Source organism: Equus caballus, chromosome 31 (genome assembly GCF_041296265.1).
Source record: "Equus caballus isolate H_3958 breed thoroughbred chromosome 31, TB-T2T, whole genome shotgun sequence".
Taxonomy (NCBI): Eukaryota; Metazoa; Chordata; class Mammalia; order Perissodactyla; family Equidae; genus Equus; species Equus caballus.
Window position 1 is genome coordinate 11,275,798 of NC_091714.1, and position 144,179 is coordinate 11,419,976.

Sequence of the window (144,179 nt, forward strand, 5' to 3'; positions counted from 1 at the left end):
CCCAGCACGTATAGAGGTATGACCATTCACTACTCATTACTCTTGTTGCACGCTGCTCTTTCTTAGAGGTAGTGAAGAGGTTTTCTGAGTGCCTCATTTAACATTAGCCTTGAGTAACTGCAATGGTAATAGAGGCTCCATTGTCTGATGCTAGAGAATTTCATTGGGCTTACACCCCTTTCCAAATTGGGAAGGTGCTACAATATCCCCCTCTGAGTCCCGCTGGGGAGAAGAGGCACTCTTCACATGCCTTCTGGATTCTCTGAGGTGTCTGGCTTCGTGCCCAAAACACCCTCAGAGGACTGTTCATTTTCTGTCATAATTGTGAGCCTTCCTGATTATGTAGCAACGGAAACAAAGATTTCCTATGCCCTGAAAATCAGATTTTTGATGGCCACATGCTCTCCCCACTCTCTGGTCTAAGCAGGGAAGCATGCAGATCATTAGAACAACCCAGACGCACAACTCTCTCTCTCTCTCATATGAGAGACCACTGTGTTTTTAAGACTCTGAGAGGATGAGAAACTGGTTTTCTACTAAAAGAAATTAGCGGTCATTATCCTTATAGTCATCTCTCCAAAACTCATTGACATGAGTGACCCTCTATCTGTGACCCTGAGGGTCATTGGAACCTTCCTGTGTTCGTAACCCCCCGGAGGACTCTCTTGGCTGTCATAGTAGAGACCTGTCCTACTGGCCGTGTGGCTGCAGACTCTACTAGGACTTAATATTTGGCATTTCTTCCAAGGATGAAAAGGAGATTATCAATAATATTTGAGTTTTCTTATGTAATTGACTTTGCCATCTCTTATTCATGTGTAAGTAAGTATCTTTACATGGGTGGAGTAAAAGCATATCCACTGGTAGAAAGACAATGTGCAAGCAGCAGCTGATCCCCGGGCGTTAATGCTGCTCCCATTTAATAGATGGGGAAAATAAGCCTGTATGGTAAGATGATAATAGTCCCTATTGTACCCTGTGTATTTACCAGGTGCCAGGCACAGGGCCAAGGACTTTACACATTAACTCGTTTTCTCCACCAACCTATGGAGTGGGGATATTAACACCTACATTTTGCAGGGGAAGAAAATGAAAACCTGAAGAGGTTAGTAACTCTGCCAAGATCACAAAACAAGTAAGTGGCTGTGTCAGTCAGCACAAGTTAAATTACACTTTGTAACAAACAGCCCCCACATCCTAGTGGTTGCAAGAGCAAAGGTTTATTCCTCACTCTGGCTGCATGTCGATGCAGGCGGACTGGAGGCTCTGTTTCTCCTTAATCTGGGATCTGGGCAGATGGAGTGGCTGCTACCTGGGACCTGCTGGTCATCGTGGCTGATGGAAAAAGAGAACATGGCAAAGTGCTCACTGGTGACACTTGTTCCTTCTGTTCCTTTTGTGGGTCAGAGCCTGTCCCCAGCCACCCCTAACTTCAGATGGGCAAGAAAGAACAATTTGACCATCTGAGAGGGAGAGGAGGAATACCTGCAGGCAGCTCTACTGACGACCACAGTGGCAGAGAGAGGATTTGCTAAGAAAGCGATTTTCTAAGGCCTGTGCTCTCTCCTCTCATGAATGCTGCCGTGTGCTGAGCACTTCCTGAGGGCAGGTGCCATGCTAAGCATTTTACAGATATTTGCAGTCCTCACAACAACCCTGTCAGGTAGATACTATTATCATCTTCATTTCACAGATGAAGTTATTGAGCCCAGAAAGGTCTGGAAGTAACTTGAGCCAGATGGCACAAGGCATAAAAAAATGGTACCTTGTGCAGCCCTCAAGCCAGCCTGACTCTGGGGACTATCTTCTTTCCACTTGCCATGAGGATTACCAATGCCACAGACGTCACTTCAGTTTCATAAGAAAAGAACCACAGACATTTTTTAAAAAAGGATTAAAACTTTATTTAATTGTGTGTTTATTTTCTAATTAAAAAGGTAATAAGTGCACATTATTAAAACTCAGACAATACTTACAGGTTTGAAGGAGAAAGTAAAAAATGAGGAATAACCAAAACATTTAGATATGTCCTTCCAGACATACTGACCTGTAACTTGCTTCTTCACATAATGATATATTGTGAACATCTTTCCAATACATATATTTCATTTTTAATGGCTGCATAATATTCTAACGACTGTGCCACAGTTGAGTTGGAATGTTGTGATACATTGATGAACATTTATCTTGTTTTCAAGTTTTCTCTGTTCCCTTGGTTTGAATTCCATTTCTTTCTTGATAGTGATGGCTAATAGCTTTTCCTATTTTTCTTAACCAATTCATGTCTTCACCAATGAGAAACATTGTAACGGTCGAAGATCTTTACTCAAAATATTCCTTCCACTGTTACCTCTTTTCTCTCCCTCCTCCATAGAGACACCCCCCCCCCCCGTCCCCCCCACCAAATGCTATTAAAACGTTTTCATTCCCAGAGTCTCAAGCCAGGGGTTTTCCTTGACATTTCTGTTTGGTTTCAGATAATTCTTCTGAAATTTCCCTATAAACTGCTTTCCTTATTTTTCTTCTTTTGCCTTTTGTTTTCTTTCTCTTTTTTTGTATATCCGTACTCCATATTGTATTTTATATTCGCATGTCTGTATTCTAGAACTATTAAATAAAATGTTTTGTGCTTTTTCTGGCTGTTACCTCTACGGCAAGGCATTCATCCCATTCTGGCTGCAGCCTCCTAGCTTCCTCTCTCTGTCCCCAAGTAGCCCCTGCTCAGCCGCACGGCAGTCCCAGCCACTGCACTCTCCCCACTCTGCCCGCGTTGTTCTCTCAGCCCGGAATGGCCTTCGCTGTCAGCTATGGTTGGTCTTCAGAGTCCAGCTCAAAAGCCTGCTCTTTCAGGAAGCCTTCTCGGACCCCATTCTTAGCCAAAATCAATTGTTCTTTCCTCTGTGCTTTGCAGCCCTCCACCTTCAGTGTGCACTCATTAAGGAAAACACTTATTCAGTGCCTACGGTGTGCTCTGACGAGCTGGGCAGATACAAGGAACACGCCTTGGTATCCACTCTCTGGGAATCTTCAGCCCCTCGGGAGATAGGCAAACACATCATTTCAACCCAGTATGGTAAAAGCTGAAGTGGAGGTAAGGGCGGGGCGCCACGGGAATAACGTGGAGCTGTGCCTTGGGGACGCAGCGCTCCCAACTGCTCTCATCTGCCTCCTGGAAGGGGAGAAATGTTCCTACGGTAGTGCCAACTAACCAAATTACAAGCGAGAAATGTGAGTATATGTTCTTCCAGTCCTGGTTGACTTTTCTTTGATGCATATTTTCCTTTAGTAAAGTTAAGTAAGGGATCCAGTTTTTAAATTCGCCTTTGGATCCCGGCCGCATCCGCCGTGGAACTCCGTCGATGCCGTGCATCCTCACCTGAGTGAACAAATGTCTCAGGTGTGCTCGAGCGAGGGACCAGTGAGTGGACACCAGGCACAGGTCCAACCCCATTATCCACATTTCCCGGAATCAGTCTACTTTTCACATCTTTCTTTCTCCCCTGAAATGGATGCACATTCCCCTCCAGATTTAGAATAGAAGTAATGACTCTTTCACGAAAGCCTGGAAAATATGACTTTTCCAGAAATGGTTTGGGTCGGTTAAAGATCCTCAGGCTCCTGGCACCTGGAGGACGGGCTGGGCCCTAGTCGCACGCATCTCTTCCGAGGCCCGATCGGGAATTCGCCCGGGCTGTCCCCCTCGGCCCGCAGGCCGGGTGCGGGGTCCCGGCGCAGGCCCTCCCCGCGCGGCGCGCGCCCCGGGGCCTCTCCAGTTCTTCGCGGGCGCCCCCGTCCGCGCGTTGCTCCAGCCCGGGTTTTGCGGCCCGCCCGGCGCCGCGCTCGCCGAGCAGGGAGCTGGCGCCGCCGAGGCCGCGGCTGCCGGGGTGTGGGGGCCGCGCTGCGCACGCGCGCACGCGCGCTCGCGGGGGTGGAGGGGTCCCCGCGCGCCCGGAACCCTCGCGCGGCCGCCCAGCCGGGAGCCGCCCGGACCCCGGACCCCGGACCCCGCGCGCCCCGCTCATCCTTCCCCCGCCCGTGTGCGCTGCCCGCGGCCCGGGAGGAACATTCCCGGCCTCCCCGCCCGCCCGGCCTGCGCCTGCTCCCGCTCCTCCCCCGCCGCGTGTTTTCCGCCCCAGTAACGATCGTGCCCCACAAATAAGCCTCGGATGCCCTTTGCCGAGCGCGCGGGAGGGCAGCAAGCGGGCCATTTTCAGGGCGCGTCTCCGGAGCCGCAAAAAGTCTTGTTTTCGCCCCAAAGTGGACGGTGTAGGAGCGGGGGCGGGCCGGGGGCCGCTTCCAACTGCTCCACACGCTCGAATAGTTGTCAGTAAAATCAAACTGACGTCAGCCCCGGGGAAAAAGATAGGTCTCTTTTGTTCTCCCGTTCTCCCCCCGGCTCCCCGGCGATCAAAGGCAAAAAACATTTTTTGGAGGTGGGGGGAAAGACAAAAAGGAAAAAAAAAAAAATGGCCATGCCAAGAGAGAGCTTCCATTAGAGCTCCTGCCCGGGCGCTGGAATGTTTAATGAATGCATCGAGCCTTTTGATCACCCTCGCTCGGCTGGGTTCAGCAGTGCCGGAAGGTTAGTTGCATATCCTGTGGCTGATCTGAAATTCGATCAGCAGAGGGGGCCAAGAAAAGAAAAGCATTTTAATGGGAATCAATAGAGGATCCTAGGTCCTGGAAGGAAATACGTGTTGATTAAAAATGCCACAAGATTAAAAAATGTTCACGACTAGTTTAAAAAAAAAAAAAAACAACCAGGAGAAAAAGGAGAGAGAGGGAGAGAAGGCGAGGGGGAGGAGGGGAAAAAACCCTTAGCAATCTATTTTCTGTGTGTGTTGCTGCCAGAGAGGCAGTCAGCAGACCAACAGTTTGTGTAATGCTTCAAGCTACAGCGGGCAAATTTAAAGCTGTATGCTCAGAACAACATAATAAATACTTACTGAAAATGCATTTCTGTTTCTAAGCGGGGTTCACTCATGCATAATACAAAACACCTAGGGCTGCAGAAGCGAGACACAGGGGGACAAATAAGGTGCACCGTGACTCAAGTTCTTAAAACTAAACTCTCGGGCTTTTAACAGTTGAGTTAAGAACGTAGACTTGCTTTTTTTTTTTAAATAAAAAATGAAACTAATAGCTTTGAAAGACACCGCAGACTTAAATGGTCTGAAAGTTTTAAAGAGTTGTTGTATGTATATATCTGAAATCTGGTATCTTTGAGTGTGAAGAGGAGGGTTGGGGCTGGGAAGGGAGTTAGTGGTAAATAGCATATTGATTGGATTAGAGTGGAAAATTATTGCCCTGTAGGTAGAGAAAGTGATCAACAACGTGATAAAAACGGGTGAGGGTTATATGGCTGTTTACCTACTACAGTGGGAAAGGCAAAAGGGTCTTTTAAACCCGCTTTAACACAAAAACACATGTGTACACCCTGTCTGCATGGCCTCTTGGAGAGGAATTAATAGCATTTCAATGTTTACACATTTAACAAACAAAGTTCCTTCATTATGATGAGGGAATTCAGATACCATTGGTGATGGAACCTTCCTTTCAAGAGTCCTTTATTTATTTATTGCTGAGGAAGATTAGCTCTGAGCTAACATCTGTGCCAGTTTTCCTCTATTTTATATGTAGATCGCTGCCACAGCATGGCTGATGAGTGGTGTAGGTCCATGCCTGGGATCCCAGGGTGCCAAACTTAACCGCTGTGCCACAGGGCTGGCTCTCAACAGTGTTTTAGAGGCTCTCAATGGGCTCCTGCATTCTAGGATTCACCCATTACCCCTATTTTCCTTATTCTCAAGTTTTCTTTTAATCTCTCTGAAGACCATGAAAAGGAGCAAAGAGGTATTTCAGGGCAGTTTCCCTTGGATCTTCCCAATATTTGATTTCAGTAGTTTGGATAGAGCGGGATCCTTCAAAATTGAGATTTCCTTGTTCAGCAACAACTCCTCTTACCGCGATATTTTCTGGCTCTACCAGATTATAAAATCCTTGGAGGAAGGGGATTTATCTCTTTTCTCATTCGTGTTCTGACAGTGCTCCTGAAAACGAAACCTTGCACCTCAGGAGTAGTAGAGGGTGCTCTGATTAATACAGTAGTAGTAAATCACACATTGATCACACTCTGAAATCCATTCAGAGAGGAAAATCTTTGCTGGGTAACTTCAGACAAGTGACCTAGCACCTCTGAGCTTCAGCTTCCTCATCTGTAAGAGGAGGGATGCTTATACCTACCCAGCATGGCTTTTGTGAGTGGAATAATGTATGTGAAGCACACTGTGACATGTCTGGAGAGAGAGAGAGAAATTTGTTCCTTCTCCAAAGGTGCCCCTACCTGGGGGCCATGCCTCCGTTATTCATACTCTTGTGTAGTCCCTGCCTGGAATCTGGGCTGCAGCTGAAGTGATCCTTTGTGACTTTCAAGGCTAGATCATAAGAATCTTGCTGCTTCTTGTCAACCTACAAAAACAGAAACCAGTTTAAGAGGCAAAGCATTTATCTGGGGTGAAAGAATTGCAATTTGGGAAGCACAGATTCAGGTAGAAACCCAAATAGTGTCCCAATTACAGAAAAGGGGCTCTGGGTTTTTATGGTTAAATGGGGGGGAAGATGAGGTAAGTTGTATGAAAGAAGGGTTCATTGGTGCTAGAAGAGGTAAGGCTAGGTTTGCACTTCATACATAGATTGGCTTGAGATTCAGTCATCAGGCCAAAGGCTAGACGTGTCCTTCATTGATTGGCTAGCGATTCCATCATCAGCAAAGTCCAGTTTCATCAGTCCTTACAAACAGGATATTCTTGTCCTTACTGACATCTTGGAATGTTGGTGGTTTTGTCCAGTTGAGAAGATAAAGAAAATAAGAGTGCAAGGCAATTCCTCTGAAATGGTTGCTCCAGCTCTATTTTAATATGGCTCCACTCATGTCATCTTTCACATTCTATACCTGGGTCTCTTGGAATGTTCCCTCTGAGACACTCCCTCTCAGGACCCAGCTGCATTCTTCCAGAAGCATGTGTAGGCCAGGATACCTGTAGCATGCAGCCTGATAGCATACAGTTGCTCCCTGCAATGAGCTCCCAGTCAGCAGGTAACATCAACTGGTAGCTAAGTGAATGAGCCAACTTGAATGTCCAGTTCTGTTGAACCTTCTGAACTTCAGCCCCAGCTGCTATCTGTAATTGTATGAAAGACCCCAAGCAAGAAGCGCCCAGCTGAGCTCAGTCAACCCACAGAACCATGCGAGATAATAAATAATAAATATATAAAATGAGCAAATGCTAGCTTTTATCACTATCTTAATTTCATAGTAGATACTAAACCTGTTTGTTGAATAAACATAAGTGAAATAAGCTAGCTGCTTGCCAACCTCTTTCTTACCCCTTTCCTCCTGCCCCTGGGTTATTCTTCAGCCCACAATCTTGCCTTAGTCCTTATTCCTGATGGCTATCAAGCTGAGTGTTGGCAACACAAAGACACAGAATTTTGTAAGCCCTTTGCTCCAGGGGCTCAGAGTCCAACTGGGAAGAGAAGACGCTTTTTCCAAGAAGGAGAAGCCATTTATGCACTGCTAGGTCCTGGCATAGCAATGAGTGTTGAACCATCTGTTGTTAAATGAAAATATTGTTTATTTTCTATAACATGTGCTTAGGAGGGGGAAAAGCTATCTGGGGTTTGAGCTGGCCTTTGTTCATAGGGATTTTTTTTCTTCAGCTTCATTCTGGTGTAGTTGTACCTTTCGTGGGATTTTCAAAATGTCAGTGTGCAGGAGCACAAACTTCTGCCAGTTTAGGAGCCCCCAAAATGAGCAGATCTACTGTCTTATTTTATTTGTTTTAGGATGTATAATACTGAGTGATCACTTGGGAATATACATCCTCGCTTGTGTAGCACAGTCAGTGCCCCTTGGCCATGGGTGGAGAGTAAACCGTTTTTTTGGGGAAAGAATAGAGTTTGGGCACGGCCCCGTTTCTCTGAAACCTCCTGCATCTACTGGGCGCTTCATTTCCCAAGGCTACAGCGATCCCCAGAGGCTTCTCTCCCATCAAGAGTTATTCTACCCAGAAAGGGTATGAGAGAAGGGGAGGCGTGGGCAGGAAATCCATTGAGGCTCACCAATATGTAAAGTACAACTTAATTTTTGTGTTTTCTCTTGCATTTACTATAAAATGTTTAAAAAGATTTAACCTCCCCCCCCAAAGCTTTTTCAATCTGATTGATAGATGTGTGTATCCATATACATAATGAGCCTGGTAAAAAAACATTTTTAGGAGCAAAGGGGTCAGCTACGACTCTTCACAGCTCTTCATACATCCTTCAAAAGTTGTATTCAGAATGCGATAGTTACAACAACCTGCTGGAACGGAAGTTGCTTTCTGCAATGCACCGGTTGGGGAGTGTAATGTGTTCTCATAAGATTCTGGCCAAATTTACATCCCACCCCTTGCTGCTATCTCTGGCTTGGTTGGCATCATCTCCACGGTGGCTTATCATGCTGCCTTCCCGTCAGATGGTCAGGTCTCGAGATCAGCATCTCTGGGGTTGAGCCTGGCTCTTGAAATGCAGCCCATTTCATAAGCTTGAAAAGGGTGTACCCTTCATTTAATTCTTCATTCATTCATTCATTTATTCAACAACATCTATTATCTGTATACTCTGGGTCAAACACTGTATTAGGGCCTGGGGATACAGGGATGAACAAGACACAATCGTAGCCTTCCAACAGCTTCCAGGCTTGTTGGAAAGACCCGCAGTAATCAGATAAACACTGATGGAGAAACTGGAGTGATTTTGAAAACACAAGGACAGCAACAGGGATTAGACAAGGGGAAAGCCTCAGAGAGTCTGACCTAGAAAAATGGCTGGGAATCAGCCAGGTGAAGGCAGGGGCATGGGAAAATGTATTTAGAAGGAAGATTGGAATTGCAATTATTTGAGATGTTGTGTGGAGGTTACTAATTCTGCCCTGGGATCTGTAAAGGCACCTAGACATGGGGATGCTTAAGCTAGTCCTGACATTTAAAAGGCAAATTTTAAACAGTGGCTAATGTAAGACATCATCACTCAGTCACCTTTTAAGCTATGAGCTGCTTTTTTAGACTCAATGTGCCCACTTTCACTTATGTCTCTCAGCAGTGACTTCTCTTGAGTTTCATCTGAATTAACGATAGTGGCTGCCATTTTCGAGAAGTGATTATTTTCTTCTACTTTTATGATTGTTGTACCTTAATGTCCTTGTTGATGTCGATTATGTTCTGTAACATTAGTGGCTTTCTTTTGTACCTACGAATTTTCCGAAGTGTTTGTACTTATTTTGTAGTTACATTATTTTAATTTCATTTTACTTTTTTTTATTTTGGGACAATATATATATAACATAAAGTTTGCCATTTTAACCATTTTTAGTGTACAGTTCTGTGGCATTAAGTACATTCACATTGTTGTGCAACCGTCACCACCATCTGTCTCCGATAACTCCCCATTCTCTCCTTCTTCTGTCCCCTGGCAAGTCCCATTCTACTTGGTCTCTATGAATTTGACGACTCGAGGTACCTCATATAATCATTTTACACTTTGAGCTTTTTGGCAGAATCGCTGTCAGACTTGAAATGGTGCTAGAGAAAGATTTTACAAGATGAATTACTGAAATTTTTAATATGTTTAAGTGTTCTGCACACAGATTTTTAATTTTCCATGAATGTGTAATTTATTCCGAAGCTGGCTGTATCAGTGTGTCTCAAGTCATCATCCATGGGGTCAAAACTTTTAGCCTGATAAAGACTATTGAACAATTAGGATTGCGTAATAGTACTATAAATTAAGTCATGAGATTCTATCTCATCTAATTTGATTGGATTTTCCTTCTATATGTAAAATGAAGTGTCCTCCAGCTAAAATAATCATATTCAGTATTCCTTAGCACAACTTGGTTATCAGCTCCCTTAATGTATGAAAGAAGATGATTAATATTATGATGTATTTTTATAACCACTCATTTTACACATTTCTGAAGATAGTAAAAATAACATTTTATCTCACCCACAAATATGTGAGAAATAAGACTTTATACCCTAATGTATAAAAATTTCTTAATTTAAATAGTAAAAGTGACTCTGAGAAATAAAGATAGGAGACTGTAGCTTACGGTGTCCCAAACCTTTGTAAAAACTATATCACACAGTAAGATTACAGACATACACTTAGATTATAAACAATTTTATTGCCAAGTTATCCATGTGAAAATTTAATTAATAAAAATTATCCATTGCAATAAAAATAATCTCCATAATGGCAAAATTTAGGCTTTTACAGCTTTCTGCTTTCAGTATGATGTCATCTTTGCCAGAATGATTTGAAAAAGGTTTTCGCTGTTAGAACTAATTTCTTTATAGAAATTCCAGTTCTTCGGTTGCAGTTAAGACAGAGGAACCTCATTAATTCTCACTTTGCTAATCCATAAACCCTATAATTTCCACAAAAATTCCTTAGCAATATCGTTTTACTTCACAGGAAACATTTTATTGCCAGGAGCTCTAGGCAAATCTCAAATCACGAAGAATTCATTACTTTTGCCAAATATACTGCAGGCCATTCACAAGCTGACTATCATAAAGTATTATGACTCAACTACAGTTATCTAAATAAACTAGTAAAGCAAATATCTTGATTGCAAAGTCTGATGTAAAAAAATGCACATGCACATGATGTGCGTATATGCATGTATTTCCATACATAAAAATATGTATTATGTGGTAGATTGTTATAATAATAGCCCCTAATAAATTACACTTTGCCGTATTCATGTCCCTTTGCAGCTCCTTCTATCAAGATGGGGAGTACGTTTTTCCACCTTTGACTATGGGCTGGCCTTGTGACTTGATTTGACCAATAGAATATGGCGGAAGTGACGTTGGGTGTCTTCTGAGGCTAGGCTTCTAGAAGCTTTGGAGCCTCTCCTTTTGCTGTTTCATAACCCCAAGACTACCATGGTGTGAATAAGCTCAGGATAGAAGACCTTCTGGAGAGAAAGGCCCAGGTGAGTCCACCCAACCTGCCAGCTGATTGCAGCCCAGGAAAGGCCAGCAGCAGAGCTCTGCAGCCAATCCACAGAGTCATGAGAAATAATAAGAGGCAGCTGTTTGAAACCACTAGGTTTTGGAGTGTTTTGTTGTGCAGTCATCAAGAACTGGTGAAGAAACTGGTATCTGGCAGTGGGCACAATTGTAGCAGAACTCTGAAGCATGTGGCACTGGCTTTGGGACTGGGTGGCAGGTGGAGGCTGAAAGGGTAGCAAGGAGTTTGTCAGCAGAATTGCAAGAACAATGAGAAAATTGCTACTGGAGCTGGAAACGAGAGACCCATGTTGTGTATATGGGGAAACTGATGCCACAGTAACTTGGAAGATAGAAAATGTGCCTAATGAACTTGTAGACTTGGCCACGGCAAAATTTTGAAAGTGTGAATTGATTTTTTTTTTTAACCTAGGAAGAGAGAAATGAACCAAAGAATGAAATGTTTAGTTTATAATTAGAACTTGCAGGGAATATAAAACAGCCAGGACTTTTTTTTTGGTTAGAAAATGAAACTATTTCACATTTCTCGTGTTTCCAGTCAGCAAAAGATTCTCAAAATGAGAAATGGCCTGAAGGTAAACATTGAATCAAATGTGTGGTCATAAGATCTTTGTTAAGACTTCAGAAAAATTTAAGGATGTACCTAACTAACTTTCTCAGCCAGACAAAATAGTTTCTAAGAATCCTAAGGGCATTATCCCATAGCCACTTGAACACGTGTAAAGCAGAGAGAGGCATGTCTTAAAGGAATTATGGATGTGCCTTTTGCGCCTGGGGAGAGACACTATAAAATTCATAGGAAACCCACAAAGTTTTTTGAGAGTATTGTATTTACAAGAGCACTGTCAGCTTGGACTGAAATGGGGGAGAGAGAGTTCAGAATGAAAAAGAGGCTTCTGAGCTCCCAACTTTCTATGGGCAGAAAGAAGGTGGAAGAAAGCTTCTTAGCTGCAAACATGGACCATTTCTTATGATAAAGGAAAGGTGTCTCAGAAGATAAAGCCATGAGACTTGGGGCAGAGCCAAGAGCTGGGGAGAACAATAATTGAGGGAACCTCTCTTAGGGAGCACCACTGGTCCCCCATAAAGGAATACTCCTTGTTCCTGGAAGAGGAGACCTAAAACACGTGCCCAGCTGGATTTCGGAACTGTTATGGACCACAGACGGTTCTGTGCCTCTGTGAGATGCCTACCACAGCATGGCTTGACAAGCAGTGCGTAGGTCCACGCCCAGGATCTGAACTAGCGAACCCTGGACCGCCAAAGTGGAAAGGTGAGAACTTAACTACTGTGCCACTGGGCTGGCCCCTGTCTCCCTTTTCTTTAAATGGGAGTGTCTATTGCAGTGATTTTGTTCCTCTCTTTCCATTGTAGATGAGGTATGTGGGCAGATAATGGTCTTTTTAGTTCCCACATCTCTGCATGAAGAGGAGCCACAGCAAAGAGCTGCATGTAGGTAGCATCCTGCATTTGGATTTGAACCACATGAGATCATGGGCTCTGAGCCTGACGCTGGGATTGGGTGAGACTTTGGGGATTTTGCATGGGAAGCAGACATGAGTCACTGGGACCCAAGGGGAGACTGTGGTACAATAATATGCACGTTGATGGTTCTCATGCATTTTTTGTGACGTGAGTTTTCTGTTCCTCCCCTCAAGAGGTTATTTCCTCACTCCGTGAACGTGGGCTGGCCTTATAACTTGCTCTGACCAATGGAATATAGCAGAAGTGACATGGTACAACTTCTGAGGCTAGGCTTAAGAGGCTTGGGACCCTCTGCTTTTGTTGTCTTGGACATCTGAGCTCATCTTCCTGTGGAAAAGCCCAGCATAAATGACCATGAGAGAATGAGAGAGGCTCAGCTATCTGAGCACAGACCCCAGCTGGTCCACCAATTAATATGGTTGTGTGAGTCGGCCCAAGTGAGAGCAGCAGAAGTCCTGCCTGGCCAACCCACAGAATCATGAGAAATAATAAATTGTTGTTTTGAGCCACTAGGTTTTAGGGTGGTTGGTTGGACAACGTTAGATAACTGATAAGTTAGCATTTGGTACTGATTGGTGTGACTAAAGGATTTCTTTAATGATTTTGCCTGCTTGTAGTAGTACAGCTCCTCACCGAGTGGCTTGGGTGGCAGTGTGATTCCCTTGGCTGTCGAAAGTTGTTAAAACTGGGAAACTTTAAGAAGAAAGGGCGAAAGGAACTTGGAGTGCTCCAGGCCCAGTTCAGTGGCTTGGGAGCGGCATTGCCACACTAAGCAAAGGTTTTACACTTAAATTTACCTGAAATAAAATTCTAGCTCCAGCATTTCTTAAGTTTTTTAAAAAAATTAATGAACTTTATTTTTAAGAACAGTTTTGGGTTCACAGCAAAACTGAGCGAAAAGTACACAGATTTCCCATATACTCCCTGGACCCTCACATGCACACGCACATGCACACGTCCCTCCCCCACTGCCCACACCTCGCGTCACAGTGGTACATTTGTTACAATTGATGAAGCTACATTTATACACCATTATCACCCAAAGTCCATAGTTTATATTGGAGTTCACTCTTGGTGTTGTACATTCTATGGGTTTTGAAAAATGTACAATGATGTTTCCACCAGTATAGTATCGTACAGAGTAGTTTCACTGCCCTAAAAATCCTCTGTGCTCTCCCTGTTCGGACTCCCCTCCTCCTTACCTCTCCTCTGGCAACCACTCATCTTTTTACTCTCTCCACAGTTTAGCTGTTACCAGAATGTCATATGGTTGGAATCAGACAGTAGGTAGGCTTTTCAGATTGGCTTCTTTCACTTAGTAAGATGAATTTCTTTTCTTGGCTCCTTTCTTTTTAGCGCTGGATAATATTGCATTGTCTGGATGTACCGCAGTTTATTTATCCCATTCAACTACTGAAAGACATGTTGGTTGCTTTCAAGTTTTGGCAATGATGAATAAAGCTGCCATAAACATCCACATGCAGGTTTTTATGAGGACATTTGTTACTTCATTTGGGTAAATAGCAGGCAACATATTTGCTAGAGGGTATGGTAAGAGTATGTTTAGTTTTGTTAGAAACTGCCCAACTGTCTTCCAAAGTGGCCATACTATTTTGCATTCACACCAGCATGAGCTCCACATTCTTGCCAGCATTTGGTGCTGTCAGTCTCTTGGATTTTGGCCATTCTAATAGGTGTGTAGTGCTACCTCATTGTTGTTTTAATGTGCCTTTCCCTGATGACATATGAGATGGAGCTCTTTTCATATACTTACTTGGCATCCTGTATATCTTCTTTGGTGAGGTGTCTGCTCAGGTCTTCTGCTCATTATTTAATTGGGTTGTTCATTTTCATATTGTTGAGTTTTAAGAGTTCTTTGTATATTATGGATCAGCCTTTTATCAGATGTGTCTTTTGCAAATGTGGCTTGTCTTTTCATTCTCCTGGCATTGTCTTTTATAGAACAGAAGTTTTTGATTTAATGAAGTCCAGCTTATCTATCATTTCTTTCATGGATCCTGTCTTTGGTGTTGTATCTAAAAAGTCATTGCCATACCCAAAGTCATCTAAGTCTTCTCCTATATTATCTTCTAATAGTTTTATAGTCTTGCATTTTACATTTAGGCCTATGATCCATTTCAAGTTAACTTTTGTGAAAGGTGTAAAGTCTGTGTCTAGATTCTTTTATTTTTTTTTTGCACGTTGATGTCCAGTTGTTCCAGCATCATTTGTTAAAGAGACTGTCTTTGCTCCATTGTATTGCCTTTGCTCCTTTGTCAAAGATCAGTTGACTATATTTATGTGGGTTCATTTCCGGACTCTGTATTCTGTTCCATCAATCTATTTGTCTCCTTTCACTGGTATCACACTGTCTTGATTACTGTCACTTTATAGTAAGTCTTGACGTCAGCTAGTGTCAGTCCTCCAACTTTTTTCTTCTTTTTCAATATTGTGTTGGCTATTTTGGGTCTTTTGCCTCTCCATATAAATTTTAGAATCAGATTGTCAATATCTACAAATTAAATTGCTGGGATTTTGATTGAGATTGCACTAAATCTATGGATCAATTTGGAAAGAACTGACGTCTTGACAATATTGAATCTTCCTATCCATAAACATGGAATATCTCTCCATTTATTTATTCTTTGATTTCATTCATCAGAGTTTTTGTAGTTTTCCTCATATACATCTCATACATATTTTGTGTGATTTATGCCTAAGTATTTCATTTTTTTGGTTGCTAATGTACATAGTATTGTGTTTTTAATTTTAAATTTCACTTGTTCGTTGTTGGTATATGGGAAAGTGATTGGCTTTTGTATATTTACCTTATATTCTGCAACCTTGCTATAATCACTTACTGGTTCCAGGAGTTTTTTGTTGATTCTTTAGGATTTTCTATATAGATGATCATGTCCTCTGTGAGCAAAGATAGTTTTATTTCTTCCTTCCCAATATGTATACCTTTTACTTCCTTTTCTTGTCTTACTGCCTTAAGTAGGACTTCCAGAGTGATGTTGAAAAGCAATGATGAGAGGGGACATCCTTATCTTGTCTTTATCTTTGTGAGAAAGCTTTCAGTTTTTCACCATTAAGTATGATGTTAGCTGAATGTTTTTTGTAAATATTCTCTATCAAGTTAAGGAAGTTCCCCTCTATTCCTAGCTTACTGAGAGTTTTTTTAACGAATGGGTGTTAGATTTTGTCAAATGATTTTTTTGCATCTATTAATATGATCCTGTGACTTTTCTTTTTTAGCTAGTTGATGTGATGAATTACATTGATTGATTTTTCAAATGTTGAACTGGTCTTACATACTTGGGATAAATCCCACTTGGTTGTGGTGTAGGATTCTTGATATACATTCTTGGATTTGATTTGTGAATACTTTGTTGAAAAGTTTTACATCTATGTTCCTGAGAGATATTGGTCTGTAGTTTTCTTTTCTTGTAATGTCTTTGCTTTTGGTATTAGAGTGATGCTGGACTCATAGAATAAGTAGGAAGTATTACTTCTGCTTCTATCTTTTGGAAGAGATTGTAGAGAATTGGTATAATTTCTTCCTTCAATGTTTGGTGGCATTCACTGGTGAACCCTTTTGCCCTGGTGCTTTCCATTTTGGAAGGTTAATTATGGATTCAATTTCTCTAGTAGAGATAGTCCTCTTCAGATTGTCTATTTTTTCTTGTGTGAGTTTTGGCAGATTGTGTCTTTCAAGGAATTGCTCATTTCATCTAGGTTATCAAATTTGTGGGCATAGAGTGTTCATACTATTTCTCTATCATCATTTTAATGTTCATGGAATCTGTAGTGATGTCCCCTCTTTTATTTCTGCTTTAGTAATTTGTGTCTTCTCTTGTTTTCTTCCTTTAGTTAGCTTGGTTAGAGGCTTATCACTTTTATTGATCTTTTCAAAGAACCGCTGTTTTTGCTTGTTGATTTTTTCTATTGATTCCCTGTTTTCAATTTCATCATTGATCTCTGCTCTAATTCTTATTATTTCTTTTCTTCTGCTTACTTTGGATTTAATTTGCTCCTCTTTTTCTAGTTTCCTTAGGTGGAAGCTTCGATGTTTGATTTTAGATCTTTGTTCTTTCCTAATATATCATTCAGTGCTATAAATTTCCCTCTAAGTACTGCCTTCTCTGCATCGCATAAATTTTGATAAGTAGCATTTCCATTTTTGCTTAGGTCAAAATATTTTAAAATTTCTCTTGATGTTTCTTTTTTGACCCATGTGTTATTTAGAAGTGTTTTGTCTAATTCCATGTATTTTGGGATTTTCTATCCATCTTTCTTGTATTGACTTCCAGTTTAATTGCATGAGATCTGAGAGCATACACTGTATGATTTTTATTCTTTTAAATTTGTTAGAGTGTGTTCATGGCCCAGTATGTGGTCTATCTCAGTGAATGTTCTGTGTGAGCTTGGGAAGAATGTGCAAACTGCTGTTGTTTGATAAAGTCGCCTATAGTTGTCAATTATATCCAGTTGATTGAAGGTGTTGTGGCGATCAATTATGTCCTTACTGATTTTTCTGCTGGCTAAATTTATATATCTCTGATAAGGAGGTGCTAATGTCAACAACTGTAACAGTGGATTAATCTATTTTTCCTCACAGTTCTTTCAGTTTTTGCCCCATGTATTTTGATGCTTTGTTGTTAGATACATACACATTAAGGATTTTTATGTCTTGCTGGAGAATTGACCCCTTTATCATTAAGTAATGCCCTTCTTTATTCCTGATAACTTTCCTTGCTCTGAAGTCTGCTCTGTCTAAAATTAATATAGACACTTCTGCTTTCTTTTGATTAGTGTTGGCCTGGTATATCTTCCTCCATCTGTTTACTTTTGAACTGTCTGTGTCTTTATATTTAAAGTGTTTTTTTTGTAGATAATATATAGTTATCTTGGGTTTTGATCCATTCTGACAACCTCTGTCTTTTTTTTTTTTTTGGTGAGGAAGATTGGCCCTGAGCTAACATCTGTTGCCAATCTTCCTCTTTTTGCTTGAGGAAGATTGTTGCTGAGCTAACATCTATGCCAATATTCCTCTTTGCATGTGGGATGTCACCACAGCCTGGCTTGGTGAGCAGTGTGTAGGTCTGTGCCTGGGATCTGAACTCATGAACCATGGGCCACTGAAGCAGAGCATGTGATCTTAACCACTATGCCACCAGCCCTGCCCACAATCTCTGTCTTTTAATTGGTATGTAGACCATTGACATTTGAAGTGGTTATTGATATAGTTGGATTAATTTTACTTAATTTTACTTAATTACTTTAATTTTACTTTGTTACTGTTTTCTATTTGTTGCCCTTGCTCTTTGTTTCTATTTTTGATTTTCACATGTTTTATATCTTGTGTGGTTTTAATTTAGTATTTTTTATGATTCCAGTTTCTCTTCTTTCTAAGTATAGCAATTATACTTCTTATTTAAACTTTTTTTAGTGGTTTCCCTAGAGTTTGCTATATACATTTACTATTAGTCCAAGTCCACTTTCAAATAACACTATACCACTTCATGGGTAGTGCAAGTACTTTATAGTAACAAAATATTCCTAATTCCTCCCTCTCATCTCTCGTATCATTGCTGTCATTCATTTCACTTATTCATAAGCATACATAATCTAGTACATTGTTGCCATTATTTTGAACAAACTGTTATGTGTCAGATCAATTAAAAATTAGAAAAATAAAAGTTTCTGTTTTACCTTCACTCATTCATTCTCCACTGCTCTTCCTTTTTTAATATAGAGTCGAGTTTCTCTCCTATATCATTTTCCTTCTCTTTGAAGAACTACTTTTTTTTTTTGAGGAAGATTAGCCCTGAGCTAACATCTGTTGCCAATTCTCCTCTTTTTGCTGAGGAAGACTGGCCCTGAGCTAACATTCATACCCACCTTCCTCCAGTTTATATGTGGGATGCCTACCACAGCATGGCTTGCCAAGCAGTGCCATGTCTGCACCCAGGATTCAAACCAGCAAACCCCAGGCTGCCAAAGCAGAATGTGTGCACTTAACTGCTGCGCCACAGGGCGAGCCCCTGAAGAACTACTTTTAACATTTCTTGCAAGGCAGGTCTACTGGCAACAAATTTCTTCAGTTTTGTTTGTCTAAGAAAGTCTTTATTTCTTCTTCATTTCTGATGGATAATTTCACAGAGTATAGAATTCTAGATTGGTAGGATTTTTTTTCTTAACATTTTAAATATTTCACTCCACTTCCTTTCTGGCTTTCATGGTTTCTGAGGAGAGGTTGGATGTAATTCTTACCTTTGCTCCTCTGTAGGTATGATTTTTACTTCCTTCAATTTCATTCAAGGTTTTTCTTTATCTTTGATTTTATGAACTTTGAATATGATATGCCTAGTGGTGAGATTTTCTTTTTTGGCATTTATCTTGCTTGGTGTCAGTGTTTTTGAGATTCCTGGATCTGTGGTTCGGCATCTAACATTGATTTGGGGAAACTTTTAGTCATTGTTACTTCAAATATTGCTTCTGTTTCTCTCTTTCTTCTCCTTTTTTCTTTTTTTTGAGGAAGGTTAGCCCTGAGCTAACATCTGTGCCCATCTTCCTCTACTTTATGTGTGGGACGCCTACCACAGCAGGGCTTGACAAGCGGTGCCATGTCTGCACCTGGGATCTGAACCGGCGAACCCGGGGCTGCTGAAGCAGAACGTGAACACTTAACTGCTGCACCACCGGACTGGCCCCTTTCTTCTCCTTTTGATATTCCCATTATGCACATCTTATACCTTCTGTAGTTGTCTCATAGTTTTTGGATATTCTATTCTGTTTTTATTCAGTCTTTTGTCTGTTTACTTTTAAGTTTCTATTGTCACATCCTCAAGCTCAGACATTCTTTCCTCAGCCATGTGTGGTCTATTAATGAGCCCATGAAAGGCGTTCTTCAGCTTCGTTACAGTGTTTTTGATCTCTAGCATTTCTTTCTGATTCTTTCTTAGAATTTCCATTTCTCTGCTTACATTATCCATCTGTTCTTCCATGTTGTCTGCATTTTCCATTAAATCCCTTAGCATATTAATCATAGTTTAAAAAGTCTGCTGGTCTGATAATTCCAACATTCCTGTGATATCTGACTTGGATTCTGATGCTCGTTCAATCTCTTCCAACTGTGTTTTTTGCCCTTTAGTATGCCTTGTAATTTTTTCTTTAGAGCTGGACATGATACATAGGGTACAAGGAATGCAGTGAATAGGAACTTAGGAATGTGGTCATAAGATGTAGGGGGAGGGGCAGTTCTGTAGGTCTCATTGTTTTTGGTGAGCCTGAGCCCCTGGACTGTGAACTTCAAGAGTGAGTCTCAGTTTTCTCCCTCCTTAAGTGGGACAGGGCGTCTAGAGAGGGCTGGATTGGGTATTTCCCTTCTCCCACTTGGAGGGCTTGAGTGAGGTAGAGTTGGTATTTCCCTTCCCCCGGGTTGGTTAGGCTCTGGTGAAATAGTTTTTCCTGAGGGCTAGACTTGTTAAGAAGAACAGAATGCTCTGGCATGTTTCAAAATGGTTTCTTTCCCCCTCTTCCTGATGGAAGCACAAGGGGATTTTTCTCTGATACTATGAAGACCTGGTTGACAAAACTCACAGAAGTGTGGGTTTCCTCTTATGACTAGGTCTCCTTGGAGTTTTCGACTTTGGAACTCGTCCACGTTGAGCCTCCAGCCATTTGTCAGTTACAGTCCTGGGGTTCCCACCTTGGCTCTGGTTTCTGTGGCTTTTTCTGCTCATGGTGTCTCCTGTGGTACATTGTGATTCTCTGTATTTGCTTGTGTGTCTCCAACTTTGGGGGCAGTGGTTTGCCATGTGACCTCGCTTCTTTGATGGATCTAAGCAAAATTGTTGATTTTTCAGTTTGTTCAGTTTTTGATTGTTAGGACAGAGTGGGGACATTAAGCTCCTTGTAAACCAGACTGGAGACCGGAAGTCTTCCTTATGAGCTTTTTGATCCTTGACAACTAAGTGTTCTGGACCTCAGGGTCCTCATCTCTGAATGAAGATTATAATCCTTATGTGGCACAATTGTGAGAATTAAGTCAGATCGTGTATGTAAATCTGTTATAGGTGCTTGAGAAATGGCAGCTGTGGTCAGGGACTCTCTTCTCTGAAGCTCAGCTCTTCATTTGGGCAGAGCTGTGGGACTGGATGCTTGGCCCATGCTGTCTACTCAAGGCCATTTTATCATCATCCTTATGTTCCACTGGTTCCTGGATTATTCGGGGGGAAAAGGGTATGTTCCTCCTACAGTAAGAGTGGCATCCTGAAGCATCAACTTCTGTTAAAACACAGCCATGAGCTGATCCCCCCACTGTGGGCAGGAAGCACACAAGGAGCTCTCTCCTTGGACCACAGGCTTCAGGTTAGCCATGAATCTAAGCAGCAGAGCAACAAACAGTGACAAGGCAGCAGCAAACCATGGAACAACTTATGAAGCATGGAAAAGACTCTTCGGTTTCCCATTGGTATTTAAGCCACATTCTAAGTCTCAGAGAACAATCACTGTCAGGCGCATTATCTTTGAATACAAAGGACAACAAAGTGTAACACAGTCTGCCATTGAGTCCAACATTCTTGTTGGTAATGTTTTCAATTTTTTATTTTTCTCACTACTTGACAATATCATGATTTCTTCCTCCAGGGGATGAAACTCCAGTCCTCTGCCTATTTCTATGCTTAGCTATTATTTGAGGTTCTATTATAAGCCTCTGGCAGACTGCAGACACATAAACCTTTTCTCTTTTAAGCCTATACACATGATACCCGGTTTCCATTCATCTTTCTTCCGCTTTGCTCACGGATGATGCTGAAGACAGACCCTAAGATCTCACTAATCTTGAGAATTAGGTTGAGGATTCTGAGCTCGTGATTGTTGAATCAAGTCATGCAGACTTGGCGAACTGTCCCTGCCAAGTGCCCCTATTATCTGAATTAAAAATATGATGCCCGTTTCCAAGCTGGGCGCTCATTCCAAAAACTGCTATGTTTTCTGGCATCATTTAACTCTTAGGTCATCATAGCTTAAAATACAGCACTGCCTTCTCCTGTTAACACCTAATAATAAGACCCTGTGTCACTTTGGAAAAGCCCTGTCAATATTATGGTACTTTTTATTTGGAAAATGAAAAAACCAAATCTGACTATTTCCTCCTAAACAAGCTAGGGAGCAAGTAAGCAAGCAGACTTAGCGTTTATATTAATATGCCATGATTTTTAAGTTGAAGCGTCTTTCAAGATAAAAACGCATTTAAAAAATTACTGTTTTGCATTTAGCCAAGGTTTATTGTTTCTTTTGCAACTTTAATGACGCTCAAGGAGAGATTTTGTGCTTATCAGAGGGACCATGGGTTACCAAAGGTTGAAAAGACTGTGGTAGATTTCAGTTTTATTATAAAGTCACTGCTCATTGGAAGCAATAATTCTGTCTGTGTTTCCTTTGAAAGAGAAGCCAAGGTACAGGCAGGCTCATCACAGAAAAACAGCACATTGAGAAACTCGGCTCTATAAATTGATTTGGCCAAATTTCTGGATTTGAAGGGAATTGGAAGAAGCTCTGGCGCTGTGGCGAGCACAGAGGAATCAGGCGTGTGGATGTTGGGACGTCTTGTGCTGGCCTTGTGTCCGCCGTGTCGCTGTGGATCGGCATTTTTTTAAGCAGTCATCGATCGGGTGAGGGGTGACCCTGGCTGGTGCTGCAGCCCGTGGTGCTCCTAAGTGACAGTGACCACTCATTCAGCCACAGTGTGACCTTTGGGGGGAATGCCTGCCACTCGCCCACTTGGGAGAATCCCAGACTTTCAGGCCACATGCTCCCCGCCTATGAAATGAGGGATTTGGGTGAGATGATCTGTAGGGTCTCCTTCTATTCTGAAATGCTACGAGTCCTTGAAATTAAGCCCATTCCATCTAAAAGTGGAACCCCAAACCTTGAGGGTGTGTGCATGAGAAGAATGGATTATATTACAGATAGTAAGATAAGATGCTCCTTTTAGCCTTATTTCTGCCTTTTTTTCCTCCATCTTGAAGAGTTTTTTTACTCAGCGTCCTGCTTGCTCTGTGCTGAGTAGATTCAGAAGATTTGATGGAGGAAATGACTAACACATGAAATAATATCAATATGAGGCCATGTGTAATTCCATGTGGAACAGAGCTGTGGGGCAGCGTTGAAAGGAAGAGGTGACCTTGTTCACGTTTTTGTGCAAATTTCATCACATCAACGAGGCCTGGCCTGACCTCCTTTTTACTGTTTCACCTTAACCCCTGCACCTTGAGTCATCTCCCTTGCTCTTGTCTCCTTTCTTTTTTGTCTGCTTCTGTTTACATATGTATCCTCAGGGCCTAGCACAGTGCCTCCGCAAATTAGTAGGCACTTAATAGGTATTTGTTGAATGACTGAATGAGAGAGACCAGGAAGAGAGCACTAAGGAGAGGTGGGACTAAGGTGGCCTTGTTTTTTTTTTCTAACATCTGTTGACAATCTTCTTCTTTTTTTTTCTTCTTCTCCTGAAAGCCCCCAGTACATAGTTGTATATTCTAGTTGAGTGCCTCTGCTTGTGCTATGTGGGACGCCACCTCAGCATGGCCTGATGAGCGGTGCCATGTCCGTGCCCAGGATCCGAACCAGCGAAACCCTGGGCCGCCGAAGCGGAGCGCGCAAACTCAACCACTCGGCCACGGGGCTGGCTCCTAAGGTGGCCTTTGCAGTGAGGGCTTGAGGTGGCCTGTAAAAGGCAGGGCTGCCTTAACGATAGGTTGATGACTATCTCTTCTGGGCATTGCTTGGTGAGATGGGTCCAGGAAGAATCCTAGAGACATCCCATCCTGCCTTCCCCATGGACCCATTAGTCCTCTGAGGAGGCCATTCTGATTGTACCTGAACTTTTTATTTTGGACATAAGACATCACTGGCTTGTGGCTTCCCTTCACTCCAGAGCAGGCCATTGTTCAAGATGCTTCTCAACGCCCAGTCACTCAAACAGCAGCTGTTCATGGTGCATCGTGGGGGCCTTGCAGAGGAAAATGAGGTTGGTGCTAAAGTGATTTGAGGGATCGTCCAATCTGGCACTTGCTCCCCAACATTGATTGTGTGTTAGGAACCCCTGGAGAGCTGTTAAAGAATATAGGGCTGTGGCCTCTGCCCCTCCCCCCAGATTCTAACTTAATTGGTCTGGGAAGGAGGGTCCCAAGCCCCAGAGTTGGTTTACAAGCTCCCCAGATGATTCTAATATGCAGCCAGGGTTCGGGCCACCAACTCATCTACTTCCCTACTTTTGTTCATAAGGGAACCCAGGCCCAGAGAACTCCAGTGACTGGTCTGAAAGGGACAGGCTGTTATTCCCTTCAGAGACACAGCTGAGGAGCTGCAAGGCTTCTTTGGGTTGGCAATCTTCAGTTGGCCTGATTCTGTGGAGAATGAAGTCAATCGAGGCTAGATAATTAAGTCATAGATTCAGATCAAATATTAGAGAAGTGGAAGGGACCTACTGGCTGATGGGAAGCCTGGTGATGAAGCTACAGAGGTGTGTACCAGAGGGACCCATGTGTCATGGAGACCACAGACACCTAACAAGGAGCCTTCCGAGGAGCCGTGAATAAAGGGGTTGAAGATGGTTGATGCTGCAGGGTCACGAAAGGGAATTGTCCTGACTTTGTTGTTTTGTGGAAAGCCTTAATTGCAGAGCCTCGTCTTGACATGCTCTGCTCTGGCGTCCCAGGAGTGCCAGGCTGGGCTTCCCTGGGAAGCCTTCATGAGAGGCCTTTCTGAGTTTGGTCTGACAGTAGTGCTGTACCACTGCGTTAGAGAAATCAAGGCTTCCCTTTTCTGTTGGGTGTTTGCAATCATGCTGGGGAAGAGGAAGGGACAATACACCTTTGCGATCAATCTGCTGTTCTCAGACAGACACATCATGGAAGAACACGCTGTCACTGCCACCTAGGACAACTGAAGCTCCAACAGAGCCCTCTTATCCGGTTAGTGATGGTTAAAAAATACTGACTCCAAGCGACAAACAAAACGAAAGGATAAAGGCTCTGGAGAACCCAGGAGGTGGGGGAGGCCCCCTCTCAGTGTTCTTTTCTTCTAGAGCTAATGAGACACCAAGGGGTGGCTCTGCCTTGAAGCCAGGCAGACGTGGGGCTGAGCATCTTTGTTCCTGCTTCTATCATTCTCTGCTTTTGTGGCTCCCAGGTCCCTTGGCTGTTCTGTGGGAAGGGACTGTGGTGGTCCCTATTGAAGGCAGCTGCCCTAAAAGAGAACTGTGGTCAGTGGTTAGCCCCATCAATATTCCAGACCACCTGGAGGATACTGGGCAGTGGACAAGATTTACAAGAGGTTGCTTCTTGGGGAGGGAGATTCATTCAAGAGACATTTATCAAATTCTTATTTTAACCTCTGCTAAGCTTGGGGAGAGGGCGGTGGTGGTTTTAGATATACTCAGAAAGAAAAAATTCAAAAACAATGAGCTGGACAGGAGAGCATAAATGCATCTCTCTCTCCCTTTCTGCTTGTGGTTATAATTATTGGGGAAAGGAAGCCCTGTCTAAGAATTTGATCTGGCTCAAAGAACAGGTGAACTACAATTTCATAGTTGTGTATTCTTTGTGAAGTTGAGAGGGAAGATTAGGGAAAGGTGTTTGCTGTTTCTAGAGGGCTGTTCTAGGATACAGCACCCCTGTTTTTATAGAGCTTGTAGCTCACTGGTGGAGATGCACATGCACAGTACGCGAACAACAAACTACAGACACACACACACACACTTAAAGTACTGATCATTTCAAGGGAGAAAAATGAAGTAGGGTAAAGGTTGGAGGATATTTTAGGTAAGGTGGCTAGAGGAGACTCTCTGAGGATGTGATATTTGAGAGAGTGAAGGAAGTGAGGGGTTTGGCCATGTGGAGTCTGGGCAGAGGCAACAGGAATTACGAAGGCCCTGAGGGATGAATGACTAGCACCTAGCTCGGTAAATACCATGAGTGAGGTAAACAGTGCAATGGTCAGGCGGTCACCTTGGCCAGGAGACCAAGGAGGAGTCCGTGGAGGTGGTGGCATGTAGACTAGCCTTGTAGGATTCACAGGATTTCCACAGGCTAGATTCTAAGCAACCCAAGGGAAGAATAGGGCCTGATATGTGCAGGGCCTTACACGAGAGAGATGTTCAAGAGTATTTATGGGATAACTGAACAGGTGGAGACGAGGAAGGCATGGCAGCCAGAGGGAATGTTGTGAATAAAGACGTAGAAATGGGAATGTGTGGGTCATATTCAGGGAATGGTAGAGTTTGGTTGGAATGCTGGTTGTGAAAAAGGCCTGATAATGTCACACCATGAAAAATGGTAGTTGAGGGCCTGTTAAAAGCAAATGCACTAAATTCTGAAGCTTGGACTTTATTTTGTAGGCAAGTAGGAATCATGGAGGGTTTTTGAATAGTGGACGTGCACACGCCCCAACACAGCATGCATTAAGAAGAGCGGGCTGGATGATTGGGAGAGAGAATGGAAGTGGAAAGCTGTTATATTTCCTCCAGTGACAACACGGATTTGAGCTTGCATTGTGTTTCTGGTACTACAAAGGTGAAACTGCACAAATCAAATTGCTAGGATTTTGTGAGTGATTAGATGTGGGAAGGGAAGAGAGAGGTGGAGTCAAGGATACTCGATGTCTCAAGTCTGATTGATGGGAAGATTGTGGTATTATTGATAGGGAAATAGAAGGAGAAATGATATTGGTTTAGTCAGTTTGGGTTGCTATAAAAAGATACCACAAATTGGTTGGCTTATAAACAACAGAAATTTATTTCTCACATTTCTGGAGGCTGGAAGTCCAAGATCAAGATGCCAGCATGGTCAGGATGTGGTGATAACCCTCTGCTAGGTTGCAGACTACCAGCTTCTCATTGTATCCTCACATGGTGGAAAGAGGGCAGGAACAAGAGCAGGGAGATCTTTGGGGCCCTTTTTATTTATTTATTAATTATTTTTTTTGGTGAGGAAGATGGGCCCTGAGCTAACATCTATTGCCAGTCCTCCTCTTTTTGCTTGAGGAAGATTGTCACTGAGCTAACATCTGTGCCAATCTTCCTCTGTTTTGTGTGTGGGATGTCACCCCAACATGGCTTGAGGAGTGGTGTGTAGGTCTGCACCCGGGATCCGAACCTGTGAACCCCAGGCCGCCAAAGTGGAGCACGTGAACTTAATCACTAGGCCACTGGGCCAGCCCCTTTAGGGTCCTTTGTATACGGGCACTAATCCCAATCATGAAGGCTCCACCCTCGTGACCTAATTACCTGCCAAGGCCCCGCCTCCTAATACCATCACATTAGGGGTTAGGGCTTCAACATATGAATTTTAGGGAGACAATGGTCAGTCCACAGCAGATAGGAATGATTTTGAGGTGGCAATAGTACATCCAGATCTTTGATGTTTAGCTAATTGCTAGGCAGGGAGGATGCCCAGAGAAAAAATTGGGACTGCAAAGGGAAGTTTGGAGTCTCTACATGGAGGAAATATGGGTATTTGGAGCTGATGAAGTAAGCGTTTTAGGAACTGAGAAGAGAAAAGAGACCAGGATAGAAATGTAGGGATGCTCACAGTTAGGGATTAGAAAGAAGGAGAACCTGGGAGAGAGTCAGAGTTGCAGCAGAAAGAGCAGAAGTGTCCACTGCCAGCGATGCCAAGGATTTGGAGTTTCAAAGGGGAGGTGGTCCATGGTGTCAGGTGCTGTAGCCTACAGTCATGCATTTTGGCAATTAGGAGTTGCAGCAGACTTTCGGGAGATGTATCAGTGGATTATTAGCTGTGTAGCTGGGACCTTACTCAAGGGGAACCAGCCTACCCTCATTCAAGGGGCTCTGGGTTGTTGAGCTAGTTCAAATCTAGGAAATGGTTGAGGGGCCGCAACTCTCATTGTCATGATTCAAGTCAGACTTCTCACCATCAGATCTGGTAGGTTGTATGTCTATTTCAGTTCTACAGGTACCAAGGTCAACTAGTCAAGGCCAAATATTTGATGGTTCAAACCATTCTGATTACTGCTTTGGCTCTCCTGCCCAATATGGTAACCTGGCCTCTGCGTTTAGGCCCCCACCACTCCAGGACCCTTATCCCCAGTGAATTCAGTAGTTTGATGGCAGCAGTTCCCGTCGTCATTCCTGGCTTGCAGAGAAGAGCCATGACAGAGCTCTTCAAGGAGGCCAGGCCTTTCCTAATTAGATCATTTCTCACAGCCTTGCTGAAAGGAGAGCTCAAACCCTCCTGGTAGCCACAGTTGGAGAGGGGTAGACCAAGTCTTATAGAATGAGTCCACTCCACAGCCTTGAACCTTCATAGCCTCTGGATATCTTTTAAAGTTTACTAAGGAAGTTCTGGCACTTCAGCTTCATTCCATATAGGCCACTTTTGTTTCTACATTTCAGGAAACGAATGACACAAACCGTCAGAGCTACTCCCAGGTGCTCAAGTTAGCACAGTGAATCCAGAATCTCTGCTTAGGGCACCCTATCAACGAATTTGATCTGATCCAGTAATGTCCTTCCATCCTGATCCAATACCTGTAGGATTCCTTCTTCAATGCTTTCCCCAGGATACTGTTAATAAAAGTTCACAAACTCTGTCAGTTCTTTTGGTGTATAAGGCACCTTTTCACGGGTCACACTTTGTCCGTTAGCTCCTGAGGCCTGTCAGGACTTGAGTCTGCTCCTAGGTCTAGAAGCAGTGAGAGGTGTATGGGTAGGTCCTGGGAGAGTCAGCAATTCACGATGGCCTCAGTGGAGACTATGTAGCTCCTCAGGCACAGAAAGAGCCCAGAAAGAGAAAACTCAGACAAGAAGGATGGGCTGCTTCCGCTGACAAATAAGGTTTGGCAGAAACTATCTCAAGTTTTCAGGACCCTAATCAATGCCCTCATCTTCTTTTCTTTTCTTTTTTATGTTACTTTTCCTTATTTATTTTCTCCTTCTAAAGACACTACAAGTACACTACCATTGTGTGTTTCTATGTGTGTGTCGGCAGGAAAGTGAGGGGTGAGATTCATGATGTAAAAAAAGGTTCCTCCAATTCAAAAAGTTTGAGAATCATAGTTCGAAGAGGGACTCATTTGATGGAGCAGTTTTTTGATTTTGTTTTAAAAAATTTTTTGTTTTGGTAAAATACACGTAACAATTTTAGTATAATTAAACGTAAGAGATTTTATGATTTTAACATAAGATCCTGTGAGGTTGTGAATTCGATTTGCTTTGTGATTCAGCACTCCTTAAGACTGGGCTTGGGTTTTGTTTGTTTGTTGTTGTTTTCAAAAATCTTGGCTAGAGGAGACCAGAGCTCCTTTATGGCAGTCCTGGAAGTTTTGTGGTCCTTTCCCCAGACTTCAAACAGGGAATTAGAGGCCCCGGATTTATCATTTTCTTTTGCTAAGTTCTCTAGTACTCTTAAAAGCAACCAACTCCATTGTACTCTCTATTGGCACCAAAATCTATTATGGGAGCAATTACTTGATCATGCAAAGCCTTGTCTTCAAGACACTTGATAACAGGTGTTACAGGTGAATATTTTGTGAATATTTTGCCATTGCATGCTACAGGCTACCAGTGTCCCCTTTGCCACTGGTGACAAAGCCATTGATGCCTTTAGGTCTAATCAGATCAGAGAACCAGTTCTACATAAACCAGTTCCAAGTCAAAGAGCCCATCTTTAAGGTTCTATGCCCCTGGAACCACTTCCAGTATCGTTATCTACACCAAATAGGGTTCGATCAGAGAAGCAGAAGCGCTGTGAGTGGCACGCATATGGGATTTCTTACAGTGGTTGGACTGTATGGAGACGTCTATGGAAGCCCGTTGCCTCTGTGTCTGGTGGGGGCCAGAAGTTGGGAAGAAAAACTGTATGCGAGCAGGAGGAATCAAGGACAAACTGGACCCTACATCTATCTCTCACCACCTCCAACTTTGTTGACACAGGTGACCTGCAGAAGCTGTGATCTCTTGCCATGGAGCTGCACATGCGGTTGGTACAGGACTCAGAGAAGCTAAAGGAGAAGATCCTGCAGGAGGAGGAGCTGTGGGCCCAACTGTACCCCATGTCAACACACTGAGCCAGCAGGTCCTGAGCCCTCCACCAAACTCCATCAGAGAGTAAGCCTACTGCTTCATGCCCACTCTACAAATCTCATGCAGATTTCTCTGAGTGGCCGGCCCTCTCCTGGAACCACACAGGTTAGGAAACTCTGGGACTTGTAGCTCAATGTGGCGATGTTGTCACATTACAAAATACCCACAGGAGAGAAGTTTATTAGGGTGGGAACTTTGCAATATGCTTAAGAGTGAGTGGGAGGTGAGGAATTAGACAGTGACTGTAGTCCTTGTGTTCACAGTGTGCAGACACAGAAGGGAGAGCTGGAGTGGGTGTTTCCCAAATTTGCCCAGTCACACAGATTCCTGTGCCTTGTCTCAGACCTGCTGGGTGAATACCTAGGGGAAAGTGCCTGGGAAGCTATATAATTAACAAGGGCCAGGTGACTTTTATGGCTGAGCAAATTTCGTAAACCTTGTTACAAAGAGGAGCATGGGTGAAAGGAAGGTTGTAAATTTTTCATCCACTAATTTATTGTATTTAGTAAGGTGAGAAGGTAGCACGGGTTTGTGAGCAGAATGGAAGAGGGTGAAAGCAGGACAGATGAAGGTGCAAGAGGGAAAAATTGTCGAATCCAGGTATTTGAGGAGGTAGGAGAGTTTAGCTTTGAAAAAGAGGAAAAACATCTCTTTTGATAAAGTGGAAGGAAAAACCAAAAGGAGGGAGATGTGTTGAACTGTTGAGGTGAAGAGGGAAGGAGTGACGGAGGTCCATGTGGGAGGGTGGTGGACCGGATTCAGACCAGAGGGATGAGACTGGAGTCACCGAGCGACTGACAAAGATGGAAGAGTGGGACTGAGTTTGCCTTCATGGACCCAGCCTGGGTCAGTTCTCACTGTCTGCAGTGGGCTCCAATTGGTTCACAAGTCTATGGACTATCCTGGATGTTGGGTCTTAGTACAATTTTAGGAGACATTTCCTAGCCTTAGCACATATTTTATTTTTCTAATAGAGATTTCACTAACTTCTCACACAAGTCTAATTTCTTTTCATATTCCACACCTTTTGGCATGTGCTAAACAAGAAAGAATAGACAATTGAGGACATCCTCACTCTACCATCTTGGTAGGGCTGGTGGAGTTCAACCAAGCTGGATTTTAGTATTTGGGTTTAGAAGGCTATTAAGCTTCTCTGGCTGTTTCTAGAGGCATGGCATTTAGTGGCCAGTGAGCATGGTAGTTAGGGATGTGGACCCTGGGGTCCGATCAGCTGGGTGCAAATCCCAGCTCTGATATTGCTGGCTGGGTTACCTCGGGTAAGCTTTCACTCCAAGCCTCTGTTTCCTCATCTGTAAGTGGGGTGGAATAGCACTTAAGCCAGAGGGGCGCTCCGAGAAGGGAAGGAGGCGTAAACTCATAGCACAGTGCCTGGCATGCAGCAGGTGTGCAACGATTATTAGCCATTGCTGCCAGATTATTTGATGGATGGTCAAGGGAAATTTGTGAAACAGCTGAGTCTGGATCTGGTTTTAAAACACATCCATTTGGGGTCTAGTAAGGAAGTTTCCTGGTAGATCTGGAATCTTGTAGTTTCCCTTCCAATACCCAGAATTCTCCTTGGGCAGGACTGTCTTTAATCATATAGGTGCTCCCTCTCCTGCTGTCTGGTTTTGCCTCGGTATATGTTCTATTGTTTCCCATCACACAGGGCAGAACTTGGAGCCAGTTAGCATAAGCATCTCCTGCCACCGGAAGCACGACCTAGGAGAGCGCCTCTCTTCCCTCGGCCCCTGTGAGCCAGGCCCTGCCTCCTCGCACAGCTCCCTCTCCCACTCCTGCCTGTTCAGGTCTGTTCCATGTTTAGAGTTTTCAAAAAATGGATCTGGGAGAACAGGCAAACGCAAGTGACCTTGGTTGGGCGTCCTGCGTCTGGAGTATACAGCGCCCTCTAGAGGACGAAGGCTGCGGCGGCCTCCCAGTTAACTGTTCATTCCTATGGCGCTTATCAACGTGTCATCATTCTCTGTGATGGGAAACAAAAGGGGGACCTGGCCAGATGGGTAGAAAGAAGATGAGGGGATAATTTATCTTAGCCTCCTTGTCTCCCAAAGCCAAGACTCTGTTCCTGGGCTCCTAGAAGGGAGAGGGGTTAGCGTGACAATTCCTGGCAGCTCATGTATATGGAACCGCATGGATATTCACACCACAACTCACCTGTGTGATGGAGATAACGGAATTTTATTAGTTTGGAATTAATTTGGAATTAATGATTTGTCTTCGTGATGAGTCTTCTTTTTCCTTTTTTTTCTGGGGGACAGGGAGGCTGTGAGGAATATGTTATGCATTGTAAGGCTGTCTACCCTCTGCTGAATTGAAGAAGAAAAACTTAGAAACCCAGCCTTGTATGAGTTCCCTTCTCCCAGAGGCCAGGGACATCCACATCTGTAGTGCTTTTGATTAGATCTGCTTTTTGCCCATGGCGGTTATCCATAAAAACACTCTTTTCCTATATATATCATTCGAGCCTCAATACATGGTACAGTTGCTTCTTTCTTTCCTTTTTTTTCAACAAAGCCAAACAGGGTGGTGTTTTTCCTTAGCAAAATCCCCCTCCTTTTTGGCTCTATGCCTGGCTCTTCCCAAGGTGCTTGGAAAGAAAGGAAAAAACTCAGAATCATTTCCTTTTGTTCTTGACTGATTCATGGGTGGAGGGAGAAAGGAGTGGGTTTCAGCTTGAAACATAGAATGATGTTCAAACAGTTTTAAAAAATGGCCTTCATTAATCCTCATTGTGTGGCACTCCCCCTTGAATTGCAGGCTTTTTGAGTTTTTTCCTTTTTCTTGTTTATCCATCTTTGAATGCCCAGCATCTAGCACAGTTCCTGGCACATAGTGGGTGTCTGGTGAGTGTAGAATGTTGAGATGCTAGGTCCCATTGTAGGCCATAGGGGCAATCCCTTGTAAGCTAAGTACTTATTAATATATACATAGATGAAACACAACATTTGTGACTACACTTCTCTACCACAAAAGCTTTGTTCGTGGTGTGCTGTGGCGTAAATCAGTCTTAACTTTGCACAACCCTAAACAAGAGTTATGTAGGAGCAGGAAAATCAAACCTGTGCTTTCTTAATTATAGCATTGGTTGGAAAGCAATTATTGACCTGTAACATCTCGTTATTTGTCTTTCTGTCTATCCATATATCCATGTGTCTGATGAAGTCAAGAGGTCAGATAAGAACAGAGGCAGAAATATGGTCTTTCTAATGTAACTGATAAGAATCTGAACTGGCGTGAATCTCTGTGACTGGGGTCCATTCCCAGCAGCAGATAGAACCAAACCCCCAGCCCCAGGAGGAAGACCCTTCAGCAAGATGGCTTTGCTAATATCATTATGTGCAAAAAGGGATACGCTTTTACAAGTGTATTTTACGAAGCTGAAAATAAAAGGCAAAAAAAAAAAAAAAAAAAGGCTGGGAAAAACGAGTACTGTCTTACACGTTTCTTAAAAGGAAAATTCATTCTGTTCTCCCTACCAGTGCGGACTTGCTGCCTTAGAGGAAAAGCCCGTTAAAAGAACGTATTTGTGTGTGGAACAAGGTCATGCACTTATTGGCTTTCTGCTGCACGGCATCAATATCCCAGACAAGGAGAATCCGTTTGCTTTCACCATAGCCTTGTACCGCGCACAAGGGCTGCAGCAAAATATATATTCTCCAATGCTGCCAGCACCAAAGCACAGAGGAACCCAGAGGCAGGGACTTCAAAATGAGGGGAGAATAGCTGAGTGTTTGTTGTAAGAAATAAATATGTTACCTGGAAACATCATTACACTCTGAGTAGTCTGGTGTGTTGGTGTGGAGGGATGGGGAGGGGTTGTGATGCCCAAGTCTCTCCGAAGCTATTTCATAGACAGATGACTTCCCAAATATTTCTCTAATTCTCCCTTGTCTTCTGCACCACTCTCCCCAACCGCTGTAGCCTGACTAATATTATTAATCGCCTTCATGCTGCTCTTACGACTCCTCTTACTAATACGGTAACACTTCATTTATCCAGCATCATCAGGGATGGGCTGTTCCACATAACTACATTTTCCAGCTGACTAAACTCCGCTTCTCTGAGCACCCAAATTTAGTCTGTTTTCATCAGTTTGAATAGCAGTCTTTCTAAAATGTTTTCATCACCTGTTTTCTCGAATAGCTTCCATGAACATGATCTAAGCTTGTCCTAGTGATTTGGGGGCATTTTTATGTATACTGGTTACACTGTGCTATAAAATAGGGCTCCCTCTGAGGCCACCATGCTCCCTAGGACTACTTGGCTATGCTGGATGCCTCTGGACTGCTGCTCATTCTGAATTAGTGCAATTACTTTACTTTTCTCGACATAGCTTCCTTATCTGCAAAAGAGAGATAACTGTGTCTACCTTGTTGGGCTGATGTGAGAATTAAGTGAAATAATGTATGTGGATCTTAGCGCGGTGCGTGGCACATGGAATGTGTTCAAGAAATGTTAGCCATTCTTACTTTAAGTGAGGAATTACTGTAGTCATAGCCGCCAGCACAATACTGCAATGAAGATGAAATTGGCACGGGTGCATTGAAGACTTTGAAGACTTTTAGAAATACTCACTCCGACACAGTTTAATGAAGTTTACTCATTTCCTGGTAGTGCCATCCTGGCTGATCAGGGTAAGGTATAAATCCATGGAAGCATGGGAGTAAGACAGCCTCTTTTCCCTCCAGAACCTTGCCTCAAACCCTTGTCCGTTGTCTTTTGTCACTTCAAGCTGATGCTCCTCAGGAAATCCTCCTTCCTTTATTTGACCCGACTTGCATTTGACCCAATCTGCATTAGCGTCCCCTCAGTCCCATGCACTCAGTTTGTTCTGTGGCCATTCCATTTGTAAATAGGTTGCTTTGTCAGGTGTTCTTGGAGGCGAACGTGGGCTCAGATCTATAGGCTTAATCGAGTCAAGGCATCTAAAAGCCCATCCAGCATCTTTCTGGACATACTGGTCTGGGATGCATATGATGGGAAAGAAGAGGACAGTTCTGCAAATTACCTATATGGGAGGGAAAGGCAGAGTCTAACACACACAAGGGGCTCCACGGCAGTGGAAGTCGAGTGGGCGCCATGGCTCCATGGAACCAGCCATCTCCATCAACGTTTGGAGACTATCCTCGGAACGAGGTGGTTGGTGGCACGGAGGGTGAGTTGGTGGACAGGGCCTTGGCGGGGCTGCACCTCCACTGAGTAGGTACCATGGTAGGCTGTTCTTGGGTACCACCCATCTCTGCGCTCCTGGAGGAGATCATCTTGGGTGTTTCTCAGCCCTGCACTCATCTGCCATGTGCCTCCTTGGCCCTCGTAGAGCTGCATCCTTTCACTTAAGGCCACTCCTAGCTCCTGAGCCATTTCTCCGAACTGACTATTTAGCCTGACGCACAATTGGTGGTTAAAACGGACTCTATCCAGAAGTGAAGCTCAGTTTCTTAACTTCCAACTAGAAGCTGCATTTAGTCATCCCTGGAGCCTCTTTACATTCCATTGGCTCTGCCAACAGCCGGGAGCAGAGGTCTGGCGTTGTTTCCAGCATGCCCCCCTGGGCTCCTCCCACTAACTGCCCTTTCTGTGCTGAGAGATGTCCTTGTTCTGCAGAGCAGAGGTGATGGCACACAGCAGCCCAGTGCATGAGTTCTCCCGCAGGATTCCTCTTCACGTCTCTCAGGGAGGCGGCCTTCCTGGGGTCATATCACTCCCGCTCTGCAATAGGAAAATAACCGCAAGAATAACAATTTTAACTAACAATAAGAAAAGGGCTTTCTTTCACATGCTATTTTACATAATAAATGTGTTTCTGAAAAGTATATAATTGCAATGGTGTAAATAAAATCGTGTTTAAAGGGAGCTAGGCCAGTTGTTCAGATGGCTGCCTACCTGGAAGTCTTGATGCTCTTCCAAAAAAAAAACTCGCGATAGGGAGACATATCCTGCAATAGCATGTGAGCCAGGGACAACTTTCCCAGCAGGAGGTATGACTATGCCGCATAAGTACAATATAAAATCATAAGCATAAAATCCTCGAAAAAGATCAGGCTGTCAAATGTGACACGATTGGTTCTTTCTGAGTATTTTCTTTAATAATTTTTAGTACGTAGTTATTTGCTTTGTCGTCAACTCTCCCTCAAGAGCAGGTTATTGGTACAAGCACCCGACATCTAAGAGAAATATCTGAGAGACAGAATTAAAATGGTTAAAATTATATTGACCTGTCTAAGTGTTTTTCTATGCATTGGGAATTCTGCCATTAATTTTTTGTTTTTTCAGTTTTAGTGGCCAAACAGTTTTGTTCAATTTATGGGCAGTGCTGTGTGGCACGTTGTTTTGGAAATTTCTCACTGCCGAGAATCTTTTTGTAGACTGAAAATTAATTTTGTAATGCAAATCATAACCTCTGGTTTTTTCAGTTTTGTAAGTTTGAACATGTGTTTGTGTGTGTGTGTGTGTGTGTGTGTGTGTATGCTTCTCCCTTAATTCATAACATTGGAGAGATAGTTACTTATAAAGTAACCCCCAACCTCTGGGTATAGTTCAATTTATTAGTTACACGGTAGAATACCAGTTGAAGAGACATCATATAATGCAGTACAGTGTGTGTCCCAAAAAGCTACTAACTACCCAGATTAGCAACTTCTGGGGTGTTTTATGAAAAAAGCAGATTCTTAGAGCATACCTCAGGACTGCTGAGTCAGAATGTTTGGGGTAGGGCCAGAATCTGCATTTTAAGCAACATTTCATGGAATTCGTACACGTATCGGCCTTGGAGAACTACTGGGATGGCGTCTGAGAGGGCAGCCTCTGAGGTCAAACTCCGCCTCTGCCACTGATTTGGCCTGTGGCCGGTTACTCAAGCCTTGGTTTCCACTCTGTAAAATCAAGAATGTAGGCATATCTACCTCCCAGGATTGCTGTGGGGATGAACTGACATCACGTATGAAAATCACGTACGCAGAGTGTTTGGCTCAAAACAAGGGCTTAATAAATGGTAGATGTTACTTATGGCCTAGACTATCATTCTTAATGATTTGACTAAGACATCTTTCACTTACGCAAACATTTTGGGGCTCACATGTAACTTGCACTACTTAGCGCACCATGTACACTATAAATATGTATACTGTTAGCTGCGTATATAGTGGTCCAGGCTACGGTAAGACGGACCTTCGAGGAACAATTCAATTGGGATGTTCTGCATTGGTCCATAGTGGCTGAGTAGGTACAAATGGGTTCATGAGAATAGGGTTCTTTTTTAAAAATTATTTTATTGAGGTGATATTCGCTTACAACATTGTGTAAATTTCAGCTGTACATTATTGTATGTCAGTTTCTGTATAGTCTGCATCGTGTTCACCACCAACAGTCTAGTTTTTATCTGTCACTGTACACATGTGCCCCTTTACCTGTTTTGCCCTCCCCCACCCCCTTCCCCTCTAGTAACCACCAATCTGTTCACCTTATCTTTGTGTTTGTTTGTTTGTTTATCTTCCACATATGAGTGAAATCATGCAGTATTTGTCTTTTTCTGTCTGACTTATTTCGCTCAACATAATACCCTCAGGGTTCTTCTATGTTGTTGCAAATGGCATAATTTTTTTTTTAATGGCTGAGTAGTATTCCGTTGTGTGTATGTGTATATATATATATACACCACATCTTCTTTATCCATTCATCCATTGATGGGCATTTGGGTTGCTTCTGCATCTTGGTTATTGTGAATAATTCTGTGATGAACATAGGGGTGCATATATCTTTTTGAGTTCTTGCTTCACATTCTTTGGATAAATACCCAGAAGTGGAATAGCTGGATCAAATGGCATTACTCTTTTAAATTTTTTGAGAAATCCCCATATTGTTTTCCATAGTGGCCGCACCAGTTTACATTCCCAGCAGCAATGTATGAGGGTCCCTTTTTCTCCACATCCTTTCCAACACTTATTATTTCTTGTCTTGTTAATTATAGCCAGAAAATATGGTTCTTGGTGTGTCTCTGATGACCAGATCTAGATGTTGGGTTGAGCCCCCACAGTGGGGGGCCCTACTTGGCAAAGGATTGCAGTGGGCTTGTTCTTGTGGTGTTTGGTTCTGTAAACAGAAAGTGTCAATGATAGGTAGCCTCAAAGGGAGAGGAGAGTGAAATATTGTGAGTAAGTAGCTGGCAGGTAAGGGTGGTAGATGTTGATAATGTCCCTCCCTCCCTCTCCGCCCTTTCTTCTTACCAAATCTCTACATCCCCTCTCTCTAATAAAAATAAGACACAATTTTTACAGAAAGGGATAAACTCTTCCCCCTTTAAAATATTCCTGAGGTGCTTTTCTTAGATATTCATTGCTTTAATCTTTACATGGATCATGTATTCCCTGGCATTTTTAAAAGGGAAATTTGCCCTTGATTCTAAATATTCCGTTCATGTTCAAGAACGGGCTAAACATTTGCCACAGTTACCACCTCTTCTTGCTTGATGTGATTTTTACATTGACTTCCCCTCAAAACCACGTCATTTTCTGCCACTTCTCGTAAGGCAGTCAAGCTGGTAATTATATTTTGATACTATTTACCAACCACCAGATAGATGCCCTGACAAATGATTACCGAAAATAGAAACCAAGAATAGGAAGTCACTGTCTTTCACTCTCAGGCTCTTTAGACCAGTGGCCTCCAAACGTTTTTTTGATTCTGTGCCTCTATTAGAAAGAATGTGTGAGCACACGATGTTCACATATGTGATATTCAGACATATGTACACACACACTTATACATAATTATCTTGTGCATGTCGTGAAACAAACACAAAAATGCAAACTAAAGGGAGGAGAAATATGAAATAAACAACATTTTAAGCATAAATTTATTTTATCTTATTTTAATGGTTGTGATGGTTAATTTTATGTGTGAACTTGACAAAAACATGGAGTGCCCAGTTATCTTGTTAAACGTTATTTTAGGTGTGTCTGTTTCTGGATGAGATTAACATTCGAAGTGGGTGGGGGAAAAGAGAGACGTTGGTAAAAGGGCACAAACTTTCAGTTATAAGATGAACAAGGTCTGAGAATATAATTTATAACATGGTGACTACCGTTGATAATGTTGTACTGTGTAATTGAAACTTGCTGAGAGTAGAATTTAAATGTTTTCACCAAAAAAAGGAGAAAGAAAGGTAAATATGTGAGATGATGTGTGTGTTAATGAACTCGGTGGAGAGGATCCATTTCCTTTCACATTATATATTGTATAATCCTTTCACAATAATCAAATCATGTTGTACACTTTAAATATCTTACAATTTTATTTGTCAATTCTGGTTCAAAGCTGAAAAAACAAAAACCAGAAACATTTGAATTGGTAGACTGAGTAAAGGGAATTGCCCTCCCCAGTGTGGGTGGGCCTCATCAAAATAGTCGGCAGCCTGACTAGAACCAAAGGTGGAATAAGGGAGAGTTTGCTGTCCCTGCCTGACCAATTGGGCTGTGACGTTGGTCTTCTCCTGCCCTCAGACTGGAATTTATCCATTGACTCTTCAAGCTCTCAGGCCTTTAGACTTGAACTGGTGCTTAGATCACTGGCTTTCCTGGGTCTCCCGCTTGTAGATGGCAGATCTGGGAACTTCACAGCCCCCATAATCACGTGAGCAAATTCCTTAATGCTTCTGTTTCTCTGGAGAACCCAAACTGATAGAATGGTATAAGTCGTTTTTGCTGTCATTAAAATATCTCAAAACACAAAAAAATCGTTGGTGTAAAGTTCATTGGCCTTTGAGGAGTCTCTTTTGCACCTGGACCTGATATAAACGAGGAGATTGCAGATTTTGAGCTGAGGATGTGATAAGATGAGGCTTTGGGGGCACTTGAGAGGGAGCAAGTAGCGTATTTTGCAGGTAGGAGGGATGTAAATCACTAGGGGTCAGAGGGTGGACTATGGTAGCCAGCCTCCATGGTGGCACCCAGTGACCCTGGCCTCCTGGTATTCAAACTTGTTCAGTCCCCTCCCACAGTACATCAGCGTTGGTTTATGTGACCAACAGAGTATGATGGAGGTGATGGTGTGTGACTTTTGAGGCTAGGCCATAAAGGATTCTGCCACTTTTGCTTTGCTCTCTAGGATCACTCACTCTGGGGGCAGCCAAGTGCCATGTTGGGAGGAAACTCAAACAGCCTAATAGAGAGGTCCACATGGTGAGGAAATGAGCCCTCTTTCCAAGAGCCAGCACGAACTTGCCAGCCAAGTGTGAGCCATCCAGGAAGCAGCTCCTCCAGCCCTGGCCAAACCTTCAGATGACTGTAGCCCCAGCAACATCTTGACTACAACCTCGTGTGACACCCTAAGCCAGAGTCACCGAGATAAACTGACCAATAGAAACTGTGTGAATTGATGAATGTTTGTCATTGTTCTACATTCCCAAGTTTTGGAGTGATTTGTTACACAGCAATAGGTAACTAATACAGATTTGAATGTTTTTGTGGATTGTTCTTCAGATATGATTAACTTTTCATTGTTTTTGTCTTATATGTGACTAACAAATGTTCATACTAGGAGTTGGAGGATTGTTGGTTCTGCCATTTTGGTGTTATTCATTTGTGCTTGTGTTATGGGAATGGTCTTCAATCCAAGGTTTCTTTGTAGGAATCGTTTAAGCCACTTGCCCCTATTGTGAATGTTGCATAGAAACTGTAATGTCCCACAATACTGCTGTCAACACTGCTGTGTTTTGGGACCCTCATTCTTTCCTCACAGTTCCTTCCATACCGTATGTGGCCTCTTATGCTGTGACGTAGGATAAAATGAGGGCACCAATGTCAACTTGTATATTAAATATTAATAGATTCATTTCTTTCTGGCTTTTTTTTGGTGATAAAAAATGTAAACAAAAGTCCTGGTACTTTTTTCCATGCTGCAAGGCTCATCTTGGATTCAATCCACTTTGGAGACCCTTGTTTTATAATGGAGATTGGCAAAGTACTGCCTGTTTTTTATAAATGCAGTGTTATTAGAACACGGCCACACTCATTTGTTCACATATTATCTTTGGCCGCTTTTGTGCTACAATGGCAGTGTTGAGCAGTTGCAACAGAGACGGTATGAATTTCAAAGCTTGAACTATTTACTATCTGGCCCCTTACAGAAAAAGGTTGCCACCTCTGCTTTAGAAAATGGATAGAGCTTGAGGGGTCCCAGGTGTCTAGGATACAGGATGCTCTCAATTCATTTACTCACTCAGACAGGGGCAACATGAAGGATGAAAGTCACCCGTGGACTTCTGAGAGAATATATTTCTGTGTCTGCCCCTGGCAGTGTAATTCTGGCTGAGGCTCAGGGCCTGGCTTTGATTCACCCAAACAGACTGTATCCTAGAACTCAGTTACAACTTGATCTTTAAGGGAACAACAGCGGTCTGGCAATGCAAGTAACTGGGTGTATCTGAGCCGTGGCATCTTATCTGCTGTGTTTGATTGGAAGCATTTAGCCTTTCTTTCTACCCATATGTATCTCAAATGATAATCCAAAGGCTTCTGCTCCTTTCTTGTCTTAGTGCCTTAGTCCTTGATTCTTCTAGTCCTTAGATCTCTCTTCTCCCAGGTCTTGGCTTGGTTGGCGCCTTCTGATCCAAGCTCAGCTTAAAAGCCACCTCTTTAGAGAGGCCTTTTCTGAACACCCAATCGAAGGTGGCCCTACTGACATCCCCCATTACTCTGTTATTGTTCTGAGCTAATTTTTTCATTATACTTATCAAACATCTGAAGTGATATTTATGCTTATTTATTGTCTTCTAGACAACAAACTGTGAGAATGCAAGAACCGGAAGAGAAAGGACCTTGTCTGTCTTATTTCTTAATTTTGTCTCCAGGGTTTAGAACAGTGCCTGACCCAAAGTTTGACTATTTGAGAATGGACAGGAGAGATGCTCGATATTGTTTTGTTTCTGGCTATAGAATGAGTGTTGCCTCATGGCTCATAGATCACGCAGTTGGCTGGTTAAAGGTTCAGGTCCTGATAAAACATGTTGCTCTGGATTCAGTAGCAGTGTCCATTAGAGCAGAGTTTAATCCATCCAATGATTTTTTAGAAAATCATACTGGCAGTGTGTTTGTTTATTTCTAGAATTCCTATTCCGTTTTTGTTGTATTGCTGCCTCTTCCTTTCCCCTCCCCCAACCTCCTTACTTTTCTCTTCCTTCGTTATGGTTTATAGACAATCTTTTATATCGTTGGTAGGAATATTTGCTTTGCATTCTCTCAGATTATTCTATTGTCTATGTCTCTTGGAGAACAATTTTTTCCACTTGCTGCCTCTGCTCGCTATTCCATGGTGACACGTTTCCCTGTGTTTGTCACCTTTGAGTGTGAGCTCATCTTCGACAGGGATTGTTCTCTGGGGTGACACAGGGTCCTGATCGTGCTCTCATCCATAGTCGTGTTTTCCACTGCGCTGCTGGGGCCTAAAGGGTTTCAGTGGTTCTGTACCAGTTTTTTTTTTTTTCCAATTTTTAATTGTGGTAAGATACACATAACATAAATTTTACCAATCTAACCATTTTTAAGTGTACAGCTCAGTAGTGTTGAGTATATTCATACTGTTGTCCTGCCAATCTCTGGGACTTTTTCATCTTGCAAAACTGAAACTCTATGCCTGTTAAACAGTGTCTCCCCTTTCCCCTCCCCCAGCCCCTGGCAACCACCATTCTGCTTTCTGTTTCTGTGGGCGTCACTACTCTAGATAGCTCATATAAGTGGAATCATGCAGTATTTGTCTTTTCGTGATTGGCTTATTTCACTTAGCATAACGTCCTCCAGGTTCACCCCTATTGTAACATGTGTCAGAGTTTCCTTCCTTCTTCAGGCTGAATAACATTCCTTGTGTGAATATATACCACATTTTGTTTATCCCTTCACCCATTGATGGACATTTGGGTTGCTTCCGCGTTTTGGCTATTTTCAATAATGCTGCCATGAACCTGCGTGCACAAATACCTCTTTGAGACCCTCTTGTCAATGCTTTAGGGTAAATACCAAGCAATGGAATTGCTGTACCAGTGTTTGTGTTAATATCTTGGTTGGGATTCTCTCACCACGAAGATAGTGCAGATTTGTACAGAAGGCACCCTGGTTCCAACTTCCTCTGGGTAACTTTTTCTACTGATTGCTCTAAGTTGATGGCAATCTTCCTTGGTGAATCCCTAAACCAATGCACTGACTTTCTAAACTCAGTGTCACAGTCCAGGGGAAGCTTCACGGCTCCCAGTTTTATACAGGAGCTTAGTTTCGGCTCCTATCTTGCGCAGGTCTAAGGTTTTGTCTCCCGTCCCTGTGCAGGCATAAAAACTCAAGTCCCCAGCCTAGTGGCTGTATCTGTTTACAATACCCCTGTCATCTCTTTGACGTCACTCACACTCACTCCTTTTTCTTTGAGTTGTTCTTCACTTCTGACATCTGGGGATTTCCTTTCCTTGCTTTTGCATTTGGCTATGCAATAAAAAAATAGTTTATCTGGCATTTCCATGTGTTTGGAGTGTGCGTGTGTGTGTCCTTTCAGGTTTGCTTGGCCTGTGTTGCCAATAGATACTTATTCATTCAATATTTTTTGAGCATTTATGGCTTGCACAATGATAAGCCTAAAATGATTAAATAGTAAATCTTCTGAACTCCTGCACCTAGGGAAGACATTTAATCATAATACACAAAATGGCAAGATATAGATGTTGCTGTCCATTCAGGACAGTGGAATCCATTTTTAGGTTGGACCCCAAATGGAAAGGTTCTCTTCCTGCCAAACCTGCAGAATCAGCTCCTCCTCAGGCTGCACTGTTGTGGAAAAGCCAGGGGCAGAGCCCAGAGATGGTGGACCAGAAGTCTGAGCACTGAGGGCCCAGAACAGGCCTGGAGGACCACAAACTGGATGGAAGGGAAGCCGTCCTGTATCAATAAGTAGTAACAGGCAGGCATTTTGATGATATGTATTGAGGGATAGCCCAGGCTGTGCAGAGCTGGCATTGTTAGTCAGTATTTAAATATACCTCTAGCCAGCACATCTGCAAAGACCAAGAATGTTCTGTAAATAGGAATAAGGACAATGAGACAAGGAAGAGCCTATCCCTGAACAACTCGACATGGGAAAGGAACTAGAGGATTAGCAGGATTTGGAAAATGCAAGGAAAAGGGAAATGTGGACCAGGCCAGGAGAGACCTTCTTATTATTGTCATTGTTATTGTTATTATTAACATTACCTATATTGGTTAAAGGTTTTCAACAATCCCTTATTGAGGAGTGATCAGAAGTTTATATGGAGCACCATTAGAAGTGTTTCTAGTTTGCTGTATATAATGTCACCTAAATTAACTGAAGAGTCAAATATACATGATACTCATTTTTTATTTTCACTTTATTCATCCACAATTTATGTTTTTGTGCAGTTTATAAAGTTCTCAATTAAAGAGCACTTTTAGGTACTGTGGTAGGTAGGTATGTAAACTAAGAGAGTCTTCCCCAACTTAGTAGGCTAAGTTCTTATTTTATTTAATTAGTTAATTTTTTTTGAGGAAGATTAGCCCTGAGCTAACACCCACTACCAATCCTCCTCTTTTTGTTTTTTTTTAGGAAGATTAGTCCTGAGCTAACATCTGCTGCCAATCCTCCTCTTTTTGCTGAGGAAGACTGGCCCTGAGCTAACATCTGTGCCCAGCTTCCTCCACTTTATATGTGGGACACCTACCACAGCATAGCCTGCCAAGCGGTGCCACGTCCGCACCCGGGATCTGAACTGGTGGACCCTGGGCCACCAAAGCAGGACGTGCGCACTTAACTGCTGCACCATTGGGCAGTCCCCCCAATCCTCCTCTTTTTCTGAGGAAGATTGGCCCTGAGTTAACATCTGTACCCATCTTCCTCTACTTTATATGTGGGACTGCTGCCAAAGCATGGCTTGATGAGCCGTGCATAGGTCCGTACCCAGAATCTGAACCAGTGAACACCAGGCCGCTGAAGCAGAATATACAAACTTAACCTGTGGAACTGGGCTGGCCCCAGTAGGCTAAGTTCTGATGCTCAGAGTGCACAAAACCTGGAAAGAAAGGATTCCATAGACCATTGTTCAACAAGCGTGCTTCTGTCTAATTACTAATAATTAGTATATATAATAATAATTCACCCAGCAACCCAGTGAGTTGGTATCATCATTATCCCATTTTTCTCAGATAAAGAAACTGAAGCTTAGAGAGATTAAGAGATTTACCTAAGATCATACCAGTAAATGGAGGAGAGGAATTGGTCACAGAAGAATAAGTAGGATTTTTTTTCTAAGAGCTTTTATCATGAATGAGTATGGATTTTTTTCAAATGCTTTTTCTGAATTCATTGATAAGATTATGGGACTTTTCTTCTTTCATTTGTTAATATGGTGGATTATATTGATTGATTTTTTGAACATTGAACCAGTCTTGCATTCCTAAGATAAACCCCACTTAGTTGTGGTATATAGTATTTTTTATATGTTGTTGAATTTTGTTAAGGATTTTTGCATCTATATTCATGAAGGATGTTAATCTATGTTTTTTTTTTTTTAATATTGTCTTTTTCTCTTTTTGGTTTTAGGGTAATAATAGTTTCATAAAATAAATTGGGAAGTGTTCTCTTCAATTTTCTGGAAGAGATTATGTAAAATTGGTGTTAATTCTTATTTAAATGCTTCGTACAATTCTCCAGTGAAACCATCTGGGCCTAGAGATTTCTTTTTGGGGAATTAAAAAATTATGAATAGTTTATAGGGCTATGCAAATTATCACCTAATGTTGGGTGAGTTGTGGTAGTTTGTATTTTTTGAGGAAGTGGTCCATTTGCTCTAAGCTGTTAAATTTCTTTATTCCTTTGTTATCTTTATTGAGGCTGTCTGTTTTCCATTTGTTTCAAGCATGATTTTACTTGCTTGTTGAAGCACTTTTATTGTGACTGCTTTAAAATCGTTGTCAGATCATTCTAACGTCTCCGTCATCTTGGTGTTGGCATTTATTGATTGTCTGTTTTCATCCAGTTCGAGATCATCCTGGCTTTTGGGGTGATGAGTTACTTTCAGTTGAAACTGGACATTTTCATATGATGCTGTGGGACTCTGGATCTTTTGTAAACCTTCTGTTTTTGCTGGCTTTCTTTGCCACTGCTGTGGCAGGGAAAGGGGGGCCGTTGACTCAATGCTGCTGAGTGGGGTGGGAGTTTTAGCTCCCTACATTGTCTCCACTGACACAACAGGATGGGAGAAGGGGTGGGGGCGTCGATTGTCACCTGGGAGGGATGAATGTCTTGACTCCTTATTTGGTCTTCTGTGATACTACCTGTTGGGAGGGTTGGGGTTCCTTGTTACAGCTTCACAAGGGTGGTCGTCTAGGCTCCTACTTCACCTTTGCCGCTGTGGGTGGGGCCAGTTTTTTCTGTGGGGTTTGGCTGGAGTAGAGCACTTATGGTCCAAGTGTTTTCTGTCTTGCTCAGCTGCCCGTTTCCTGGTCTGTTGGTTAGAGAGTCTAGGTTTTTGTTAGGACTTTTTTTGTCTGTACCCTATGGGTATTTCAGGGTTGCCAACTTCTCCACTTCCAAATCTGGGATATATGAGACCAAAGGAAAGCCCAGGGAACTCACCCCTGTGTGGATCAAGTCTCAAGGTCCCTAGCTGGCCTGCCTCCTTCTCTCCACTTCTCAGAGTCTTCTAATGTTTGACTCATATATAAATGTAAGTGTACATAAATATATATGTACACACATACACTGTTGTCCAGGGTGTTTAGTTTCAATTAGTGGGAGGAACAGGAAAGCTACTTCTACTCCATCTTCCAGGTGGGTGATTTTTTTTGCTGAGGAAGATTGGCCCTGAGCTAACATCCATTGCCAAACTTCCCTCTTTTGCTTGAGGAAGATTGTCACTGAGCTAACATCTGTGCCAATCTTCCTCTAATTTGTATGTGGCATGCCACGACAGCATGGCTTGATAAGCCGTGTGTAGGTCCATGCCTAGAATCCCAACCCGTGAACCCTGGGGCCGTCAAAGCAGAGCATCTGAACTTAACCACTACGCCACCGGGCTGGCCCCTGGATGATTTTTTTTTTAAGATTAAACTTGTGTTATTTGCCTCTGATTATTAAAATACTATACATTTATTAAAATTCTGATAATATAGAAAAGCTGAAATTGAAAGCAATAATTGGGCTGAGTAAGATTGCAAATTGTGGCGAAAGAAGAGAACATGGTTCAGGCAAGGATACAGGATTTGCAGAGCTTCTTTTCATTTCACTACAACTTTAGACACTTTCTGTCGATGTTTTTCCCTGTAACTAAATTTTTCAATTTTCAAAAGAAAGATGAATACAGATGGACTTTGCTTTAAGAAAACCCGAGCCCGGCAGAATTGGATTTACAAAGTGGATCTATCAGGAGGTGACTGAGTTTTACTCTGAACTGCACAAAACTTCTCAGGAATTCATGTGTTGTATAAAGTCAACTTGAAATATTTTCACTTGATAACGACTTGGAGATTCTTGGGATAAATATAATTCACACCAATAAGGACAGTAAACCCTTGTTTAGAAAGTGCTCTGCTGTTGTAGATTATGTTACATTGGATTGTTGATCCAATCATTTCCCAGATACACCCTGGATATACAACTTGAATAAAACAGCCTATGAAGCAAATATTATTCGTGCATTCTGACACCAGTGTCATAGTAGGGTTCTCCTGAATTATTAGTAAAAAACATTTTCGATGAGATTGCTAGCCCTGGATGCAAGCTATAGTGAGACACTGATGTTTTTCACATTTGCATCATCACGCTGAGGGTTACTGTAATGGCATTCTCACGTCACACAACATTGGGGCCAAAATGAGTTTTTCCTAAAAGAGGCCTTCTTCACGAGGTAGCCCCAGCCGTTTCACACTGTTTCTTTCAAGCCTCTGTTTCAGCAGACATTTGCCTCTCTTGTTTTATCTGCCTGCAAGAAATAACTACAACCCACATTGTGAATTACAATTTTAACTATATTGGAAAGTGGGTATTTAAAAACCAGAATATATGTTTTGGATAGGCAAGCTTAAAATGGGGAAGAGCAGACAGCCCAGTCATCAAAGGATAAAAATCTATACTAATCTTAAAAGCAAAACACGGCACAGAATTTCTTGTCTATTTTTCTACAAAAGAAGGCCATTGTACTTCCATTCCTGGCCATGTCAGCGGTGATGGGCGCCCCCCCAACCCTTCTTTTTTCCGAGCATTGATTGTTGACTTCCCCTGACACCCCATCACAACCCATTAGTACTGAAAACCGACAGGCCCAGCAACAACAGCAAAAAGGCAAGTTTGAAAGAAAATATCGAAAGCACGGGCAGAGCTCGGCTGTTAGGATCCACACCAGCCCCAGATGCAACAACTCCTTCTCCTCGCCCCCACGGCACCTCTGTGAAGGGCAGCCAAATCAGCAGATTTTCTTTAATCCAGACTCCAAGGTCTGGAGGAAATGACGAGGAGTATCGCTGTATTTTTCCTTTCATTTTCAAAGGAATTTGGGTTGAGGAATATGAAAACAGAGTTGGCTAAAGTGCTTTTGCTGATAACGCTAATATCCGTTAGGTCTCTTTTCAGACCCAAGTGTTTCGGATGTTAGTGGCTCCGCAGTCCTGGGCTCCTGAAGGCCACACTCGAAACCCTGGCAGCTTCTTAAGTGAGGAGTCTTTTTCTTCTGTTTTTTATTTGGCAGCGTTATCTGGTGTCTGTGTCCCCAGAGTCACAGTAATGGCATTAGCAAGCATTGACTGTGGTTGTACAGTTGATTGCCCAGGGGAGAAAAGTGACAACTCTAGATTTCCAATAGACCTTGTATTTGCAGAGAGAGAAGTTCAGGTGAGGGCAGCCAACTTGTCAAAATCTTAAGAGCCAGCACACAAGTTGAATCTAACTTTAGATGAAAGCCTGGATGCAAGTTTTGTATAGAGAGATGGGGGACCCGAACAAACAGTGGTCCTCACCCATCTAAGTAAAAAACCTAGCTGCAAATGGTCATTGAATCAAGAGTGGGTAAGAACAAAGAGCCAAACCAGAAAGCAGCATGGAGCTGGAGTTGGTGTATCGTTACCCTCCGTGGAGGGCGGAGAGGAGGCAGGGATCAAGGTGGGCTAACAGCAATTATGATCCAGCTCAGGAACCGGCGCTGGAAACACGGGATTTAGCACCATTCTTGCCAGGTGTAGACAGCTTTAGGAAGGAAAACAAGAACAGGTCCCTCCAGTGAGTTTTATGGCCGCCTCCACCATCAAGCCTGGGTGTGCTTGTGGGGTGCTCATTCTCCTCTTCACCTCGCATCATGTTTTGTGACCTACCTTGCTGCTGATGTGTTTCTTGCTAGTCTGGACCCCTAGGAGAGGTCTGGGAAGTCTGGCGTGTCGGCCACCTCTGAAGTCCTATGGCTCAGACAGACCTACTCTCCCGCCGCCCTGACAGCTAGTGGCCTAGGACGACTCCCAGGTTTCCCCCAAGGCCTCCAGACTCTCTCCCTCTGGAAAGACGCCTGCCCTGGCAGAGGAAGGGCCCTTGGGAAATCCCAGTGCCTCTAGGCTTTGGGGCCTCCTGTTCTCAGCTCCTCCCAACCTTGCTTCATCCGACAGGCTGGATACTGGGCCCCGTCAGAGGGTGCTCTTTAGTGAGGCCGTGCAACCTGTAGATGTCAGGCCTGACTTGGCCACAGAGCTGCTGCCTGGGGCCTGTTCTAGCATCCAGCCCGCTAAACCTGGGAGTTGCAGCTTCAGCTTTGCATTCAGCTCTGAATCAGTCCTTTTCATCTGCTGAGGGGACCTGGCCTTGCGTTGTCCTTGGTCGTCAAATTACGGCCTCATGCCTGGTCACAGAGACCCAATCGGTGCCTCAGGGCCGAGGTTCCTGTCTTGACTGCAGCGTCTGCGGACTCAGCCTCCTCTGCCTGGTTCTGGGCCAGCTCCCTCCCTGCCATCTCCTTCCTGGACACCTGTGGGCGTGCTGGAGCTCCCTGCTTCACCTGTTCTCCTCTGACTAAGGTCAACCTTTGCGTTTGGTCTGGGTTTGGATCCTTGGCTGAAGGCATGTAGGCATCTTTGAGTAAAGACAGCTTTAGAAGAAGTATGTTAAGAAATGGGCCCAATGGTGTGAATGTTTATGCATTTTGATGTGTGCAAAAGCAGAGAGGAGCAGATTAGAAGAGGAAAGAAGGGGATTAAAAATTATTTCAAATAATAAACCAACAGAACCTGGTACAGCATTTTCCCTAACTCCGAGTTAATAAAAAAAACCTTCACCTGATCCTGGCAAATCTTTGTTTAGCAGACTTGGGTGGGGCTTTCCACAGCAAGGTTTCTCTGCTTACCTGGGGACATGTCATAGACTTCTAAAACCATTAGAGTTGGAAGTGCTTTAATTTTGAGAGTTCCTCTAGGCACTTATTAAGTAGACTCATGGGTAGTACTCGTAAACCTACTAAACAAAATTTGAGAGAAACACAGTGTCTTGAAATTTGGAAATGCTGCAGAGATTGACTGGCACCATCAGCTAGAAATGCATCACCTGAGAAGCCAGGGCCAGCATTACATACAGAGACAATGATGCTTAATTATTTGTAATAAACTAGGACCAAATCAAGAAGTCTAACAGCCCCAGCCTGAGCACTGGGCACATTATTATTTCCTGTCTCTACCCAGCAACCTACCTCAAACTGGATAAGTCACCATAAAAGACACCTCTTAGCAAAGTGACCCTGGTTCGGCAGCGCTTTGCTGCAGGCTGCGTTTGGCTTCCCAGCTGGAGCTGGGTCCTCTTTACCCTGTGAGGTCACTGTCCCCTGCACGGTGCCAGGTGATTTTTCATTATGCGGTAAAACACTTCCCAGCAGGCTGTTTTCATTACAGTGATGGGAGAGTCTCTTGATTTGTTTTTATCATGTCATGGCCCACAAACCTTGAAAGGACCCAACTGCCGCCCACGTCACTCTAAAGCTCTTTTGTGAACGTGAGCCTTCGCCCCGCCTCACCACTGCCCTCCTGGGGCCCAGGACCCCCCTCATCTGCTCCACACCATTCCCGCCATGATTCCCCACCAGTCTCACTGTCTATCATTCGTTGCCGTTGCAATAATAATGAGAGCTACAACTATTGAGTGCCTACCATATGCCGGGCTATTAAATCCTGGAAATAAAACCGTGAGGTGGTTACTGCAGAAAGTTCTAGTACTGTGTGCAAGGACATGCCCAGTGCGCGGTGGAGCCAGGATTTGAGTCCAGGGGTCTCCCAACCCATAACACGTAACCATCTCCCTCTACTGCCTTTCCACACATAAGAAAACATACTGTCTTTCTTGGTCCTTTTCTCAGGAGAGTGCGCCATCTCCACGACACGGCTCAAACTCTACCTATAATCGGACTCATTTGCCCCTTATCCTCCCTGAATACTTAGCATTTCAGTTTCTGTGAACAGAATTTAATGCCTATTGCTTTATCGTTGGGAGTATGAAGTGATGACTGTTTCCAATCAACCACATAGCATTCATCTTTAAAAGCTCGTTATGTGATACGTCATAGGTTTGGTTTGTGGTTTATAAGCCAAATCGTGGCTGGTAAAATTTTCAAATGGGCATATCCATTGCAAGATTTAATGGATTTCAAAACAAGTTTGCACATGACCAGAGATCATGGAAATATATAATTATATTGAAGTTTACAGATCAAAAATCATCTACACTTGTGGTTAATTGTATATATGAGTTATTTGTATATAAATATACACTTATATAATAAGTACATCTATATCTATACAGATATCTCCATATATACATAATTTGGCCATTTGTTTTTTATGTGCATGACTTCTCTCCACTCCTACACCCTTGACTGAATTACCTCAAGCCTGAGCCCTATTATCGTTTGGACCTGAAGCACAATGAAGATGACATTTCAACCTGCAAAAGAGAGATCTCCAGTGTATAACAGATATCAACATGGACTCTTCTGAAGCTGGTTTATACACTTACTGAGCATAATTAGCTATTTTGATTTGATTTGCGAAATAACTGTTTTCGCAAAGTTGTAAGTAAATACAATCTTATTTAAAATGCACTGGAAGGAAAGACAAATGGCTAATTAACATATGAAAAATGTTCAAACTTACGAGTATCAAAGAAATGTAAATTAAAAGAACTCTGAGACTTTTTTATCTATCCAATTGGCAAGTGTAAATAGTATTACACTCAGAGTTTGAGAGGATGAACATTTGTTGGGAGAGATCTTTGGCAATATGTATATATGTTTAAAAAATGTTCATATCTTTGTCTCAGTAATCCTGTTTCTAGGACTTTATCCTAAGGAAATATTGAAATATTTATGATGCAACATCATGTGTAGTAGCTACAAATTAAAAACAACAAAATGTCCATAATGGAGGAGTAGGGGAATTATGATAGCTCTCTATAATATGCATGATATATAGACATACATAATGGAATATTACTTATATATTTTATATGTTTAATAAACATTATATATTTTATAAACATTATATATATAAAGACGTGCGAAAATGCTCATATAATATATTAAATGAAAAAAATGCAAGTTATAACCCTGTGTGTTACGTTAGTCCCACAATCTTAGAAAAAAGACTAGAAAGAAATGTATCAAAACATTAACAGTTGTGGTGGGTTAATGTTGATTTTTGTTTTTATAGTTTTTTGCGTTTCCATGTTTTTACAAGAGAAAGCCTATTTGTCAGAATCCCAAATACAACAGTACAACAATTAAAAAGTGCGTCTGGATGGACTTCAAGCAAGATGTCAAAGTGAGTAGATTTGGAAACTTCTCTTCTGTTCCACACATACAGGAATTAGGAACGACTTATAAACAAAAGTTAGAACTGCAGCGCTGTGCTAAAGGAAGGGAGCAAACCTCCCAGGACCAGTGGGGAGCAGAGTCCCAAAGCTGTGAGCTTGGCTGAGTCTGCAGGCCTGTGGGAGGTGGGGCTGAAGGAACCGAATTTGGGATGAAGGATTTCAAAGTGGGAGAGGATCAGGGGTGGGGGAGTGGAGAGTCTTGCTTAAGGCTCCTGTCACGAAGCCAGTGCTGAGCATGTGCTTCCGTGGCTGCGACTGGAAGCTGAGAAAATTCCCAGCAACTCATCTGGAGTTTCAGGAGGTGACAAGCTGCTCACCTGTGGCAAGTGGTGGAAGCAAGGCACCTGCGTGGCTGGGGGGTGGACCGAGTTCTGTCCTGGCTTGGGGTGGGGAACAACAAAGACTCAGCAGAGTGAGGCCGTACTTCTGAGCTGCAGATCCCCTAGGAGCTGGGCTGAGGCATCGCACCACCATGGGGAGGGGAAATCCTCCTCTGCTGGTTTGGAATGACGTTAGCAGCAGGTTATTGTGCCCTAAACCATAGAGACAGTTGCTATTTTTCTTAATAGTAAGAATTGGAGGCAGGCACTCTCAGGATGGTCTGGCAGCTCAACAATGCCATCAAGGATCCAACCTCTCTCTTTCTCCTTTCTGCTGAGCTTGTTGTTTGTTGCCTTATGGTTGTAAGATGGCTGCTGCTGCTCCAGATATCACAATTCCTGTCTTCTCAGAAGCTCCAAAGCAGAATCTCCAGTATATCTTGTTAGGCAGAACTGGATCACATGGCCTTCCTTGGCTCCAGGGGAGGCTAGGAGATTGAATGTCTGGCAAAGGGAAACAAATAGTCACAACTGACATAGACCAGTCAGATCTGTTGGCTGGACACACTGCTACTCAAGATAAAACTGAGTTTTATTAGCAAAGAGGTGGGGAGGGAATGGCTGTTAGGAAGACAACTCTTATGCAGTATGAATTCTCAAACAAAATCAGAAGAACACATACCTGGGAAGCCATAAATAATAGAGGAATCTGAAGATTACTTTAAAATAAATACATTTATAGTCTTGAATAAAATAAAACAACTACAAAACATGAATTAAGTAGGCAATTATGTCAAAAATAGATGGATGAAATAAAAATGAGTCAGAAATCTTGGAAATGAAAAATACAGTCCTTGAAATAAAAAAAGCAACCCCTGTAAGGGAAATATTGAACTGGATAGAGTTGAGGAAAGTGAGATGGAAGTCAGAACTTTGCAAGTTACCTGGAACACAACATTGAGAGATAAAGGAAAGTGAAATAGGCAAGGAATTGAAGATGCACATGGAGGGTAAGTTGGGAAATTATAAGTTGTCTAAATAGATATTCTTAAAAGACTATAGCCTTTATAGCAAGAATGGAGAGAAAAATATTTGAAAAGATAGTGACTAAGACTTTTCTAGAATTAAAGGTAGACATGAATCCTGGGATGAAAAGGGCATCTTAATTGTTAAGGAGAGAAAAATCTCACACCTAGATACATCTTCGTGAAACTACAAAGTGGTAAGAATAAAGAAATAAATGAAAAGGTATCAGAGAGAAACACAGATTACTTACAAAGGAACAGCAGTCAATCAGACTAATAGCAGATTTTTCATCAGCAACATGAGATACTAGATGATGGAATAATATCTTAAAAGTGCTGAGGGAAAATAACTGCCAGGCTAGATTTCTACACCTGGCTAAAATCATCTTTTTGGAATTGGTGTAAAATACATACAAACAAAAACAAAAATAAACAAAACAAAATAGAAAAGCTAAAACTATAAAACTAGAAGAAAATATAGGATAACATCTTTTTGACCTTAGGAAAGACAAAAATTTCTCAGATAGGATACAAATAAGCATGAACATAAAAGAAAAAGATTGATAAATTGAACTTCATCAAAATTAAAAACTTTTGCTCTCCAAAAGAAACCATTAAGAAAAAGAAAAGCTAGAGAATGGAAGAAAATCTTTGCTACACATGTATCTGACAAAGGGTTTGTATCCAGAATATATAAAGAGCTCTTACAATTCAATAATAAAAAGACAAGCAACCTAATACAAAATAGAAAAAATATTTGAGCAAGCACTTTTCAAAGGAATATAAATGAATGACCAATAAACACATGAAAAGATGCTTATTATGATCAGTCACCAGGGAAATGCAAAAACAAAAAACAAACAAACTAACCACGAGAAGACACTATTTAGTCACAAAAGAGCTAGAATTAGAAAAACTGACAATACCAAGTGTTGGCCAGGACGTAGAGCAAGTAGAACTCTCACAAACTGCTGTTGAGAATATAAAATGGTACAACCACTTTGGAATCTGTTTGGCAATTTCTTAACAAATTTAAACATATACCTACCATATGATACAGGCATTCCACTCTTAGGTATTTACCCAAAAGAAGTGAAAACACAAGTCCATATTAACGTTTATACAAAAATGTTCATAGCTGCTTTAATCACAATAGCCCAAACCTAGAAATAACCCAAAATGTTCATCAACTGGTAAATAGATAGACAATATGTGGTATATCCAATCTGTGGATTATCCACTCAGCAGTAGGAAGGAACAAACCGCTGAAGCATACAGTAACATGGATACATCTTTACATCAAGCTGGATGAAAGAAGTCAGATACAAAGGAGTATGTACTGTATTTTTCCATTTATATAAACTGTAAAATAATCTATAGTGCTAACGAAGCATATCTGTGGTTGCCTGGGGCTCGGGCAGAGGGAGGCATGGACTGGAGAGGGCCATAGTCTTTTGAGGATGATGAAAATGTCTGTATCTTGATTATAGTGGAGGTGTTGTGAGTATTTACATGTAATGAAACTCATCTAAATGGATGAAGTTTATTGTATGCAAATTTTTCCTAAATAAATGTGCTAAGGAAAAAAAATGATGCTTTTAGACATACAAAGATAAAAAGAATTTAAATTTGAAGCCTTGATAAAAGAACTTGTAAAATAATTTCGATGAAAGAGAACAAATGAACCCAAAAAGGAAGACTATATTGTAAGGAATTTAGTGCTTCAATGAAAAAAAAAATACTTTGAGGATTTCACAGTCCTGGGTGAATCTCTGTGTACCACGATCAACTAGTAAAATTCAATTGTTCTAACTTAAAACATTTTTTATTATAACAAGTTCAAATGCACAAAAATAGAATTATTGGTATAAAGAACTCCCATATATCTAGAAAAATCCATTCGTTGATACATTGAGCTTGCCAAATTAGGAAATATCTGTATTTGTTAATCATTACATTCTTTGATTTAAAAAGGTTATTTCCTCTATGTTCCCTCAAAATGATTCAGCTAAAAAGTCATTTTGCATATTTACAATATTTAAGGAATATGAAAGATAATTAAAAGATCAAGAATGCACAATGATATTAGGTTCAAGACCTCAGCTCATATTACAAATATCTTGTAATCGCAGAAGACTTCCCTATTGCGTGCACCTTTCAAATAAAGGTTTCTTGGACACTGATTTTATTTTTCAAATATATATTTCACAACTTAAACTCTTATGTCAATTAACTCAAAGTCTGTGTTTATGGAGCAACTACCATTTGCAAGACATTGAACTCAATAGACTTGGCAATAAAACATTTGAATAAGGCTCAGTCTTAACCTTAGAGGAGCTTATATTTCTGCAAGAACTCTGCTCCATTAGTCGATTTCCTGCCATATTGCTGGAGAAATGGGATGAAGATTGTTCCTCCTCTTTTATTCAAAGTTAAGCAGAGATGGTGACGTCTCTGCATTGGCTTTCACCTAAGACTCACACATGCTGGCTTGGACTACTCCGTTTTTCTCAGGCTGGACTCCTAAACCCCATTTCCTAAAACATTTTTTTGTTTTAAGGGAGTCAGAGGAGGGTAAACAGTATTCTATCATTCTTGGCACACACGCTGTCTCATTCCTGAAAATTTATGAGTAAATGCACAATACCTCGTGGGTGAGCAATTGTTGTCCTTATAGCAATTTGTGGTGAAATAATGTCATAAATCACGAGGGACTGGCCAGTGCGCCAAATAAAATATCCGTGACTTCAAACTACAAATGTGTCATGTGTTAAGATGTGTCTTGTTGATTTCAATCACAGAATGTTAGAACTGTAAGGAAACCAGGAGGAAAAAAAGTTTTATCACCTCCAGTCTGCCATATTCACTATAAATTGGTAATAAACACACCTAAGTCACTTCATTACAATGTGATAGATTGTAACAGCAACTCTGAAGGTCCATTATATAAATCATCTAAATAGAGACTCAGACAATTTGAAAAATTCCCATTAATTACCAGAAATTCAGTAACAACAACACCAATGAAGTTCGGTTTACCCTACACTTGTGAATATAGACACTTTCAAATGCAGATTATGACCTGATGGAGCACAGCAGCTCATTAGTCATGTCAAATCTTTTTATTTTTTAGTTTTGATGGGATGAGAATTGCTGAACTAATAGATTGTAATTGATCTCTTACAGTGAAGACGCTCCAGTGTCTTTAGCTCAATATACAGCCTGAGATTGTTTATGGTCTGTCCATATTTTCAGAAACGCCCAGAATTTATCACATAATGAATGAACACTTTTGGAGTACTGAGCTCTGTAAGGGGGGGTGCAAAAGGTAAAATATTTAGTCCCTTGCCTGGAAGGTTAGGAGGGATCCCCCCCCCCTCCTTTTTTTTTTTTTTTTTTCCGGTTTATGGAATATCTTAAAACAGAAACCAGGAATGACACATAGTACAGTCCTAATACTGATAAGGGATTTACAAGTAAGCGACCCTTTTCTAGTGCGGCCAGTTTGTTTTCTGCTTTTAAGAATCAGTGTCCCTACCATCTTCTGTGCCAAGGATGCTGAGCTGTTATGTTTTGTTTTGAGAATGCGAGACTGATGACTTCCGTTTCAGCTCTCCACCTCCTCCCAGCTCTGGTTTATTGTCTTCAGTTTCTGAAAAGGATGCCTCTCTTCTCCACTAGAATCTGAGTACCTTGAGGGCAAGGATCATATATTAGTCACAGGTATCCATGCGTGGCGCTTGATTCAGCAGTCTGCGCAAGGTGGCACTGAATTCACAGCCATTAAACACACACACACACACATGTTCATGCACACGCACATATGATGAGGACAGGCAGGATACTGAAATCTGGAATTTGAGCAAGTTGAATAGGATCTGGGGATCCTTGCCTTGCTCCTGAGTGGAGCAGCCTAGGGCACTGGCACATGCCCAGGTACTTAGGCTGAAGTCTTTCTTCTCCATCACCTCCAAGACACCTGTCTAGCTATGTCTCCAACTACTCTCCTCCCTCCACTTGAGCCATTCTGGACTGATTAGGGCCCCCAGAATTGCTTCTGTTTCAGCCCACGATGCCTCTATTCATATTCCTGCCCAATCTATGCCAGTTGAAATTCTACCCATCATGCAGGAACCATTTTAGATGTCACTCAAAATGTTTATCGAGATGACTCATCTCCCCGCCATTTGTGATCTCTCCTTCTGTGAACGCTTATGAACTGTGAGGTGCCTCATGGCATGTATCATTCATTTGTCCATTCATGCATTCGGCAGAGAGGTATCTGGTGGCTGCCTACACTGTACCAGGCACTCACTAGGCACTGGAACAGAACGTGGGATCCCACGGTCCCTCCTCCTCTCCATCACTCTTGTCATCGTTCTGGTGAGTCCAACAAGATTCGGTACACGGCTTGCTCAGTTCCTTGATCCTCTCACCTCCCAGGTCTGAACTTTCATAAAATAATAATAATAAAAATAATAATCCTTGGTGTGGTCTGTTTATAGCCAGTGTGCTGGTTGTTTGGTTGATTCTTTCAATATAGAAATTCATGTCCTTCAACTTAGGGACATTCTTGAATGATTCCATTGGAAATCCACCCTCTCTGCACGCCATTTTTCCCCTTATCTTTTTTTCTGGAATTCCTTTGTTTGGATATTGAGCTGTACTGATTCTCATTTTTCTTGCTTGTTTTCTATCTCTTTGTTCTTCTGCTCTATTTTCTTGGTGATTTCTTTGATTTTATCTGTCAGTCTTCTATGGAGTGTTTTTGTTTCCGTCATGATTTTATTTATCTATTTGTATCATGGTAAAATACACATAACAAAATTTACCATTTCAACCATTTTTAAGTGTACAACTCAGTGGCATTAAGTACACTTACAATGTTGTACAACCATTACCACTGTTTATTTCCAGAAGTTTTTTGTCATCCCAGACAGACACTCTGTACCCGTTAAACCATAACTCCTCATTTTGTCCTCCCCACAGCCCACTGTAAGCACAGTTCTACTTTCTGTCTCTATGAATTTGCCTATTCTGGCACCTCATATAAGTGGAATCAGACAGTATTTGTCCTTTGTTGCCTGGCTTATTTCACTTAGCATAATGTTTTCAAGGTTCATCCATTTAGCATCATGTATCCTAATTTCATTTTTTATGATTGAATAATATTCCATGTATGTATATACCACTTTTATGTATTCATCTGTTGACAAACATTGGTTTTTTCCACCTGTTGGCTATGGTAAATAATGCTGCCTTGAACGTGGTGTACAATTTTCTATTTGAGTCCCTGCTTTCAGTTCTTTTGAGTATGTACCTAGGAGTGGAATTGCTGAATCATATGGTAATTCTATGTTTATTTGAGGAAGCATCAAACCATTTTCCACAATGGCTGAATGAGTTTACATTCCCACTAGCAATGCGCAAGGTTTTTAATTTCTCCACATCTTCACCAATATTTGTTATTTTCCATTTAAAAAAAAATAATAGCCATCCTAAGGGTATGAAGTGGTATCTCACTGTGGGTTTGATTTGCATTTCCCTAATGACTAATGATGTTCAGCACCTTATCATGTGCTTCTTGGCCATTTGTATATCTTCTTTGGAGAAATGTCTATTAAATCCTTTGCCTATTTTTGAATTGGTTGTTTTGTAGCTGTTGAGTTTTAGGAATTCTTTCTGTATTCTGGATATTAGCCCCTTATTAGATATAAGATTTACAAATATTTTCTCCTATTCTGTATGTTGCTTTTTTCTCTTTTAATAGTATTCTTTCATGGGCAAAAGTTTTTAATTTTGATGAAGTCCAATTTTTCTATTTTTTCTTTTGTTGCCTATGTTTTTGGTGTTATATCCAAGAAATCACTGCCAAATCCAACACCATGGAGATTTTCCCCGTGGTTTCTTCTAAGAGTTTTACAGTTTTTATAAAGCTCTTGACTTTAGGTCTTTGATCTGTTTTTGGATAAATCTTATGTATGATTTTAGGCAAGGGTCAAACTTGATTCTTTTTCATGTGAATAACCAGTTTTCCCAGCACTATTTGCTGAAAAAACTGTCCTTTCCCCATTGAATGATCTTGGCACCCTTGTAAAAATCAATTGACTACGTATGTGAGGATTTATTTCTTGGCTCTCTCCTCTCTTGCATTGGTCTATGTGTTTATCCTGCTGCCAGTACCACACTGTTTAAATTACTGTAAATTTGCAGTAAGTTTTGAAATCAGGAAGTGTGAATCTCCAACTTCTTTCTTGTTTTTCAAGATTGTTTTGGCTTTTCTGGGTCCCTGGAGATTCCATATGAATTTCAGGATAGGTGTTTCTATTTCTAAAAAAAAAAGAAAACAAACTGTTGGGGTTTTGATACAGATTGCAGTGAATCTATACATCATTTTGGGTGGATGTATATCTTAGCATCTGTACGTCTTAACAATCTTAAGTCTTCCAATCCATGAACATGGGATGTCTTTCCATTTACTTATGTCTTTTTAAATTTCTTTCATTAGTGTTTTATAGATTTCAGTGTACAAATCTTTTGTCTCCAAAGAATTCTATGATAAATAAAATAAAATTCCTAAGTATCTTATTCCTTTTGAAGCTATTTGCTGTAATGACTTTAATTTCTAATTTTTTTTTTTGTCTGAATGTCCTTTCCTTCCTTTAAAAACATAAATAGAAACCTATTATTATGCTTTGGATGCCATATCTTTTCTTATTTCTCTGTTGTATGGATGATGATTATATTTTCAAAAGTGTCTTCTCCCTGCCTTTTGTTTGTTTGTTGCCTTCAAGCTGCTGCCTCCTGTTTATTTTGGGCTCCATTTCCTGTGGTAGAGATTTTCCTTGGCTGTCTTGTTGTCCTGGCTTGTCTGATCATGATTAAAAGCGAGGACTACAAAGCTGCCTGGGTGGGGCTTGCCAATTTGGAGCTTCACGGTAGGATGACCTCGGTGGGCTGTTTGTTAGGAAACTGGAATCAGAGTCTTCATCTTTTCTCTTGGCCTGATCAGACTCCTCAGAGAGAAAGCTGCTAGTCTCTTGCCTGGAGAATAGAGGTCTGGCTTTGGATTTCTGGGAGCTGAGCGAGGAAGAGTTTTGGTGCTCCCGGCTTGCAATGTTGAGTTTGTGCGCGTGCACTTAATCCCTGTGGTTTGAAACAGTGCCCGTGTCCTCAACCGTGCTGCTGGAACTCCATCCCAGACTCTGTTTTCTCCTCTCCAGAGAATGAGCATCTGCTCTGCTACCAGAAGGGGTGAAGGGCTGCTCCTCATCTGTGTATTCTGGGGGAGGGGATCCAGGGCTCTAACTGCTTCTCAAACAGCTCTCAGCCGGTCTGGTGGATTTCAGTTGCTTCTCCTTCCCTCTCCAGTTCTAGAACTTGCCGGTGTTGCCAAATTCTGAGCCTTCTAAGGTGTCTGCAGTATAAATTTCACTGATTCTCAGCTTTCCCCACTTTTAGTTTAGGGTTTGGCTGGCTTTTCCAGGTCTGCTAGGGCAGTTCTCTTTCATAGTTCTGCTTTCCAGCCGTTTTCCCTCCCTGGGGGTTTGTCTTAAAAAAAAAAAAAAAAAAAAGGGCACACAAGCAAACAACCTCTTGGCCTTCAGGCTTTGGGATTTTGCCAGATGGCAAACTAACATGGGCTGCTGGCTCCTTTCACCAGAGTCAATTCTGGAGAAACTATAGGAGAATGTGGAGTCTGGGAACGGAACAACAACAATGACAAAAGCTGGAGAATAAAAGTAAAACCCAAAAAAGATAAAACCTTGAGGGAGACTATCAGTGTGAGTGTGTCGTAGGCTGGGCTGGGGTGTGGCTGGGGACATCAGGGAGAGGATAGGGTCAAGTGTGACTTTAGGACACACGTGACTGGGACAATCATTGTCAGTCCCTTAACTGAAAACCAGTCCAGACAGTAGGTGCAGGTGTTAGAAGGACAGGAGGATTTGATGGACACCTATCTGGAGTGACCTCAGGCATGCACTTTGGGCTACTTGCTTCTCTAAACCCTCAGGACTGGTGGATTACACCCATGCAGATGCCTTTCAACCTTGACTGCCCTTTGGAACCACCAAGGAGCTTTACAAACCCCTCTGTCAGACACCACCCTTGATCCATGGACCAATCACAATCTCTAGGTGTGTGACCGAGGCTTTAGGATTTTTAACAGCTCCCCAGGTGATTCCATCGTGTGGCTGGGTGGGAGACATAGACCCAGGGAAGACATATTCTTCCAGCCTGCTTCTCCCTGATGTTTGCAAGTGACGTCTTAAGCTGAAGACTTGCCCAGGCAGTGGCAGAAAACAGGTGATGCAAGTGATTCTTTGGTGCCTGGGGGTCTCTTCTGGACAATGACCACTTCCACTCAGACTGACCTGCTTTTGGCCGCTACCACTCCCTGGCCTGCCTTCCCCCATAAATCACCCCACGGAGTAGCTGATGTTTCCAGGAAACATGGACCTACAAGTCAAGATGACTAGGCACCTGAGGACTAGAACACCTCAAGAAAACTGGGCTACATACAATCATCTGACGTAGAATTATTAGAACACAGGGACCAAAAGTTTAAAATAGGCGTGATATTTACAGTTTACTTAACGCAACAAGGGAAGATCATTTTACTGTCAACCTTTCTGTGACTTTTTGTTTTAAGCATGTCAATGTAGGCAATAGATAGTTGGAACTTAGATTTTTTTTTTTGAGGAAGATTAGCCCTGAGCTAACATCCGTGCCCATCTTCCTCTACTTTATATGTGGGAGGCCTGCCACAGCATGGCTTGATAAGCAGTGTGTAGGTCTGCACCCAGGATCTGAACCAGCGAACCCTGGGCCACCGAGGTATAGCGTGTGAACTTAACCACTATGCCACCAGGCCGGCCCCTAGACCTTAGATTTTTAAATCAGCAACACCATCTTCTTTAGTCAGTAATTTAACTCATTTAGATTTAATGTAATTATGATTATAATAAGGTTTATTTCTGCTAGATTATACTTTCCGTATGTTTTCTCATATTTTTCTCTTCCTGTTTTCCGTTGGATGGACTGAAGTTTCCTCTGCACTGTAAGGATTTTGCATTCTATTTTGGTTCTTCTGGTGTTTTCTTTAAGATATATTCCTGTCTATTTATCCCTATGGGTTTCTTAAGCCAATCAACTTCTATATTCTTATTTTAAAAGACTGCTCATGAAAATATTAGCTGGGATTTTCATTTTTTGTTGTGGATATACTTTCTTTTTTCTTTTATTTAGCCACAGCCATTATTTAATTAAAAATATTTAAGACAACAATAAACTTTGATTATCCTTTCTCTCCATACTTTTTCAGACTCTCTTGGTCTTATTTTTTTTCATATTTAAGTTCTTTGTCCAAAAGTGTTTTCAATATGGATCTTTTTGTGGCAAATCTTTGAGGCGGTGTATTTCTGAGAATACTTTTATTATAACTTTACAATTGAGTGACAATCCAGATAAATATAACATAGTAGACTCAAAATTCTTTTCTTTCAATACTTTAAAAGTGTTACTCCATTGTCTTCTTGAATTCAATGTTGTTGTTAAGTCTGATGTTCTGATTCTGGTTCCTTTGTATGTAATCTTCTCTGAATGTTATACCCTCAGATAATAAAATTGAATTGATTGAAGTAATTAGTTTATCTTCTGTCCTGGTATTTACCTTTTCAGTATTATTCTCCTCCTTGGAGTGAGACATACTCCTTAAGATTGATCCCTTTGTGCTTTCTTTCTGTTATCATAGGGAACAGCTCTGAGTAAAAGCTCTGGCAGATCTGTTTACATACCAATCTCTAAAAGATGCATAAAACTCAGTAAATTTAGGCAATAAATAAACCCTAAACTGAAACCATAGACTCTAATGACAGAACCTCAATTGCAGGCTGGAGAAGTCTTTAGATGATTATTTAGACAAGGGTCTTTCTGCTGCCTTCTCTGACCCCACACTGTAGTAGCCCAACTTATACAGAGCTTATTCCGTGCCAGGACTATTGTATGTATTTTATCTACATCATTCTTTTAAGCCTCACAACCTTGTTTAGATATTACCCCCTTTTTATAGATGGGAAAACCAAAGGCCAGAGTGTTTAAGTCCTTTGTCCAAAGTGACACACCTAGTAAGTAGCAAAGCTAGGATTTGTACCCAGTCTGGCTCTAAGGTCTGTGCTCCCAACCACTGCACCCCATTGATTCTCTCCTCCTGTGGACAAGGAAGGCACCGATGTTAGACCCACAAAGGATAACAAAAGTCTAGATTCACTGAAAACATGCTGAGTTCCAGGCAGGGTGCTAAGTCCATTACATCCATTTTTCACTTTTTCAGTATTTTAAACTTCTCACTTTGAAAAATTTGAGACATATAAAAAAGTTGCTATAATGGTGCAAAGAATTTTTCTATGCTCTTCACAACACAGAATCACCAAATGCTAGCATTTGACCACACTTCTCTTTCTCTTTCTCTGTATACACACACGTGTATTTTTTTCTAAAACTCTTGATAATCAGTTGCAGATATGATATCCCTTTTAACTCTAAATAATGCAGTGTGGATTTCCTAAAACAAGATCATTCTCTTCCACGACTAGCACAGTATCCCAAATCAGAAAGTTAACATTGATAGAATAATGCTATCTACACTACAGATCTCACTCAGGGTTTTCAATTGGCCAAGTAATGTCTTATTTTTGGTCTGGGATTCAATCCAAGATTGCACATTGCATGTAATTGTCATGTCTCTTTAGTTTTCTTTAAGCTGCAACACTTCCTCATTGTTTCTTTTCGTTCACGACTGTATTAGTTTGCCATTGCTGCTGTAACAGTTTACCATAAAATTAGTGGCTTTAGCAACACGAATGTATTATCTCACATTTGTGTGGGTCAGAAGTCTGACATGGTCTCGCTGGGCTAACATCATGTCAGCAGGGCTTCGTTCGTTTTTGGAGGCTGTACAGGATAATCTCTTTTCTTGCCTTTTCCAGCTTCGAGATGCCACCTGCATTCCTTGACATGTGGTCCCTTCCTCCATCTTTAAAGGCAGCAATGGCCAGTTGGGTTGAGCACCTCTCAAATGGTCACATCTTTGTGATGCTTCTTTCATTGTCACGTTTCTGATCACAACTGGGAAAGGCAGGTCTCTGCTTCAAGGTCTCATGTGGTTAGATTGGGCCCACCCAGATAACCCAGGATAATCTCCATATCTAGAAAAACCCTTTTTCCATGCAACGTAACCTATTTACATGTTCCAGGTATTTGCGAAGAGGTCATTAGTCTGCCTATTTCTATAACTTTGGTATTTTTGGAGAATACAAGCAAGTTATTTTGTAGTCCGTCTCTTGATTAGAGTCTGGTGTTTCCACATGATTAGACTCAGGTTATGCAATTTTGGAAGGGCGATTGTGCTGTTGTGTTCCTCTCAATCTTATTTATCAGGAGGTATGTGTTGTAGATCTGTCTCACTACCGGTGATGCTATAGCCTTTGGTCCCTTGACAAGGATGGCGTCTGCCTGTTTCTTCTCCGTAAAGCTACTATTCTTCATTTTGTATTTAATAAGTATCTCCCTGGTAGATTCTTTGAGACTATGCAAATATCCTGTTTCTTATCATACTTTTAGCCACTAATTTTAGCATCTGTTTGGTGACTCTTTGCTTGAAACAATGATTACTGTGGTGGTTGCCGAATGGTTACATTTTCTCATTTAATCTTTACAACCACAAGATGGGCAATGTTATCATCCTTGTATAATGGATGGGAAAACAAGCTTACATAAATTAAATAGCTTTCCCAAGATCCCACAGATAATAAGTGTAAAACGTATGGTGCGGCCACAATACGGAAGAGCCTCGGCGCTCTTTTACTGACCCTCCTGGGTAGAAAGGTGATTGACAAGACACGCTAGCTGTTCTTAGAACAAGAAAAATGGGAAAGGTCAATGGACTTCATTTGATGTAATGCTGCGTAAAGTTTGATCCATTTACTTTGGGGGAAGAAAACCCTCACAACGGTAAGTTCTAGGACTAGAGCAGTAGAAACAAAGTCATAGTCAAAACTGCTGACTCTGAGGAGGGTTTCTCTCATGGAAAAGCAAGTGGCACTTCAGCCAAGCCCCTGCTTGGGGATCGTCACCTCCCTGACCTCATGGTCCCCAGGCAGGGCTGGATTATAGAGGAACCGTGTTAGAAAGTGGCTCTTCTACTGTGTTTGGTAATGAACCCTCTCTGGAAGGGGACCAACACGGGCTGGTGTTAGACAGGGTTTCCCACTCTAGCGGGCTGCTGACCCCAAACCCCGGTGAATTTATCTTAGGCCTCTGGCTCTCTTTCCCCACTGAGCTCCCTTAACTCTCAGCCAAGCAAAGAGACCTGACAGGCAACAAAGCCACTCAGAGGGGTTTTCATGACCAATAACCCAAGGCCCAAGCGAGCCTTGTTCTGGCTAATGCTGTACAGAGACACCTCCAAGATAGGCTCACTTATCAGCAGAGAAGGCACACGATGAACTGAGACTGCCATTGCTGGGGTCCCCGCAGGACTGGCGCCGATTGCCCTCTAGCCCCTTTGAAGAAAAAGAAATTTATTTTTTCTGCTTTCTCCTGGTTCCGTTCTCCTGACTCTGACCTTGATCAGAAACTCATCACATAAACAGGGATAATTAGAAACAGGGGATTCTGGGATTGCGCCTGGGGAGTTCCAACCGTTGGCCTGTGGCTTTTCTGTTTCTCACAAGGGACTGGGAATTAGGAGTTTAGGATTCTCTCACCACTAATTCTGTGCAGTGGGTTAAGTCCTCTTACTGAGCTTGACCGTTCCCACCAGGGAATAGTATTTTATTTCCTTGTAGAAATGTAGCAGCGCATTAGGACTAATATGTTGGTGATGTCCTCGGAGCACCCCAGAGCAAGGGGCTACTGTGTCAACCCAGCAGCAGACATCTGCAGCATCTGTCTGCAGAACAGATGGCGACAGTGGAACAACGTAACCTCATGCTGAAGACGCCAGCTCCAGTTTTGATGATGTGTGTTGGTAAGTCCTGGGTCTCCGTCCCAGTGGAAGAGAAAACTGCCTGGCTGGTACCTGAACTTGATTAAGAGAAACACAGCAAAACACACAGGTGCTTGATTCCACCTCGCAAAGGTGCTAGTTGCTTTTCTACAAGACATTTCCTAAGATGAAGTGGATAGTCCCACAGGTAACAGGAAACCTAAAGCGAAGGCGTAGAGCATCGTGTAAGCACGGGCTGGGTGTCATTTCCAGAGGACATTCAAGAATAGTTTGTGTGGAGCGCCTTGGACTCCAATGTATTCAAAGTTCTTCAGAAAGATCACTCTTTCAATTTTCCAGAGAAGCAGATGGCACAGCTCGTCTTGATAACATACTCCATTTCATTGTGAGTTCTTTACAGGCAGAGCTCCGTGTCTTGGTATCTCTCAGGGCCGGATTCAGTTCCCATCACAGGGTATAAGTGTTTAAGGAACACGTTGAATAAATATCAAAGAGATCACAGTTCCTCTACTAGGGAAGTGCTTGTTTATCAACCTCGATGTCTCCTCTTGCAAATTGCATCCTTATTTTCTTCTGGGAAACTGAGCATTGGATTCACTGTTACTCAAGGTATAAGGTAGTTCTATTATGGCTTCTCTGCTCTAAGTGGCCACATCCCATTAGAATCCACCACTTCTTCTGGCACTGGAGGATTGGGCAGGGGAGTAGGCTCCTGGCTCCGCGCTGTCTGCAGACTTAGGTCTTGTATGGCTTGGCTCTTTCCTGTAATTAGAAATTATGGAAATGAGAGAGACTGCTGCCAGTGTGCAGGCCACGTAGACTTAGTGTCTGGAGTGGCTGTCTTGGGGCCCTGGCAGGCTGGTGGGCGCATGTAGGAAGCTGGTCTGCAGAGAGAGGAGAATGGAGCAGGCACGCAGACCATTAGTGGATGAAAGCCATGTGGCCTCTGAGAGGTGGAGAGAGTGGCCTGGTTCCCAAGGACACCATGAATCCAACTGTACATGGTCTCTTGGCTTCTGAGAGACGGGTCTGTATCCTTACTTTAAATTCTTCTCCCTTTTACTCGGGCTTACTTCAGTGAAAATCACTCTTGAGAAAACCCTTACCATATCCGATTGTCTCTAAGTGTAATTAAACACTCATCTTAGCCCCTTTAATAAAAACACCTGTATGAGCTCACGGCCACAGGTTTGAATTTGAGTAGTCACTTTCTAAAACTCTCAAGTATCCTTTGTTCCTTTACTGTAGCGTCTCCAGAATTCTCATTCCTTGTCTCTAATTGGATATCCTGGGTAGAACATGATGCTTCTAATAAAAGTCTGGCCCATGCTGTTTAGAGTAAGATTACCTGAAAAATCCCAAAGCACTTATGTCTTCATTACATTACTGTGTAAGTCAGCCCTGGCTGCTGTAACAAATACCATAGACTGGGTCCCTAAACAAGATTTAATTCTCACAGTTGTGGGGGCTGGCTGTCCAAGATCAAGGTGCCAGCAGGTTCAGTGTCTGGTGAGAACTCTTTTCCTGGTTTGCAAATGGCTGCCTTCTTGCTGTGTCCACACACGGCCGGGAAAGAGAAGGAGAGAAAGAAGAGGTCTCTTCCTCTTCTTATAGGGACGCTAATCCCATCATAGGCACTACCCTCATGACCTCATCTAGACCGATTTACCTCCCAAAGACCTCATATCCTCGTACCATCACAGTGGGGGCTAGGGTTTCAACATCTGAATTTTGGGGGGTTGCAAACATGGAGTCTGTAATAAATGCCCATTACCATGATTTAAAAAAAATGTTTATTTATGTATTTGAAAATAATGTATATTCCTAATTTGAGGATTCAGAAATATATATATATATGTATTTTTTTTCTTGGTAATTGTGTTGTTCTCTATCCTTCTTCTTATCTTTCTATAAAGATCTTCTCTATCCTTTCTATTTTTTATTCTGCTCATTCTCCCAAACATTCAGAGACATGCTAGAATCTCCCACGATGTTTGTGAATTAGTCTGTTTCTCATTATAATTCTAATAATTCTATGTAGTTTGAAGCTGTGTTATTAAATCAATATAGTTTAAAATTATATCTCCTGGTAAACTTTTCCTTTATTACTGTAGAGTTACCATCTTTTCCTCTGCTAATGCATTTTGACTTAAAGTTTGTTTTGTCTCATTTTATATAGCTATATCAGCTTTCATTTGGTTTGTGTTTTTCTGGTATATCTTTTCTCTAATATTTCTAACCTATCAATAATACTATATTTTAAGTATATCTCCTATAAAAACGTATAGCCAGATTTTGATTTTTAAAAAAGTGATCTGAGAAATCTTTCTTTTATTTGGTAGATAGACATCCATGATGATGACAGATTTTCTTTTACGTTTTACTTACTCTGTCTTTTCTTTGCTTTAACTTTCCTATCTTCCCCTTTATTTGTTAATTTAATTTCCTTTATTTTCTTCCTCCTTAAATGTCATTTATTTGGAAGTTATGCATCCTATTCCTATGCTTTTACTGATTACTCTAAAACTGTAATATGATACTTCATATTCATGTTGAGTTAAGCATATATTTCCACACTTCCTGACAAATAACTTAATACCTGACTAATACCTTAGACTGTTAAACTTTCACTACCCCTCTCATCTTTCATATTTATGTCCAATGTTTTAATTTTACCTTATTTCAGTCTTATATATCATTATCATTGCTTCATACTAGTCAAAGCTTCTTTATAAATACCCACATGCTAATTTTTTTGCTCAATTTTCTTGTATCTCAAGCTTTTTTTCTAAGTTCACTTTTTTTCCTTACCGAAGTAATACTTTAATTGTATTTTTTTCAAGTGAAGTTTTGCTAGTAAAGCCTGTCTCTCTTAGTTTGTCTGAAAGTGTCTTTATCATTCCTCCTTCTTCAGTTTTGGTTTGGCTGGCTTTAGAATCCTAAGATGACTTTTTTTGTCTTAGCACTTTGAAAAATTTTTCCATTATTTTCTGGGTTCTGTGATTGTAGTTGAGAAGTCTGTTGTCAACTTAATTGCTGTTCCTTTGTGGGCAAACTGTGTTTTCTTCATGCTTCATGTAAGTTTTTCTTTGTCTTTAGTATTTTTCAGTCTTTCTCTACAATTTTTTAAATGTGGGTTTACTGTTATTTATTGTGTTTGATATTTGAAGTTCTTCTTGAATTATAGAATTCCTGTCTTTCTTCAATTCTGAAACCATTGCCTCTTCACCTTTGTGTTATCTCTCTCTGAACCTTGTTTTAGAAGTTTTTATTTTCTCACTTTGTCCTCTGTTTCTCAAATTAAAGTATTTCCTATTTCTTTATCTCTCTGGATTCATTCTTGGTAGTTTTCACAGAAATATCTTCTAATTCATCAATTCTCTTCTTCAGCCATGTCTAATTTTCTATCTCATCTATCCATTGAGTTTTAAATCAAAATGACTATATTTTTCATTTCTAAAAGCTCTATTTGGATGGTTCTTCAAAATGTCTGTTACTTTTTATAGTTTCGTGTTCTTATGTCTTTGTTTTCCTCTTTTATGAGTAATGATTTTAAATATACTCATTCATAGAATCTCTAATTGTTCTATCATCTAAAGTTATTGGGGGTTAATTATGCTGTTTTCTGTGCTTGTTGACCTCTTCCCCTCATGGTGGATTATTTCCTCACGTGTCTTTAAACTCTAGGTTATGCATGTTTCACTGGGGTTATCTTTGTGAGTTTCTCTGCGGCCTGAGTTTGGGATGCACCTCTTCTGAGTAGTTTTGAGTTTGCTTCTGCCAGACCTTCAGGATATTAGCATTTTGGAAACATTTTTATCTTGCTTGGCATGAAGTTTTCTGGACCACATGAGGTTGTAAATTTAAATCAAAAGCTGGAGCCAGAGCAGGTCCATTCTTGCAAATTCTCAGGATAGTCTTTTTCCAGCCAAAGCTCAGGTCAATAATTAAAAGCTTTCTTGGTGTTTCTCTTGGTGTTTCTCTGGGCCAGGATCTTTTCCCCCTAATTCATCCTTTTATTGAGAATGTAGTCATTTGAAAGTGTTGGAATCATTCAGGGATCTCAGTTCTAACTCCCAGGCTTGTTGGGGCCAAGGTCTCCTTGTCTATGCCTGTGAAACATTACAACTTAAGATTCTTTGTTTGGTTGGAGCAACTCCTGCTCCAACATAGATGACCTTAACTTTCTGGTTTCTAATTCTCAGTTCATTTTTAACCCTTGGGGACTTCTTTTACTTTATTATAAGTTCAGCTGTGCATTTTACAAGATATTTGCTATACTTTATCTGCATTTGAAAGCATTTTTTAGCAGGAGGGTTTTTAGGTTGTTTATTCCATCTTATAGCTAGAAATAGAATTCTCACTGTTGTTTCTTACATGCCAGCATTGAATCCCTGTCTTATAAAATGTCATTTAGGCTAGAGAGAAATACTTTGGTAAGTGCATGCAAAATCATATTATTGTCAGTCAACTTTGTACAATTACTGTATTATGGGAAGTGAAACCCCCCAAATTAGTTATTTATGTTTGATCTTAGAATGTGGTTTGGTACTATTATCATTGCATATGACTGGAGTAATAATATGGAGATGTCATGATAAAATAGTGATTTTAGTAAAACGTACTCAAGACATATAGCCAGTATACAACTTGAAACATGCATATGTAACATATATACAAATATATTTAAAAGTTGTCAGTTATTTTGAGGTATCATATAACTTTCCTGTGGTGTTTGCCAAAGCGTGTTCCTTAATATGCTGGTTCCTAAAAATATTTTACCAAAAAGTTTCCATTGGCAAATAAATTTGGAAAATCCTTCTTATACCTCTTTTTGGTGAGTTTAAGCATTCCAGCATACAAAACTCACTGAGAAATCTTGAGGTAAAGGAATCAATCTGAAAAATTTTTTTAACCCAGCATATTCCAAATCTACTTGATCAAAAAATATTCTTTATTATTTTAAGTAACACTTTTTTAGTATTCTATTCTATAAAATACAACTTGGAAAATGCTGTTTTATCGGGCATATGCTTTTGTCAAGATAATCTTTAAATGTTACTTAGTTTCCAAAACAAGAACTATTTCATATACTCTTATACTAAAAGCATCTTATTTATTTAAAATAAAATTAAATTGATATATAAAATTAAATAGCAAAATCCTCCAAAAAGAAAATGCAATCATTTTGTTTTCTATAAAAGCACTTAAGTTTATTAGACAAATGATTTTTTAAGTAAGGTAAATATCTAAATGCTAATATATTGGTAAGAAACAACATTCCAAGTATGAATTCCATTTTTTAAAAATTAAAAATGGTATTTAAAGTTTAATAGAATCATGTTCAGAACATTATTTTTTTAAATTACTTTATTGAGGTCATATTGGCTTATAACATTGTGTAAATTTCAGGAGCACGTTATTATATGTCAGTTTCTGTATAGACTGCATCATGTTCACCATCAATTGTCTAGTTTTCATCGTGTTTGGAACATTTTTATACTGAATATTATATTACTCAGTGTAATGGGGAGATTAGCATAAAGTGGGTTTGTCTCATATTTCCAATAATAAAATCTGAACCAAGGGAGTTTGTAATGCCAAGGATCTCATTATTATTCTCTTTGATTTTTTTAGATAGCCTCATGGCCTGAGTTCTCAGGACACTCTGATAGAGAAGACCCAGAGTGTTTAAGTTCTTTCTATGTATCTATCAATCTAAATCTAATCTAATCTATTATCTATCAATTATCACATGATAGAACGTTAAACAGCATTCTTCCTCTCTCTGAGTTTCAGTTGAAGCTCCAAAGGCTGAGAACAAACATTAGCTGCTATGAGCAACCACGTTCTAGAGCCAGGTGCTAGATGGCCTAGGTAGGACTTGCAAAGGCAAGTGTGAAGACACAGGTTCTGGCAGCATTGGCCCATTGCCCACGTGCTTCAAGCTTCATGAGAGGAGTGGAAATTCATTGGGAGGTGTCTTGTTCAGGGTTCATTCAGAGAGGCAGAAGCTTGATGTACAGTAGGGGTGGACTACAGGGCTTGATGTATGCAGCAGTGGGAGCTGGTAGACAGCCTCTGCTTTCTCTTGCTCCATACCTGCAGCTGGGCCTGAAGTTGCCGAAGATCAGCTGGACCGGCAACGAGAAGAGTGTGGATGTGCACAAGAACCATGAGAACATGAGACCGTGAGGTTGAACTGGGACCCCCGAGGACAACTGAAACCTGTGAAGGCAGATTGGAACTTGCCCGACTCACCAGCTGCAACTCAGTGCTGTGGGTGGCCTGCAGGAAAAGTTGGCACCCTCTGCATGGAGTGGCAAGCCCACTGGGCCCAGGATTTGGAGAAGCCCATGGGGATGTCATGGGAACTGGAGGAGCTGCGTGTGTGGGTGTTGCCCCATGGCAACGAGGGCGACAGCAGATCAGCAAGCGATGCATGCAAGCAGCCAGGGTGCCTTCAGGACATAGAAACAAAGGCTGCTGCTTCACTTCCACCTTCTATATCTTGTGCAAATTGTGACTTGTGGTCAACCCTAGCCCAGAACCATACAGGGAAGAGAATTCTGGAAAGCATAGCTCAAAGTCGCCAGAGCCCAAAGGCTGATAGTGAAGAATTCTTTGGAGAGAATATCAGTGTATTGTGTCCTCTCTCATCCCCAACCTGCCATGAGGGTACCTCCCCACACCTCGAGCTCTGTTGGGGGGTGCTTCAGGAGAATCACTTGGAGGACTTGACATGTGTCCTCTAGAGTTTGGGGACATAGGAACAGAAGGTGTACCAAGAGAAGACTGAGGTGTGAGATGTGGCTGCCCCTGCCTGAGGCATGTCACCAACACAGGGCTGCTGGGAATACCCTACATGGCCTGGTTTGTCGGGGTCAGGATAGGAGGGTTCCCTGAGGGCCAGACATGGACCCTGCAGAAGAGAGCTGGCACAGAGTTGACATTCAACAAACATTTGATGAACGAGTGAAAATATTTCATTTAAGATCTATGTAAAACATGATTTAATCAGTTATTTCCCAATATCAAATTTTCCCTTTTTCCTGAAAAGCAGACTCCTAATTTTACTTGTGGTAGCAGTGTTCTCAGTAAAAAGGCCAGATTGTTTGGTTTCGCTTGAGGTAAGATATGATCACGTGGCCAAGTTTTGACCAAAAAACAAGAATATATATGAAACATATATAAAGTTGTAAGGAACTTCCAGGAAAGCTACTTAAGGAGAGATGACTCAGCTGGGAGAGGTCCCTTCTAGCATTTCTGTGTGGAAATGATGGCTGGAGGTCCAACAGCCATTTTGCACCATGAGATGACATTGAGGATGAAAGCTACAAATTAGAGTGGAAAAGCAGAAAGACAGTATTCACCGGTTCTTCTGTAGCACTGCGTTAAGCAATATGAACAGTATCATCCCAGACCTTTGTGTTCACAATGCTGAACCCAATACAGTATTCTGGGAGTGGAACAACTGTGGTGTGGGGATCCTGGTATTGAAGGGAGTGTTGGATTCTTTGTGAAGACAAGTATTTTTGTTAAATTGAAACATAATTGACATATAACCCTGAGTAAGTTTAAGGTGTACAATATGTTGATTTTGTTACATTTATACATTGCAATATGATTACCACTGCAGCGTTTGCTAACACCTCTATCAAGTCACAAAATTATCATTTCTTTTTTGTGGTGGGAACAATTAAAACCTAGACTCTTAGCAACTCTGAGGTTTTAATGCAGTGTTGTTGACTCTACAGGACAAGTATTTTTTGAGGGGAGGGATACAAATAAAAAGCCATGTCAATGGGCCTTAGTTAAGTGAAGAATGAGGTAAAAGACTAAGGAAATAAGTAATGGATTAGATGCTCTGTCTGCTTCTCCAGAAAGTTAAAAAGAATAACTGTAAGAAAGACCCTGGAAAATATACGCTATAAACTGCCACATGTAGGCTAGGCCCTGGTCCATCGCTTCTCCCAGGCCATTAATGATGTGTGTGGAAAGGACACCGTGTTCTTAGTTCCATTTCAGTCAGAACATGTAGTGAGTACCAAGAGATGATATCACCAATTGTGCTTACATTCACAAAAATATAACTGGACTCAACCTTTTTTTTTTTTTTTAAATGATAGTCCATCTGACTCAGTCTTTAAAGGGCAGAAGTTCAAGTTGAAGCTTTTCTCTTTGTGTCTTTATGTCCGTGCCTCTCCGTATATCGTTCTCTGTATCTATGTGTCTTTTGTCTCAGTTGTTTTGGTGCATCTCTGTGAGTGTGAGTGTGTGTGACAGAGAGGGAGAGAGAGACATACACACAGAGAGAGATAGGGAGAAAGAGAGAGACAGAGACAGAGAGACAGAGAGACAGAGACAGACAGAGACAGAGAGAGAGGAGACTCTGTGTCCGTCCGTTGATTTTCCACTCCCTCTTGTCTCCCCCTCTCTCTTTCTGGCTCTTCGTTTCCTTCTTGCTGTTTCTTCTGCTTGCCTTGATCTCCACATCTGCCCCATGAAAGAACTGAGCTCTGTTGTGTTGTCTTCAATGACATCCATCACTCCTTTTCCTGATTCTGGGCCAGTAACCCCGGGTAGAGAAAATGTTCCTCACTTGGTAGTCTAGCCCTATGGAGAAGGGACATTGTCAAGAGGGAAACAACAGTTTGTCCACACTTGCCCTGATGAGAAGAACTTTTGTAGTGTGCTGGCACCCAATCCTACAGGCTTATCTGGTTGATGCTGTTACTAAAATCTACTGTGACTACTGCTATGAAAATCTCATCTTCATTGGAAAATGGCTCGAATGGAGCTTCTCATCGGTGTTCTTAAAAGTGTTAGGTGTGGTTGCTGCTTGTCAATTTTCGGTGAGATATTAGTTATCAAGATCTGTCATAACCCTGCCCCCAAATTCTTCTCTTCTTCCGTGAGTTCTGTGAGATTTGAGGAAATGTGGTAAGCATATGTGTAAGTCTCAGGGCCCAGCTGCACCCTCAGCCAAATATTTCCGCAGGTTCCACATCTTTACAGAGCTGAGCACCTCCAGGACAGGAGAGATGGAAGCAGGGAGAGGTGCGTATAATTCCGGAGCCGAGAGGTGGCCGGGCTCGGCTGTAATAAAGCTGTCTGTTAGGAAGTTATCTTTCATATACAATTGCTTCCCCTAAGCTCTTAAGCACATTAACTGCACCTGTAATTATACACATCTTGGAAAATGCATAAAAGCTGCCTTCTTTGCCAGACTAAATAAAACTACAGCCTCCTTCATATCCTCTATTGCCTACTCTACCTTAACACTAGGGGGAAAAAAAGGGAAAAAGGAATGAAAGAAAAGGGAAGAGGTAATTGCCCATTAGAGAGTTGCTCATAAGTGAACTCTGTCTCCCGTTTACAGCATTAATTTTGCTCCGCGTGAACCGCACTTGACACTGCGCGGAGGGTTGGAGAGTTCTCGATGCTTTTGCTGGCCTGTGCAGCTATTTGCTGCCAATTTGCATTTCAGACAGGATGTACGGTGAAACAGCAATAACAACAACAAAATTCGCTTTGACTCTTAAGAATAGCTTTGCATCACAGTGAAGAATCACGTATGAGTTTTACTGGCAGTCTATCCTTTCTTTCCTGCTGACCTGGTTTCTTGCATTTGACTATTTTGCACCATTTGGTACTAAGGAGGCTAAAACCCCTGCTAGGATCTTCCTTTATGCCATACTGATCTCCTCTTCCTCCCCTGGCAACTCTCTCTTAGGTATTTTTGGGGGCTAGAGGGAAAAAATATTCCCTGCTTCTGGACTCCTCAGGCAAAATCCCTTCCAGCTGGGGTGTGTCCACCCACAACACGACATAGCCATGGATGCAAATCTCACCCACTAGCCCGACACTCTTCTCACATCAGGAGAAAGCAGATAATGGGGAATGGCTTATCATTACCTACTTTCAAAACCTACTTTCATATAAACTATTCCTTGTACAGTGTCAGTAGAATTAATTGGCTGGTAATCCACAGGGGACATGCAGATCGCCTACAGTTTATTTTATGAGTCCTCCAGGATCAATTTCATGTTTGAATGACTATTCCTATCATATATTTACATACACAGTTGTCCTTTGTGTTCAGAGATGACTTCGTTGCGTTTTTACTCCCCAGGCATATTCTTTCCAGAAAAGAAAGGCGAAAGTGTTACCTGAGTCCTTTAGGAAACTAGCAAATATTTATCCAGCACCTAATCTGCAAAAACATGGAGATGAGCTGTGGAAGGAATCCAGAGGACACCAAAAGGTGAAGTGTCTGCCCTCAAGAATCTTATAATCTCCCTGGAGGAAGAAACACACACACAAATGAAACAGACTTGGAGCCATTGCAGACAACAGAATAATAAGTGCAGAATAAGGATGCTGATGTTGAAATAGAATCCTGCCGGGCTGCCGAACAGGGGTGATAACGGGAAAGGACCGTCTCTGGAAGGGCCAGGTCTTATATTGACCTATCACAGGGACAAACTATTATTTTCAGATAATTGGTAGCCCTTGTACCTCTCTTACCTTCGTAAAGTCTTGTTCTCGTAACACCCCACTTCTGGACCTCTCTTCAGCTGATCTGAGAATTGGGTGGAGGGAGCACTCCAGGGCACCGAGGGCATCAATCGTATGAAGAGTGTGAATTTCATACTGTAATAAGACTATGAAATTAATAATCTCTGAAGAGTGGAAAAACCAAGAAGGCCAGAGGAGGCAGGCATGAAGGGAGAGGAGGGGGAGGCTGGCGGCCAGTGCGGGCTGGGGGGCCAGGAGAGAGATGCGAGATTGGTGGGAGCTGCTGTGCAGTGTGAAGACTTCTGGAGAAGAAACAAGGAAACGATATCGAGGGGATGTTTTGCTCCTTAGATGTGCTGTGAGGGCTCCCTTTGGAGACTGTCTTAGAGTCATGAGTAAAAGTGTGGCTTTGCAGGGATTTTCGGAGTCTGGTTTATGTTTCTTTGTGGTGCATGTGGCAGAGCGCCAGCTTAGGCCTGGAGAGAAGGGAGGCTGCTCCGGTGGCCCAGCTCCTTGAAGGAGAAGCAGTTTTATTTGTATTTGAGCAGAGAAAAAAGGGCGTAAACTAAACCCCTTAAACTTTCGATGACATGACAGATTTCCTGATGTGTGGCTCTCCTGTTGTTTGGCTATTGTGTTTGTTGTTAGGGACATGAACAGGCTTGTAGGCTCGTCCTTCACTCATTCATTCATTCATTCATCATATATTTATTGAGGGCCTTTAGGTGACAGGTCCTGTCCTAGCGCAGAGTGAGTTAAAAGAGATGAAACCCCTGTCTTGTGGCTTTTGTATTCTAGGAGAGAATGTTGTCACTGTTGGGGTTGGAGGCAGGTGTTTTCCTGCTTTGGCAGATCTTGAGATCACTCAAATATGACTCAAACCTCATGCCTATAGTTGACAAAGTTTAATTAGTCGGTGTTGGAACAAACCAAATCTTGAGCAGCAGTTCTGAAACGCAGGTCTGCAAATGGGTGTTGGTCACTCCTCATCAAAGCCACCTAAGATGCCTATTAAAAATGCAGGATCCTGGGGCCGGCCAGGTGACATAGTGGTTAGGTTCATGCACTCCACTTCAGTGGCCTGGGGATCGCAGGTTTGGATCCTGGGTGCAGACCTAGCACTGTCACGGCACATTGTGGTGGCATCCCACATAAAATAAAGGATGATTGGCACAGACGTTAACTCAGGGACAATCTTCCTAAGGCAAAAAGAGGAAAATTGGCAATGGATGTTAGCTCAGGGCCAATCTTCCTCACCAAGAAAAAAAAGCAGAATCTTTATCTACCACCTGGCAGAGCTGAATCAGAAGGTCTAGGGTAAGGCCAGAGAATGTGTATTTTTTTTTTTTTTTTGTAAAAGTTCCAAACGATTCTTTTTGTAAATTGAGTTTTGATTACATACATACTTCTGAAATCTAGTTTGGTAAAGTTGCACTTCCGTCTTGTTCTCAGGCCGAGCCCCTTTCCCCCTGAGTCTGGTGTCTGTATATCCAGATCTATTTCTGTGACCTTGCATATCTAGAGTTATACCGATAGAAAATGTGTAGCATTATTTGTGGGCTTATTGTTTTGTAGAAAGGGGAACATTCTTTCCATGTGGTCAGTTTCTCAACCTCTCCTTTTCCTGTTTCTCTTTATAAGATAATGTCCAGGGGTGCGGGTGGGCACCTGGCTTAGCCTCTCTCAGAGAGCTGGGAAAGTCAAGGTCTTTGGGACCAATGTCATTGGTTCCTCTGGCACGAGGGCAATGGCCGTGCCCCAGCTGGCAGCAGCTTGCCCTTGGTATTCACAGTGAAGTTTGTGGCGGGGGCAGCTTCACCTGGCTGGCTGGACTCCCTGACTCAGGATGCTCTCAGCTGCATCCTCCATCCAGCCTTCTGTGGACCACCTCCTTCTGCTGCCTGGCTCCAAGGACAGCACATTCTATCAGCTGAGGGCCTCTCTACTACAACTCCAAACTGCCCTGGTGCCTGCCCGGGGAAGCGAAGGAAGACAGACAATCCTCCCCTAAGCAGTAGCCTATTCTTTAAGGTTATTTTCTGGCTGAAAAACCCCATTTGTGCATGTCAAAAGCCAATATGTTTCTCTTGGCTTTCTTTTGGTAACAAATCCCAACCATCCTCCAGGCAGAGCGATGGCTCAACAGGAGCAGGCTATGGGATATTTGCTCGGAAAGGTGAAAAGTACATGACTCATTTTCAAAATATGACTGACTCCTGTTCGTCTCAGGGCATGTTGTCCAGTCATTTTTCACTGGGCTGTGTGACTGATAGTCAAAAAGCAGCCACACTGTTATGACATTTTGCATCTCTTTTGCAAATGGATGTATTTGAAGGCAATTCTCAGCCAAAGATTAGGAGACACTCCCCCTCTCCCAGCCAGGCCCTAAATCAATTAATCTGTTCTTTTTATAGTTTAGTGAGGAAATGATTCAGAAACCCAAGAGACTGACGTTAGTCAAAAATCCTTCATAACAGATCCCTTTTATTTTCTACCTAAGAAAATGGAGTAATTGTGGTGGACATTCCATAAGGTGACTCCCAGTGAGTCACATCTTAGCATAAGCCCCTCTCCTTGAGTGTTTGTGAAAACTATGATTTGCTTCTGGCCAATAAAATATGGCAAAGGTGATGGGTGTCACTCCTGTGGTTATGTTATATGGCAAAGATGAACAGTTTTTGCAATTAAGGTCCCAAATCAGTTGACTTTGAGTTAATAAAAAAGATTATTCTGGCTGGGCCTGATGTAATCAGGTGAAAACCCTTAAAAGAGGGACCAGGACCTTCCCTGAGATCAGAGAATTTCTCTCCTTTGGATTTTGAGAAAGCAAGTGGCTACGAGCTTTACAGCTGCAAGGAAACTAATTCTGCCAGGGTCTTGAGGGTGCTAGGAAGTCAATCTTTCCCCAGTCGAGCCTCTGATGATATGCAGCCTGGTAGACACCTTGACTGCAACCTTGTGAGACCTTGAGCAGAGGAACCAGCTAAGCCTTGGCATACTCCTGAATATAGAAACTGTGATATAATAAATGTATGTTGCAGGAAGCCACTAAGTTTAATTTGTTAGGTAGCAGTAGAAAACTAATAGTAATAATTAGTTACCACTCATCCTGGTTTCCCAGCCCTCTGTTGATGAGGTTTCTCCTCCCTCACTCCTTTCCTTCCTTTCATCCTTTCTCTCTTTCCTTTCTTTTACAAAGTCTGAACAGCGATGATCTCCCTCCCTCAGATAGGGGAAGAGGAGACCAAGCTTGTCAAGTCATGTGGATGGAACTTGCTCATTGAGGAGAGATGAATTCACTTAAAAAAATAGACTATTTTTTAGAGTAATTTTAGGTTCACAGCAAAATTGAGCAGAAAGTGCAGAGTTCCCACGTACCCCTTGCCCCACATATGCATAGCACCCCCTCTGTCAACATCTCCAGCCAGAGTGGTACATCTGTTACAATAGAAGAATGAACATTGACACATCATTATCACCCAGAGTCCATAGTTTACATTAGAGTTCACTCTCGGTGTTGTTCAAGCTATGGGTTGTGTGGGTTGTGACAAATGTGTAACAACATGTATCCTCCATTACAGTATCATACAGAATTGTGTCACTGCCCTGAAAACCTTCTGTGTGCCTCTTATTCATCCCCACCTCACCCCAATCCCTGGCAACTACTGATTTTCTTTTTTTCTTTTTGCTGTCTCCATAGTTTTCTCTTTTCCAGAATGTCGTATAGTTGAATCACGCAGTATGTAGCCTTTTCAGATTGGCTTCTTTCACTTAGTACTAAGCATTTTAGTTTCCTCCATGTCTTGTCATGGCTTGATAATTTATTTTTAGTGGTGAATGATATTCCATTATCTGCTGTCCCACAGTTTATTTATCCATTCACCTACTGAAGGACATCTTGGTTGCTTCCAAGTTTTGGCAATTGTGATAAAGCTGCCCTAAACGTCTATGTGCAGCTTTTTGTGTGGACATAAGCTTTCACTTCATTTAGGTAAATAGCAAAGAGCATGATTGCTGTATAATATGGTAAGAATATGTCTAGTTTTGTAAGAAACTGCCAAACTCTCTTTCAAAGTGGCTGTACCATTTTGCATTCCCACCAGCAGCGAGTGAGAGTTCTCGTTGTTCCACATGCTCACCAGCATTTGGCGTTGTCATTGGTTTGCATTTTGGCCATTCTAATAGGTGTGTGGTGGTATCTCATGATTGTTTTAATTTGCATTTATCTAATGACATATTACATTGAATATCTTTACTCACTTCTTTTTTATATCTGAGATGATCACCGGGGATGAAATCCATTTGTGACTTTTCCTTTCTCCTATGGGGCTCTGAGAAGTGGGCTTTCTCTCTTCTCTGAAATATCACAAAGTAACAAGGATGCAGATCTATCGCAAGAAAGTAAGATGGTAAAACTTTGTGTAACATCTTCACATTTTATTCCTATTCTTTATTGTAATTTATATAAATTTTCTTTGGGAAATGAAATGGTGTAGGCTTTACAGTTCCAAATGAAGAAAGGATTGGCTCTTAGGACCAGGGTCTCTGAGGGTCTCCCATCACAGGGGTGAGCAACAGAGGTGGCGTCTTGTAGAATTGCTTTTGCTATAGTGGGTGTGAGGGAACTGTCTATCATCTCCTCTTGTCTCTTCTTGCCCATCATCTTAGTGCTCATGCCAGGGAACAGGGTCAAACAAGGCAACTGCTCGTTCAGTTCGTGTCAGCTCAGCTCAGCTCTCTCCCCCTCAACCCCGACCACAGAAACACAAGCCATTCAACTGGATTTGTTAACTTAGTTACGGTGTTAAAGGACTATGGCAAGAAATTACACCCATTCCCTTTACAAGTGAAATAGTCTGCCTCTATTTTACAGTTTCAAAATTTAGAAGTTACAATGTGTCCAGAACTCTGGCAATGGTACAATTTAGTAGGCTGCACCATTTCATAGTCTCGCCCTAAAATAACAGTGGCTAAGCTTTGTGACAAATGGTCTAACTCACGCTGCAAATGATGGCCTTGTTACTGGAGACACGAACAATTGAGGGTGGCTGGCGTTGGCTTTTCTCACTTTTCTTTCTTGAAGCTTGAAAAGAGACTGTGTAATTGTAGGTGGTCATATTTGAAACAAATGTCTTCAGTAAAGACACAGCTCATCTGTTTACAATTAGAGCTTGTGGGCCCTGATGTTTTGCGTGTTGCAAGTAGACTCTGTGTAAAACCCTGAGATCACATAAGGGCTTAGGCACACATTTTTCTTGTCTATGAACACTTTTTTGTCTCAGAAGAGCCAGTTAAGCATGTTGGATGGAACAAATGCGTTTATAGCCACTCCCTCTGAAAATTGCATTAAATGATAACAAAGGCATAGAAAAGACCCACACCCACAGGGACAAAGAGAGCAGAGGAGGATGCTCATGACAAGCAACCACATTTTGGAGGCTCTAAGTCAGATGGGTAGTGGTCACTGATTCTGCAGACGCGAGAAAGCTGAAACCTAAGCTGGGCAAGGAAGAAACCCAGATGCAGGCTGAGCTGATGCACAGACAGGAAGAAGCTTCAGCAATTGGAGTTACCAGCAGCTTCCTGGAGGTGAAGGTGGGAGCAAGACCAGGATTGGTCGCAAGTCTTTCTCTGAAACAGAACCCTCCCACCATGGTCCCTTTCCTTTTCCAACAGGGAAGTGAGTCCACCTGTCACTCCTGAGCAGGAGGTGAGAGTTCTATGATCTGAAGGGGCAAAGCCAAGATCTTTGACATGGGGACACCTGGCTCAGCTGAAGGCAGGGGCCACAGTACAACAATGAATTTGGTAGAAGTCTGCACACTGACCGTCCATCCAGGGCTCCTCTCCCCTGTGGCAGCAGTGCCATCCAATCAGGAGTCCATCTCTGGGGTCTGCTTTTCAGCTGGCGCCTGTTGGCTTGATAATGGAGGACCCTGGCTTCGAGTTGAGGTAGACCAGCTCCCTCCTAGCTGTGAGGCTCCCCGGCTCTGACTTTTTTACTTAATCTCTCTAACACTCATCTGAATTCGTGGGTAAGAAGAGTTTTCATCTCGTAGGCTTGTTGTGAGGACTAAGTGAGGTGATGAGGTGAAAACTCAGAATAGACACAACTGGGGGGCCGGCCCGGTGGCGCAGCAGTTAAGTTCGCATGTTCTGCTTCTCAGTGGCCCGGGGTTTGCCGCTTCGGATCCCGGGTGTGGACATGGCACAGCCTGGCACACCATGCTGTGGTAGGCGTCCCACGTATAAAGTAGACGAAGATGGGCACGGATGTTAGCTCAAGGCCAGGCTTCCTCAGCAAAAAAGAGGAGGACTGGCAGTAGTTAGCTCAGGGCTAATCTTCCTCAAAAAAAAAAAAAAAAAAAAAAAAGACACAACTGTTTCTGAAAGTCATCTCTTGGTTTTTGGGTGACTGTATAGAAAGTTTTCAGTGCTCCTGCCAAGAATCGGTTCTTTTATCTGATTCTTCAAAATTCAGTCCAGTAGACAATATAATAAATATTTAAGAGGGCTGTGATGACCAAATTTAAAACATTAGCCACAGGACAAACTGGTTGAGATGATTTGTTTTTTAACCAGTTTCAAATCAGCTTAATAGCTCTATTCTTGTAGCTCCTTTCTTTCATCTCTTCTCAAGTGTGCATCAGTTTCACATCCCGAAAACCTTCGAAGACATAGGTTTGATTAGAAAACATGCATGGTGATCCAGAGCGCGTTTTATGTACTGGTTGACAGTAAGTGTTCTCCAGACATCACTCTCTCACAGTCTCTGACATCTCACATTACTGAATGAACATCACGCATACCTATATCTTGAAGAGTGTCAATCTAAATTAAAATATGCCAAGTTACTTCACAGCACCAACAGATTTCCTAATTAACCTATGAATACTGTCAACCTGTTAATAGAGTTCTCTTGTTCTTTTAGCAAAGAGTTATGTAACATTTCTTTTATTTACTCCAGCAATTTCAGAACCGAAGTTTCGAAAGGAGTATTCCAAACTCCTTTCAAAAGTAAAGAAAATATGAGTAACATGAATGGATTTGTCAAAATGGCTGAAGACTTTTTGGCTCCTAGAATTGTTTTTCAAACCAGTCAGTTGAACGTCATATACTGCCCTTTCTATAATGCCTCTTGTCTACATTGCTTTCTGTCCTTACAGGATTCCTGTGGTGAGACGGATTCTTGACCTTGGTCCAAGGAGCCTGTAGACAGTAGCTTTCATGAACCTTAGTCTGGCTTTCTTGATAAAGTTGCCACAATGTGTCCTTTCTCTTACTGAATGGACCTCAGGGCACAGAGTTGGATTAATCATAATCCTTGTTTCATGCCACAGTATCATTATTAATCCATGCATGGATATTATTATTTGTTAGAATAAGATGGATACCTAAAAATCCACCACTCAACCCAACAAAGAGAACATTGATGTCTTATATCTGCTTATGAGCTTTTCATCCATCCTCCCCCACCTTCCTCACAGTCTTCTGCGATTAGCCTTTTTGAACTTTTCTTTTTTTTCCTTTTAATCACTCACATTCCAAGATTCATCCATGTTGCAGCATGTAGCTGTAGTTAATTTTTACTGCAGGATATTATTCTACTCTGTGGATATGTACAATTTATATATCTGTTTTCCTATCAATGGGCACAATCTGTATCTTTACCATGATCAGCTCTCGGCCAAATTATGAAGTAGGATAGAGTTTGTCTTTGATGTCTTTAGTATGTTTTTCTATTCTTCTTTGGCCTCTTCTCTATCCTCTTCTAATCACCTGAGCATCCTGCCTGGCACATAGTAAAGTGCAATAAATGTTTATTGAATGAATAGTCATGTACCGTATAACAATATTTCGGTTAGCGACCGACCGCATATATGACGATGGTCCGTAAGATTAGTACCATATAGCTCAGGCACAATGATGAAATTGCCTAAAGACACATTCCTCAGAATATATCCCCGTTGTTAAGCGGCACATGACTGTATTGTGACAGCTAAGATTGAGGGCCACTCAAATGGAAGTAGCTGCCCTGAGCTCTGAGCTAAAGACGCTTTTGCAGCCTCATCTTGCCTCAGAGGGAAGAGCGCCAGGATCAATGACCAATGTCTGCAGTGGCAACTCGGGAGCTCCTTATTATCACCCCAGGTTTAGTGTGTTACCTCTCTCATGTACATTTACAAACCAGCTGGAGTCATGGGCATGGATTAAAACAAAGGAATAAAATCGCCCTTGTGGAATTTCAGGTTTCAGCCAGGCTGCAGGAAGGTCAATTTTGCGGGGAGTGGTAGCTGGGCTTTGGAGACCATCAGTAAGAATTCTGGTGCTCTTAAGCCACACTGTCTCCTCACATACTTTAAACGTTGATCCTGGACTTTATTCTATGTTAAATACCTAATATGAAAAAACACTCATTTCTCAGGAAAATAACTGTGCAAAGGATGTTATTTTTCATCCCTATGGTTAAATGAAGATTTTCTACTTAAAAGTAAATCTTTCACTTGTAAAGATTGACTATGATGACACTTAAAATAATGTGTTTTTAAGTTGTCTAGTTGTTGAAATGTAAAGTGCTGAAAAGTTAATCTACTTTTTGGCTGTAGACCCAAAGTCCTTTCCCTAAAAATTTTATTCCTTTAAAGATGTTTTGTTCTGACTCAAGTGTTGATAGCAATATTGGCTTCAGTAACACCAATTCCAACTATGCCTCGCTTGTAAAAGGCATTACCACAAAGTGTTAGAGCTGGAATAAACAACCACCAACTACGTGAGGGAGTCAGACCCATGGACCACCTGCATGGAATCACCTAAAGAAACTGCATAAAATTCGGTTCCTGGGGTCCATCCCTGAACTAAAACATCAGGTTATTAAGGTGGAAGCCCGCAAAACTGCATTTTCTAAATCTCCCAGGAGATTCTGATCCATATGAACATTTGAAAAACGTTGATCTGGTCTAAATTTCATTCTATCGTGGAGGTAACTATAACCAGAGAAATTGGTGACTTTTTAAGGGTTGAGAACTAACCAATTCATAGCTGGGCAGTCACTGGAGGTGAGGTTATGGCGAAAAACCTGACATGTTTATTTTTCAATTTATACAGTGGGATTTAAAATGGCTTATTCTCAAATAACCCCCAAGCCCCATAGGCTGTAAGTGTGCCTAAAATACCTATTATAAGAGGTTAATCCTTTCTTGTTACCTGAGTACCCTAAAAATATACAAATATTTGATGTTATTGGAGATCATTGAAAAAAATCTTGAGATCCTCTGCTGTTACTGTGTAATGATTCTTTTTGGGGTCTTTTTTTGGAAGAAGGGAAATAGTCACCATTCTTATTCAAGTTACACCAAGATCTATCAATCCCTTTTCCAAAGATGCTTACAATATGTCTTGCAACACGGGAGAACAGAAACAGTTGTACATTTCCTTCTTAAAAGTTCCTCTTCATTTAGAAAATGGACTTGCTTGCTGTTTTGTGATTCAGTTGAAGAACAAGGAATCACCTCCTCCTAAACTCCTGTCTCCTCCCCATAGGAGGCAATAAAAGAGACTAGAACCTTCCACCCCACCCCGACCTGGATACTTGCCAGGGCAAGACCATGGAAAATCCCTCTGTATCTTTCTCCCAAGACTGCGTAAGTCATGCCAGCTGAAGTGTCTGGGACTATTCAGACATTTAAGAAAAGTAAATAAAACTCCATCTTTCAGCAGTGTGGGCTGAATTGTATTGTTTGGAGAAAAAGGGAAGCGAAAGTCGTTGGTCCAGGTCTCCTAAAGCCTTGATACTCTGCTGTCATTGATATTATTTATGGAGGCAAAGGCTTGGAAGTCAACCCTAATTTAGGCTGTTCCTAAGATACTCAGGGTCAGTATCATATTAGTATTGTAGCATGAATTAATTTCATTAGCGTAATTTGGTTGGCACTGGTCTGGCCTCCTTAAAATTACCCCATCAGTATTACTGTTTTCAGGAAAACACCATTGACATCAATCATCAAGTAAACCTGGGCTGGCCCGTGATCCACGTGCATTTACCTGTATTATTGGTTATTATTCTGGGGCTGTTCTGGTTCTCAGAGAAGAAAGTTCTTGGTTTTGACATTTAGGAACAAACTCTAAATTATTCATATAGTTTTTGAACTCCCCAAAATTTCAAATCTGAAATGGTTTATACACCTTAATAATTTTTTCTTGAAATTGTGTGTGTGTCTTCTTTCATCCATGCTGTTGTGTGTATCAGCAGTCCCTTTCTTTTTATTCTCTTTATGAATGTACCACAATTTATCTGATCAACAATTGATGGGCATTTTGGCTACAATGAATACAGCTGCTATAAACGTTTAAGTATAGGTGTTTGTGTGGCCATAAGTTTTCATCTCCATTGGGTAAAAATCTAGGAGTAGTATTACTGTGTCATCTGGTAAGCGTACATTTAACTTCTAAAGAGATTGCAAAACAGTTTTCCAAATTGGCCATACCATTCTGTATTCTACCAGCAGTGTGTGAGAATCCCAGGTGCTGTTTGAAATGATTTCCGATGGAAGCACAGGAAGGATGGATGAGCTGGTTTTCACAGGAATAGTGGGCTCGGTGTGAGTTACTTTTGGAGCCATTAGCGGTGGTCTTGCTGGCGCTCATGTCTTCTCATACAGTGTCTGAAGGAAGTGGCCCCAGATAGTCATACCTTCATGGCCACCACAAAGTCTGTTTGCATGTCTGCCTCTCCTCTTCGACGAGAGCTGCCTGAGGATCGGGGCCAAGTCTTATTCATCTTTGTTGGCTCAGCTCCCAGCATGTCTGGCCCACAGTAGGTCTCAGGATGCACTGGTGTTGAACACAAATATCTCTAGTGGCCAGGATGGTATTAAGGATGGAGTTAAGGAGGGAAAAGCTAAGTTGTGGGTGCTTACTCCATTACTTGTCCTTTTCTGTGGTGGAGGAGCACCAACGGTCATGAATTTCATGTGAACCTCCACTAGATGTGGAACGAAGTTGAAGAACAATGAGGGATATAAAGGTGGTGGGAAGAACCTATTAAAGGGAGAGTGTGAAAGCCATTGGAAACCATACAAATCAAGCATATTGTGATCCAAAAAATTAAGAGGCACCAGAGATTTATTCGCTACGACATACCTTAATTGCGTCCCCGCCTGTGTGCTTCCCCCTATACATTTCCCTCCCTGGATGTATTTGGGAGGGGAAAGTAGAGTGCTGGGATCTTTAGAGGCTACCTGATTTTTGCTTTGGCCGAAATCAACTCAGCCCCGCGGATGCCTGCGTGTTGGTAAATCCTGTTCACGGTGCTCGTTCCTGCAATGCCAGTGACCTTGTCTTTAAACCGTTCCCTGTCCCCTCTCTTTTCTAGCTGTTGTTGTGCTTTAAATGGTGAAAGTAAGATGTTCAATTGAATAGAGTGGGGTGGGGAGGGGTCATGCATTCTCAATAAAGGCAGTAAGTCATGGAATCTCCTATAGCTATTTCTGTTTAGCAGGCAAAACTGTATTTTCTCTTTCTCTTTCCTCACTTCCCCCACCTCCACTTTTATCCCTGAGAGCAAATTCAGGGCCTCTCTGAGTTGGTATCTGCTTAGATTAATTGGCACTAATGCAGGTATTCACGGCTGTGCGTGGGATGTTTCTGAGTGCAAAATGGATTCTGTCTGTGTCTAGGAACGGTTACTTGGCTTCAGGTGTGTAATTCGCTGTGCTGTGAAATGCGTTTTGGGCATGCTACTGCTGTTCCAGGAGCAGCCACGCTCAGCTGCCACAACAATAGGACTCAGGTACAGACATCTGCTTATGGTCATTTAAAATGTAAGTAAATCTTATTTGATATTGCTGTACATGACCACAATGTGCAGTTACAGGAACAAAGAACTTTCTAGCAAGCTGAAACAGTCCCAGGGAGATATGGGCTGCCTTAGAGGCAAAGGGGTTCACATCACTGGAGTGGTCAGGGAAGGCCCAGGTGATTGTGGGGTGCAGAAGGCACACCCTAGAGGTGGCTGGGCCTGAGCACCATGGGGTTTGGTTGAGAGACATGAGGACTGAGGACTGCTCTCTGCTCTCTGCCAGTAATATGCCCTGTGACTGTAGGTAATTCATATAAACTTTCTGGACCATAGCTTTCTCAAACGGCATTCTTCGAATCTATACCTATCATCTTACAGTTTGTTTTGTATTTGTCTCATTTGTTCCATGTTTTTTCATCTCCTTCCTTGCCCATTTTTGGATTACTTAAATATTTCAAAATGATCCCACATCCGCTGTCTGTCAGTTAGGGTATACATTCTTTTACTGGTTACCCACGGGCCTAGAGATTACAACAGCACCGCCTTATTAAAATCCAGCAGAGTCATCTGTTCATCTCTTCCTGGACAGTGCACACACCTTACAAAGAGTAACTGCATTTACCTCCACTTCCACCTTTTATTCCATTCTTTTCATGTACTTTAACTCTACAAATATTTAAAACTTCACAAAATATCATACTAATTATTGTTTTAACAGTTAATATTCTTTTAGATTTTCCCATATAATCACACTTTTTCTTGTTCTTCATTTTCTTTTGTATGTGGTAGCCAGAATAATGCTCTCTACTCCTGAAGATGTCTGCATCCTCATCTCTGGAAACTGTGAATATGTCAGGTTATATGACAAAGGGGATTTAAGGTTCCGGATGGAATTAAGTTCGCTAATCAGTTGACTTTAAAATAGGGAGCTTGTCCTGGATTATCTGGATGAACCCAATGTAACCACAAGGGTCCTTAAATGTGGAAGAGGAAGGCAAAGGAGGGAGCACCAAAGGAATGGCAGTGTCATAAAGACTCATCCGGACATTGCTGGCTTTGATGATAGAGGAAGGGAGCCGTGAACCACAGAATACGTGTGACGTAGAAGCTGGAGAAGGCAGGGAAATGGGTTCTCCTGTAGAGCCTCCTGAAGGAAGGCAGCTCTGCTGACACCTTGATATTAACCCCCTGGGACCCATTGTGCACCTCTAATCTCCAGAACTATACAGTAATATCTTTATTTGTTTTAAGCCACTGCATTTGTGGTAATTTGTTACTGCGGCAATAGGAAACTAGTACACTGTTTCTCTGTGCTTTTATTTGGGATCACTTTGCTTTTACATGAAAAACTTATTTTAGTAATATCCTTTAGGGTGGATCTGGTGATGATGAATTTTGTCAGATTCTGTTTTACTGAAAATGTCTTCATTATGCCTTCATCTTTCTGTTTTCAATTTCACTGATTTCTGCTCTTAATTATTTCCTTCCTTCTGCTTGTGTTGGGTTTAATTTGTTCATGTTTTCTGGTTTTATAAGGTTTAAACTTAGATTACTGGTTTCAGACCTTTCTTCTTTCCTAATATAAGCATGTGATGCTATAAATTTCTCTCTGCACACTGCTTTAGTTGCATCTAACAAATTTTCATATACTGTGTTTTCATTTTCATTCTGTGCAAAATATTTTCTACTTTTCCTTAAGATGTTCTCTTTGGCTCATAGGTAATTTAGAAGTATACTATTTATTTTCCAATATTTAGGGATTTCCAGATATGGTTCTGTTATTGATTTCTAGTTTAATTCCATTATGGTCTGAGAGCATACGTTATATGATTTTTATCCTTTTAAGCTTGCTTAGGTTTGTTTCGTGTCCTAAACATGGTCTCTCTTGATGAATGTTGCATGTGCACTTGAAAACAATGTGTATTCTGCTTCTGGGCAGAGTTTCTATAAATGTCAATCAGGTCAATTTGGTTGATAGTGTTGTTTAGGTCTTCTATATTCTTATTGACTTTCTGTTTGCTTTTTTTGGTGATTACTGAGAGAGGAGTATTGAGGTCTCCAGCTATCATTGTGGATCTGTCTGAGTCTTCTTTCAGTTCTATCAGTTTTTGCTTTATGTGATTTGAAGCTCTGTTGTTAGGTGCACACACGTTTAGGGTTGTTTTGTCTTCTTGAAGAATTGACCCCTTTATGATTATACAATATTCCTCTTTATCTCTAATAACATTCTTGTTCTGAAGTCTACTTTGTCTGATATTGATAGGGCTACCTCAACTCTCTCCTGGTTAGTGTTTGCATGGTACATCCTTTTTCATACTTTTTCTTTTTACCTATCTTTGTCTTTATATTTAAAGGAGGATTCTTGTAGACAGCATATAGTTAGATCTTGATTTTTAATCTAATTTGTTAATTTTTGTCTTTTAACTGGTGTGGTTAGACTGCTCCCATTTAATGCCATCACCAATATGGTTGGATTAAAATCTATCATCTTGGGGATGGTGCTAAGAAGGAGGTGTAGGCAGACTCTGAACTCACCTCCTCCCATAGACGCAACCAAGTTACAACTACTCTTGGAACAATTACCCCTGAGTGAGAACTGAAAACTGGATAAAAAGAACCCCTGAAACAAAGGACAGTGCTGACTGAGGTGGAAGAGGCAGAAATTGCTTTCTGGAGAGAAAAAAAGCCACCTCTGTGAGCCGTGGCACTTCACAGACAGCCGGGAGCAATCCTAAGGTATGAAGCCTTCCTTGGAGGAATGGGGGATCTGAGCAGGGGGGCGTTACCACAATAAGCAGCTTTTGGACTCAGCACAACCAAGATGAATGTCAGAATATCTGGCTTTACTGGATACTAACAACAACGGCGAATATCTCCAGAAAAACTATGGCACATAAAGGAAAAAATGTCTGCTCTTAAAGAGCCCGTGCACAAATTCACCCATTTTGGAAAGCAACTTAAAATCACCAGGAAGAAAGATGAACAGTCCTTTGGTGAAAAGAGACTCACCTGATAGGCTCTGGGTGCATCTCAGTGAGAGGTGAGACCTCTCTAGGGACTGAGACATTGGTGGCAGCCATTATTGTGACCTAGTACAGGTGTGCTGACACAGACACTGGCAGATGTCACTGGAGTTCTTCCCCTGGCCTTTTAGCATAGGGGCCTGCCCCACCCACTAGAGCACTGATTTAATCCAGCTCAGCCAGGACGGGCAGCTCACCCTAGGGACTGGCTCCTCCCAACAACAAGCCCTTGGGTAACTTGTGGGCCTTCATAGGTGGGCTGCCTGGAACCTCTGCAGCCAGTCCAGTGGGTCCACCTCTGTGGGGCAGGGCATGCATGAGGAGGGGGTGGAGTATGTGGGACATGGGTGGAATGTGTGCAGTGGGGTGACTGGGTCAGCTTCAGTGGGTCAGGGCATGTGCACAGGGCAAGACTGTGTTGACAGAGTGTGTAGCCCTGTAGGCAGTGGGGCTTGTTAGCAGCAGACTTGTGCTTCTCAAACAACCACATAGCAGATCGGCCCCACCTTCCACAACCTGAAACAACTGGGTGCTCCCATTCCTGCTCAGCTGCAATCCTAAGAGGGCTGACAACAGCCCGTCAGGCTGGAGGCCTACAGCAATTGTAAGCCCCTGAGCATAGCAACCAGCCATGCTGGGGGCCTACTCACTTAACAGAAAAACTGCAACAGGAATGTGCTATTAGGCTTTGTAGCCAACTGTGCTGGGGCTCCCCATGCCCAATAAAGTGACTGAAAGGTCCATAGTAGCCACACGCAGCTGAACTTTACAACCATCTTGCCAGGGGGACAGCCTAGACTCCCTGGGCACCTGCAGCAAGAGCAACCCTGCCACAACAGAAGAACACACATAGCCCACACAGGGGACACTGCTGGAACATTTGGAACTGGTGAAAAGAGGGAAGCACATTGCTGGGCCTCATAAGGTGTCTCTTACATAAGGCCACCTCTCTAAGATCGTGAGAAGTAGCTGACCTACCTAATATATAGATATAAGCACAGAGAAAGAGGCAAAATGAGGAGACAAAGGAATATGTTCCAAGTAAAGGAGCAGGACAAAACCCCAGAAAAAGAACTAAATGATACAGAAATAAGCAATCTTCCTGACAAAGACTTCAAACTAAAAATCATAAGGATGCTCACTGATCTTGGGAGAAGAATGAATGAACTCAGTGAGAACTTCAACAAAGAATTAGAAAATATAAAAAAGAACCAATCAGAAATGAAGAATAGAGTATTGGAAATGAAAAATTCACCAGAGGGCTGGGGCTGGCCCCGTGGCCGAGTGGTTAAGTTCGCGCGCTCCGCTGCAGGCGGCCCAGTGTTTCGTCGGTTCGAATCCTGGGCGTGGACATGGCACTGCTCGTCAGACCACGCTGAGGCAGCGTCCCACATGCCACAACTAGAGGAACCCACAACGAAGAATACATAACTATGTATCAGGGGGCTTTGGGGAGAAAAAGGAAAAAATAAAAAAATCTTAAAAAAAAAAAAATTCACCAGAGGGCTCAATAGCAGAATAGATGATACAGAAGAATGGATCAGTGAGCTGGATGAAAGACTAGAGGGAATCACCCAAGCTGAACAGATAAAAGAAAAAAGAATTAAAAAGAATGAGGACAGTCTAAGGGACCTATGGGACAACATCAAGTGCACTAACACCTGTATTATAGGTGTCCCAGAAAGAGATGAGAGAGACAAAAGGGTAGAGAATCCATCTGAAGAGATAATAGTTGAAAACTTTCCTCCATAAGGAAGGAAACAGACATCCAGGTATAGGAAGCACAGAGAGCACCAAACAAGATAAACCCAAAGAGGCCCACACCAAGACATAATCAAAATATCAACAATTAAAGATAAAGAGATTATCCTAAAAGCCACAAGAAAAAGGCAACAAGTTACACACAAAGGAAACCCCATAAGGCTATCAGTTGACTTCTCAGCAGAAACCTTATAAGCTAGAAGGGAGTGGCACAATATATTTAATGCACTGAAAGGAAAACACCTATAGCCAAGAATAGTCTACCTGGCAAGGTTATTACTCAGAATGGAAGGAGAGAAAAAGAGTTTCCAGACAAGCAAAAACCAAAGGAGTTTATCACCAAGAAACCAGACTTACAAGAAATGCTAAAGGGACTTACTCCTATTTGTGGTATTCTCTTTTCCACTTGAGTAAGAAAATTATCAAAAAAAAAAAAAAAGCAATAAGATCACTGGTAAAGGCAAATATACAGTAAAGGTAGAAGATCAACCACCTATGAAGATAATATGAAGGTCAAAAGACAAAAGTACTAAAATTGTCTATTTCCATGATAAGAGGGTAATGGATACACATGCATAAAAAAAGAGATCAGATATGATATCAAAAACGTAAGATGTGGGAGGGAGGGAGGAAAAGAGTAGAACTTTTAGCAAGAAGTTGAACTAAAAGGACCATCAACTTACTATAGATTGCTGTATATGTAGGTTATTACATATGAACCTCATGGTAATCATAAACCAGAAACCTATAATAAATATACAAAAAATTAGGAGAAAGGAAGCCAAACATAATACTAAAGAAAGCTATCAAACCACGAGGGAAGAAAGTAAGAGAACAAGAAAGGAACACAGAAGAACTACTAAAACACTCAGAAAAAAAGTAACAAAATGGCAATAAGTACATACTTATCAATAGCTACTTTAAATGTCAATGGACTAAATGCTCCAATCAAGAAGCATAGGGTGGCTGATTGGATAAAAAAACAAGACCCATATATATGCTGCATACAAGAGACACACTTCAGATCTAAAGACACTCACAGGCTGAAAGTGAAGGGATAGAAAAAGATACTCCATGCAAATGGCAATGAAAAGAAAGCAAGGGTAGCAATACTTATATCAGACAAAATAGATTTTAAAACAAACACTGTAACAAGAGACGAAGAAGGGCGTTACATAATGATAAAAGGAACAATCCAACAAGAGTATATACGCTTGTAAATATCTATGCACCCAACATAGGAGCACCTAAATATATAAAGCAATTATTAACAAATATAAAAGGAGAAATAGACAGCAACACAATAATAGTAAGGAATGTCGACACTCTACTTACACCAATGGATAGATCACCCAAACAGAAGATCAATAAGGAAACATTGACCTTAAATGACACATTAGATCAGATGGATTTATTAGCAAAAAACACAGACTGCACATTCTTTTCAAGTGCACATGGAATATTCTGCAGGATAGATCACGTATTAGGCCACAAAACTAGTCTCAATGAATTTAAAAAGATTGAAAGAATACCAAGCATCTTTTCTGACCACAATGGTATGAAACTAGAAATCAACTACAGGAAGAAAGTCAAAGCCACAAATATGTGGAGATTAAAGAAAATGCTACTTAACAATGATTGGGACAATGAAGAAATCAAAGGAGAAATAAAAAAATACCTGGACAGAAATGAAAATGAAAATATGACATGCCAAAATCTATGGGATACAGCAAAGCAGTTCTAAGAGGAAAGTTTATAGCAATACAGGCTTACCACAACAAACAAGAAAAATCTCAAATAAAATCTAAAGTGTACCTTAAGGAACTGGAAAAAGGATAAACAAAGCCCCAAATCAGTAGAAGGAAGGAAATAATAAAAATCAGAGCAGAAATACATGAAATGGAGACTAAAAAGAAAAAGAAATAGAAAAAAATCAACAAAACTAAGAGCTGGTTCTTTGAAAAGATAAACAAAATTGACAAAACTTTAGCTAGACTCACCAAGATAAAAAGAGAGAAGGCTCAAATAAATAAAGTCAGGGGGCTGGCCCTATGGCTGAGTGGTGAAGTTTGTGTACTCCACTTTGGCTGCCCAAGGTTTCACTGGTTTGCATCCTGGGCATGGACCTAGCACCACTCATCAGGTCATGCTGAGGTGGCCCCCCACATAGCACAACTAGAAGGACCTACAACTAGCATATACAACTATGTACTGGGCGGGACTGGGGGCTTTGAAGAGAAGAAGAAGGAGGAAAAAGAAAAAAACCCAAAAGATTGCAACAGATGTTAACTGAGGTGCCAATCTTTTAAAATAAATAAATAAATAAGCAAATCAGAAATGAAAGAGGAGAAATTACAACAGACACCTGAGAAATAAAAAAGATTACAAGAGGATACTATGAAAAGCTATATGCAAACAAATTGGATAATCTAGAAGAAATGGGTAAATTCTTAGAATCATACAACCTACCAAAACCTAATCAAGAAGAAATAGAGAACTTGAATAGACCAATCACAAGTAAGGAGATTGAAACAGTAATCAAAAACCTCCCAAAAAATAAGTCCAGGACCAGATGGCTTCCCTGGTCAATTCTACCATTCAAAGAAGACTTAATACCTATCCTTCTCTAACTTTTCAAAAAAATTGAAGAGGAGGGGAGGCTTCCTAAACTCATTCTATGAAGTCAACATTACCCTGATACCAAAACCAGACAAAGACAACACAAAGAAAAAAAATTACAGGCCAATATCACTGATGAACATCAATGCAAAAATCCTCAACAAAATACTAGCAAATTGAATACAACAATACATTAAAAAGATCATACACCATGATCAAGTGGGATTTACTCCAGGGATGCAGGGTTGGTTCAACATCCACAAATTAATCAATGTGATACACAACATTAACAGAATGAAGAATAAAAATCACACGATCTTATCAATAGATGCAGAGAAGGCTTTTGACAAGATACAGCATCCGTTAATACGTAGTGTAAGAATGAGTATATCCTCAATTCATCCCTCAACTCTTCATGCTAATCTTGTCATATATTTTCTGTTTTATATGTGATATAAAACAATATACATGGATACTATCCTTTAGATAGTCAGTTATTTTTTAAAGCAATTAAAAGCAAACACTTCCTCATACCTTCATTTATTCCATTTCTAGTCGTCTTCATTTCTGTGTGCAGATCCATGTTTTTATCTGATATCATATTCCATTTGCCTGATAACTTCTTTTAATATTTCTTACAGACCATATCTGCTGGCCATTATTCCCTCAGTATTTATTCATCTGAGAAAGTCTTTATTTTTCTTTCACTTTTGATTTTGTTGTGTGGAGAATTCTGGCTGACAGCTTTTTTTTTCTTTCACCACTTGAAAGATGTCATTCCCTTATCTTCTAGCTTGCCTGAATTCTGATGAGAAGCCTGATTAATTCTTATTTTCTCCTCTGTGTGTATCGTGTTTTATTTGCCTGGCTGACTTTAATATTTTTTCATTGTCTTTTGTTTTCAGCAGTTTAAATAGGATATATGAAGGGTATGTGTGTGTGTGTGTGTGTGTGTGTGTGTGTCTGTGTGTCTGAAATAATTTTTCTCTTTGTGTTTCAGTTTAGGTAATTTCTATTGGCCTGGCATCACTGATTCATTCCTGAGCTGGGTCAAAATCTACTGATGAGTCCATTGAAGATCTTCTTTTCTGTTATGTTTCTTTTTTTTTAAATTTCTAGCATTTGCTTCTGATACTTTCTTAAGGTTTCAATCTCTCTGGTGAACTTTCCCATCTGATCTCGCCTGTTGTCCACTGTCTCCACTAGAACTTTAACATGTTAATCATAGTTATTTAAAAATTCCTGATAGATAGTTCCAGCATCTGTGTCATAGCTGAGTCTGGTTCTGATCATTGCTTTGCCTTTTTGAGTGCGTGATTTTTTTCTTGCCTTTTCACATGCCTCGTCATTTTTTGATGAAAGCCATATATCTTGCATAGGCAGTAGAGAGTGGAGTCAATAATTTTCGCCTGGAATGAGCACACCTTTTCTTCTACTATTTCTTTTATGGGGGGATCTGAATTAAGCTAAATAGGAATGGGGCTTGGGTTGAGGTTTGTCATTGCTGTGTTACCTTCAGCACACCTAGGCTTCAAATTTCTTTAGTGACATCTAGTGTTTAGGGTGGGCGCAGATTTGCCAGAGGGCTTTTCTTCAATGTATGTTCCCTCCTCACTTTCAGGTCTTCCTTTTGTGCTGCACCTCTGAGAAGGTCTCTTTCTATGCCCCTGCCCCTCTTCTCTCCCTCCCTAGGGAGTTTTACACCGTTGCTCGTTATTTACTGCTGGTTAGCCTTGTGATTGTGGGATAATAGGCTGGGGGTTCTCTGTTCTTCTGGTTAAACCTAGTCTTAGTCAGGTGCTGTGTCCCTGTGTCTCAGAAGTGTTGCTTTTTCAGTGTCTCTGCTACTCTGTTAATTAGATTGAGTGTGGTAATCATTTGGTAATGTGTATGTATATGAAATTGCCATTTCATAATGTATAGATATATCAAATTGTCATTTTGTAATGTATGGGTAGATCAAAATGTCACATATATATCCTTAAGGTGTATAATTTTTATTTGTCAATCATATGTCAATAAAACTGGAAAAATAATTGGAATGAGTTAATCAAATGAATGTTAAGTACCCCCCCCCCCAAAAAAATAGAGAGAGCTGTTCCTGTATTGGAACCATCTATAGCTCCAAGCCCAGCACATATTCTTGCCCCCTCCATCCCCACTGGGTAGGGTGTTTTTCTCCCTAGTTTCCTTCTTTGACCTGCAATGTGTTTTAATTAGTGTCCTAAAGGCAACAGTGTATGTTGCCCTTCCCACTACAGATTACAGCTTTTGTTTCCTAGAAGGGATACAGGAAAGTGTGGGTGGAGTTTGTACCTCTCCCATTGCACCCGCTCTTCCTCTCTTCCAGGTCTACACCTCGAGGCACACTTTTGTAGGGCTCTTTCTGACATCTGTGAGCTCCTGGTGGGGTGCATGGACAAAAAGTCTGAAGAGGGTGCTGATTCCCTCAATTTCTTTGACTCCCAGGGGCTTTACACACTGGCCAGTGCCCACTCAGTTTCTAGCAAGTCACCAACTACCCTAGCTGAACTCTTCTATGAGTATCCACTTGTATCTACCCCAGGCACACCAGCAATCTTTCATGGAAGGTGTCTATATCTCCTTAGATTTTGGGTCATTTGGTTGTGCTGCAATCTGAGTTCTCCAGTGGTTTCTAGAAAGTGATGAACTTCCACATTGTCCAGCTTTTTTCATTTTAGTGTGAGAACAGTGCTCTTTCCAACCGTCTACATCCCCAAGCAGCTTGTTTTCATTTTTTGAAGGACAGTTTTGCTGGGTATAACAACATCTAATTCTAGAGGTTGGTGGTTATGTGTTTTCAGTCTTTTGAAAATACTATTTTACTGTCTGCTGGATTCTATTGTTTCTATTGAAAAGTCTGTCATCAGTCTTACTGTTGCTCCTTTAATGGTAATAAGCCTTTCATTCTGCTTTATTTATTTTTTTTTAAAAAAGCTTTTATTTTTAGAACAGTTTTAGGTTCACAGCAAAACTGAGCAGAAAGCACAGAATTCCCATATACCTGCTGTCCACACTCTTTCTCCATAACCTCCCCTACCGTCAGCATCCTGTACCTGAGTGGTACATTTTTTACAATCAGTGAACCTACATTGACACATCATTATAGTTTATATTAGGGTCCACTCTTGGTGTTCATTCTATGGGTTGTGTGGGTTTTGACAAATGTATAATAATGTGTATCTGCCATTGTAATACCATACAGAATTGTGTCACTGCCCTACAAATCCTTTGTACTCCTCCTATTCATCTCTCCCTTTCCTCAGCCCCTGGCAACCCCTATTTTTTTTTCTTTTTAACTTTCTCCATAGTTTTACATTTTGCAGAATGTTGTATACATTTTCTAATGTCATGTGATTGACTGGAATCAATCATATAGTGTGTAGCCTTTTCAGATTGGCTTCTAATATCACTTAGTCACTTAGTAATATGCATTTAGGTTTCCTCCACGTCTTTTCATGGCTTGATAATTCATTTCCTTTTAGTAGTGAGTGATTCCATTTTCTGGATTACCATGGTTTGTTTATCTGTTTACCTACTGAAGGACATCTTGGTTACTTCCAAGTTTTGCCAATTATGAATAAAGCTGCCATAAACATCTATGTGCAGGTTTTTGTATAGACATAAGGCTTCACTTCATGTAGGTAAATACCAAGGAGCATGATTGCTAGATTGTATGGTAAGAGTATGTTTAGTTTTGTAAGAAACTGAAAAACTGGCATAAATTTTGTGTTCCCACCGGAAATGAATGAGGGTTCCTCTTGCTTCACACCCTTCCCAGCATCTGGTGGTGGTCTGCTACTTTTTAAGATTTACTATTTGCTTTTGGTTTCCAGCAGTTTTTCCTATAATGAATACATCTTTATAATTATCATGCTCAGCAATTGACTCTATCATGCTTCTTGAATCTATGTTTTGATGTAGTTCATCAGTTTTGGAAAAGTATCAGCCATGATATCTTCAAATATTGCTTCTATCCTGCATTAAGGTTCAATCAGAGAAACAGAACTGCTAGGAGATATATGTACACACACACACAGATTTATTATGGGGATTTGACCTTATGAAATTCCCAAGATGGTTCAATGGCCTAGAGGAAGATGGTTCTCTTGTTTCTGGCACTGTAACCTGAAGTCAGTAGGATAGATAAACAGGAAGAGAAGATGGGGAACCAATAAGAATGGACTGGAACCCATATCAGTCTCGCACTAACTCTAAGTCTCCCACTTTGATGATGGGGTGTCCTGCAGAAGAAGCTGTCATTCTCTGACATGGAGGTAAAAACGTGCCTGGCCCAGGAGTTGAAGAGACTGAAGAAGGAAATCTGACAGGAGCTGGCTGATGCCTCAAGCCTACAAAGTAAGTCAGCAGGTAAATGACAATGTATGCAAGCTGCAACAGCACCTGTGCCCTTATGAATTTCTGAATGTCAAAGTAATAGAACTGATAATTTACTTTTGTCTTCTGAATCTTGCACAAAATGTCTCTTGTAACTGGCCATAATCCATATTATGTAGGGAAGAAAATTCTAGCAGAAGTACTTGTAGCTTGGCTAAGTTGGCATGATACAAATGCATCTCACTCCCAATTATATCATTCTTCTCTTTCTGAGACTTCCATTGCAAAAATAAGGTACTTTCTTGTTGTCCCATATCTGTTATGCTGTGTTTTGTGCTTTCTACTTTTTTTGGATCTCTGTCCTTCAGTCTGGATATTTCCTTATTAAAGATTTTATTTTTTTTCCTTTTTCTCCCCAAAGCCCCCCAGTACATAGTTGTACATTCTTCGTTGTGGGTCCTTCTAGTTGTGCCATGTGGGACGCTGCCTCAGCGTGGTTTGATGAGCAGTGCCATGTCCGCACCCAGGATTCGAACCAACGAAACACTGGGCCGCCTGCAGTGGAGCGCGCGGACTTAACCACTCGGCCACGGGGCCAGCCCCTGGATATTTCCTTATTAACTATCTTTTATTTGACTAAATCTGTCTACTACCATTTTGAAACTGCTGTGAAACCCATCTATTGAGTTCTTAATTTTGATTATTTTCCTGTTTAAAATTTCCATTTCCTTTCCTTTTTTATAATTTCTAGTTCTCAGCTGAAATTGTCTCTGTTCTTATTTACTTTCTTGAACATGTTAGTCATAGTTATTTTCACATTTATGTCATATAATTCTAATATTTCAATCTTTTGTGGGCTTGTTTCTATTTTCTTTTTGTTTCTTTTGGGTTTTGTCCATCATTGTCTTTTTACTGTTTGAATTTGCCTCATTATTTTTGGTTGAATTATAAACACTGTGTATAAAAATTTTGGAGATTATTTGAGACTTGAATGATTTTTATCTTCCTCCCAAAAGAATTCACTTTTGCTTTTTGCAGGCAGTAAGTGTAGGAACTGATCATTTCAGTCTAATCAGAGATTGAGCTGATTCAAGCTCAGTTTCAGTCTTTGTAAGGGCTTATATATTTCCACACACTCCTACATGGAAAGGCATCTACTCTCCAGGGAATAACCGTTTAGGAGTACCAACTGAAAGCCTCAGGTGTTTAGAAGAACCCTCCTCCTTGGTGGTTCCTGTATTCCAAGCCTTGTCTCCCCGGCTCTGTGAGATTCCTGAAATCTTTGCTCTGCCTCTCAGCCTGTGCGTTACTTTTGAGTAACAGACATGCAGGGAAAAAGTGACTTCCTTTCTCTTGAAGATCTTGGTCTTTCAAGTCCTTACTGCCTTGGTGGTCCTCTGATAACTTTGAACAGATGTTTCTCAAATTTTCTCCATATTTTCCAGGTATTGGTGGAAGATGTCGTCTGAAAAAAACTATTCATTCATTGTAAGAAGAAGATCTTACCTTCAAGTGGTATCCTTTAAAATTGGTTTCTTTGTTGTTGTTGTTGATATTTACTTTTAGGGATTTAGGAATTAGTCCTTCTGAAAGGAAAGCTATTTCTGAATTCTGAGCTGTAGCAATCTTAGGTGCAAGTGGAAAAATGCCCTCGGTGAAGTTTCTGTTGTCTTCTTTATTTTAACAGGTAGTTGCACAGTGCTACGGCATGGGAAATTCACGTTCAACACACTCATTTCATAGAGGGGGAAACTGAGGCAAGAGCAATTGGAAGCCTGAGGAGCAAGTTACTCAGGTTCACGAGCCAACTGAAGACATGAATAGAGTTTGGCTTTATATGCTCTAATCTTAAGCTGAGAAAAATCTTACACCATTTGACTTTCTCATAGTGTTTTTGCTTATATTTGTAAATCAGAGAAACGTCTTAGACCCATCTCCTTGCATGATTTTGGCTGAGATTTTGCTGATGTTTTGGCCGTTGGCTTCCATCTCTTTACATTGTTTAGGTGACTCTTGGATATCTCCACATCTTTAGCTTGCTTGGTTCATCTTTTGTAAACCTATACACAGCAGGAAAATTAACATCCTTTCAAATATGTGTAGAGATTCTTCTGAGTGACTTCCATTTTCCCTAGTCACCCTGCCTCGGGATTTTAATTGTGCTGAATCCTTGTCTAGTTAGCTGCTGTATTTGTTGTCTTTCCCTCATTGTCTCCATGCTCTTGTGAGCCCTGGCCCTAATTATGTGAATCCCTTCCCAGCTCTGCTTCAGTGGGGTCATGTTGGTAGCTTGGAAATGACTGTAATGGACGTATTTACACCATGGGAATTGGGAAACACTATCTGTCTAGACTTTTATTCTCAAGAGAGCAATTGTTAAACATTTACCAGAACACTCATGTCTTAATCCTTCCATACAGCAAAGTACTATCAACTCAAAGATGGATGTAGGTTTGGTGCCACCGTAGTGGAGTTTCATCACACACTTGAGTATTGCAAACAAATTAAGGGAATATTAGCTCTTCTTGTTCATAAACTCCCTTGACTATTCCTGCTTCCATGGATCATTAACTTGTTTCTCTTCTCTTCAGGCTCCAGACTCTCACATGGATGGTTGGGAAAGAGTAGGAATGCAGTCATTCTTCTTCTGTTTTTTCCTGCAACCCACAGTTTGCATGACTACAGGGAACATCATTCACAGTATATTGTATATTCCACAACATGTGAATGGAGTCCCCTGGCGAGGCAGTGGTGTTGACTCTGTATCCCCGATCCCAACAGTAACATGTTTTCTAGGTCTGCCTTGGTTTTGCAGCACCATGGAATTGGGGTACAGACCAAAGCAAGGGCCACAAAGTAGATATTTCACCGGAGCTGTGTATTAGCCTCAGTGTTCCCAGGCACGCCATCAACAGAGCTAATGAGAAGAGCTACTGCTGCTGCCACCACCATGGGGTTCTCTCTGGGGGCTCCCCCAAAGCATCAATAACAGGCCCACAGCTGGGATTAGTACACAGTGAATTATGAAGCTAGGGTGTCACTTTCCACATTGTTGTGCCATGTGCCAGTGACTTAAGCTTTTGCTATTTTGTTTTTTTACCTGTAAAATGAGTACAATGTCAGTTGACTTTTCTTTTATAAAAACCACAACAGGACTCATTATGTTATGTAATCTTTGTGAGAAGCCTATATGCTAATAACAATAAAATGATTTCAACAACTACTGTCGATTGATCCCTTCTTATCTGCCACCATTATCTTGGGTGTTTTACACAAATTACCCCGTTTGATTTTTATAAAACCCTTATGGGGTAGATGCTACTACCATGCTGATTTTCAGAGGAGGAAATGAAATCTACTAAAAATTTAAAATGATTTGTCCAAGGTGTCACAGGAAATGGCAGAGTCAGAATTTGAACCTAATCTAGGACTCTAAAACTGCATTCTGAACCACTGTTGGCTCTTAGAGAAAGAGAGAAAATTGGAAAGGAGTGCACAGTGCTATAACTTTTCACCTCTTAGAGAGGACAAGTGATAAAATTGGCCTCCTATGTGGTCCTCAGTGCTATGGCTGGGGCTGTGGGGTGGGGGAGCCCGGGGCTGAGGGCCAGTTTACATACAGCTGCTTCCCTGCTCTCCCCTTGCTCTCTCCCTCCAGTAGGTTTCACTGAGATGGGGAGCAGATCTCCGAGGGGAGGCGCTTCTTGCCAGCTCCAGTCTTAAGCTGCTCCCCTCCAAGGGGATTAGCACCGTGGAATCAGTGTACAGACCGAACTCGAGTGTCACTAAGCAAATATTTCACATTTCATGTTAAATCCTATCCTAAAACAAGTGTGAAGACTTGGGATTCAGTGAGAAACGCACATTTCAGCGATGGAAATGGGTTCTGATGGGAGTGAAATCCTACCACTGATCTGCTCTGTCCCACCTTTTCTTGGGGGGTCTGGACATTCTGTCCCACCTGCTGAGCATCCATGGATGCATCAAACAGCAAGAGGTGATGCTGTGGGCTGGTGGGGGCGGGGAGCAGGTGGACAGAGTGCTACTAGCCACACAAGCACTCCAGACTCAGCAAAATAAAGCAGGGTTTGGGGTCAAGAAAAGATACCTTTCTGATTACGCATAAAAAATTAACAGAAAAAGGAGAGTGGGGCCAGGAATAGCGACAGATGGAGAAATGTAGTATCTATGAGACTAACTCGACATTTTTTTTTTTTTTTTAAAGATTTTATTTTTTTCCTTTTTCTCCCCAAAGCCCCCCGGTACGTAGTTGTGTATTCTTTGTTGTGGGTTCCTCTAGTTGTGGCATGTGGGACGCTGCCTCAGCGTGGTCTGACGAGCAGTGCCATGTCCGCGCCCAGGATTCGAACCGACGAAACACTGGGCCGCCTGCAGCGGAGCACGCGAACTTAACCACTCGGCCACGGGGCCAGCCCCCTAACTCGAAATTTTTAAAGTGACTAAGAATTATACAGCCCGGCAGTTTTCCTTAGATGCTTGCGTTTACGGAGCAGCCAGCTCTGCAGCTGTCTTATGTGGTCTTTGCAAGCAGTGGTGTGAAGAACTCTGCCGTACCCACACTCCTTGCTTTTATTCTGGGGTCGGCTGTTCGTTTTATACAAATGGGGGTGTATTTCATCTGTGCTTCACCACGCTGGGGTGGTCCTCATGCAAAACAGAATCCTGAGCAGGACCGGGAAGAACTTTCCCACCATCCCCTTAGTCCTTCCATTTCCTGGCTGTGAGCTGGGCTGTGGAAGTTTCAGAGAAAGGCGGGGCTCTGGATGCACAGGCGAGCCAGAGGTGGGGTGGGAGGCCTGATGTCGTGAGGAGGGGAGGACACACGACATGGTTGGCTAGGGAGCCCAACGCCGGTGAAAGGTGAGGCCCAACTTGCAAGAGGATGCGCAGGGTTCTGCCTAGGCTGGAAGGGAGCTGCTTATTTTCAGTTCTTCCCTTCTTGAAGTGTTTGTGTATTTAACTAAGGGACTATTGAGATCTTTTGTTTTTGCTGTTATCATTCTATAACAAATACTGGTAGGATCCCTTCATGAAAAAATCATTCTTTTCAATCAAGATCTCTGTATAAGAGGTTTCCTTTATGTTGTATGTGCCTGACACATAAATCCCACTAACTCTATGGATGTCCATCCATGCCTGATGTGTGACTGATTGCCCTGGTAGCATCAAGATTCCCCTTCCTGGTCATCTGTCATCAGTGCTCAGTGACAGGCTGGGCATCACCCATGAGAGTGAGGTCAGCAGAGCTTGGGTGCCAATGTCATCACTCTTCCTTTATCCATAGAGTTTTGCAGAAAACGTGGTTCTCGTTTACCCGTTGGGTTGCAAGCTCTGCAGAAGCCCCCTTCCTTCAGCTACAAGAGGGGACAGGGCTTTCTCCGCTGTAGCTCCCCACCACCCCAGCCTGGCCCCGGCTCCCCTCTCCCGTCTAATGACTCTCCTTTATATGGATCTGCAAAACTTCAATACTGACTGGATTCGTCTGTGAGGGCTGCCGTAACAAAGGGCCACACACTGGGGGGCCTCGACAACAGAAATTTAATTTCTCACAGTTCTGGAGTCTAGAAGTCCGAGATCAAGATGTCAGCAGGGTTGGTTTCTTCTGAGGCCTCTCTCCTTAGCTTGCAGACAGCTGCCTTCTCACTGTGTCTTCACATGGTCTTCCTTCTGTGCGTGTCTGTGTCCTAATCTCTTCTTATGAGGACACCAGTTATCCTGGGTTGGGGCCACCCATGTGACCTCATTTTAACTTAGGCTTTCCCTTGAAGACCCATCTCCAAGTACAGTCACGTTCTGAGGTTCTGGGGACTAGGACTCAACATATGAATATTAGGGGGACACAACTCAGCCCATAACACCAGCCAAAGAAAAATGGCCAACTGCCAGCGAACGTGACATTTGGACAGCCCTAGCGGGACTTTGGGAGAACAGAGAAGACAGTTCCTATTATCAGTGGATGGCATAACCTTGTGATGCTGGGGCCACCATGCAGATCGGCCTACACCACTTCTCCTCCGTGCCTTCCCCTGCCTGGGACCCCTGACCTCTCATGTTGCATCTTCACAAGTCCTCTGACCTCTTGCTTTTTCACCTTTGTCTCGTTGCCAACCCTGACCCCTTGTACTTCAACTCTCTTCTACTTCGGACTCCCAGAAAAGTGGTCTTAGTTACCCTGAAATTCCAGTTCAAATTTTAATCCTCTTAGCTCAAGGTTTAGACCCCTGTAAAAAAATCTCTCCCCCCTTTACTTGGTTACAGTGGTTTCTGGTGTGAGCATGGATCTGAAAGCTGGTTTGACAGAGGTGGGGGTGTGGGGGCAGTGCGAGTGGAAGAAAACTGAACAGCCCTCGGATACTGAAGGGAAGGAAAGAGGGCCCCACTCAGGGAGAAACGGGCCGGGCGAGGTGGAGGTGCTGGGGGGGGGTGGGCAGCTACCCCATTGGCTTTCTTCACGCTCACAGCTCATTCTTGAAGCACAGATGAATTTAACTTTCTACTCAATTGGAAGTTGGGTCCCATTCCATTCTCCCAATTCTACTGAGCAAACCATACATTTTATAACGTAAAGAAATAAATGGGAACACTGAGTTCTGCGTGTCTGTGCCTCATTCACAATGATGCGGCAGGTTTAAGAATGGACATTTTGGGGTAGAGGTTTGGCTGCTTGAGTAGAAGCAGCTGGTGTGTTGGGGTGTGGAGCAGGGGTGGGTGTGGAGTGAGAGCGTCCGAGCTGGGGCCATGGTGGCTTCAGGAGTCCACGACATAACCAGTACGAAGGCCCTGGGGCACAGAAGTTATGTTCTCTTCCTAACTCCCTAAGTGAAAGAGCTTTGTGAATTCTAAGGCGGTGGCTCTCGGCGTGGCCCCCGGGCCAGCAGCATCACTCTGCTCAGGACATGCGGGGCTGCAGGTTCTTGAGTCCCACCTCACACCACTGAACCGGCAATTATGGGGTGGGACCCTGTAGTCTGGGCTTTTAACAAGCCCTTCAGGTGATTCTGATGCAGGTGAGGGTTTGAGAACCACTGCTGTGAGGCCACATGTTACACGACTAAGGTGTTATTGATTATCTGCTCTTCAGAGGCAGGGATGGTGTTGATACGGGAGCAGAGAGACCTCCAGATGACTACTATCATGTGGTTACTGCTCTAAGATGAAGGACCAACATTTCATCATGCTGCTCAATTCAGCAAATGCTTTCAATAATTGTTACATTTACATTGTATAATAGACTTTCAAGCTGTGGTATTTGGTCATCTGTGAGTCAGTCCATTCATTCATAAAAATTTGTTGAAAACTTCCCAGGTGCCAAGGTTCAATGGTTAGCAAAACCAGAAAGTATTGTTCTGAGGCTTCAAGAGTGTGTGTTTGAGTGTGTGGTGGTCGGAGGAGGGGTAGGCATTAAATAAGTAATCAAAGAAATTACAATCGTAATTAATGCTTTCAGGAGAAGTAGGGATAACAATCAAATAAATATAAAATTACAAATCTGAGACCTTCCACGCAGGAGAGGTGTGTGTGGGTGGACTGAGGGATCAGGGACCCTTTCCTTAAAGAAGTGACTTTTAAGCTGAAGTCTGAAGTGGCCATTAACAACACTGAACACAGGCCTGGTGTGGGGAATCAAGGCTAATCTAAGGGAATGAAAGCAGGGCTTTGAAGCCAAGTTACAGATTTTGTGTTTTAATCTAAGTGTAATGAGAAGCCCCATGGATTAGTTAGCATTCACTAGATGATGCTGCGTAACAAACAGATTTGAATGTCTCAGTAACTTCCAGGAACAAAGGTTTATTTCTCACTCATGTTGCATCTTGACTCTGGGCCAGCTGTGGCTCTGCTCTGGGGTCCTCTTGACTGGGGGACCCAGGTTGAAGAAGCAACTTGAATTTGGGTCATGCCTTTCTCATGCAGGAGGACAACTCCTTGGAATGCCCCTGGGGCTTCTCTTTAGCCCTGGCACATGTCACCTCTGATCACCTTCCACTGGTCAAAGCAAGTCACACGCATCTATCATGTGCATTGTGAGAGCGGCGGCAATAATTAGGATTAGGGCCCCTTTCTATTGGCCCTTGAAGAGTTTTGCGTGTGGATGGGGCTGGTGGTAACCTCATCAGATCTGTTTTGAAAAGTGTGGTGACTGGATGGAAGCAGACACAAGGGTGAATAAGCGTAGAAGTACATGGCTCTCGTAAACCTCCAGCGGGGAGATGATATTAGCCTGGACTGAAGAGGTGAGTGGAGAAAGACAAAGGGAAATTGCAAAGGTAAAATTAATAACCTTGGTGACCAACGTGGGGGATGAGGGAGACTGAGTTTTAATGACAATCCCTCGATTTCTGCCTTACGCAACTGGGCAAATGTGGATTGCGGGTGAACTGAACACTGGAAACGACCAAGTTTTAGAGGAAAAGACCACGAGTTTGGTTTTGAAGATATTCAGCTTGAGACACCTTGGAAGCATCCATGCAATTATATCATATCAAGTTAGTACTGAGTACAACATTCCTCTATTATTTGTAATGAAAGTCTTTTCCAATTTCCTTTGGAATATTACCTAAAAGTTAGCCTGAGAATAAGTTTCTTAGCAGAAATAACCTTTGTGTTAGCATTGTTATTCACTCTTCGAGTCCATAGATAATAAAAGAAAGCCCTGTTCGTGGCTAATGAATTTTTCCTATTTTGTCTCAGGTTATTTAGTGGAAGGAAAAGCAATCTCCCTTTATGTTTCTCACTTGCTGGTATAAGTGCTCCTGCTTCACCCTGAACTAGAGAATACGCTTCCTTTTCCTTGGTAACACGTAGGGGTGGGAGCCGAGGGAATCAACGTGCAAAAATCAGACAGCATCCTTTTCCACCGCTGCGTCCACAGACCTCCCAAACTGAGGCACGGTGCTGAATCCCTCCAACATTTTCACACCAGAAAACTGGCAAATCTCGTTAAGAACGACGAGCAGCTGAAATTACAAAGGGCTCTTGGACCATTGAGACAGATTTGAATCCTTTTAGGATCCGCCAACCTTTTCTGAGTGTGGCTTCATCTTATGTAAATTACTAGAGTTCAAGAAAATCCAGTATTTATCATACAAAACAGGATGATGGGAGCTTTCTTTTTTGTTCCTCTCAGTGTTCCTAGAGTAAATATGGTGTCAGAAAACATGCCAGTTGATTTTTAAGACACACTTTGGCTGGAATTTTGGCCATACTCCTTATTCTCCAGCTAACAGCCTTCAATACATGATTGAAGTTATTGGACCAAGACGACAAATCTTGTGGGATGTCAGACGTCTCTGCAACCTTAACTAAAGTTTGGAAAGGCTTACGCAGAGTGTTTTGGTAAAAATTGAGGTATCCTTTCTTCCCACCCAAATGCCATCCATAAACTATTCCTCAATTTCTTTTAACACACACCAGAAAATGACTACGCTTGACATTCCATATTACCCCTGAATGTAAGCCCAACGAGTCGCCAACAGGACTCAAGAAGTATCTGTCTAGAAGATGTGAGTTCCAGGAGAGCTGGGACCACCCACGTCTTGGTGTTTCTAAAAGCACCTGTCAAAGGGACTGGCACGAGAGAAGGTGCCCAAATAGAGCTGGTCGAATTGACTGAGTGGCGTAAGCTTTGGTTTGGGGAGAGAGTTTCTACCCGACCCAGGACAGCTTCCACCTAGTGGGTGGGGGAGAAGAGTTCAACCTGAGCTCACTGAGCTCGGTGGAGGCAAGACTGAGCTCTGATGTCATAAAACCCACCTGGAACCCTGACTATGGTCACCAGCTGTGTAATCCTGAGCGATTTATGTAATCTTTACACCTTAATTTCTTCATAGAGTATGTATGGAAGTTAAGTGATGCAATATGCAAAAGTGCATAGATAACAAATAATAGTAATCTCAAAAATGGGGACATAATAAAACCCTTAGTGGGTTTTCTTTATAAACATAGGTAGATGTGAAGAACAGTTTGCCTGTAAAACAAATCCTCAGTTGCCTCAGGATGTAGCTTTTTACTAGCAGCGGACTTTGTGAATTTTCGTATCAGGACACTGTACCTGGAGAAGGACATCCAGCGACTGTGCGCCTTGGGTGCTCTGTCACGAGTCCTGTTGCTCAGTCAGACCTCTGGCTGAAGCAGGGTTTCAAAGCCTAATGGGTCTTCACATATTTGGCGGCTTGTTGTGTTAGCCTCAGTTGGCGTGAGCTGGACTATTCCGACTCCTCCCCTCCCCCGCCCAAAGTTTTCAGTCCTTTGTAGCCAGGTCTGGAGAAGAGCTTGTGAAGGGTTGTGTAATCTGTGCAAATGTTAGTGTGTGGAGTTTCTTCCTGGTTTGGTTCAGTGTTTCTCTACCTCCCTGCGTTCCTTAGGTATTGGCATGCCTCTCCGCGGAAGGGAGCATCTCCCCACGTCAGAGGAGTGGTGGTGAAACCTTGCTTCCTGCACTTGGGAGAAACACAGGCCAAGCAGAGGGAAGCGAGCGCACCGGATGTGAGTGAGGCCTGGTGTGAGTCCAGGATCTGCACAGGGGTGCGGACGCCAGCAAATTAACCAGAGGCTCAGATTCCTCCTCTGAAAGATGAGGGTTGGGTCTGCCCTCCGTCTTGCCTGTCAGTATTCTTCTGGGTATCAACTCCATGAATGAAAGTGCGAGAACATTATTCAGCCATGAAAAGGAAGGAAATTCCGACACACGCTACAGCATGACTGAGGCTTGGGGACATCATGCTAAGTGAAATAAGCCAGACACAGAAGGACAAATACTGTATGATTTCCCCTATATGCGGGAGCTAGAGTAGGCAAATTCATAGACACAGAAAACAGGATGGTGGTTGCTAGGGTCTGGGGCAGGGGGAAATGATGAGTTAGTGTTGAATAGAGACAGAGTTTGAGTTTGGGAAGATGAAAAATTTCTAGAGATGGATGGTGGTGATGGTTGCACGATATTGTGAATGTATTTAATGCCACTGAAATGCACCCTTAAAAATGTTTAAAATGGTAAATTTTATGTTATGCGTATTTTACCACAATCCAAAAAATTGCCAAAAAAAGTATTGTAAACATTGCAAGATATGGTACAAACTCAGGTTGTAATAAGAAATATCAGTTGTCTTTTCTTTTTGCATGGTGAGAGAGACTAGAGGACAGACTAAGAGACGAAATGGGGCTGACCATATCTCTGGTGGCCCTTTGCACCTTCTGGCTCTGTTAGGGGTTTGTGACTGAGAAACAGACTCAGTCAAAAGTATGGGCTTGGGGGCTGGTCTGGCCTCCCGTTTGTTAGTTGTGACGATGTGAACGCTCTGATCCTCAATTATCCTCATCTGTAAAATGGGGGTTCATTCCAGATGGCCTTCAACGCCCCCACCCGGGCCCCTATAGCACAATTCTAAAATCTCATTCACTTTCTTTTGATCCAATTTCATTCTTTTAAACCATTGCATCTTCCGTTACTTTTATAAACACATGGGAGCAAATCACATTATTTGCTTACTAAATTAAATTTTTAAAAATGAAAAAAAGAATGAGAAACAACACCACCTAGACATCTAAAAATTCTGAAAAACGCTCTTTCCAACGAAGAAATTCACACCCCAGGCCAGGCGGCCGGAGTCGCTGGCCCTGGAGGGGGCAGGCTGCGCTGCTCTGCGGCGCCCTCTGGCGGCCGCTCTCCGTCATGGTCACCGCCCGTTCTCCCTTTCTGTTGTGCCTGGCGGTGGGTAAGGACACTCGTCTGGGGACAAAATTTTCTCCAACAAAATGTGTCTGGTGCTTTGGGTGGAGACATGGAGAAGGACATCTTCCTATTCTGGAAGGCTCTGTATCGGTGGCCAGTGATGAAGACGCCAGAAAAAAGTGGCCCATTCATTATATTTTTGTTGTGTGATATTATATCACAGAGGGTAAAGTCAATGAGAAGATAAGTAATTGAAACAAGCATTTTTTTCCCTTGGCAGAAATTCTCTCATTAGCAATATACCTTGTTACAAAGGAAGATTAGATAAATTAGAGATTAAAGAAAGTGGAACACATGTTTTTCCTCTGATAAGCATCATTCTATAAGAAAACACCAGAGAGTTAGAAACAGTGCAGAAAGCATGATGCATTTTTTTTTTTTTGGTGCTAAAACATTTTTAGAAGGCAAGGAAATACTAGCTGGGAGGGACAGCTGATCCAGCACAGGGTCACCCCTAGACAGCCCCCTGACATGCCCACAACAATATAACTAATGATGGCACCTTCGATCTATGAGCACCTGCTCTCCATGCTCTGTGCTGGGTGCCTTGTGGACGTCATCTTTAATCCTCTCAATACTAGTGGTGTGGCAGCTATTATTATCTGTTTTATAGGTGAGAAAGGAGACTGCTACTCTGAGAGGGAAAATGACTTGATCAAAGCTTGTTCTCCACCAGCAGCACCAGCGTCACCTGGGAGCCTGTTAGAAATGCCAATTCTTGGCCACACCCCAGACCCTCTGAATCCCAAAGTTGGTTATGGAGCGAGGCAATCTGTGTTTTAATGAGTCCTCTGGTGATTCTGTTGCTGCTAACGTTTGAGAACCACTGAACGAGAGGGCTGGTTCTCAACCCTCCCCGGGCATCGGAATCCTCTGGGAAGCTCAAAAAACAAAACCACAGGTACCTGGATCCCAAGCCTAGGAGACTTAAATTTAACTGGTCTGGGGTGGGGCCTGTGTAATTCTACTGTACAGCTGGGATTCAGAACCACTGGGGCAGAAGGCGTGGTGGGCACTAAATTTGGGTCTGTCTTGTCTTGCCTTGCCTTCAGACCTCTGCTTGTTTCCCCCTGACTGGCTGTTTCTCTAGTTCACAGCCTGCTTCGGTGATGGAGAGAATGTGGACCACACCCACCTGACAATGTCTAGAAGACCGAAATGGCCAGTGGTCCAGCGAGCAAATCCCGTGTGGACCTGCCACTGTGTACGCCCCCAAATCTAGGCGACGAGGCAGGCCCAGGATTGGCTCAGGAATGGGCCTGCCATCCAATTTCAGCTTGACCAGAGGTTGGCTGTGGGTCTTCTGGAGAGATTCCATCTTCCTCTAAGAGTGAGCTATAGGAAGAGACAGCAGACGAACACTCACTTGTCTTCCTCAGAGCCCCATTGTGCCTGGAGGGATGGCTGGACACGCTGTACTTTCTTGCTCCATGATGAACCCACCTGGGCAGGGAAGGGAGTCAAGAAGGAAGAACGCATCCCCATAAGCATGACAGCACTGAGGCTGCTGCCTCCAGGTTCAGCCCTGTGAGAAGACATTCCCTGGCTGGCTTAGAAACCCAACTCAAGCGCCTGTTACTAGCAGCCAAAGGCATCCTAACCAACACGCCGCCTATCTAAATCCCACCCACCTTTCAAGACTGCCGTGCAAATCCTGCCTCCTGTATCGAGGCTTCCCTGATGGCAAGAACTCTCGCTCAGCCAAGGTCTCTCGGACCTCTGCCCTGTTCCCGTCTTCTGCTACTCAACCCATTTTGTTTTGTGCTGTAATTATTTCTCTGCCTGGCTTACCTTTCTCCGTAAGATTTTGAGACCCAGGCTCACGTTGGACTTTGTCCCCCTGCCTACACACAGTCTGGTGAGGCTTGGTCACCGCCAGTGATCCATAACTGGTTATTATATAAGGATCCAATGAAGGATGGTGGATGTTGGTCCGAAACCAGATAGAATCGTGAGATGTTAGGCCTGGAAGAGGCTTTCAAGAGACAAGTAAGGAAACTGAGGCCCCAGAAGTGACTCATGGAGTCAAGTGTCTGCTGGGCGAGGATTATATTTCTCTGGAGTCGTGAGTCCTGTAATCAGACTGGGCCCTTTTCTAACTCTGTCACCTCTTGATTACAGGCTCGCTTTTCTGGCATGGCAATGTTGGCTCCATTCCCCACGTCTCCACCTTTCCACACAGGGAAGTGGCCTCACACGTCCTAGCCCCTTCATTTTACAGGTGCCTTGTCAGGTCCTTCCTCCCAGGGAGGAGGGTAGAGCCATTGCTTCCTGTAACAAAAGCTTTATTAATGAGGCCTATGTAGACGGCAAACTGTCACAGGAGGGCGCTATTGGTGATAATAATATTCGTTGGTTTGTATATTTAGCCATTCATTTGTTGACTCAACATTTATTGAGTAGCTACTGTGTACCAGAGATTCAGTTCAATGAGTTAATGGGAAATTGAAGTGCTGCCGTTTAGAAAGTTCTACTCTAGGGAAAATTTGCCTCTCTGGAAGCAAGGAGGAAGAGTGTTGGGGTGGGACGTCTGTTAAGGCGCCCCAGGAGAAGTGGGGAGTATGCTGCATAATGTGGGGGAGATTTCCGCACGAGGAGGAGGGCGAGTTTGCCAGCACAGGCAATGGTGCCGCGGGAGGCTGGGAGATGACAGGGAGCACAAAGCCGGGGATGTGCCGCAGGTCAGGGTCACCGGACCAGGGAATGTGCTGGTGGGAAATGTGGACGGAGGGGTGAGCAGAGGGAAGGTCTCGCACCCACAAGCAGGGAGTTCATCCAGGAGCACAGGGAGCTACAGGAGGAGTTAGAGTGGGGAGCTGCACAAACAAGGTTTTACAAGAGGATATGCGTTTAACCTTGGAGACAGGAAACTGCAAGCAAAAGCAGAAGCAGAGAGAATAATGGGCTGAACCTATGTGCATCCATCTGCCATCTTCGATACTGAGCGTTGGTGGCCCGTGTCCTTTCCTCTCCTCCCCCTTGCTCTCCCTTCCCCTACTTGGATTATTCTGAAGCAAGTCCCTGACCGCTTATCATTTCTTCTGTAATCATTTTAATATGTTTCTCTGAAAGATAAGAACTCCTTAAAAAAACACAACCACAGGGGCCACCCCGTGGCACAGTGGTTAAGCTTTGGTGGCCCAGAGTTTGTCAGTTCGGATCCCAGGCACGGACCTAGCACCACTCGTCAAGCCACACTGTGGCAGCATCCCACGTAAAATAGAGGAAGATGGGCACAGATGTCAGCTCAGCGACAATCTTCCTCACACACACGCAAAACATAACCACAATATCTTTATCCTACCAAAAATTAACAATTCCTAAATAACACCAAACGTCTAGTCAGTTCTTAAATTTCCCATGGTTTTCATATGTATGTATCTACATTTATATGCTTTACTTATATGTATATGTTTATATACATTTATAAACAAACTGATTTTCGTATATATATGAACAAACTTTAAAAAATATACATATATGGTACATACTATAGTATGTAATAGTATGTGTATATAGTATAGCATACATATATAGTATATATGCATTTACATACATATATGAATCAGGATCCAATAAGGTCCACGTAGCACAATTGGTTGGTATCTCTTAAGTCTCTTATAATCTGTATCCCCTCCATATCTCTTTCTCTCATTATATTTCTCTGCAGTATATTTGTTGTAGAATAGGTTTTTTTTTGGTCTTATAGTGATCCCCACAGCTTAGATATACTGATTGCTTCCTGATGGTGTCGTTTAGCATGTTCCTCTGTCCCCTGTAACTCCTGAAAATTGCAGGGTGGATGAAATTCAGGCTTGGTTCTTGGGTGAGTGAACCTCATTGTGGTGTCTTGGTTTCTGGCATTCGAGTATCTCAGTAATATTTTCCATAGTGCCCCTTGGCTGAGAAATACTTAACGGTTCAGTTGATTAAGTAATCATATCTAAACTGCTTAATAAGTTTGGAAAACTAATATGCATAAACTAAATGAAAAGATATTTTCAGTGCCTTCTTAACCACAATCTTTACTTGTTGGGCACAGAATAGCATCCCACACCTTGGAATCATATTGGACATCGCCACCCTCATTTCCTCTTTCATATTGGTTTTTGCCGGGTTTTAGTTTTTTGAGGTAGAAGATACATAACATAAAATTTACCATTGTAACCATTTTTAAGTGTACAATTTAGTGGCATTAAGGACATTCACAATATTATGCAGATACCACCATCATTCATTTCTAGAATTTTTCATCGTTTCAAACTGAATCTCCATACCCATTGAACAGTAGCTCCCCATTCTGCCCCGCCCCCCCCCCCCCCCCCCCCAGCCCCTGGCAACCACCATTCCATTTTCTGACTCTAGGAAACTGACTACTCCAGGTACCTAATAAAAGTGGAATCATGCAATATTCGTCCTTTTGTGTTTGGCTTCTTTTTACTTAATGAGATGCTTTCAAGGTTCATCTATATTGTAGCATGGATTAGCAATTCCTTCCTTTTTAAGGCTAAATAATGTTCCATTGTATGGATAGACCACATTTTGTGTATCCATTCCTCTGTTGATGGACATTTGGGTTGTTGCCACCTGTTGGCTACTGTCAATAGTGCGGCTATGAAACTTGTGCAGAAGCATCTGCTGAGTCCTTGCTTTCGTTTCTTTTGTGTATATAACAAGGTGCTTCCTTTTATCACAGAAATCTGGGAAACCTAGCCTCACAAAACATGATGTCATTGAAAGGAATATAACATGATCTAATTATGAAAGTGGGAACTACATTGAGCTGGTTACCGAGCTACCTGACAGATGTTGAGTTCTGCCTTTTTCCTTCAAAAATTTGAAATCTGTGACAGCTGTGTGACCTCAAGGCAGCGCCTCAGCCACAGTTTGGTCTGGAAATCCCAGCCGTAAGCTTTATCCTTGAAAAGACCGTCTGACTTGGAGGGATGTGAGGAGGGTGTGGACCCAGCTGGGCCCCTTGGTGGCAACCCAGGCAAGAGATGATGGTGGCCAGAGCTGAGGCAGTGATATTCGAGGTGGGGAGGGGCTGGATTTGAGAGCTGTTGGGTGAGTGAAATGACTGTTGGTGAAGTTAGTTTTCGTTAGTAGGGAGACTTTTTCCACAGTTTCCAAGGCCTGGAGTCCACAGGGAAGCATTGTGTGGTGGCCCACTTTGGTCTCTAAACAGCAGTGGCGCAATCCACCACCCGGCTGAGGCCATCACTGGGGCGACCTCTATCACAGTCTTTGAGTAGTTCTTGGATGCAGCTTAAATCCTTCTGTCATTTCAAGGTACTTCACGGGTAAAGAAGTCTGGCAAATCAACCTATTCTTGCATTTACTTTACTTTGGATCTTCTGCCTGGAAAAGCAGAGGAGAGACAAGTCGAGTATTGTTGATAGCAGAGCAGTGACTTCAATTTGCGGATGGGGATCCTGACTCTGTTAGAATACTCTCGTTCACTAGATTGGTAGAATTAAAATTCCTTTTATTGTTATAAATTCGATGGGAAAAAAAGAATCCATTGTTTTGTCTAATTCTCAGTGGATCACTGAAATTGCCTTACTGGCTGATAGGAAACACTCAGGCTGATACTTCTCTTCTTGTGCCAAGAGTTACGTACAACTGCCGGTTACTACTGATGCCATTGTTTAAAAATCATCATGTGACCCCAGAAGTGGCTCTGATAGAACTTGGGTGATAATCCCTTATAATAGCATCAATTCCCGGTTTGAGTCATGTGTTGCTTTATCCAGAAGTCGTTCTTTGAAAGCCGTGCTATTTTCTGCTGTATGAAGGGGCCGTCCGCTAGCAGGGGGGAGACCAGACCCAGCATTATCAGTCGTGTGAATTACGCCCTCTGTCCTTATCTGTGAAATGAAATGGTGATACCCACACGACCTCCCGTGCTGCCCTGTTGTCAGTCTCCCTAAGATCACTCTAGAAGAAGAGCTTTACAAAGCATCAGGAACCAATTAGGCAGTATCCTAAGTTAGGAATCTGTGGCTTGGGGCAGGCTGTAAGCTGTGGAAACTCAAGAAATCAGATGACCAGCCATGTCTCCATAGGTGGCAGTCGGTGACGTCGTGCTTCCTAGCAGCTCTGGGTTCTCACAGCCCTCCAGGTGTGAGTAAAATGAGTGCCAGTGCTAATTGTGTTTATTTGAGAGTCCATACATCCTTATACTGCATCATGCCACAAAGAGAGGCATTTAGGTTGGACAATTCCATGATCTTAACAGAGCCCCTCCTAGGAGCCAGGCATTGCTCTATTTTCTGCGGACACCAGGAGAACAAATAGACGTTATCCCTTCTCATGTGGGGCCTGTAGTGAGGGAGAGAAAGACATAAAAAACCCAACAGCAACAGCAAATAACCCCCACACTGATAAATATGTGACTAAGAACTGTGACAAGTGCCGTGAGGGAGAAATGAAGGGTGTGAAGAGAGATTCTAACAGGAGGGGAGGCCTCTCTGAGCAAGCTGCTTCTTGGCTGAGACCTGTGGGTGAATGGGAATCCGCAGGGGGAGACTTCCGGCCCATGAAGGAGGGCCTGAAGGTTGGTGTGGCCCAGTTGACCATCAAGGGGGAGAGCGGCTGATGATGGAGCTGGAAAGGACAGCAAAAGCCACATTGTGCAGGACTCCACAGGCCACGTCAAAGGTGTGAATTCATCTGACCTGCAGTGGAAACCACAGAGGATTCTTAAGCTGGGTGGTGACGTGACTGATGTTTAGAAGGCTCCATCTGGACGCTGCGTGGAGTTTAGACAAGAGTGGACAAAGTGGACAAGGGAACCAGTTAGGAGGCCACTGTTGTCCCCAGGTGGAGGTGGTGGGGTGGCTATGAGAGGAGAGATGGGATAAGAAAGACCCGGGCTGGGCTCGATGCACAGGGTGAGGGAGAGGGAGGCAGTGAGGTGGGGACGTCATTCAGGTTTCTGGTAGGTGCAGCTGGATGCAGAAGGTCCCACTTACTGAGGGCTATGAGGTCAGGGCCAGGCATTGCGTTAGTTTCCTACGGCTGCTGTAGCAAAGTGCCACGAGCCAGGTGGCTGAAACAACAGACAGCTATTTATCGAATTTATCTTCCGGAGCCTGGAAGTCTGGAATCAAGGTGTTGGCTGGGCTGTGCTCTCCTCGAAGTCTCTGGGAGAGGAGCTTCTCTGCCTCTTCCAGCTTCCAGTGGCCCTAGACATTCTGTGACTGGTGGCAGCATCTCTCCTATCTCTGCCTCTGTCTTCACATGACAGTCTTCCTGAGTCTCTGTGTCTTCACATGACCATATTCTTACATGGACACCAGTCATGTTGATCAGGAGCCCACCCTACTCCAGTATGACATCTTAACTAATTACGTCTGCAATGACCCTATTTCCAAATCAGGCCACCTTGGACGTCCTAGGGGTTGGGACTTCAACATGTCTTTTGACACAATTTGACCCATGACAGGCATGCTGCCTTTGACATACTTGTAGATCTCTAAGTCAAGATTGGCAATTGAAGTTCAGAAATGATCCCTGGGTTTAGATAAAAAATGAAAATGGATGAAATCCTTTAGGGAGAGAATGTTGAGTGAGAAGGGAGAAGGCCCTGAACCCAGAACTGAGGGCCTGGAGAGTTCAAGAACCTGCAAAGGAGACGAAAAGGGAATTACGTACATTGAACCGTGTCTTCTTCTACAAAAAAGTTTCCTGCCTGCACCATGCCAGGTCTAAATACCTCAGGATTTTAGAGGATGCCTATATATGTTACAACTTACTGTTACTCATAATTAATGATTAATGCAATTCAGGCTCTTGTATTTAAAAAACTTTGACCTTTTGTAAAGTAGACACTCTTTCTAATCAGAGGAGCCAACCACTTCATGCATTATTTTTTAAGTTTAGAATTCCATCTATCAGTTGTGCTCACGGAAGCCTCTCTCACTGGACTGGCTCCTGGAAGGAAATGAAGGAGACTATTATTCCAAAGCAGTAGATAATCAAGAAGCACAGTGAAATGAAAATGGACAGTTGTACACAGACCAGAACTAAGGGGCAAATTTCCATGATGTCTGCCCCCTGGGTGGAACCTCCTTTGAAATGAAATGAAGTGATTGTTGGGATCTTGGTTGAGGTTGAGTGGGATGCCAAGGAGGAAGGGGTATGGAACCAACATGTGAGTCAATGTGTCCAGAACTCCACGCATGTTCTCCTGGGAGAAGTGTTGGTATTATCCCCACGCTGCGAACCAGAACATGGAAGCATAAGAGATTAAGTCATTATCCAAGGTCGCACAGTAGAGCTTGGGTTTTCTTTTTTCTTCTCCAAAGTATGCCTTCCATATGGTCTATCTGACCACTGAAGGAAGCTTGCCAGGGCCCACCCCAGTCACATTTATGAGGTATAGTGGCTAACTGGGCTATAGAATAATGCAGTTCTTAGCACAGGGTAGCAGAATGCGGTGACTGTTAAGACCTTGTGAATTATCTGGGGGACTTTGCAATCTTTATCTGAAAACACATGCCAGGCACACCGCTAAACCTGCTGAGTCACTCTCCCTGCTGGCAGTGGGAGAGATTTTTATTTGGGTGATTTTGACATACACTCTTCTTCCAAATGAGGGTGGTCTCTGCTGGTCCCTCGTGCTGGAGGTGACATGCTAATTGAATTGGCCCTACTCTGGCCTTGCTGAAGGATCTGGTGAGTTCTTCGATCTTCTGAAGCTTTAAGACCTAGAAAGCTTCTATTTCCCATGTCAGGGCAGCGTGTGACCCTGGGTGAGTAGCAAGGGGCTTCAGTTTAGCTGGAGGTTTGGTTGCCTGAGCAGAACTGGAGGAGTAATGGGCAGAGAAGTCAGAGACATCTGCGGTTGAATTCCAGCTCTATTGGCCGCAACCTTGTGCAAATTATTTAACATCTTTGGGGCTCATTTTCCATATCTAAAAATGGGGATCTCTCTCTCCTAAGGTTGAGGATAACCTCAACCATTACGAAAAATGAACTTCCATTGCGGAATAATGGAGAGCATATTGCCTTGCTAGGATGAGCAACTCGTCCAGCATGCCTGGGAATTTTCTAGTTTAAACCTAAAATCTCTTGCCTTGGGAAAACCCTTCAGTGGCAGCCCTACTGGGACAGGTGGTCATTCTATGCTTGGCACAAATTAGATGTTCAAGAAAAAGGTGAATAACTTCCCTTGTCACCTTCTCTCAAATCACATCACGTTGGCACACCTACCCGTGAAGCCAGCTTCTCCATGAAGCAAAGCCAGGGAAGTTTTCTGTGTCTTTCTGCGGGATGACAGTGCCCGCAAAACACTGTTGAAATGGCAACTCTGTAAATTCCACCTCTGATCTAGACCAGGTTTTATCTGAACACCCTTGTGACGTGCACCCCGCATTTGCAAAATCACTGATCAGAGCTGAAGAGCAACAATGTACGTGGAACCCGCTGCAGCTTATGGCTTTTGAGGGAAGCAAATGACCTTATCAGGTGGGCTAGCCAGGTGGTTACTTCTCAATTCATGGGTGAACAGGGCAAGGCACAGAGCTTCTAGAATCTAAATCCTCTGGGTAACGGGAGCTGGGGCAGGTTAACAATACCCCTAGGAAGGACTCCCAGTTCTATGCAAGGAAATACAGACTTACCCGTGAGCAATCTACGTACAGAATTAAGCTCCCGAAATTGTGCTAAATTATTTGATTTAAATACTGGTCTATCTGGGGATGAAGACCCAGGCAATGTAGATTCCCATTAATAATGAATGATTTGCTGTATTCTAATCCTGTTAAGCATACCGCTCGTCCGCAAAAGTATTAGTGGTGATGTGTGTTTGTGAATTAAGCCCTTGGTGTATCAGGTTTATGAGCCTAATTGTCTATTCAAAAGGCTATCACTTTATCACGTCATGAAAATTAAAAAGGTTCCTTTTGTTAGAGTGTTTTGCTAATCCTCTGCACAATATTTTCTCTTTCTTTCTCATTTCCTTTTTATTGAGCTTTATTAGGATTTAAATGCAACTGAAGCAAATCCTGCCGTTCCGCTGAAATTGATTATTAAAATAACACCCATCATTATACGTAGGTATAGAAAATAACACGTATGGGGCACACGCAGTGAGATTAATCCCTTCCCCCTCAGATGATGCTAAAGAAGATGCACTAAAAATAGGAGAAGAGTCCCATATATCTCTGAAATGGGCTAAAGATTTAGTGACTGTTCTATCTCAAGGAAGTTTGAGTGATTTCTGCTAAAATTATTATCTGGATCCAAAAATGACATCCGACAAGAAGGTATGAACAATTCATTCGACGATATCTTAATATCAGGTACTTATATGGTTGGCAGGCTTTCCTCTTTAGCTCCTTTATTCATTTTCTTCCAACGAAGTCTTTTTCTTTTTTGAAAGTAAAAGATCCTTTCAGATAAAAAAAAAAATGTGTTGGCTGGCCTCAGTCGCAAAATAGTACTCCTGGGAAAAGTTGTAGCTAAATTCTGCTTGGCGCTATTTGAACACCAAAAGAATTCATCTGTCTTTTTTGAAAGTTAAAAAATAGCCTTTTCTTTTAGTATGTGTTTAGAAAACTCAAAAGTATCTTTGTTTTTAAACTTCAACTGACTAAGGACTTGTAACTGCTTTGTTTGAAGAAATTTGCTTTTGAAAAACAAAGTTTGGGGAGTTGAGAAAGTGCTCGCTCAGCGCCCTGCCAAGCACCCTTGAGCATCTCTCTCTGTCACCTTTATAGGGACGTCCAGAGGTCCCGTGTCTGAGTGTGGCTGGTTTTTCGAACAGTCAGGTGAATGGTCTTCCTTTCAAAAATAATTCCTGAGTCAATTCATGTTGGAAGACTAAGATAGCTCCAAATAGATTCAGAATCATAGACTCTAAAGATGGAAGGGAGCTTCCAGGTCACAAGCTAGCCTGGACACAATATATGGATGTCTTCATGGTATGATAGCTTTTTTCTTGGAAAACTGATTTGGTGTTTGAAAATTGCCCAAGGCCAGTTAGAGTCAAAGTTGATAAATAAGGTGGCTTACACAAGCAGTGAGCTGTTGGTTTTGCCCATCTAAATTTTGTTTTCTTTCTTTTGATGCTTCTCCCTAATTTTCTTTAGAGCAAGGACCCCTCCCAGATTCTCAGTCCATCAGGATGGGATGGGCCCATGTACCTTATGCTCTAGAGATGGGCATATGCCCCCAGCTTTAGAGAATCAGCAAATTCTCTCCTCTTCTCCATAATGACTGTTCAGGAGAGACATGCCCTGACTGAGCAGGTGAAAGTCAGGCCCAGGACTTACGCTGTAACTTCTGGGGGTGGATGGCTGGCCTCCATCTTGCCACACAAGAGCCAGTTGGAGAATAAAGCGAACATAGAGGAGAGAGGAACCAAGAGCTGGACCAAGACCAAGGCTGCCAGCCCTGCCTGCGCTTGACTTTCCAATCCTTTTTCTTTTCTTTTTTTGGTTCAAGCTTGTTTGGATTATGGTTTTTGTCACTTAAACATGAAAGTGTTCTGCCTGACATTGTCATCAAGCTGGATAAAATACTTTAGGAAACAATATTTGAAATAAAGCAATAGGTTGACTTTCCTGCATGACTTTTTAAAAACGGAGTTAACTATTGTTTGTGCCCTCATAAGAGAACCTGTGGCAGCAGTGTAAGGAAGGGCGGTGCTGTGGGTTACAGGAAAGGACAGAGCATGCTTGTCAGACTCAGGGAGATCTGATTTTCAATGCTGGTGGAAATCTGAGAATCTATATTTGCACGGAGTAGGTGCCCACTCATGTTAGGTCTTTATCCTAAGTTCCAATATGTGACACACCAGCCTCTATACTCCCAATCCCAAACTTGTAAGTGTTGGTTTAGGTGTTGAGATGATGTGGTCTGGAAGAAGCGTGAACCACAGGTCTAGAGGGACGTGTGTTAGTTACCAATTGCTGTGTAACAAGTAGCCAGAACCTTGGTGGCTTAAAACAACATGCAGGGGCTGCCCTGTGGCAGAGTGGTTAAAGTTTGCACGCTCTGCTTTGGCGGCTCAGGGTTTCGCTGGTTTGGATCCTGGGCTGGGACACGGCACCACTCATCAAGCCATGCTGAGGCGGCATCCCACATAGCACAATCAGAGGGACCTACAACTAGAATATACAACTATGTAGTGGGGGCTATGGGGGGGAAGAAGAAAAAAATAAAGATTGGCAACAGATGTTAGCTCAGGACCAAAACAAGCAAACAAACATCACCATCTTACAGTTTCCATGGGTCCAGAAGGTGGACTCAGCTTAACTGGGTCTGCTCAGGGTCTTACAAGGCTACAATCATGGTACAGGCCTGGCTGAGCTCCTACCTGGAGCTTGGGGTCCTCCTTCAAGCTCATATGGTAGTTATCAGAATTCAGCTGCTGCTGGTTGTGGGACTGAAGTCCCATTTTCGAAGTAGCTGTCATTTGGGGGTGCTCTTGGCTCCTTACCAAGTGGCTTTTCACGGGAGCTCTGACAACATGGCAGCCAACTTCTTCAAGGTCAGCGTAGGTTCTTATTGCTGCTGTCAGAAATTACAGCAAATTTCATGGCTTAAAACAACACCAATGTGTTATTTTATACTTTTCATTCTTCAGAAGTCTGGGCCCACACAACATAGCTCAACTGGTTTCTTGGCTCTGGGTCCCACAGATGTTGGCAGGGCCGTGACCCTTCCTGGAGGTTCTAGGGGAGTAGATGCTTCCAGGCTCACTCTGGTTGTTAGCAGGATTCAGTTCCTCATGGTTGTAGGACTGAAGTCCCTGTTCCCATGCTGGCTGTCAGCTGGGGGCTGCCCTTGGCTCCTAGGGGCCTTTCCCTGCTCCTTGCACTTGGCCCCTACATTTCAGAACCAGCAACAGTGCATTGAATCCTTCATGCTGGGAATTTCTCCGACTTCCCCTTGGCTGCATCTCACCTGCTTCTCTTCTGCCACCTCTCTCTGACTCCAGCTAGAGCGGGCTCTCTGTTTTTAAGGGTTTATGTGATTAGATTTGGCCCAGCTGGATAAGCCAGGCTAATCTCCCTGATTGGAGGTCTGTAACCTTCATCACATCTGCAGAGGCTCTTTGGTCATGTAACAGGTTCCTGGAATTAGGATGTGGCCATCTTTGCTGGGGGTGGGGAGGGGCATTATTTTGCCTACTATGGTGGGCAAAAGCATCTCTTTCCAGTCTCCTAGAATGGAGATACGATGTGATGTAATCCCAGGAAAGACTATCCAATCACCTCTGCCATTTTCCATGGGCTGGAAGCAAGTCACAGGTCCCGCTTGCCCTCAGGGGGAGGAAGTTACACAAGTGTGCGACTCACAGGGGTCACATAGGGTGTGTCCACCACAGACTGTTGGCTGGAAGCTGGGTGGGAGGCAGTCACTAGTGGCCTCACAGTTGTTGGGCCAGGCGGCCTTTAAGACCAATGCCACAGGGAGGGAGGGAGGGAGGGAGGCTTTCTTCCAGCCTCTCCAGAATATTCTTTCCCCACCCCAGGTCAGCCCAGGCAGCTTTCTCTTGCCTGGCTCTCCATCTCTCATTGAGTATTATTTCTACCCACCTGTGTGTGGGTTCCACTGGGAATTTTGAGGTTTCCCATCCATGAAGTGGTCTCACCAGATCTTACTTTTACAGTGTCCACCTGCAGAATCTATTACTTTGGGCTGAGAAGAGTGAGCCTAAGATGTAGGCAGGGAGTTATTTAGCCGTGTGGTCCTTCCTACATGGGGGACACCTGAGGCAGGCACACAGGAGAACGGTGCCGACCGTTCACTCTCCTTGACCTCATTTTCTTTGGTTGCATTTCTCCAAAAATCATTTGCGAGTTAAGATATTCTTACTGACATTCCTAACTATTTGCCAGGCACCAGAGATCTATCCCCTCTCAGGGTGTGAACGAGCCCCAGCCTTCCTGAGATAACAGCTCAGCTTCCGTCTCAGTTACTGAAAACTGGTCTTTGTTAAGCTGAGGTTTATCACAAACAGAGCAAGAAAGAATTCCAAATACCATTAAATATCAGAATACTAATGTGTTTCCTGGATTTATATTCCCCAACAAAACACAATTATGTTCCTCCCCAAAATAGTGATACTTATTTTCTGAAGCAGACTGTGTTGCATTCTGTCTTATCTAGAAAACAACCAGTTTCTGTCTCCTGGGCTGTTTGTCTAATGTGAACGATCTACTGTATTTAGGCTCTCTGGGAGTTTTGAGTTGTGTGAGTGTGTGCATGTGTAGTATGTGTGTGCATGTATGTGTGTATAGGTGGTAATGTTTGTGATAGGTGGGGATCCAGAAATTGGCCCTTTTCTTTAAAAGATTTTATTTTTTTCCTTTTTCTCCCCAAAGCCCCCCAGTACATAGTTATACATTCTTCGTTGTGGGTCCTTCTAGTTGTGGCATGTGGGATGCCGCCTCAGCGTGGCCCGGCGAGCAGTGACATGTCCATGCCCAGGATTCGAACCAACGAAACACTGGGCCGCCTGCAGCGGAGCGTGGGAACCCAACCACTCGGCCATGGGGCCAGCCCCAAATTGGCCCTTTTTTAATGACTTGCATCATGCCTTAAAATGTTGTCCCATCGTCAATTTTGTCCCATTGAGCCATTGTCGATTTTGTGTAGAATGGGGGATATTCTAAGCCCTGAAGTCGTAACTATCATTTCGTGTTTCAACTTCATAATTCTCAAGCAATTCCCCATCTTTAATAAGACACAAATCTAAACACCTCCCGTGTGTGGAAAAGAGTCGAGAAAAATACATATATGCTCTCTCCCTTCTGGGTGTGAGTGCTGCCAGCACCTTGAACTTGGGGATCAATCTCAAATGTGTAGCTTAAGACGAAACTCAAAGTCAGGAACTGTGACATGTAATGTGATGCTCCCTGTTCAATGGTTTCATGGGCAGATTAATTCTGAGATGTATTTAACCACCTTGGTTTTTGATAGATAGGAATAAGAGCTCTAAAAGGATCCTTTAATAAATTAAGACTTATTTCAGGATCTTACTTTGATCCTCTGACAGAGTCATTTCATCCAAGTGTCCAGGCTTTTGCCTTCAATACTACATTATTCTTTAGAGAGATTGTCTTATATCATCTTGAGAATCCCCAACGCTGAGATTCAGGATGCCTTCTTCCCCACTTTGACCTGATTTGTCCTTATAGCTGCTCCTACTTGTTCCTCTCTTGCTGTGGAGACCAGGATGTGGAAGAAAAACTCAATCAGGCCAATGGTGACTTTTGCCCAAGGTCCCACATGTTCCCAAGTAGAGAGACAATGCCAAGAATGCAAAGTGAATGATGTATTTACTGTTCGATTTCTATTAAGATGCATTTGCTGACTTATTAGTAAATAGCCAGGTGCCCCGTAGCTGGGTGGAATGAATTTGGGGGGGAGGAGGGCTCCCCGGTGTGCCCAGCTGCCCCGTGCATGTTGCCTAATGTCCTGGGCTCTGCAGAACATTCAAAAAATTAACACGCTCACCAAATATGTTTTTCTTGCTCATTAACTCGACAAAGCCCACTGGTTTTTTAGAATCACAGCACCAAGTTGTAAATGATGTATGAAATGAAAAATCTTTTCTCACCCGGTGAGCAGGGAGAGAGAACTGACAATGCTTTCTCACTGCGGCTGCTTGCCATCACATCCAAAAACAGGGATGGCCACACACCAGCGGTGACCTCAGAAGGATGAGCACGTGGAAAGCTCATGGTCAGACCCTTGCATCCCAAGGATTCCCTCCTCCTTCACATGTTCCACTGGGGGCCGAAGAGAATGCGCTTGAAAGAAATCCAGCAGGTGACCTGGTTGTCTGCCCTCTGGGGACAGGGATGGCCTGGGTTCTGTTTAGAAGTCAGGACCACCCCTCTGAAGCTGCTGGTGCCCTTGGGCTTCCAACGTCAGAGGTCTTTGGCTAGTTTGAGTCATACGCTTGCTGTTGGCTACAATGTATCATTCAGCTGCTACTGTTCACTGTCTTGATAAATGAACACCTATTTGCGGACTCACATATGGAGAACTGGGCCAGGCATTGTGCAGGGCAAAATAAACATAAAATATATAAATACATTAAACATAAAAACCAGCCTCTGACCTCAAACTCCTATAAGTCAACAAAATGGGAAATTTATTTAATTAACATTTCTCCCTCAGATGGAATAATTTTATTCTTATTGTTGCCCTTGTGGTGCTTTCACAGTAATTTATATATAATAATTGACAATATATTATGTGTATATCCACTTTTGAAAATAGTACATATTCATTATTTTGAAAAATGGGGGCAAGACAAAATGGAGGAAGACAGTCTTCATTGGATCTGTTTCATGGGGATAGACCAACATTAACCAAACTCAAAAAAGCTGATGTGTAGACCCAAATGCTGATTCATTGTTTTGAAATGTGCCTGTGACCTGTGAAGGTGCATTATGATTGGGAGATTGCAGGTGAGCATGGACTTCTAACAAGAGGGCTGGGGAAAGCATTTAGATGCTTACCACCATCAGGTTCTGAGAACTGGCTCCAGTTATCTTTCTCAGAGAAGAGCACCTGCCCCTGGGACTGGCTGTTGTATCGCTGGGCCAGGCAGCCCTCCCCTTGCAGTCAAGCCTGGAGCTCTTCTTTCCCAGCTTCCATGATTGACCATCTCTCCTGACTGCTATCTTCTTTCTTTAGATATTTAACCTGATGCTCCAGGTGTCTGTCCCATCTTACAAGCCTGTGGGTCTCTCTTTCTCTGATTTTTGGAGGCTTCACATCTCTCTTTGGTCTGTAGAGATCAATGTTATAATTCAACTGCAAGAGGCAACGCTGTCTCCAAATTCGTGGCCTCGTCCCCATTACCCGCTCCCTCACAGTAAGGGGCACAACTCACCAATGGTACAGTTATAGAGTAGGCAACATGAAGTTGGGAAGTCCAGAAGTCCACCAGCAGCAAGAGACCAATGCTTTACCCACTCGAATAATAACTGTGGATTTTAAGTTTGGCTTTGGGGGTGAATTTCTGGGAGATTATCTTCACTTGTTTAACTCAGCTACTTTAATGACAGCCATTGAATGGGTTGTTGGTACAAGAATGTAAATACATCAATGTCCTCTTGGAGGAAGACACAGGACGTGTCTCTGGAGCAGAAATGACTGGGTCACGGTTGGCCAGCCTGATCCTTCATCCATCTTAATGGTCACTGTGTATTGCTGCATCATCAGGGCTTTCTCATGGTGCTATCTTGTACCTCAGCGATTGAAAACGTAGCTGAAATAACTGGATTGACTGTGCCAAGGTTGATTTTGGTGGTTGTATATACATACGTTCTGACTCCTCTTAATAAAAAATATCAATAGGGGCCGGCCCGGTGGCGCAGCGGTTACGTTCACACGTTCCGCTTCTCGGCAGCCCGGGGTTCGCGGGTTCGGATCCCGGGTGTGGACATGGCACCGCTTGGCAAGCCATGCTGCGGTAGGTGTCCCACATATAAAGCTGAGGAAGATGGGCACGATGTTAGCTCAGGGGCAGGCTTCCTCAGCAAAAAGAGGAGGATTGGCAGTAGTTAGCTCAGGGCTAATCTTCCTAAAAAAAAAAAAGAAAAATCAATAGATCTAAAGCCTCTATAGCTTTTGTTAATACACTGAATGTTTACTACCAAAGAATATATTCTAGAACGAGAGATCATCATTGACATCAGTTGCTCTGTAAATGCTAGGAAGGCATTAATCTTGGGAACTAGTTATAACCACATTTATAGAAGACAGAATTTCTACCTTTCAACATTCACAGAATTACTCCACTATTTTTCATCTCCCCCGACACCACCACACACCAATGCTTTGCAGCCAACTCCATTTTGCACAAAGATTAGCAAATACAGTCTGAATCCATGCAGACATGTATATAATTACCACATAGGAAATAACATTTTTAGACAAGGAAAATCTGCATAATCCCAAACATGAAATTATCTCAGAAGCCATGGCATGCAGCTTTGAAACACCATTTGCACTGAGGATTTCACAATGACAGATGGGGAGGTAGAGAAGCTGGAGGAGAAGGCAGATGTGGTGGTGGTGGCCGACAAGCGCCCTTCACAAACTACACGCTTGCTAGAAGGACACGGACCTGGCTTGGAGTCCCTTTACAATGACAAGAAGAGTGGAAATTGAACATGGCCTATAGAGGCTTAAAGAATTTGGTAGAATGAGTATAAGACAAAATGATGCGTCTGCTCTAGAAAAATCTTAGCTCCGACTATAGATTTATCCCTAAGAATATCTTCAATGTTTAGATGCCTCTTGTCACCCAGAATGGGCATCTTGGCTTCATTTTTCCTCTTAAAGAAATTCGGAACGTAAGATATCTTGGGAGTCACCTTCCACCAGACTTAATCTGCCTCAGTAAACCGGGTCATCCCGAGAAAAGCACATTGGATATTGCTGTTTACATATCTTGACAAATTCAGCCTCTGAGGCAATGCGTATAGAACCAGCTGTAAGGACATTAAAATGAAAAGCCAGCATCTTCCCTCTCAGTGAAATATTCACTTCAAGGCAAACTCACAGCTCAGCCTGAATTTAAAAGATGCCGTTTGAAAGCAAGTTGGAGTTTGAAAGTTATTTCACTTCAGAATGCCCTGTAATCAAAGGGGACATTGCCCCTCAAATTTTGAGAGTGTCAGACATGCACCCCACCCCATAGGACTATACTGATGACAGAGGATAAAATACACATGCATATTTATGACACTTACCCAATGTTTCTAGAGAGCTTTTCTTCCAGGAACTCAAAAGCTTCACAAGTATTACCTCAGGGATTTCTGATGTCGAAGGAAGCCCCCCAAGGCCGCCTGGGTCACCTCTTTGCCTCCAGGCTGGCCTGATCTCCGCAGGTTCGAGACTTTCCTCCTCCTGCAGTCTCCAGAGGAAGAGAACTCTCAATCTTTCTGATAACCCATCTAATAATGAGATTCCTCCCGTTCCCCTTGAAGTCCGTTTGTTCTTCTCTCTTTAAAGGAGACTTTAATAGTCTGATCACAATTCATATACCCAGGCTGTTTTTAAAGTCACCTTCTCAGCATGTTTTTCTGAACTGAAATCCTACAAACGATTTTTCTCAGGTCCTACTTTTGGAGTACCTAGTTGATTTCCTTGCTTTCTCCTACTCTGCATGGGAGGGCCTCGGGTGGCGGGGTGGGCGATGAGTATTTAAGGGCGTGGCATCTCATGTGAAACAGATATCAACTTGAGCGAGTTTCAGCTCCAGTATTTCCTGGCTGCGATTTGGGGCAAATTACTCAGCTGTTTTAAGCTTTGGTTTCATCTGTAAATTGGAGCTAATTCAGATCTAACTCGCTGAGTGGTGGTGAGGATTAAATGAGATGACAGAGAATTTACACCATGCTGGGTGCAGGGCTATTTCTCCCACCACATTATTTTAGGTGCAGTGTTCCTTACATTCCAAAGAAGGCGTGTTTTTGAGGAGCTGTGGAAGAGCTCCAGTTTGGGGAAGGCACAGCTGGAATACGGGTCATTTGCGGCTGGCACCTGTTCTGATTGGTTCTAATTTCTTTCCCTGTGATGGATGTTCTTGCCCTACCAGTTGTCAGACATTTAAAAATGAATGAATTTAAGTCTAGCTGGGAAGTAGTTAAAAGACTGTGTAATCACCTTGAAAACATTATGCTGAGTGAAATAGACCAGTCACAAAAGGACAAACACTGTATGATTCCGCTTATATGAGGTCCCGAGTGTAGTCAAATTCAGAGACAGAAAGCAGAAGGGCAGCTGCCAGTGGTGTGGGGGAGGGGAATAGAGACTGTGTTTAGTGGGTACAGAGTTTCAATTTGGGAAGATGAAAGTTCTGGAGATAGCTGGTGGTAACAGTCGCACAACAACGTGAATGTACTTAATGTCATTAACCGTACACTTAAAAATGCTTGAAAAGGTAAATTTTATGTTATGTGTATTTTGCCACAATAAAAAAAGAATACGTAATAAAAAAATTCTATTTCTGCAAACAGAAACTCCTTTGATACTGCAAATAATCAGATCTTTAGTTTTACTGAGGCATGCGTTCACATAGAAGATAGTCAATCAACTGAGAATGTATTCCATTCTTACTCTGTCCTAGGATGTTCCAGAGAATCCTAAAAGTGGTGAATTACAGCCCTTTTGCCAATTTAGTTGGGAAAAGGGTGCAGTCAGATGAAGGGAGGAGAAAATAGAAGATGGTCTTTAAGGAATTGGCTGTGCGTTCCCGATGGTCCCTGAGAAGAGGCAGAGAATGAACGTGAGCTGGAGAAGAAGGAGTTTGTGAACAGCAGGCAGCCTGGGTAAAGCTGATTAATCAGGGGCTTTCGAATTGACTCAACAAGGATCCAGTTTTGACCTGGAGAAAATAAGCAGCGTCTTAGAAAAGCGTGTCGGTGGCGAGGACTGGGCTGCGGGGTGGGAAGGGGAATCCAGAGTGGCCTGTCTTTTTTCTCTACGTGGCTGCGTTGTTTTTTAGGACATGAGCAACTCTCTTTATATAGATGGCCCTGTACCCTGATTTGGACTTCTGAGTCTCTGGGAGCCAGCTGAACATATCTAGAACGCTCCCCAAACCATGTTTTTCTCCCAATGTCCCAGTTTCTGTTTTGGCAACGCATTTCAGACACACAGTCTTGAAATACTGATGTTGTCTTGGCCCCCTGCCTCTCCTTCGATCTGCATATTGTAGACGTCAAATCATCTTGGTTTTTTCTTTTGAGAGAGGCCCAGTTACTGACTAGGCGGTCTAGTGTTGTGGAAACTAAGGACAATAAGAACTTAAGAGGAGCCAATGGATTTGGCAATAAGGTGATCATTGGCAACTCTTTTGAAATTGTTTTTGGTATAACGATGAGTGTATGTGAGACCATAAATGGCTAAGGAGGGACTTGGTAAGCAAAATGTGGTTGAGAAGGGTATAGCGCCTCCCCCAGATTTATTTCTGACAGGATGCTCGTGCATTTCAAGGGCAAAAATACGGGAAGATTCTTCTCATCAAAGATGGCAGCCCAGCATCACACAACCTTTCCCCTCTAGTCCGTCTGTATTCTCTGGACAGTGTTGGTGGGTGGGTGGGGAGTACCCTTTCCTTCCCTCCGAATCTGTCTGCAGCAACAAGCTCACACCTGAACTTCACTATTGCGTGGAGAAATCGGGGCTGTGTGTCGGGCTACATGCCAATGAGGGCTCGGCATTTCACATGGTCCAGATATAAAGAATTTCCCCTCTCCACGCTGTTTTGTCCAGATTATTCACCTTTTTGAATGAAATAATTGATGAATTTTAAAGCATTACTGAGTTCATTATGGATTCTTTTAGTCCATTGTTATCAAAACCACAACTATTAATGACCCAAGAAAGCGAAAGAGAAAAACTAAAAATTCGGTTTCCTGTATAACGTAACTTTCCTGGCCGTCTAGATTATTTCTACATACTCAGCTCCTCCAGCCAGGCTCTGGGTGGCGCACCAGCGTGAACTGTCCCCCACCGCACCTCCCTTAGCACAGCTGCACATTTGCTGGGGCCTCTCGTGGCCTGTGACCACTCAGATTCCTCCTTGACTTCTTGAGTGGAAGCTTCTGGTCACTCTGCTCTCCCACACTCTGGTGTTGGCCTCCCTCAGAGCTCTCCACACCTGGTCATAGCGCAGAGAAACCCCCTCTCTGGGCTGGGACCTGCCTCCTTTATTCTGGGCAGAAGGTGAAGGTTAGGATGTGGCATCCTAACGTTTTACAGATGTGACATCATTTAAAAAAACCAAAAGGTGACATGGGTCAGACTGGATGACTTACCAGCTTGAAATTGTTCCCAGGGACCTCTTACTTCTCCCCTCTGAAATCCTTCACTCTACTCACTCTCACTTGCTTTCCACTCCCTGAGTCTGTCTATCTGTCTGCTCTGTCTCATCACTGAAGCTTTGCAAGCAACCACTCACCCCCATTGCCACCCTGGAAGGTCCCCAGAGCATGGAAGACCAGCGTAGTGCAAAGACAGCACATGGGAGCTGGACCATGTGATCCAGGCTGGGTAGGAAATCTGATGAAGCCGACTGGTGGTTCAGAAACACCAGGAACATAGTTCACGGGGAGCGAAGGATGAAGTGTATGTTGCGGACCGGTCTTTCTGTAAGAGGGATCTTAGAGATAAACTACAAGAATCATTTCCAAAGTTTCCAGCCTTTGCCTGAAGAACTGGGAGGCCACTGTTGAATTATTACAAAGGGTTTGTGAATCTATACCAAACACTGCCTATAGAAGGAGGGGATGTTCCACACATAACTTTTCCCTGTATATTGATATTGTAATTAATAAAATATAAATTTAAAGTATAACTGAGTCCACAGCTGCTTTTTTTTGTTTTTTGTTTTTTTAGTGAGGAAGATTGGCCCTGAGCTAACTTCTGTTGCCAGTTTTCCTCTTTTTGCTTGAGGAAGATTGTCGCCGAGCTAACATCCATGCCAGTCGTCCTCCATTTTGTATGTGGGACACCGCCACAGCATGACTTGACCAGTGGTGTGTAGGTCCCTGCCTGGGATCTGAACCCACGAACTCTGGGCCACTGAAGTGGGGCGTGTGAACTTAACCAGTATGCCACCAGGCCAGCCCCCAAAACTGCTTTTTTTTTAAAAAAAATTATGGTATATTTTCTCAAACAACGCCTACTAAAATTATTATTTTCAAGTGCATGTACTTGGATTTTCAATAAATCTGGGTTCGAATCCTGGCTTCACCAGCTTATATTCCTTTAAGATTCTGAAAAAGCTCGTTAATAATTACCAAAAGTGGGGGCAGGAAACATCTGAGAAAGTACCTTTCATCTCTATTACTTCACCTATTGAAGGGAGTTTATAATACCAGAATCATCCTCTTGTGAAATTTAAATGACCTATTATGCATTGCGGTCTGTAAATATGCTCCACAGCACTTGAATGCAAGGAATGGGTGAGGTTCCTTTCTTTTTGTCAAAACCAGATTTGCAGAGAGGCATGCCGCTCACCAAAATGGTGTGCCGTTCAATGGCGAGATTCAGTGATGTGCTTTTACTAAATGTTTAACAACTCGTCTCCAACTATGGTTCTGACAGCAATGTTGGTGGATTTCTATTAGTGCGTTATATGAAAGTGAAATAATGAAGGCATGTTTTGGGACTTCACTAGTTTGCACCGTCATTAAGTGCATCTTCTATAGTGAGTTGGATAATAGTTTTGAATACTGGAAGAATATTTCTTTAATTTTTTGTGCTATTCAAACACAATTATAGGTCACAGACACAACACATTTTTAAGCGGAATCTGCATTATTTTTTTTTTTAAAGATTTTTTTTTTTTTCCTTTTTCTCCCCAAAGCCCCCCGGTACATAGTTGTATATTCTTCTTTGTGGGTCCTTCTAGTTGTGGCATGTGGGACGCTGCCTCAGCGTGGTTTGATGAGCAGTGCCATGTCTGCGCCCAGGATTCGAACCAACGAAACACTGGTCTGCCTGCAGCGGAGCGCGCGAACTTAACCACTCGGCCACGGGGCCAGCCCCCGGAATCTGCATTATTAACATTTTCCCCATCACTTTTTTTAATTGAGATATAATTGACATATAACATATTAGTTTCAGGTATACAACATAATGATTCGATATTTGGATACATTGCAAAATGGTCACCACAATTCTCCATCACTCTCTTAAGTGTAGACCAGGGGTCAGCAAAATCTTTCTGTAAAGGACTCGATAGCAAATATTTTAGGTTTTGCGGGCCACGCAGTCCCTGTTTCAACTACTCACCTCCACTGTTGTAGAGAGAAAGCAGTAAAAGCAGCACAAGCAGCCGTAGAGAAGGTATAAATGAATGGACATGGTTGTGTTCAAATAAAACTTTATTTACAAAAACAGGTAGGGGGCTACATCTGGCCCGTGGACCATAGTTTGCTGACCTCTGGTCTAGAACAATAAATCCATACAAGCCCTGGTCTGTAGGTTTGCTGATTTCTGTGGTGTAAATGCTCCCACTAAGGCTGATACCAAGCTACCAATGTGACATCACTGCACTCAGAGTGGGCAAGATAATGGCGGAATTCCCACCACTCAGGTGTAGCGAAGGTAAAGGATACCAAGAGCATAGATTACAGTAAAATGCAGTCGAAGACTTAGGAAGTGATGAGTTTTGAGTATTTATTGCTTCTTGTACTTAATATAATCTAATTCTAAGTTTATATGATTTAATTTTTAATAATGACTGTGTTTAACAACTGGCTCACAAAATTCCTGAAAATTTAACGGTTGACCGTTGTGAGCCCTAAGGCCAGCCACAGCAGAGCCCCAGTTGCCTTCCCCCATGGTAGGATCTTGAGTTCCATCTATACGAGTTGCCAGAGAGCAGAAGAGGAGCCCTGAATGTCTTCCACCCGATAGTGCCAATGAGATGTCCTGGTCCAGGTTGGTGGTTCTGTTCTCTTTACGGTCAGAGTTGTGTAGAGATCTCACCCTAGCTCTTCAGGCCTCAGTTCTTGGTGTCCTGTCTCTCCTGGGCCTACATCCAGCCTTATCAGAGTTGTGCACAGACCCTGGCCCCTTATGGAGCCCCACCCTTCTCAATCAACTCCATTTTCCCCTTATCTGGAGCTTCCCTCCCTCCCTCGGGTAGAACCACCTGCTTCCAGCAGCATCAACCTGGAGAAATCTCTCCTTTCAGGCCTAGGTTTGCAAATGAAAGCCTTGAGGGTGGAGGGCTCATTTCCAGGTGCCTGGAGGACTTCTTTGTCCCTCAAATAGGAGGGATGTTAAACTCCCTCTACTGTACCCCCCCCAACCCCGTGTCAGGCGGAACAGAAGAGATGGGAAAAACAATACCTCTCATTCTTTCGACATTCCTCCTGCAATGAGAATAAAATAGAAATTACTCATTTAAAACATTTTCTGGCTACCTGTTTCTCTTGTTTAGAGCAATGTTAACTATAATTGTTAATAAATGTTATTGTTAATAAATAGAAGAAACTGCCTACAATAAATTTCACTCTGAAGTTGAGAAAAATTAGGTCAAAATAAAGGAAACATTGGCTTGAGCTATATATTTAATCTAGATTTCTAAAAACACCTAACAAAATTAGGTAATTTAGGCCCAAGTCTGTATCAATGACAATGAGGACCCTAAAAGAATTTAAGAAAATTTTCGGTAAGAAAGTGCCAGCTATCTAAATTGCTGGTCTTTAGATTCACGGCACGTGTCAAAATTAGGTCTTCCACTTAACCAGCAAGCAGGCATTTTCTTTATTTTGTTTTTGTTTTGTAACGTAAGTATCAAAATTTAAGGCAAAGGAAGGTAGATAATAAGTTTGCATCTCTTCCAAATCTGCTAGGGAGGCGTAGACTTTTTTCTTTATTCTGAGGTGTACTCATTGATAATTATTATTGCCCTATTAAAGGAATACAGCAAAAAAGCCCTGCTCCTGATTCTGAGCATGTGTGTCCCCGAGGCAGTGCATAGGCCTGGAGAAAGTTAACTATAAAGCAGAGGGCGCCAAACTGCTCTGTATGCCTCGCCTTGACATTGAATACTCAACAACAACAGAGTGCGGTGTTTTTTCTTTCCTATCTGGGTTCTGTATTGGTTTCCTAACTTAAGTTGACTTCCATCTTCCCTTCCTCCCATCCACTCCTTTTAAGAAAAATTAATAGAGTTTATTTTTTAGAGCAGTTTTGGGCTTACAAAAAAATTGAGTACAAAGTATTGAGTTCCCAAATACCTCTCCACCCCAGTTTTCCCTATCATTAACATCTTGCACTGGGGTAGTGCCTTTGGTACAATTGATGAGCCAATATTGTTATGTTTTCTTAACTGAAGTCCATAGTTTAATTAGGGTTCCATCTTTGTGTTGTGCGGTTCTATGGGTTTCGACAAAAGTATAATGTCATGCATCCTCCATGACAGATCATCTAGTATATTCTCCCCCGGCTCCGCCTGTTTATCTCTCCCTTCGTTCCTTGAAATTCCTGGCAACCACTGATCTTTTCACTGTCTCTGAAGTTGCTTCCTTCCTCCCTTGCTTAATTCTATTTTTTGATTTTTGCTAGCTTATTCTTGCTAATTGGATAGCCTGATTTGTCTTACGTCCCCACCTGCATTCCAAAATTCAGTGCCCCCAGCATTGATTTCACTATTACAAGTTTTGTGTAGAAGCCAGAGACTTCTAGATAAAGGAAAATACTTAAATCCTTTCTAATCTAATGTGGTTTCCTGTGTCTTTCAGGAAAATTTTTCCTCGAGTTTCTACCCACAAGTTCAATTAGGTCTAATAAAGCACGTCAAAGTTGGGAGGCATATCTGAAGCAGAGCCATTTTGCAAGCCCATTTTCTCCTTTAATTATTTCAAGCCAAGTGTTTCTAGTGCTAAATTATGCTCCCACTTCCCATAAATGGGGCCCTTCGCAAGATGCATTTTCTCTTTGAGGTTCGTGAGGTATGATTTACTGTGTTGCAGCTTTAGTTAATTGAAAGCATCTTGCTTAGATCCTGGAGTTGATGGCTTATTCTACGCCCATCTGCCTATAGCGAGTTATTCTTAAAGGACACCCAGTCTGTAAGTATGATTAAGTCCTATGTAAATAGCAGTAATCCCCTTTCCTTGGGCTGTTAGATGGGGTCCAATGTGAAAGTCTGATGGGAGTTCCTTGGGTAAACATACAGTCTTGAGAATTGCCACATAGAGAGAAATGTTATATGAAGCAGTATGCCATATTTAATTTTAATATTAGCCTATGAGATTAGCAGAGATGAAATTTACCTTGGGAAAGAGAACTGACAAAGGTCACCCAAAAGGGGAAAAAATCTCTTTGATTTTCAAATTTTGCATAGAAAAGAATTCCTCCTTTCCTTCTCTTTCTTCTTCCTTCCCTTCCTGTCATCAGAGACCCCAATTTCCCTCTTAAACTCTTAAAGGAGGAGATCTGGGGCCTTTGGTCACGCCTGAAGGGTGCGGTGGAAGCAGAAGGGCCTTCTAGTTTGTGGCCATTCTCCCTGAGACATAGCCTGGGAACTGGCCTTTTTTATAACAAAAACAGAGTTTGCGTATGAAGTTCAAGTGCTTTGCCCATGACTGTATCACTTGGGGGTATATTTTGATCTCCATTGCCTTGCTCTCCATCAATGGGGCTTCCACCCATCTCTCACTTTAAAAAAAATTAACATCCTGTATTCTGTGTTTGGTGGGTGTCCTGACAGAGTTTAATAAAGCTTTCAAATCTGGAAGCTAGAGCCGCCAGGGCAATTGTTTTTCCTTGCCCCAGCTAATCATGAACACTCTTTTATTTATTTGTCATAGTTTTGATTGATCTTCCGTCTTACAAGGCACTGAAAACACAACACAACTCCTATAACCTGGATCGTGAATCCATTACCTAAATATTTTGTGCGCTTCTTCTGGCAGGGCAGGCCACAGAAGGTTCTGGAATGTAGCAGCACGATGCCACCGTTGATAGATACACCTGGGAGCAAAACTTCATAGGTTATTTATGGAGTTCAGATGGTTCTAAATTCTTTTTCCTCCTTCACCTCTGTGGGCTGGGGAGTTTCTGCTTTCGGTTGTGGCTCAAGATAAGTTTATTTAATGTGTCATGTTCATGAATCCTTGAGTTGCTCTAGTTTCTGGGTGAGGTACCTTGGGAGGGTTGGTGTGGAACGTGCTACACAGGTGAGCGTTTGAGCTCATTCGATTTTATTTACAATTGGCAAATCCTTTCGCATACCTAGAAATACAAGAGAAATGATTTTACTCCTTGTAACAAAACAAAAACATGGCCACAACAAATGCAACTATTTTTAGGCTAAGAATGTTATGTGGCTTCTTCCCACACAGCACCGAAAATTTTCTCGTCCTATTTATACCTCAACTCTAAGAACATTTACAGCCTTGGTTGCTTTTGGAATTTGAAGTACAGCAGATTTTTTAGTGCATGTCTAAAGTGTCTGGAAAGTGCTATCAAAGAAATGAATGATGAGATTAAAATGTGGTAGAGTGCCAGTTATGTGCCGGGCTCTGGGCTGTGTGTGCAACTGTTGTTTCATTTACTTTAATATTACTGAATATTAACCATGGTTGGACATTAATGCTAACAGTGGTTAACTATTGAGAACTGCCTGGAGGGAGGCAGGAGGCTGAGTGGGAGGAGAGAACCTCAGTCTGGTCTCTGCTCCTCCAGCCTTCTTCCCCCTTCCGTCATGGCTGTGTGGCCTTGCCCTGTAAGCTGATCTCTGTCTCCAGCTGGGAAACCATCCCGAGGGGCTGTTAGGAGCCCTTGTTCAGGCATTCAGATAACTCACCATCAGATAAGGTCAAATTTACTACTCACTATTCTCCAATCTTCTACCCTAGTTCTCATAACTAGGTCTCTGCCCTAGTCCTGTAACCAAGCCATGATGCCAGGCCCTGTTCTTGGGACCGGACCCTTGCCATGACCCAGGTACCTGTATATCTTGATAGTACCAGCCCTCCTTCTTCCCCTGGAAGTGAGCCCACCTTGACTTTTTCTACTCACCTTCTCTTAGAGTCTTCAAGGTGATGGTGTTCACAGGCAATTCCTGAAAATCCCATTTTGTTGAATACCTGTTTGCACACCTCAGTTCAAGCACTGGCTACAAGGCAGTGTGATTTTTTTGTTTCTATGTCTTTCTCCTTCAGTAGACTGAGCTACTTGAGGGTAGTTACTGAGCCATTTCTCTGCCCATCCAGCTATATGTCCACCCATCCATCTCTCATCAACTTTTCTTGAGCACCTATCATGCGGGAGGTACTGTGTTTGACACTAGGACACAAGTGATGAGGAAGAGGTTATTTTCCTCTCCTCTTCGTAGCCTCAGCATCTATCACGATGCCCCAACTAGTGGTTGGTCAATAAATGTTGGTTGAATGAATGAGTGAATGAATGAACCGATGACCTGTTAGAACTTACTCGTGATGGGGTCATCTGGCTTCTTACACGGATTTCTTCTCATTGTCTACAGCAGAGCGGGCTCCTTGGAGCTAGTTCTCTCTGCAGGGCATGCCCAATCTCCCGTCTCTGCCTCTTTTGATCTCATATATCCAAGGCTGACAGAGTTCCAGAACTCTAGTCTCATCCAAATTTTGGTTGCAGCTCAACCAGTGGACTGGAGATGACTGGCATCTTAGAAGACAATTTTGCTCTGGTCAGAGCAAATGAATCAGGTCAGAGCAAAGCCCCTCTTCCCTCCTCCATCTACTGTTGTGCTGGTGCCATTTGAGAATCTGAAGAGCTGATGAGCGTTTAATGCTTTGAACACTTGTTAGTCAATTTATTCCTTTTTAAAAAAATAACAGAAAACCTCAGTGTAGACTCGTGATTCTCAAAGTGTGGTTCCAGGATCCCTGGAGATTTCTAAGAACTTTTCAAGGGATCCACAAGGTCCAAACAATTATCGGAATAAAACTACGATGTGATTTGCCATCTTCAACCTCATTCTCTCATAAATTTACAGTGGAGTATTCTGGAGATGGCATGACATGTAATATTGTAATAAATTAAGGGCAGAAGCAGATACGGATATTTAGTTCTCTTCTGTTAAGCCAGATATTAAGAGATTTACAAAAAGATAAAATAATACCATTATTCTCACTACAATTTTTTTTGTTTTGGAAATAGACTTATTTTTATTACAATATATTAGTTGTGTTAACATCTAATGGGTTTGTCATTGCCATTTTTCAGTGAATCAAACATTTTGTTAGTTTTAAACATTTTGAATATGGTAAATATTAATACATGTATCAACAGAGATAACTTAAACAAAATCACTTTGGGGGCCTAATAATTTTTTAAAGTGTACAGGGGTCGGAGGCCAGAATGTTTGACAATCACTGATGTAGACTGATGGTTAAGTGTGTAGGCTTTGCAATCATAGGGCCTGAGTCTACCCACTTTATCACTTACAACTTACCGTCTGCACCACTTACTACTGTGTGACCTTGAGGAAGTTACTAACCCTTCCTGGGCCCTAGTTTTTTAATTGGTAAAACAAGAATAATAACATTCCTTATCTAACTCACAAAACTGTTGAGGGAATTAAATGAGATAATACATACTAGATACTCTGAACGGGGTTTGGCACAGAGCAAGCACTGACTAGTTGTTAACTCATGACGGTGTTTTAAATGTAACGTATATTTATTTTAGAAAATTTAGAAAATGTGGAAAACTATTGGGAAGAAATGAAAGTCAACCATGACCTAACCACTCAGAAATAGCCATTGCTTACCTTTTGGTGTATTTCATTCCAATTTCTGTGTTGGTTTGTCTGTGTGTTTGATCTTATATGAAATTGTGTGCCCTATACATTGTGTAACATATTCTCAGCAATCTGTTATATAGTCTTATAAAACATGATTTTTGATGGCTCTGTTACTTATATTCCATTATATAGTCAATATATGCCATAATAAATTTAACCTTTCTCCTTTTAGACTGGGTCCAATTTTTCACCATTATAAATAATGCATAATTAACACTCCTGTACATAAATCTCTGTCCATATCTGTGATTATTTTCTTAGGATAAATTTGCAAAGGTATAATTATCGGGCAAAAGCTCTTTGTGGATATTTCTGAGTTGCTTTTTGGAAAGTTTATATCCATTACGTTCTTCTCAACACTGTATAAGAATGTCCATTTTATGGCTTGCACATTTGCCAGCATTTAAAATTACTGTTTTATTTTAAAATTAATTAATTTTTGCCAGTCTGATAGAGTGAAGTGACACCCAATTAAAAAAATTTTCACATACTCATTGATTGCTAACGAGTATAGTTTTTACAAATTACTATTTTTTTTTTTTCACATGGTTTCTATTTGTCCCATTAGTGGTAACATTAACTCTGATCACTTGGTGAATGTGGTATCTGCTAAATTTCCTCTATTTTTTAAAATTTATTTTTTAATTTTTATTTATTTATTTTTGTTGAGGAAGATTGGCCCTGAGCTAACATCCACTGCCAGTCTTCCTCTTTTTGCTGAGGAATATTGTCCCTGAGCTAACATCTGTGCCAATCTTCCTCTATTTTGTATGTGGGATGCCACCACAGCATGGCTTGATGAGTGGTGTGTAGGTCCGTGATGGATCTGAACCTGTGAACCCCAGGCCACCAAAGTGGAGCGCACAAACTTAACCACTAGGCCACTTAAAAAAAATAATAATGCTGCAGTGAACATGGGGGTGCGCATATCTTTTCAAGCTAGGGTTTTCTTTTTCTTCAGATGAATACCCAAAAGTGGAATTGCTGGATCATATTGTAGTTCTCTTTTTAATTTTTTGAGGAGCTTCCATACTGTTTTCCATAATGGCTCTACCAGTTTATACTCCCACCAACATTGCACCAGGCTTCCCTTTTCTCCATATCCCCTCCACCATGTGCTATTTCT

The 144,179-nt window shown here is 42.4% G+C and overlaps 1 long non-coding RNA gene across 3 annotated transcripts; it reads left to right on the top strand.

The window, feature by feature from the left end:
• The first annotated feature begins 4,352 nt into the window (after nucleotides 1-4,352).
• On the top strand, nucleotides 4,353-104,226 carry LOC111771391 (uncharacterized). 3 transcript variants are annotated; one of them, XR_002805199.2, is made up of 6 exons: nucleotides 4,384-4,582; nucleotides 10,821-11,041; nucleotides 29,527-29,781; nucleotides 31,346-31,484; nucleotides 100,916-101,024; nucleotides 102,449-104,226. It is a non-coding gene; the product is annotated as an uncharacterized lncRNA (long non-coding RNA). The 3 variants fall into 3 exon arrangements; XR_002805197.2 differs by lacking the exons at nucleotides 100,916-101,024; nucleotides 102,449-104,226 and adding an exon at nucleotides 12,453-12,530 and having other exon boundaries at nucleotides 10,821-12,351; nucleotides 31,346-33,108; XR_002805198.2 differs by lacking the exons at nucleotides 100,916-101,024; nucleotides 102,449-104,226 and having other exon boundaries at nucleotides 4,353-4,582; nucleotides 10,821-12,351; nucleotides 31,346-33,108.
• Nucleotides 104,227-144,179: the final 39,953 nt, after the last annotated feature.